The sequence below is a fragment of the Notothenia rossii genome (assembly GCF_949606895.1).
Source record: "Notothenia rossii genome assembly, chromosome: 7".
NCBI lineage: Eukaryota > Metazoa > Chordata > Actinopteri > Perciformes > Nototheniidae > Notothenia > Notothenia rossii.
Genome location: NC_136905.1, coordinates 60,191,174 through 60,335,352, shown reverse-complemented (window position 1 = coordinate 60,335,352; position 144,179 = coordinate 60,191,174). Strand labels below are relative to the sequence as shown.

The window sequence follows — 144,179 nt, the reverse complement described above, 5'->3', positions numbered from 1 at the left end:
ATTCAATAGTTTTTTTTTCTTAGCTTTTTCATGTTTTTGCCTTTAAAGAAAGACATTAATTGATTCCACAACAAAAATATTAGGCATTTCACTTTTTATTTTTAACTGCAGTTGTTTATTTCAACACATGTTTCAATCAGGAGAGACTTCATTTTGTTTGAACATTTATTGACACATGCCATATGATAAGGTGCATGAACACCTGAAATCACAGCTGACTGCAGGAGAGAGGAGAACCATTTTATAGTTTGGCTGCAGCACGTTGATTGGCTGCTGGAGAATGAGGTGAAATGTAACAGGTTAAAGAGAACGCCTGTGATGAGCTGATTACACTGTAAAAAGAAAATAGTTGGATCAACTTAATTGAATTACTTCAATTGGTAACACATAAATTAATTAAGTTTATTCAAATAAAAATAGCAAGTTAGACTGACCCAATTATTTTAAGTCAGATCGAATTACTAATATGTTAGTTTTCAAATAAACAATTTGCATCAATCAAACTTAAAATGAATGCACAACAAATTAAAATGTCCTTGTTTTCCAACTAAATTTTCTGCTATATCCTAAAGTAAAATACTGCTTCCTTAGAACCCAATATTCTGCCTTGAGGTTAAGAATATTTTTATAGTAACCTTAATGTGAAATGTAAGTTTGCTCAACATAATAAAATATTTTTTTTACAATTAAAAATTTAAGTTGGCTTTCAAAAAAATATCACATTTTCACTGTTTGTGAATACTTTATTATATGAAAGTATAAAACGCAATATGCCGACATCTTCCAACACATTAAATGCATACAGTTTACTTTTTTCTTTAAACACATATGCACAACATGCATTACAGTTTAGACAACAAATGTAGATTTTAGACATTTTGAATTGCCTAACCATTCCTGTAACTGCATGCATTTTTGATGTAGCGGTCAACAAAGGTTGCTCATCCAGGATAGCTTAAAGGACAATTACATTTGAACAAATATGCATTTTAACAATCACAAGACTAATGCATAAAAAGTGCATAACAGTTTGGGCAAGCAAAATCTTTCCCATATAGAACCAGTTTTTACCAGCATAAGCTCGTAGACACAGTAGTAACAAAAAAAAAATATAAAAATAAAATAAATAAAAGGCCTTTCTTCAGTTTCGGCAACCGTACAAAAGCGTTTGTAGCGTACTTCTGGCAGCCGCCAGTTTTTGAAAAAAGAAAATCCTGTAAGTTAGTTTCACAATATGACTTACAGGTCGTTTTTTTTACTTCAAAAAAAATAAAATAAAAGTATAGATGAAAGGCACTAAATTTACGATTTAAAATCGGACACACAACAGTGTGCACAATTGATAACACTTGATAACACATTAACACCTCAGTAAGGTATTTGAGCTCTAAGCTCAACATTTCCCCAGAAAATGAAGGAAACATGTTTGGAGAAAAACTCCTGCACCTCCAAAAACCTGCAACAAAATCAAGTATATCTTGTGGTTTGAAGAATATTTGTCTCTCGATTGTCTCTTTAACCACACAAAGGCAAAAACACCCAAAGAGGCTTCAGTTTCAAGTCTTAACATTGTTCCTCCCTAGGCCATTTTTGGGTCCAGAAAGGGAATCAATTGTGATGCGTGTCATTACTGCGAGCTTTGAAGACTGCCATACAGATTTTGGACTTTGGGGGACATCTTGTGTTGATCAAGCTCCATGATGATTTTCTGGAGCACTTCGAAAGTAAAACGAAGGGGTTTGGGATAAGCTAGGTTAAGTGCATATAGCAAACCTAGAAGCAGGGCACAAGCTGAGGCAACTGAAGTCAGTCCATGCAACACCTTCACGCCCTCGATGACGATGCCCATGTCTTCAGGTGGCTCCTGCGGTCCTTCCCCGTCCCTTCGAATGACAAACACTGCCACAGTGAGATGCTCCAGGTCCCTTTGAACGTCCTCTGGTCCAGAGTCCTAAAGTACATGACACAAAACATCACTGTCATCACTTTGTACTTTTATTCACGCCTCACATTAAAAAGACAACTGCAAAATCACATCGACTTCATTTCACTGAATAGTGCTATATGGATTGGAGCCTTTTAAAGGCTCAGCCACACATCTCATTATTGGCAAAGCCTGGTATCGTGAAAGGGTCAAAGTGTGTCTTGATGTTTTGCAGGACTCTAGACTAACCTTTTCACCAGTAGCTCTACGCAAGAATCACTACATATATTATAAATACAACATGTAGTCAATCCAACCAGGTTTCAGTAATTATAGTTGACAAAAATGTCTGTATGTTTTACAGGATTAATATGAGATGAGCAGACATGCAAATTGCTGTGGAAACTTACACGATATTCCTTGATCAGGTCATCTGCATCCTCGCCAAGGAAGAAGATGAGGGCTTTCAGGACACACTCCCTTCGAAGATGAATGTCCTCAGTCTAGGACAATAAAATCTTGATTAATTTAATCTTCAAAATCTCTGAAGACAGGTGTCCCTACTCCTAAAACTTAAAGGAATATTTTTAATTTTTAGCACTTTGCAAGGCAACAGAAACCTTCCCTTTAACTGTGCGTGCATTTTTAATGAAGTTAGGGGCATAGGTCGCTCATCCGGGTTATCTTGGCTCTAGCACTGGTAGCTATGGGGAACATGTAGCCTGCCTCCACTTACAGCAAGAAGATAAAACTAAACCAATCACCAAGCTCGTTTATTTACCACATTATGTTGCGCTCGTGATTTTTGGCACGTTGTGTCATTTTAGAACTACATACATACATACATACATACATACATACATACATACATACATACATACATACATACATACATACATACATACATACATACATACATACATACATACATACATACATACATACATACATACATACATACATACATACATACATACATACATACATACATACATACATACATACATACATACATACATACATACATACATACATACATACATACATACATACATACATACATACATACATACATACATACATACATACATACATACATACATACATACATACATACATACATACATACATACATACATACATACATACATACATACATACATACATACATACATACATACATACATACATACATACATACATACATACATACATACATACATACATACATACATACATACATACATACATACATACATACATACATACATACATACATACATACATACATACATACATACCGGTAGGAAAGAGCACAGCGGGCATACACAAACTCACGCAGATGGGCTTTTCAGTTTGTAAACAAGATGTTGGTGACTATATGGAGCAGAAGAGAGATTGCTGCGTAGATACAGAACTGTATGGATTTGAACCACAGAGGAGAAACTACATGTTTTGGAAGGAGAGCGGGAGAGGAGAGGCTGGTTAACAGCCTGGGGACGAGGAGAGAGTCATTAGCGGTGTCGATGTGGGGCTTGTCCACCTGCCGACAGCAAACCAGTGCCTTTGAGTACACCGGGAGCTGCCATCAATTGGAAGGTTTGATATATCAGGCGAGAGGACAGTACAACAGATTGTGTTAAAACAATCTGTTTATCAATAATCTGTCACTTAACCGGCAGTTATTGAAACTTTCCCACGTATCCACTCAGTACATCAGCCTCAGCCTCTCTCCTCACCAGCTCCCCTTCCAAAACATCTAGGTGCTCCTCTGCTTATTCTGGTTCAAATCTATACAGTTCTGGATCTTCACAGCAACCTCTCTTCTGCTCCTTATAGTCACTGACGTCTTGTTTACATCCCATGCGGTTTCCTACCAGTATGCATTTGGTTATAAAATAACACGTGCCAGAAATAACGAGCATAACATAACTTGGTAAATAAACAGAAGCGTTTAGTGAGTCGTTTAGTTCATCTTCTTGCTGCCAGCGGAGGCACGCTATTGATCCCCTTAGCTACCGGCGCTGGAGCTAAGCTAACCCGGATGATGCATCTTTAATAGATAGGGGTACTGTGACACCCTCTAAGCAACCAAGGAAACTTGTTACTTTTGATGCTCTAGATGTACCTGGTCCAAAATGTCCATGATGTCAGCAGTCTTTCGGCGTGTTGCTCCACCTTTGGCACGGATGACTCTGATTAGCTGACTTGATTGGATGTCTAACTGGGCAAAGAACTTATCCTCAAGAGGAACAGCCATGAGCCTCAGGAACTCTGCATTGATCTAAAACAGATGACAATGAATAAATAAAAAGGACATGCAAATTACCTCACATACAATCTCAGTTTTAACAACATAAACACTGAAGCCTGCATACACAACAGGCAAAATGTCAATGCAACGAAAAGTTTACTTGAATATGTAAATTCTGTCAATAAACTGTTCAATTTGTGTCATTTCAGTTCCATTGTTACCATACCTCTTTCTGATGGAACAGGGCAGGCCACCTGTCTTTAAAGTCTTCAATGCTGGGTTCTTGGTTGACCACCTCTTGTCGCCTGTAGGCAAACGTGCAAGCCATTTTGTTCGTGATTACCCTTTCATTGTTCCTCATCTTGACATCCGTCAGAAGTTCTATTCTCTCTTTTTCCATGCTGTCCTCAGTTTCTCCAGTAGGGAAGGATGGATAGAAGTTGGCTTCGGATCGTTTTGGCCTCTTCACCTTTTTAGCAGGGAAAGCATCTGACGTTGATTTCGATTTCAGGGAATTTACTGACAGCTCTGGACACCCCTGCACTTTGAGTTGAGTCCGGTAGTTCCCCATTTTGTACTTCAGTCGCTGTTTCCAGCCATAGCAGCCATTGAATGAGCCAGGCTCTTTTAAACAAGGGTGCTTTTTGATTAAGGCCTCTGCAACTGTGCAGAAATGTGCATCCTCCGGGTAGGCCTTATATTGGTAAATTTCTTCAACTACTCTATTCAAGATATCTGATTTCATTCTGGAGCTCAAGGTCAACAACTTGTTTCCAACCTGGCACTCAGAATTACCTTTCACTAACTGCAACTCTGTGTCGTAGGAAAATTGAGGAATTGGAAATTCTTCTGGCCACTGCTTGGTTCGAGATGACAGAGACTCGGGGGATGAAAGCAGTATAGTATCGTTTGATGCCAGTGAGACACAGTCATCCGACTCGGGTGAAACAGAAGCAGAGGATGCAGTGGCACTGATCAAGGTTGTTTGCTGGATCACCTTGATTGTCCCCAAATTCTGAAGTTCAGCAGTAGAGTTCAGATTGAAAAAGTCATTGCCAAAATCTTGGTCCATGTACTGCAGTTTCAAGCTGCACTTTAATCCGAATGTACTCCTTATCGTGCCGATAAGGTCATCTAGTGACTCTGGTATGCCATTGGGAAGTGTCAGTTTTTCAATGTTGTTGTCCCCCAAAATCACTTTAAGTCTGGCAGTCGTGGAATGAGCCATGGCAGTCTGAAAAGAGAGCAAAAGCACAATAAGGTGAGGCAAATCACTTTAAAAAATACTTAACTATCCCTTAAGGGCAATCAATAAAAAAACAAAAAACACCCACATGCAGTTAAAAGGTTCTCATAATTCATGTCCTGTAATTTACCTTCTGTAAGTGGACCACCTTTGGCTTGTATTGAGAACAAAATAAAACAACATTACATGGAGAGAGCTCACCCTTTAAACATGGATATATCTTTTCAATGTGACAAGACGCATCCCTCCAATTTTGTAGTCCGCCAGTGGGTATGTATCATGTAGTTCTTGTGGCTCAATAAGTTCCACTTCCTCGACTGGGGATGGTTTGAGATCAAAAGCTCTATAGTGTTCAATATACCATCCAATGAGCTTCTTCACAATGAAGATCAACTTGTCCTGCAGTATCACCATTTGGATGATTTCACTAAACTCTGGCAGTCCTCCCAGTGAGCCTTGGATCAAGATCATTCCACACTTGTAGTTTAGTCCATCATATGTCACGCTTTTGGCCAAGCCCACTGTGTCCATATCTGAAGACTTCCGTCTCAGAGCATTTGAAATGTCCTTGTTAAGAACATCGATGTGTACAGTGGAAACATTTGTCACTTCCAATAGAGGTCTGGTAAAGCTACATGCATGCAAATGATGGGCAATCTGATACTGATGTCTCTCTGAAAGGGAAAGTAGCACGTTTTTGAAGCACCTGATATTCCTGGCAACTCTTTTAAAAAAGCTATGCTTTGCTTCAAAACGCATCGTCCATAGGGAAACTAGTGGACCAAATTGATGGATCAAGTATGGGTAATGTTCTAAGAAATGGTGTTTTGGTTTAAGGGGACAGTCTGGGAAAACCTCTTGGAATCTAATTCGGTGCTCAGAGATCTTAAAATCAAGATATGCAATGGAGTCCTGGGATTGAATGGGACTGACTACTAGATCCACAATGTCCTTCAGGTCTGTTAAGATCTGCCAAGCTGGTTCCTCACAGGGAACTCTCCGCCCAATCAACAAAGGCAAAAATCTGATTAGACTCCAGTTCTCATGCGCATTTCCCCCAACAGTTTTTCTGGACCCAAAACTGAGAGGCACAGGATGAGGTCGATTAGTTTTGTCAGCCCACTTAAAGTTGAAAGATGATATTGCATCATTTAATGTAGATAATGTGGTATACTTTTTTTTAATGAATACACTCAGGCAAAGTGCAAGTTCAAAAGGAACAATACCTTCGAAAAGATCATGCACGATATCGGGAGGAAACCCAGAGGTAACGTCAAAATAGGAGAGGTGCTTTGATAAAATACACTCTGATTTCACACCATAATAATTGGGCAACCCATTTTCCTCAATTGTTCTTAAATGATCGGCATGAATGTCTTTGGTTCTCAAAGGAAAGACGCCGCTTCTAACTTCTTGAGTCTGGATGTCTGCTTTTTCTGCAGTGCAAAATCTGCATACATATGACCCTGAGAAATTCTCAACAAATCCAGCAATACCGTGTGCCCCAAGGTTGTCAGCAACCACACACTGAACTGTGCCTTTTATTGTTCTGCCCAACTTTGACACAAATATCCCTTTCTGTTCCAAAATGACAAGATCGTTAAGAAAAGGTTCTAACACTTTATCATAGCCATAGCACTTCAGATCAGTACTTTTAATTAAAGCTGCCAAATAGATGGAGGACAAAGCAGAGTTACAGCCCGGTGGTAAATTGCCCAGAATCCAATACAAACCACAGATTTTATGCTTCCTTCTGGATGTACCAAGGGGATTACATATTTCAAAATCGTCAATATATAATATCAAGGAAAGGCTTTCCTGTTTAGACAAAAGTCCATTTTCTTTGAACAAGGCACCATCAAAGAAAGATCTGTATATCTGTGCACAAGTTCCCTGTGATTCTTTATCTAAAGTATTCAAATTAACAGCCTGATCTAAGATTGTCTGGCAGTCAAGAATTTGTACCAAAGACTTTAAAATTGAAATATATTGGAATGACTTTCCATTCTTTTGGTCTAGTATATATTCCACTGGTTCCACTACATTAAAGTGTCTCTTATAGTAAGCCTTTCGCCTCCAAGCACTGGAAAGTGGGCCTTTATCTCCAATTGCTTTTTTAACAGGGTTTCTATCACAGAGTGCACTGGCTAGTTTTTTAACCACTGACTGGTCAAACTGGCAACCATTATCTTGTAATACTTGGTTAATAGTCTTTTGAGTGATTGGCAGAGAAAGAGAACCAATCAAATAGTTAAACTCCTGCAGAAGTTCATCTACCGCAGCATTTGACACAAGAAAGATGTTTTCTAACTTAAGAAGGACTGACGCAAGTTTAAGCTCGATATCCTTCTCCAAGTTCTCAGAAACCCCATCGACAAAAGCAGAATCTAAATTGTCATTGCTCTCTATACGTTCCCCATCTGAAATATCACTGGCAAGACTGGCAAAGGATTCTGTAACAGAATTAATACCAGGCTTAAAGATATTCCCCGTCCCAGAATGTTTCCTGTATTTATGGCTTTTGAAGTTCTCATATATATTGGTTTTATATTCGCAGTCTTGGAACACGCATGTAACAGTCTCCTTATTTTTAAGATGATTAAAGATGTGTTGAAAAAATTCCCTCTCAGTGCAGAGTTGATTATGAACACAAATATGGCATGTGAACGTTGATGCAGCTTTGTTGATAGTTTGTTGGGCAGGGTGATTCCTTGATAAATGACTTAGTAGGGCATTCCAAGTCTTGAATCTACATGTACAATTTAAATAGGTACATGGATATGAATGGCCCCGTCCATAGTGCCTATGATTCAGTTTGTAATGCTTGAGCAGCTCAGATCTTCTTCTTAACACAATCCCACAGTCCTTGCATCTCCACATGAAGCGGAAAACTGAAAAAAAAACAAAGAAACTGGCTTTATTGGGAGTTCCTTTGTAGGTTGAATTTTTAAGGAGATAGTGGTGGTGGAGCCAATTGTTTAAACACAACAGTCTGTTAATGTAGCCAGCCCTCTCAGAATAAACCTTAAGGCAGTTTCTCACACCAGGGGCCTCATTTATAGAAGATGGCGCACGCCACTCTAAGCACTTTTGGATTTATAAAAAACAAACTTGACGGGAGAATGTGCAGTTCTCCACGGACACTGATCCAGGCGTACGCACAGAAATTACAAATGGTGACGAAAACGCGAGAAACTACGTTTTTGTGTAAAATGTATACAAATATCACGTCATGTGTCAAACATAAGTTACTTTGCAAAAACGGATGAATCCATTCTTATGAATAAATAAAAACCCAATACATTTCACAGGGAATGACCAAAAAACAGGACTCAGCGATCATGAATACAAACATATCTTATTGCAAAAGAACAATTGAAATATGTTCTGAAATATTGAAACCATACCTGCATGTTATGGAATTTATTCTCATTAATATTAACATGAACAGCACATTACAAATTACGTTTACAATGATGCAGTTTTCGATGCCTCAGTCAGGCATATAGGTGTGCAGTTTCATATTTTTCACATATTGTGTTCATTTTTATGGCTTCATGTTCGTTTTATATGCGTCTTCAACGTGTACTTTTGTTCTAAAGCACGAACCGTTTTGAAAGTGGCTATACGTTCACAGTGTGTTCTGACAGCATTTGCCACGATCACCTTGAGTGATCATGGCAAATCCTGACCTTGCAGTCAGTGTAAACAAATACTAATTTGGGGTGTTTCACTGACAATTTATGGGCCTTACATGAAACTGCAAAGGTTGCGACACATTTAGAGTTGATTGTAATTTATGAAGTCAAACCAGCGTAGAGTGTCCACGTGTTATATAAATCTGAAATATATTGATGCACAAGAACTTTGGTGTTTCATCCGTATTCCACCTTTTGACTTGAATCATAAGCCCTTTTTTTAAATGAAGCCCCTGGAGTAGCCCCAGTTTCATTTTATAAATCACAATAAACTCGAAATGTGTAGCAGCCTTTGCAAACTTCATGCAACGGCCATAGTGCCCGTAAATAGTCATTGAAATGCTGCAAATTAATATTTATTCACACTGACTGCATAAAAGGTGATTGTTGTAAATGGTATGATAAATAGGAAACTGCATTCCTATCTGACTGAGGCATCAAAGACAGCAACAGTGTAAATGTAGTTTGTAATAGCCTACCATTCACCTTAATATAATTGAGAATAAATGCCATAACATGCAGGTATTGTTTAAATATTACAGAACATATTTCAATGGTTATTTGGCAATAACATCTCTGTATTCACGATGCTGAATAGTTTTTTTTTAAAGATTGACGAACAGTGCCTTAAGGGATAGGTTTACAGTTATCAAGTCTGTCTTAAGGGAAATACACACATGCCCATTGGAAGCAATTTGTGGCCATTTGATTGTTTTTTCTGTCAGTACAGGTTGTAAAGTGCTCACTTTCCCAAATAAATTTAAATATAAATCAACTGTTAAAAACTTTATCTTAAGCTAAAGCAAGACTTCAACGGTCTGAATTCATCAAATCCAATGTGGATATCTTCAAAATTATTATTATTTTTTTATCTCTGAGGCTCAGTTTTCATTACAGTCAGTTCACATTCAGGCCTAGATAGGATTTCTTAAATAGTTTTTTCAGATTTAAGCTGCAATGGGTTACTAATTTGTGAGCATTAATACTACATTTTGCAAAACTATGAGTACATTAACAAAACACTGTCCTGTACACGCTGTCACATTAAAGCCAGAAAAAAATCACTGTCTTTAGCACTCTAATTCTGCAGTTTAACTTACCTTTGGGTAGTTTGATGAGTTGTGTCCAGGGCTGATGTAACCACCACCAATCAGGGAAAGAATCATGAAAAGCAAATTAAAAATGCATTAATATTAAGCAGTGTTTCCCACAGACCAGGTAGCAATGTGTGGTGGATTTGTTGGGGGGGGGGGGGGGCGCGATTACCGGCTGGCGGAGTTGTTGGGGGGGGTGGGGGGGGACCATTTAATTTCGAAAATTAAATGGTCAGATATATACTGTTGTGTTAACATTTCATCGATTAAAAATGCGTTAGAACACGTCCATCTCGAAGACGAGTTCGTTCAGAATCAGCTGCTTATCGCAGGTCGACTGACTCGATCTCCTTCTCATACACTTACGTGTTTAATTTGCGTGTGTTTAGACAGATGGGCGCACACACACGCGCACCAAGCATCACCCGCATTCATTCATTCTTTTAAACACTTACTCACGGTAAAACTATTATATATATATATATATATCATATATATATATATGGTATAACTAAAGTAAATTGCGCCGGGCAGAAGATAGGGCCCTTCTTCTGTTTGGCGCACATGGCTAATTAGCATACGCGCACAGGACTGTCGGAATGGGAACACGTCGGACTGGCAGCATTACGGGGGCGCGATTACGGGCTGGCGGAGTTACATTTTTTACATGCTCTGCTGCTATTCCTTTTAGGAAGCTGCTATTATTATATCTGCTGCTATTCCTTTTAGGAATTCCTTTTAGGAATAGCAGCAGAGCAGTGTTGTTTAATAAGCGCCGGACTCACCACTGTGCGTTCATGAGAACGACGTGCACCCTCTCTCATCGCCTGTGTCTCACTAAATACGTTAACGGAGACGGCAGTAAAACACCCAAACGTCGTAACAGAACTGCGAGCGCGCAGCACAGTTGCAAACACATGTACGCTTAAATGTATCCGTGCTAATGTGCAAATAAGCAGCTTAACCAGTACACAGTATGACATACGTTAACTTAAGACTACTTTCAGTAACGGTATTACACCACGAGAGCCCCGCGTGCAAATTACTTGCACAAGTTACTCACCTAGCATTTACTCTCACAGTCCGGTAGTGTCCTCTAGCAAAATGCTAAATGAAATGCCACATTACCTTTAGCACACCAGTGGTTTAAACATATGGCTAACACATTTCACAAAATCAGTTAAATGCATCGAACATGTTAAAGTTAGCATGACTTAACTAGCTGGTCCGGTTCAGTTAGTGAACTAAAGTTAACCCTTAAGACGTACATTTGACCCATACAGGCAGAACATTTGTTATCTGACAATTTAAATGTGTAAAACATGACTTTGTCTGCATTAAACTTACCGTTTTTCAGAGTGACCTTGACCGCATGGACGATGAGATTGACGAGGAGAAAAAAATGGCAGCTTCAGCTAGAAAAATCTTGCTGGAAAAGACGTTGACGTTCAACGTCTACGTCATGACGTTAGACAGGAAAACCTAATTGAAGCGCTTGCATTTGCATAAGAATAGCAGGTCAATGTAGTAAAGCACAATTTGAAGTTGATATAATACACAAAAGTACAGTGCCGTCGCTAAAGCAGAAATCTGAATCAGATTTATTCAAAAAAGTGCTTTACTTCAACTTTTCCAAAATATACTTTTTAGAGTGTATATGCAGCTGCGGAGTGAATGTATATAGACCCAGTCTTCCTGAAAGAACTGAAGTTACCCACTGTAATCCAGCTTCTATGAGTATTGGCGAAGCCCTCTAAGGCTATCGCTATTGGGTAATCCCCTGCGCACCCACGCAGCACTGAAACACTTCTAGTCCACGCCCACCCGCAAGGTGGGCCCCACCCTCGGCCTCCCTTCCGGTATAAATAGGAAGGAGGCCCGACAATCTGCTCCCATACAAAATAACTTTTCTTCAGCTATTCGGGGAGCCAGTGGGGCCCAGCACTTAGAGGGCTACGCCATTTACTCATAGAAGCTGGAGTTACAGTAGGTAACTTCAGTTCTATTTCGTATATGGCTTCGCCCTCTAAGGCCATCGCTATTGGGTTAAGGGCGAAGCATGATGTACTGGGTCCGCCCGGTAATAGAAGCACAGACACACCTGCTCAGATAATAACCCATGCCTATTGCGCCATGCAGGCAGGAGAGCGCACGGCTGGATCCCTGACGTCACTCACTCTGACAAGACACAAAATGTGTCAGAGGAAAAAAAGGAAACATCCCATGAGACACGGCTTCTTCCTCCGACCTGTGAGGAGGGGGAAAGAAGCCATCCAAGGTGATCACTCGACTCTAAAAGAGCTTTTGATGACCTTTGGCATGAAGCCGGGTTAGGGCGTAAAACAGCTGAACTGCCATCTCCTTGGATCCGGAGGCATGACGGAGCCACAGAGAGAGCAGACAAATCACTCACCCTTTTCGCTGATAGAGCCAAAAGTAATACTACTTTGGCTGACAACAGTTTAAGGGGAACCTGGTCTAAAGGTTCAAATGGGGCTTTGCTTAGTGCACGTATACCAAAGCCAAATCCCACTGAGGTGCCAGTGCGCGTGACACAGGTCTGAGTCTCCGTACTACTCGCATAACACGGCTGCTGCGCTCTGCGAGCCCCTCTGTTCAATTCGCCAGGAATATACATTGCTCTGATGAGAGCAAAGTGTGTGCGCGCCCAGAACAGCAGCCGCCTGGCTGCGTTCAGAAGCTGCGCAGATCATACTACTCCCTGGCGATTGAGGTAGGCTGCTTCCATAGCCGTGGCCTGTTGTCTGTGCGAATCAACACATTGATTGTACAGCAACGGGGCGACTCCCCCGTTCTTTTCCGAGATTTAGAAAAATAGCGCAGTAAAAACCGTGCAAGACACTGTTCCTGGGATGACAGGAGTGTTTCTTGTATCCCATGGAACTGCTGGGGGGAGAGGCTTCTCTGTGATGTGCCGTAATGGTCGTCTTGGTGACGAGCCACGCCATCGCCACCGCTGCCCGTGAGGCAAACGGGCTGCGAGGGAGTTTCCACATGCTGCATTTCACTCTGTCTCTCATCATGAGGCGCGTACACGCCCAGGGGATGAGAGGTGTGTGCATGCTGTCCACACGAGTCGTTATAACGGTGCTCGTGGATTTATTATGACCGTGTGTAGGAGGCATATCTGGGACAGAGGAATTCCGCGAGCTCTGCAGTTTATAAACCAATAGGTTAAAAACAGCAGGCTTCTGCAGCGAATGAACCACCTCTGGAGTGTCCCCCTGTTGGAAGAGACCCAAGGGGATCATCACGTGACCAGCTGACGCCAACGCCGCGCAGCTGCGTCACGGAGAGGGCTGTGTGGGTTGTGACACGCCGGAGGAGAGCTGTCAGTTCCTCCACTCGCTGCCGCGAGAGCTGCGCTCTCATGCTGGCTGAGTTTAACTCCACTCCCAGATAAACGATTGTCTGAGAGGGAAGAGGACAGCTCTTCTTCCAATTTATTATGAAACCCAGGCTTTGACAGATGCAATACTAGATGTACCATCTGTAAAGCGACTTCCTCCCTGGAGCGAGCCAGCAAATAGCAGGTCGTCCAGAGAAAACCACACTCTAATCCCTCCTCTGTGTAGTGGCTCCAGCCTTCTCTACACAAAAATGCGAGGAGCCAGGAAATATCCGAATGGCAGACGATTGTCTGGTCTGATATTCCCTGAAATGAGAAAACGCAGGAATTTCCTGTGTTTTGGGATGATGGGTACGTGGAAGTATGCATCCTTCAGGTGGAAGTGAAGCAGTCGTCCTGGTGAAAAACATTCCAGCACCTGTTTGATCGTCTTTTTCGGGATTAGAAAAATAACGGGAGTGAAAACCCCTGATTTTCCTCCCTTTGAGGAACCCGGGAAATATCCTCTTTCAGCAGCTTGGATTGGAGCGCAAGACATAGCTTCTGGGAGGACAGGAATGTTTCCTGTATCCCATTGAACTGTGGGGGGGGGAAGAGGCGAACTGCAGGACATATCCTCTGCTGATCAGCCTGCTCATCCATCTGTCCATCAGACACACGCACTGCCACTGAGAAAAAGTCTGAGAGCGGGCGCACGTGCTCGAGATGTGTTTTTGGTCGTCATGGTGACGAGCCACGCCAGAGCCCCTGCTGCCGCTGCCCGTGAGGCAACCCAAGGTGTGCTTGGACCGAAAGGGCTGCGCGGGGGCCTCCACACTCTGCGTCTCACTCCGACTCTCCTCATGAGGCGCGTACACGCTCAGGGGATGGATGGAGGTGTGTGCAGTGCTGCCCACATAAGGCGTTATAACGGCGCTCATGGGTTTATTTTGACCGTGTGTAGGAGGCGTATCTCGGACAGAGGAATGCCGCGAGCTCTGCAGGTTATTAACCGAGGTTAAAACCGGCAGGCTTCTGCAGCGAGCCCTGCTGTCTACTTAAGCAACAGATTAGTGGCAGCCGGCTTAATTAGCGAGCTCTGCAGTTAATTCACCGATAGGTTAAAACCAGCAGGCTTTTGCAGCAAGCCCTGGCGCCGTGGCGCTGCGGGCGCTGCCGCTGGGGGCACTCAGTGTGGAATACTGCTCATTCCCCCGTTCTGGCTTCTCTGATGTGCTGTAATGGTCGTCATGGTGACGAGCCACGCCATTGCCCTCGCCGCCGCCGCCCGTAAGGCGAAAGGGCTGCGAGGAAGCCTCCACACGCTGCGTTTCACTCCGGCTGTCATCATGAGGCGTGTACACGCTCAGGGGATGAGTGGAGGTGTGTGCAGTGCTGTCCACATGAGGCGTTATAACGGCGCTCATTGGTTATGACCATGTGTAGGAGGCGTATCTCGGACAGATGAATGCCGCGAGCTCTGCAGGTTACTAACCGATAGGTTAAAACCAGCAGGCTTCTGCAGGGAGCCCTGCTGTCTACTTAATCAACAGAGTAGTGGCAGCCGGCTTAATTACCGGCTCTGCTTCCTCTGAGGCTCTCAAGTAGCAGACCAGGAGCGGGGGAGCCTCACTCCCCTTTGACTCGCCACCGGGAGACCCCGTCTCTGGGGTGGCGGGGGAGCGTTGACATGGGACGGAGCCCCTGCAGCCGCCGAAGGGCGAGTCTGACGCAGATGCGGCTGCTGTGGGCGTCTCTCCGCTTGCGGCCTCCTATGGCGGGCGTGGACGCCGCGGCTGCTGCGGGCGTTGGTGCCACTGTGGGCGCTCAGCAGGCTGGAGCCAGCTGTACATGCTGGCGAATGCCGTCCGCCTGTTCCGCGGCCGTCTTCATGGACTCCACCATGGCGTGGAACTGGGGTCCGAACAGCCCGTCCGGGCTGATTTGAGCGTCCAGTAGCACTTTTCTGGCCGTCTCCGTAACAGACGCCTGCTTCAGCCAGAGGTGGCGCTGGATCTGTGTCACCCACGCGGAAATCCTCGCCTGGGATACAGCGACGGACGCGCACAGAGTGAGCGCCGTGCTGGCCTCCTTGCTGATTTCCTCTGCCTCGGTGGTGGACCGCTCTACCAGTGTCACCACCGAGTTGGAGAGCAGCGGGATGTTATTCGCCGCCGCGCTGTGGTGACGGAGAGGGGGAAAGCATGTTCGGCCGCCAAGTTTGCACCCGTCCGGGGGAGAGGAGGGAGGGGAGAACCGAACGGTGAACCGTGGAGGGAGGCGGGGCAGGAGTTGTCGGACTCCTGCCCGGCACTCGGCTCCAGGGACACGAGGCCCCGTCCGCGGGCTCGTAAGCCTGGACGGGCCAATCGTCCTCCTCGGCCACAGCAGCAAGAGTGTCCGCTCTCCGCTTCCTGTCGCCCGAGGGGAGACGGGCGCAGTGTTTGCATGCTACCTGCTGGTTCAGAGCCGCGTACGCGTGCTCTGACCCCAGGCAGGATTCTCATACTGCTTTTATCTCTGCTGGTCATAACTCATTATGAACCCAGAGCCACATGAAGGACAATCTATCACACAATTGTTACTCATGTTTACTCTGCAATTGAAGTGTCTCTTGTGCTTCAGTAATGGTGTGCTGAAGAAAAGAGGGAGCAGGTTGTCAGGCCTCCTTCCTATTTACAGGACTGTCTCAGAAAATTAGAATATTGTGATAAAGTTCTTTATTTTCTGTAATGCAATTAAAAAAACAAAAATGTCATACATTCTGGATTCATTACAAATCAACTGAAATATTGCAAGCCTTTTATTATTTTAATATTGCTGATTATGGCATACAGCTTAAGAAAACTCAAAAATCCTATCTCAAAAAATTAGAATAGTTCCTCAGACCAAGTAAAAAAAAAAGATTTATAACAGCAAAACACAATCAAACATTTGAAAATGTCCATTAATGCACTCAGTACTTGGTTGGGAATCATTTTGCACGGATTACTGCATCAATGCGGCGTGGCATGGAGGCAATCAGCCTGTGGCATTGCTGAGGTGTTATGGATGCCCAGGATGCTTCAATAGCGGCCTTTAGCTCATTAGCATTGTTGGGTCTGGTGTCTTTCAGCTTCTTCTTCACAATACCCCACATATTCTCTATGGGGTTCAGGTCAGGGGAATTTGCAGGCCAATCGAGGACAGTAATGCCATGGTCAGTACACCAGTTACTGGTGGTTTTGGCACTGTGGGCAGGTGCCAGATCATGCTGGAAAATGAATTCCTCATCTCCATAGAGCTTTTCAGCAGACGGAAGCATGTAGTGCTCTAAAATCTCTTGGTACACAGCTGCATTTACTCTGGGCTTGATGAAACACAGTGGACCGACACCAGCAGCTGACATGGCTCCCCAAACCATCGCTGACTGTGGGAACTTCACACTGGATTTCAAGCAACTTGGATTTTGCTCCTCTCCAGCCTTTCTCCAGACTCTGGCGCCTTGACTTCCAAATGAAATACAAAACTTGCTTTCGTCTGAAAAGAGGACTTTGGACCACTGTGCAACTGTCCAGTGCTTCTTTTCCTTAGCCCAAGTCAGACGCCTCTTCCGTTGTCTTGAGTTCAGAAGTGGCTTGACCATGGGAATACGGCTATTGTAGCCCATTTCCCGGACACGTCTGTGAACAGTGACTTTTGATACCTGGACTCCAGCTTCAGTCCACTGTCTTTGAAGCTCCCCCAAATTCTGGAAGCGACTCTTCTTCACAATGCTGTTAAGGCTGCGGTCATCTCTCTTGGTTGTGCAGCGTTTCCTGCCACATTTCCCCCTTCCAACAGACTTTTTGTGGATGTGCTTTGAAACTGCACTCTGTGAACAGCTTGCTCTTTGAGAAATTTCTTTTTGTGTCTTACCCTCCTGATGGAGGGTGTCAATGACGGTCCTCTGGACAGCAGTCAGATCAGCAGTCTTCCCCATACTTGTGATTTAGTTTACTGAACCAAGCTGAGTGTTTTTCAAGGCTCAGGAAACCCTTGCAGGTGTTTCGAGTTAATTAGACGATTCAAGTGATTCGTTGAACACCCTACTAGTATACTTTTTCATGATATTCTAATATTTAGAGATAGGATATTTGAGTTTTCTGAAGCTGTATGCCATAATCAGCAATATTAAAATAATAAAAGGCTTGCAATATTTCAGTTGATTTGTAATGAATCCAGAATGTATGACTTTTTTTTTTTTTTTTTTTTTTAAAATTGCATTACAGAAAATAAAGAACTTTATCACAATATTCTAATTTTCTGAGACAGTCCTGTATACCGGAAGGGAGGCCGAGGGTGGGGCCCACCTTGCGGGTGGGCATGGACTAGAAGTGTTTCAGTGCTACGCGGGTGCGCAGGGGATTACCCAATAGCGATAGCCTTAGAGGGCTTCGCCAATACTCATAGAAGCTGGAGTTACAGTGGGTAACTTCAGTTCTTTCAGGAAGACTGGGTCTATATACATTCACTCCGCAGCTGCATATAATCAGCTCATCACAGGCGTTCTCTTTAACCTATTACATTTCCCCTCATTCTCCAGCAGCCAATCAACGTGCTGCAGCCAAACTATAAAATGGTTCTCCTCTCTCATGCAGTCAGCTGTGATTTCAGGTGTTCATGCACCTTATCATATGGCATGTGTCAATAAATGTTCAAACAAAATGAAGTCTCTCCTGATTGAAACATCATGTGTTGAAATAAACAACTGCAGTTAAAAATAAAAAGTGAAATGCCTAATATTTTTGTTGTGGAATCAATTAATGTCTTAAGGCAAAAACATGAAAAAGCTAAGAAAAAAAAACTATTGAATACAATATATTTGGAGCAACTTAATTTATAAATGGTTGTCAACTTAAAAATGTGTTCACAATGATGATAATTAAGTACATACAACTTAAAATTCCTTTTAAGTCATGCCCAACAACAATAGCCTTAGAGGGCGAAGCCATATACGAAATAGAACTTGGGCTGAGCTTCATTTAAATCTTGAGAAAAGAGATAAACACAAATTTAAATTTTCCCACAAATAATAAATAAACACATTAGCCATATTACCATGGGAAATGGGGACACAGCAAATAAATGCTGCCATCACAACGAAGTTAGAGGCCTTTGCATATTTAAAACCAGTGCCAAATATGTAAAATCTGTAAAGGTTTTGTAAAACTACAGAAACAAACTCTCAATCGCCACCAATCTGCAGATCACACACATCAATTTTACAAAAGATGTAACAAAGATGTTTACACTGCCGACAGTCATTATTTCAAACAGTATGAACACATTTAACGCAGAATGCTTGCTCATTCATTTGTTTCCCTCGACCACGATGGTTGCCATCGTATGGTCAGATCCTGGGGTGTATCCGTGCTGAACGTTGCTAAGATATTATTGATTGGGGTGTGGCCAAAAGTGCGATATGCTTCAAAATGTAACTGACAGAGAGCAGTGCTTTTGTCCTGTGTTAAAAACACAGGACAAAATCCACTGTGCCCGTGGATTTTATTTTATTTCAAGATTTTTAATTACGTCGCTAAACTCCTTGAAAAGGTCCTCTTCCTTTTCTCCAAGGTACACGACAAGGCAGCGGATGGCTATAGTTCTCTGCATACTTCAATTGTATTGTGCTATTTTTGAAAAAGGAAAACATTACCTAAATTAATATATTCTGAATGGGTGACTGGCAACAACTTGCATTTCAATGACAACTCTAAATAACAATCCTACCTCAAGAAGCATGTCCTTGATCTGCTTCACCGAGATTCATTTTTAATAAAAAGCGATATCACAATAGTAACCCAAGTATTTTTACTCTCACAGTAGCCTCTACTACTTTGTATCCTTTCACATAACTATTCACAGTTCAAAGGCTGCTAATTTTGGTCAAACAGCAATTTGCCTATACAGTGCAACTACAACTACTCTGCTGTATTTGAATGATAAAAGATGACACCAACATTATTACGTCAACACAACTCATAAATTAATGTTTGCAACTTAAAATGTTTATCTAAATCAATTAACTCACATTTTTATCTTGCAACCATGCATTTAATTAAGTGGAGGTGAAAGGTCGCCTGAATTTGTTTTTAGAGTGTACAGCTGAAAGAACTGCTGCCCTGCTATAGAAGTGTTGCTCAACAGTTGACAGTTTTTTGTCGTTAAATACTACTAATGCAACACTTTAGATGCAACAGAACTGGAACTGTGGGGAAGGAAGGGGGGTGGGGGGGGGACTGTAATTAGTAAAACAAAAACGTTTGATTGGTTGATGCTTCACCAGCTCTTCTTCGATTTCAAGCGGGTATTTGTGGCGCCTTGTCAACAAGCTTTGTCGCTTGTTGAGTGAACACAGAATACATTTTGTTGATTTGTGAACCCAGAAATTCTCAACAAAATCGGAAAAGCCTGTTTATGTGACAGCCTTTGTACTGGCAGCCTACCTCCTTCTCTTGACTCTGATACAAAGGCCAATTTATAACACTAAATAGTTATTCAAGTTAATTTTGATTAATCTTTTTAAATTCAAATAAATGACATGTCATTATCGAGCTTAAGCTTTTAAGTAAGAATGCAAATGCTCTAGTATAAAGACAGTCAAGTCACTTAACGGCATCTCGCTAAGTCATTTAAAATGGATCTGTCTTGTGCTTGGCACAGTAAATACCTCATGAATTGCTAATTTAATTTGGATTTAACGCGATAACATTGGGATTTAAATTCAAAGAGCAACATTGGGTGACTGAGCATCTGTGCTGAAAGCTGAGGTTATGGAGTCTGCGGCTGTGTCTCTGTATCCGTGGTTTACTTCATTAACGTCAGTGTTTTTGCTCAGGGAAACGTGATTGATAGTGTGACAGCACAGCATCTCTTTTCATCTGACATGAGACGGACAGACGGGCTACTGTCTCCACACAGGCCGGCAGCTTGATGCCCACCGCCAACATCCATTAGGATCGGATTAACATCAGTCTTTTCCCCACTTGGCCACGGAAAATAGGGCAAAACTGGCCTCAGAGCATCCTCCGGGGCCTCCATGATTCCTAGCTTTTCTCATTTTGCCACATCCCTTCATTCTCTGTCTGAAATAAACACCTTTCTTTTTACCCAGTTAGATGTGAAAATATCACAGGTACAGGTTGTAAAGGTAGCCATGCAAACGCTGTGTTGGGCACAATGAAATATAAGATGAAACACTGACATGAAAACACATTGCAAATAGAGTGGGCAAAAGGACAAAAATGATAAAGATGTAGCAGATAAGAACGATCACGAAAGCCTTTCACGCCCATGAATCATGCCCAGCAGAGGCTGACCCTGCCAATTCAAATGATTCCTCAATTCTTTAAAAAGGGTAAAGTATGGACAGTCTCCAGGGCCATAATAAGCGCAATCCCTTTGAAAGGTTTCAAAGCAGGCTGCAGGTTTGAAACAAAGCAACACAACAACAATCAGTGTTGACACTCAAAAGAGGGAACTTCAAAGAAGCTCATTTTCTCTTGCCCAGCTGCACTGTGGCTCGCTGCCACAGGCCAATCATTATAATGAGTTTTTAAAAAAGCACTTTCAGCTCAACAGAATAACACTGCTAGCTACTGTAGACTAAAATACTGTCTCAAAGACTGATGAGACGTTATCAAGAACGGGTGATTTAATGGGAGTTTGTGTTGTCCCTGTCTGAGTAGCAATTCTAATAGATCTAAATGGATTTGTAAATAATATACAATGTTACATTGTATCATATTGATATATATATTACAATATGAGACACAGTATCACAGTGGCACAAATACTTACTTTACCAGCAGCCACAACTTTTTAAACTGTGCAATTCTTCCTTAACATATTAATACTAATATGATATCAAAACGAATAAACTCTAAATATTTTTAATTCACATGTACTGTTGAACAATGTGCACATTTTTACTGTGACTTTACCCAATTGCCTGTGTAAATGAGATACTGTATATATAATCTACAATAAGTGTACAACGGCCCACACAGGAGCTGCCTCGAACATTTAATCAGGAGACTGCAGAGATACTACCCTCAAATCTGCCAGAACTCCAAAAACTTTGGACAAGATCAATACAAATGACCTGAGGTGTTAGTACAGATTAACAAGGGGCCAGCACCATGAATGTCCTAAACAGAGGAGAATCAATAGCTGATCCTTTGGAGACTGCCAGAATGTATTACACGACCATCAGAGGCAGATTTTGATGGCAAAAACATTGTATTCTTTCCTGACAATCTGAATAGTTAAAACTAAGTGACGCATCTAACCTTGAAAAAAGCCTTCATGTTGGGGATGCTATGACAGTGTGCCTCTGCTCTTTTTAGATCTTTAATTTATCACTTCAAATTTGATTAGGGGTGTGTTACCCTACTTGACCCTCAATACTAAACAGTGTTTATTAAATAAACTGAGTTTTCTGTTTCTACATGAATTAACAAACAAGTTGCTTTTCGTGACGTTGAGTAGCCTAGAATTATTAAGGAGAGGATCATGATGAGACATGACAGACTCTAGAATGGAACTAATACCATGAAAATCTAGGCTAAACCTGACGTTAGCATTTATATATAAATGTAAACTAGTGTAGGCTAAAGCTAACGTAAGAATTAAGAGAAAATGTTAGCTAGTAGGCTAAAGCTAACGTCCGCATTGAGAGAATTTCCAACAGCGCTCCAAATGTACAGACAGTCCAGTTTGTGCCAGAGTGAGCACATTGTCTAGAGTGACTATTTAAAAACACATCCGAAGATTATTTAAAAAAGGAATTTAATGTCATAGTTGCAATGATGTCTTTTGATATGCTGTTGTCGAAGTACTGAACTGTGCATTTACAGCTTATTATTGTCCAGTCCAGACCTACTGGCTGTGTTGGTGTAGGGATGTCATGCCCCACATGTGCCCATCCAACACAGTCTCACGGCATTTCGTGTTATAGTCACAAAATTAATCTATTGATTCGTGTTCACCAACACGATTTTGCCATTTTTTTCGTGTCTCAGTACGATTTTAAAAGCAATGTAAATAACAAATTAGAAGGGAAAAACAGATACACAAAAATACAAATGTCAGTTTTCTGACACAGAACGATTTTAGAAGCAATGTATTTCTATTGGTAGTATGTTTCGTGACTGCACCAAATAACAAATTAGAAGGAAAAAAAGTTGACAAAAAATACAGATTTCAGTATTCTGAGGCTCTGAGCCCCGTTTCTTTCCCTCGCGGACGGCAAAAAAACTCCAATATTATACAATTTAAAATAAAAGGGATAGGGTTAGGCTTGGGGTAAGATATTGAGTAAGAAAATGTTTTTATGAACCCCACAGCTTCCGGTCTTCCAAGACCCGACCGGACATAAAGACGTGGTGCAGGCACAAAATATACTACCAATAGAAATAAATTGCTTTTAAAATCGTTCTGTGTGACGCGTAAAAAAAAGGGTAAAATCATGTTGGTGAACACGAATCAATAGATTTCGTGACTATAACACGAAATGCTGTGAGACTGGGTTGGCCCATCATGCTTTATTAGCTGTGAACCCTTGGAACACCTGCCTCTTCTCTTTCGCTGTGATTACATCATTTGTTTGTACTGGTGTTTTCAGGTCACCCTCACATGCAGATACGTCTTTAAATGCTTATCTAGTGCTAGTGTGACGTGTGGTGTAGGTAAGGGTTTGTATTGCCAACAACGCCACCTAAGGGAGTTTCACCCGTAGGAACTAACTATTAATTATAAAAGATTTAACCCACAAGGAACACAGGTTCGTTTTACATAACGGGCCAGAGACAGTTTCAGTTAAAACAATTACTTTATAAAAATCAATTAACTATTCTAAAAACACCAGATACACACAATACAATCAGCTAAAAGTTCATACTGGGGCATAGGAGGTACAAGACAGGGCTGGGGCTTACCAGGCAGCAATAAATAAAAAGGGGGAAGGGTCCAACTCAAGACCACCCGTGACACCTCAAACCAAACAATAGGACTCGGGAAGAACACCACCACCAGGGACTGGGGTTGCCGCCTCAGGCCCACAGCACCTGTCTGACAAGAGAAGACGGTTAAAACCTCCACACAGTATTACACTTAAATAAACAACTAAATAAATAACCAAACAAATACAACCAAATAAATTAACTTATCCAAATACAGTCTGTACGCAATGGTCAATGTTAAACAAGGAAAACACTAATATATAAACTAAATTAACAAAACGACAAAACCAAAATAACAGTTTCTCAAATTAAACAGTGAGTTGTATCCGAAAGAATTGGTCGGCGAGTTCCCGGGGAGCCCGGACCCCTTCAGAGTCCAGAAGGGGGTGGGAGGGGGCACGTCACCAGCCACGGAGCACGCAAAGCAACGGCAAGTTTATCCCAGCAGTGAGTCACTGCAAAGAGCCAAAACAGCAGGACCAGTTGTCCGAAGGTGGGCCTAACAATCAATAGCACCCAATCTATTCAGCCACAGCACCCGAGCCGTCAGGGGAGAGAGGCGCACAGGCCATGGCAAAATCCCGCTGCAGCAATAAATATAATAAGATAAGCCAGGAGCCAAGTTTCAGGTGATAAAGGGAGGCAGACCACGGCAACTCACCAGGTGACAACACTGCGCCCAGGGGAATCTTCAGCGGAGAAATTTCTCCGCCACCACACCAGCAGTTAGATGCGCTGTCCGGATGCAAGTGTTGCGAAATGGCTGCCACGCCAAACAATTAATTTAGGCCACGCCATGCTCCAGCCACGAGCGAAGGAGTTTGACAGGTGAGTCACGAGCTACGCCACACCCCTGTATTTATACTACCGGCGCCACCCAGTAGTGACAAATGCGCGGAGGCGCATGGCACAGTGCCGTGCAGCGGTACGGAGGGAGAAGACCTCCTGTCACATCCACCCCCAGCTTTTGTATCATCGACCCGATGATGGATTTCGAAAAAGGGGGGAATCAACACCAAGGCCTGAAAACTACAGACTGGGCATTGGACATAGGGCTTGCATGTGCACTGGCTGAATCGTCCTGATGACCAGAAGGACGAGGAAGATGGTGGACATTATAATGGTGGCCAGCAGTAGAGCGGACAGTTCTACGCAAAGCCTGCTGGCTAGTACTCGGCTGGTTGGTCGTGGATGTAGAAGGGACTGAGGGTGAGGAGAATCCATGCAGTGAGGCTTCCGGCACTGGTCGGGACTGGTACAAGGTTTCATCAGAGGGACCCGACGAACAAGAGGCCCTTGGAGCCACTGGAAGTTGTGGAATGTGGTTATCAGGGACCAAGAGCCAAAGGTCACTGTCGCTAGAGTCAAGGTCTAATGCAGGCATGGCAGGTGGAGATGGCATGCTGGATGGAGGAGCGGCATTCTCAGGCTAGAGAACGGCCTTCATCATATCCCGATGTACATTCTGTACCCTCTGTGGGTCGTTGACAGGGGCAACAGTATAAACTGTTCCTTCACCAGAGGAGGCCCGTACAACATGAGAGCTCCAGAGATCCTGTATTTTATGTCGACCTCTAACACCATGGTTCTTTAGGTACACCATTTGGCCCACTGGGAAAGGTGCACTCCGGAATCTCTGATCGGGCCGATCTTTCCAGCGGCCAGCAGCCGCTAGCAGCCGTTCACGAGCACCCTCAAAAGCAACCCTGAGTCTGGCCTGGTGTTCAACCACCCAGTCCTGTACCTAACCAGGTACTGGATCCTCGATTCGACCCAAAAGGAAATCTACAGGAAGATGGGGTTCCTGTCCAAACATCAGCTCACCAGTGCACTGATGAGGAGTAGTGTTATAAAAAAACACCGGCAAACAGGAGGCCCAGTCCTGTTTCCGTGATACTGGCAGGGTGCGAAGGAGATTATGCAGAGTTCGGTTGAACCGTTCGCATTGCCCATTACCCGCAGGATGGTATGGGGTCGTACGGGATTTTGTGATGCCGTACAAAGAGCAAAGCTGTTGGATCAGGGAACTCTCAAAGCTCCTGCCTTGGTCTGAGTGAAGACTGCTCGGAACACCAAACTTGTAGAACCACTCGCAGATCAATACTTGGGCCACGGTGGAGGCCCGTTGATCCCGAGTAGGAACAGCTACAGTGAATTTGCTGAACACATCAGTCATGACTAGTACATTCTCAAGCCCATTTCCGGAAGGCTCCAACAGAGTGAAATCGATGGCCAAGATCTCATTGGGCCGTGAAGCTAGCAAATGGCCCATAAAACTATGGGGCACCTGGCCTGAGTCCTTGGCCACTTGGCATCGTTCACACTCTTGGACCCAGCTCTTTATATCAGAGGACATACCCGACCAATAGCAGCGCTGTCGGACCAACTCTGTGGTCCGTTCAATGCCTTGGTGGCCATGCTGTTGATGCAGCTGGGTTAAGATCTCGGTTTTGAGAACTGCAGGCAAAATGAGTTGGAGAGACCCATCCCCCCCATCAGAGTGGAACACCCATCGAAATAGTATGCCATCTTTCTCCGCTAGGCGGTCCCATTGGCGTAAAATTGCCATGACTGGCCGCTGAAGTTGCCGCTTCTCGGCCGAGGTAGGTGGGGTTTTACGTCGCCAAAACACCAACACCTCCTTTAGGAGGGAATCATTTTCCTGCAATGAATGGAGATCTGGCACAGAGTGGGATGGAAGGACTGAGATCAAGGACTGAGACACAGGCATCACAGAACCTGAAGGTGAGTTGTGGTAAAGGCCATCAGGGACGGGAGTACCAGGCACATACTGGCGTGAAAGTGCGTCAGCATTTCTGTTGCTTCGACCGGAGTGGTACTTGATATCAAAATCAAAAGAGGCAAGCTGGGCCGCCCACCGTTGCTCAGTGGCCCCAGGTTTTGCCGACTGGAGGTAGCTCAATGGATTGTTGTCGGTATAAACGATGCACTTATGCCCCAATAAGTACTCTCGGAACTTTTCCGTCATGGCCCACTTGAGCCCAAGGAATTCCAGTTTCATGGAGCTATAGTTGGACATGTTGCGCTCCGTGGGCCGAAGGCCTCTGCTAGCATAGGCCACTGGTCTCACAGCACCGTCCGTGTCCTGGGAGAGGACAGCCCCAAGGCCACTATGACTAGCGTCAATCTCCAAAATGAAGGGGCGTGAGAAGTCCGCATAAGTCAACACTGGGGCTAAGACCAACCTTGACTTCAGGGCCTCAAAGCCTTCCTCACACTGAGGAGTCCATTCGGCAGCCAAAAGCTGACCTGATTTTGTCTTTGCCTTGGTGCCTGCCAGTTTAGCCACTAACTGGTGCAGAGGTCCTGCCAGCTTCGCAAAGCCCTCTACAAAGCGGCGGTAATAGCTGGCGAAACCCAAAAGGAACGCAGCTCGGAAACATGACGGGGACGCTTCCAATTAGCGACAGCCTCAACTTTCTGAGGGTCTGTTGCAACACCCTGGCTCGAGATGACATGCCCCAAGTTTTTAACCTCATGTTGAAGGAAAGCACATTTGTCAAGCTTTACTTTAAGGCCCTCTCTTTCAAGTCGACCAAGCACCAATTCCAACCGTTGCAGATGTTGCTCAACAGAGGATGAAAAGACGATGATGTCATCAAGGTAGAGCAACAACGACTGTCCCTGTTGGTCGCCAAACATCCTCTGCATCAGCCGTTGGAAGGTACTTGGGGCGTTGCACAAGCCAAAAGGCATCCGATTGACCTCAAAGAGGCCAAAGGGTGTACAGAAGGCAGTTTTGGCCCGGTCGGGTTCCGACATCGGAACCTGATTGTAGCCACTGGCAAGGTCAAGGGTGGAGAACCAGCGGGCCCCAGAAAGTGCATCCAGGCTCTCCTCAATGCGGGGCAAGGGGAAAGCATCTTTCCTGGTCTTGCTGTTGAGGAGGCGGTAGACGACACACAAGCGCAGGCTCCCATCCTTTTTCCTCACCAGCACTATTGGTGATGCGTATAGACTGCTGCTCTCCCTGATGACCTGGGACTCCAAGAGCTGGTTGATATGGGCCTTCACGGCTTCATACTCTGATGGAGGGATGCGTCGGTACCTCTGCCTTACAGGCACATCATCAAGAAAAGGAATGTCATAGGAAATGAGTGTAGTGCAGCCAAAGTCTCCATCATGGGTCGAGAAGACAGACTGGTACTGTTGCAACAGGGACTTTAACCTTTTCTGCTCGTGCTCAGGCAACGCAGAAAGATCCAATGACTAACTTATCATGCAGAGAGGGGACAGCGGTCTGGGAGTAGACAGTTGCAAAGGTTGACCCCACTTCAGTAACACCGGCAGGGAGACTTACAACCTGAGCGACACTCAGCGTGCCAAGACCAGTCCGTGGGTAAAGGAGAACCTCAGTGGTTCCGACATTGACCACTGGGACATATGCAGTAGTGCTGCACGATTAATTGAAAAAAGATTGTGATCTCGATTCAGACACCTATGCGATCTCATTTCAAAATTACGGCGATCCTATGATGTCATGCTGATTTTTTTTTTTTTTAAATTTTTTATTTTGCTTCTGAATAATACCAACTTGCAATGTCAATCATACTTAAACAATGTAAAGCAAATATACTTTATACATTTAACATTAAAGTACCATGATCGCATGCAAATGGTAGTGTTCTGTCTGTCTCTCCTCCTCTCATGCAGTGTTTACTCTGCAGCCACTAGTGTTGCCAGTTTTTGCGGAAGGACTAAGCAACCAGGTCTATGAAAACAAGCGCAAAAGAACATGAGCACTTTAAACCTATATATGTCGGGTCGGCTATTTGAAAATAACCTATCTACAAGCTCACAACCGCAACAACCATTATTACTTACTACCAAGCAACTTTACAGAAAGGTAAGCCCAATGTGGCTTATAATAAGTATACCTGGCAACACTCACTGACTGCAGCACGTGAGGGCAGAAGCCGGCATTATGTTTACAGAAGCGTTAGCATTAGCACTGATTAGCAAAGAGTGATGAGAGCGACTAGTAGTACAAGAAAAACAGAAATGAGTGACACAGAAATGAGTGACGAGGAGGTCGAGGACAATGACAACAACACCGATGAAAATCCCGGTGGCGACTCTGGCGAAAGTGAGAGGGAAGTTGTGCTTGTGCGGAAAAAAGAACCACATTCATCCAGTGTGTGGAACATTTTTGGATTTGATCCTGATGATGACTTACAAAAAGTCGTCCACTGTAAGCATTGTTCTCGCCTCGTCACAACAACGTCAGGTAACACCACAAGCCTGAGGTTACCTACTGTAACCCCAGCTTCTATGAGTAAATGGCGCAGCCCTCTAAGGCTATCGCTATTGGGTAATCCCCCCGCAAGGTGGGCCCCACCCTTGGGCCTCCTTCCGGTATAAATAGGAAGGGGGCCCGGCAATCTGCTCCCATACAACATAACTTTTCTTCAGCTATTCGTAGAGCCAGTGGGGCCCCGCACTTAGAGGGCTGCGCCATTTACTCATAGAAGCTGGGGTTACAGTAGGTAACCTCAGTTCTATTTCGTATATGGCTTCGCCCTCTAAGGCTATCGCTATTGGGTTAAGGGCGAACCATGATGTAGTCTGCGCCCCACTGGGTCCGCCCGGCACTAGAAGCACAGACATACCTGCTCAATAACACCCCCCTGCCTGATGTGCCATGCGTAATGGCTCATCACCGTACCTGGAACATAGCAAAACATGCCTATCTTCCCGACGGGGTGAAGGCTGGGAACAATACATACCGGCCGCTGTGAGAAAGTAGAGACGAAAGTCCCACCTCGTCCTGCGATCGTAGTGGGGGAACAGCAGCTCTCTGCGTGCAGACAGGCAGGAGAGCGCACAGCTGGATCCCTGACGTCACTCACTCTGACCAGGCACTCCGTACAAAGTGTGTTAGAGGAAAAAGGAACATCCCTCCTATAAGAGGGGAAATGGGCCGCTCTGCGCGTGCCAAAAGGCAGGAGAGAGGCGCACAGCTGGCTCCCTGACGTCACTCACCCCGACAGGACACCCAGTACAGGGTGTGTCAGAGAGGAATGGGAGACATCCCTCAAATAAAAATGAATAAATGAACAGGGGGAAGACCAAGATGCAGCCGTGCAAATATCTTCCACTGACATTCCTCCGTGCAAAGCCGTGGAGGAGGAAATTCCTCTGGTGGAGTGCGCCTTGATGTTCTCCGGGGGCTCCACCCCAGAGGAGACATATGCCTGTGACACAGCCTCACACAGCCAGTGTGACAGCCGTTGTGCAGACAGAGGTTGCCCGATCGAGCTCTCTCTATAGTGCACGAACAGGCGCTGAGAACGGCGCAAGGCCGCCGTGCGCGCCACATAGCAGGACAGCGCGCGCACCAGACAGAGGAGATTTAGAAAAATAGCAGGGGTAAAAACCACTCAAGACACTGTTCCTGGGATGACAGGAGTGTTTCTTGTATCCCATGGAACTGCTGGGGGGAGAGGCTTCTCTGTGAAGTGCCGTAATGGTCTTCATGGTGACGAGCCACGCCATCGCCGCCGCTGCCCGTGAGGCAAAAGGGCTGCGAGGGAGTTTCCACATGCTGCCTTTCACTCCGTCTCTCCTCATGAGGCGCGTACACGCCCAGGGGATGAGAGGTGTGTGCATGCTGTCCACACGAGGCGTTATAACGGTGCTCGTGGTTATTTTGACCGTGTGTAGGAGGCATATCTGGGACAGAGGAATGCCGCGAGTTCTGCAGTTTATAAACCAATAGGTTAAAACAGCAGGCTTCTGCAGCGAATGAACCACCTCTGGAGTGTCCCCCTGTTGGAAGAGACTCAGGGGGATCATCACGTGACCAGCTGACGCCAACGCCGAGCAGCTGCGTCACGGAGAGGGCTGTGTGGGTTGTGACACGCCGGAGGAGAGCTTTCAGTTCTTCCCCTTGCTGCCGCGAGAGTCGCGCTCTCATGCTGGCTGAGTTTAACTCCACTCCCAGATAAACGATTGTCTGAGAGGGAAGAGGACAGCTCTTCTTCCAATTTATTATGAAACCCAGGCTTTGACAGATGCGATACGAGATGTACCGTCTGTAAAGCGACTTCCTTCCTGGGGCGAGCCAGCAAATAGCAGGTCGTCCAGAGGAAAACCACACTCTAATCCCTCCTCTGTGTAGTGGCTCCAGCCTTCTCTACACAAATGCGAGGAGCCAGGAAATATCCGAACGGCGGACGATTGTCTGGTCTGATATTCCCTGAATGGAAAACGCAGGAATTTCCTGTGTTTTGGGATGATGGGTACGTGGAAGTATGCATTCTTCAGGTGGAAGTAAACCAATCGTCCTGGTGAAAATATTACAGCACCTGTTTGATCGTCAGCATGTGGAATACTGACAGATCCAGGATGTCTCATTCCCCCAGTCTTTTTCGGGATTAGAAAAATAACCGGAGTGAAAACCCCTGATTTTCCTCCCTTTGAGGAACCCTGGAAATATCCTCTTTCAACAGGAGTTCCAGCAGCTCGGATTGGAGCGCAAGACATAGCTTCTGGGAGGACAGGAGTGTTTCCTGTATCCCATTGAACTGTGGGGGTGGGGGAGAGGCGAACTGCAGGACGTATCCTCTGCTGATCAGCCTGCTCATCCATCTGTCCATCAGACACACGCGCTGCCACTCTGAGGAACACTCTAAAAGGCGGCCGCCACTGTGAGGCGAAAGGGCTGCGAGGAACCCTCCACACGCTGCGTTTCACTCCGACTCTCATCATGAGGCGCGTACACGCTCAGGGGATGGATGGAGGTGTGTGCAGTGCTGCACACATGAGGCGTTATAACGGCGCTCATGGGTTTATTAAGGCCGTGTGTACGAGGCGTATTTCGGACAGAGGAATGCCGCGAGCTCTGCAGGTTATTAACCGAGGTTAAAACGGGCAGGCTTCTGCAGCGAGCCCTGCTGGTAATCAACAGATTAGTGGCAGCCGGCTTAATTAGCGAGCTCTGCAGTTAATTAACCGATAGGTTAAAACCAGCAGGCTTCTGTAGCGCGCCGTGGCGCTGCGGGCGCTTCCGCTGGGGGCACTCAGCCTGGAATACTGCTCATTCCCCCGTTCTCGCTTCTCTGTGATGTGCTGTAATGGTCGTCATGGTGACGAGTCACGCCATTGCCCTCGCCGCCGTGAGGCGAAAGGGCTGCGAGGAAACCTCCACACGCTGCGTTTCACTCAGGCTGTCATCATGAGGCGTGTACACGCTCAGGGGATGAGTGGAGGTGTGTGCAGTGCTGTCCACATGAGGCGTTATACCGGCGCTCATGGGTTATGACCGTGTGTAGGAGGCGTATCTCGGACAGAGGAATGGCGCGAGCTCTGCAGGTTTATTAACCGATAGGTTAAAACCAGCAGGCTTCTGCAGGGAGCCCTGCTGCCTACTTAATCAACGGATTAGTGGCAGCCGGCTTAATTACCGGCTCCGCTTCCTCGGAGGCTCTCGCGGAGCCGACCAGGAGCGGGGGATTCTCACTCCCATTTGACTTGCCGGCGGGAGACCCTGTCTCCGGGGTGGCGGGGGAGCCGAGACGTGGGACGGAGCCCCTGCAGCCGCCGGGGCGGTTGCTGTGGGCGTCTCTCCGCTTGCGGCTTACTGTGGCCGGCGTGGACGCCGTCCACCTGTTCCGCGGCCATCTTCATGAACTTGGGTCCGAACAGCCCGTCCGGGCTGATTGGAGCGTCCAGTAGCACTTTTCTGGCCGTCTCCGTAACAGACGCCGCCGCGCTGTGGTGACGGAGAGGGGGAAAGCATGTTCGGCCACCAAGCTGGCACCCTGCTCCGACTCTGTCTCCCCCGTCCGGGGGAGAGGAGGGAGGGGAGAACCGAACGGTGAACCGTGGAGGGAGGCGGGGCAGGAGTTGCTTCGGACTCCTGCCCGGCACTCTGCCCCAGGGACACGAGGCCCCGTCCGCGGGCTCGTAAGCCTGGACGGGCCAATCGTCCTCCTCGGCCACAGCAGCAAGAGTGTCCGCTCTCCGCTTCCTGTCGCCCGAGGGGAGACGAGCGCAGTGCATGCTACCTGCTGGTTTAGAGCCGCGTACGCGTGCTCTGACCCCCGGCAGGATTCGCATACTGCTTTTATCTCTGCAGGTCATAACTCATTATGAACCCAGATCCACATGAGGGACAACCACGGACGCAGTTGTTGCTCATGATGATTCTCAATTGCTGTGCTTCAGTAACTGTGCTGGTTTGCTGAAAAAAAGAGGGAGCAGATTGCCGGGCCACCTTCCTATTTATACCGGAAGGAGGCCCGAGGGTGGGGCCCACCTTGCGGGTGGGCGTGGACTACAAGTGTTTCAGTGCTGCGCGGGGGCGCAGGGGGATTACCCAATAGCGATAGTCTTAGAGGGCGAAGCCATATACGAAATAGAACTATTAAATCACCTGCAACGTCACCATAAAATTATTATTATTATTATTCTAAAGCTGTGACTGTTTTGTTTTTATATTCAGCACTGTGGTGAGGTATTTTGAGTAACTTAAGTGCATTCCTCCCTGTAACAGACAGGTTGGTGTTGTTGTACAGTAGTTCGGTTTCCACTGTGGACAGGTGCTACTGCAAAGTTTACATTTTGTGATTATAAAGCTGCAAAAATTATATTTTTTATGTTCAGCACTCAGGCAGCAGCAATATCTTTATTTTAGTTACTGTATGTTTTGTTACCAGAGTGACTTGAGTTTAAGTCAAGCACTTTGTTTAAAGCCACAGTAGTTGGCTGTCAAATTCATTTTAGTTACTCTATGTTTTTGCTACAAGAAACTGAGACTAGGATTTAAGCAAGCGGCAAACTCTGGGGAACAGCCGGGACGCCAATACGGAAGTGCCACACACTGCAGTTCATACATGGGCCGGTAGGGAGCGACTGCAGAAAGGAACAATTTCCATAGGCCCCATGTTCAAATGCCCAACTTTACAGCAGAAAAAAACATGTTTCTACCCATGGATGCAATAAATATTATTATCGATATAGTTAGATTCCACCTTCATGATTATGAATCTGTGAGTGAATTGTTTTCTAACACGACCCTTTTATTTATATTAGGTCTTAAAGTTTTTGCATAAATTAGGGCGTGGTGACTTTGATGGACATGTCTCACTGTCAGCTAACCGCAACTTGTCCACTCTGCTCGGCTAAAACCATAGAGGCTACAACGTTAGTTAGTCATAGTACTGTACTTGACCCTTTAGCTTTAGCCGTGTTCGTGGTGATTGTGCCTTTTAGGGAATATTGTTACAAATACCAGACAATTAAAATGTCGTGCTGTGCTCTTGAATGTACTAACAGAACTTCCAAGAAGCCTAAAATGATATTATACATGTTAACCCCGTTCGCAGGTGTTTGTGTGCTTGGTAGCTTAGCTTGTTACTTATTAGCCAGCTAACGACGTAACCCTTTATACATATACATTTTAGTTTTTGATTCAGCCTTGGGTAAGACTTTTATAGTCTATGGTGCCCATAATGCTAAACAGGAGCAAATGTTAATAGGGGACCCAATTATCCCAGTGGTGGCTGCCGGAGCTAACGGAGCCGCAGGGGGCTAGCTCCAGCCGGCGTCCCGGAGCTAGCCCACTGAGGCACCGTGAGGTCCGGGCGGTGGAGTCCGTCGTTATAACTGGAGATCAAGGAATGCAGCGAAACGCAGACTTGGTTCGCCTGCTGTAGTATTAGCTAAATAAATGATGTTGAACAAGGCATATTAAGCTGAACATCGTCACAATTGTTCTGCTATGTATCGGTACTTCTTTTCTCAACGTGTGAATGACAAGCATTAAGAATAACAAAATATAGCTAATTCTCTTGCAGATTGTCTCATTTGATTATGAGTGTAACATTTATATAGGGGAACTACACTGTTAGCAGTAACTTGGTATGCATGTATTTCCAGTGCTTGAATTGGAATAAAAAAGGTGCCAGTACTCTAAATCAGCAACAAGTATTTGGCACAAAGTCATAGTATATCCTATAATGCTGGTGGGTTTGTCTCTTTACTGTATATTTTAGAAAGGCTCACTGTACTTAAACAAAATGACTCAGGGTGCATCTGAGATTAGAGGGGGTGCAGTGGTAAAGTGCTATTTTTATAAGTGGGGAGTGGACCTGACACCCTCTAGTCTAGGGGGGTCCGGGGGCATGCTCCCCCGATTATTCTTTTTAAAATATTGAAGTTAGATGCATCAATCTGGTGCACTTTGAGAGCAAAATGAAGAGATATATGGATACCTCTCAACATCCATATGAAACAACTGTAAAAAGATTTACTTTTTCTTTATGGATATAGAAGAAAGTAAAGCTTGACTCCTACTGGCTGGTTAAATGAGTCCTCGTCCCTGAGGCCACTACCAGTTTTTTGTGCCATTTTGCTGGATTTATTTGTCAATAGCGTTGCTGCACAAAGTGATAGCCCTCTAGTGTAAATCTACTACCCAAAATGAAACATATGGAGATGGGTTACTATTTAAAACAATTTGCAAATCTATTTGGGAACAGTGGGGCCGGGCCTCAAATCCTATAGGGGGGTCCGGGGGCATGCTCCCCCGGTAAGATTTTTTTTTTAAATGTTGGACTTAAATGCATCAATCTGGTGCATTTTGAGGGGGAAATAAAGAGACTACACCCATATGAAACAAAAATGTATACATTTAAATAATCATAAAATCATAAGTACATGGCCACACTGCAAAAATCATCCATCTTATAACAAGAAAAAAAAATATGTGATTTGAGTTTATACAGACTTGAAACAAGTGTAATAATCTGCCAGTGCAGTGAGATAATTAGACTTATTAAGAATTCTTAAAATAAGAATAATAATTCTTGAAATAAGAATAATTCTTGAAATAAGAATTCTTAAAATAAGAATAATAATTCTTGAAATAAGAATAATTCTTGAAATAAGAATTCTTAAAATAAGAATAACAATTCTTGAAATAAGAATGCGTGAAATAAGAATTCTTCAAATAAGAATAATAATTCTGGAAATAAGAAATATATGGATGCTAGAAAAGTGGCAAATGTCCTGTATTAAGCAGAAAAACACTTATTCCATGCACAGGTATAAGCCAAATATACTCAAAACAAGTTGTCAAATTTTCTTTTACCATTTCTTTATTTCTGAATTCAAGTAGACAGATCTCAAAACAAGAACCTAGCATGCATTTTACAAAACGTATGAATTAATCATGACGATAATTTTAAACTTAAATTATAACATTGAAAACCACTCAACATTACTTTGTGTTAGATAACCAAAACTGAAGAATTATAACTTAAGAGCTTCAATATTACTGTTTTCTCTTATTGTTGAACAAAAATGATCAAACACTGAATGATAGAAAGTCATGTCTCTTGTGTCCAAAGTATCAATGCAAAAACAGATACTGGTACCAGTATCAATTGTTAACAATAACTAGCCCAACTACCACCTAGCTCACCCACATTGTATATGTGTATATGTCGAAGCGAGCATGAGTTGTGCCCAGCAAATGGGCACGACTCAATATATAGACCTAAAAATGACTCTGGCTTTTTAATTACATTACAAAGAGCAAAGTTGCAATTTTCAGCTGATCATTTGTAAAGTGCAATGATTACATTTGTATTGCTAGTTGCACCTTCAAAACAAAGGTGGGCATCCTGCTGGCTGAATGTGGGCAATGCCCACAGAGAGGTGGTTATGGCAAGTGACGCTTACTTTGAAGGTGCAGCTACCTGCAGTTTGAGGAAAGGAGGGCTGGAAGGAAATGATGGGCTGAATATTGCAACTTTGTTTTTGTACGTGAGTTGTTTTCTGGGATGTTATTCTCTCCCAACCTCGACAGACATTGCGGGTGAGCATTGTAGAAACAGGTTGGGAACCTAACTACCACCAAGATCTACTCCCCAATGAAAGCTTTCCACTCAGCCATGGCTTTTTTGTATGAGGCTGTGGCGTCTCGGTCATGGATAGTGTCCTTCAATATTTCTGTTTGAATAACAGAAAGGATGGTTGCAACACACTTCGGATAAGTGAGATGTATTGTGTAGTAATAGGCCATTAGATATAGCAAACCCTCATGCAGGTCTTGCTTGGCAAATGTAGTGATGGGAGTGGTTCCTATGGCGACAAGGCAGTTGGAGTCATCAACAAGTAAGACGGGGCTGGACAGAGATCTCTTCTGGAGGTAGACGGTGGGATCTTCTGTAGGCTAAAGGAGATAGCAAAACTCTAATAAACATCCATAACATAGAACTACTAAAGCAGACCCTCTACTACCATTATGTATATATTGCATCTATGATTGAAGTTATAATGCTTTGCATGTAGTTTGTGAATCCAAAGACAGCACCATTTTATGTACTAATGAAAATACAAAAACATGTCTTCCAATAAAATAATGAAAACAAATTGCTTAACCTCCTGCTGAAAGCTGGCTTACAGGACCAGCAGTAAAACAGCTCTGCACTGATGTGCCGCTTTCTTCCAATGGATGGAACGGTGCCAACAAGCTCCAAATTGCCACAGTGCTTACGCTTAAAGTTAAATTATTTAAACTTTACTATCAATTGCCGCTGAGAGAATGTCCTTTCATGACAAGGCAGCTTAAAAAACAGCAACATATTTTGTTAAATGTTGTCCTAATTGTGAAAAGCGACCCCATTATAGACTTACAAAAAGGATAAAGCATGGAAGTAAATGGCTTTATAGACACAAGTAAAAAAAACATCAAGATTTGAATGTGACACAATTGCTCACCTGAAGAACATGTATCAATGCCTCACTGGCATGTCCCAATTTCTTAGGCGGTGCAGCTGGAGAAGGAAAGAGTGTAGGGAGTGCCTTGAACAAGGCAATCGAGAATTCCACTAGGAGAAGAGAGAAGAGAAAACGCGAACAGGTGGATGGAAAGACAGACACTGTATTAACTGTTTTAGCTCACACAATCTGTATTAACATAACTACAGTTTAGACACATGAAACAAAGGATAATGCATATAAAGTCTATAAATATATAACTGACTTAAGGTCAAAGTTATTCAAGTTTAGGAGACATGCACTGTGAGGTTAATTTTGGGTGCATCAGATGACATGCTCCCTGGAGGTAGCCGATGTCTGTTGTTTAGTTGGTTGGTGTTGTGACTTAGTAAGCTACTGCTGCAGAGGTTGCATCAGACGCCATTAATGACGCACAAATTTGAAGTCCGTCCGTCATTCCGCCAATAACTGTTTCAGGAATTGCGATGTCATCTGGGCCAACCCAGTTGGATTTCTCCTAATTCCTTAGTGAAAAGTTGATCTCAGCAAGTTTGTGAATAGGTTTTAAAATACAACTTTTAGCTAGGAACTTAAAGTGTGATAGAGGGATCCTACTTATGGTAAGATAACAAAATAGTGTGAAAATGCCCCCAGATCATTATCATTTTAGATTTATTTGGTCAGCCTTGCATCAATGACACACTCCTATTCACAGTCATATCTTCACCAACACACTGTAGACACTAAGAGGTGACTTACCACCATCCAGGGTCATAGGGGGTTTCATCGCTTTCTTCGAAACTCCGTAAAACTGCACTTTAGCAACAAAGTCGTCCCATCTCTTCTTTACTTCTGCTATGTATTTGTGGTTGTCTTTATCCAGGAGGCGACGCAGCTCAGACATCACCTACAGAGTGAATAAGTATTAAAATCTGGAACTTTTGTTGAAAAGTAAAAATGGGAAGTCGTTTACTAACATTCTGAAGATCCTTGAAGCATGGATAGGCATCCAGGACCTTTGTGTGCCTGTCCTCCACTTTCAGGACATCACTGTCAATGAACAGTCTTCTTGCTTCAAACTCGAGATCAAGGAGTTGAGAGACAGCATCTTTGTTTTGTTTTTTATTCTTGTACATCTCATGCAGAGTCTTAAAATGCCTGGCCTGTGCTTGCAGACTATCCTTGTCCACTAAAATGAAAAATGAAAATGATTATGTGCACATAAGACTGTCAAAAATGGTCTCCCTTTAGAAGCAGCCCTCTTATGGCTGGGTGATGTCTGTAAAAATATTCAGACAACACACAAGTAGAAAAGTTTGGAAGACTCAGGACTTACCCTCTTCTTCCTCCCCGGGCTCTGGGTCCTCTGCTGGGTAAAGTGTACCGTGGAGGGCCTTTACCAGCTGCTTTTTGGCTCCCTGGTGTGAGTTGGGAGAACGGATGACCATACTGGATCGCTGGTCCGCGGTGTAATTGGGCAGCCTGCGGCCCGAGCGGGCTACTGTGGAAGCTAATGAAGATATTTTAGATATTTATTTGTCCTTTCAAAAATGCATTTTGTGCCTTACCACAATTGTCAAACAATAAATCAGAAAACGACAATGACATGCTCACATAACTATATATAGCTGCCTTTAAGGTTAAAATGTTCTCTACAAAATGAATGACAGAAAATGACCATAATATCTCTGTCCATTACAAACAACTTTTATGTTGCACATGATGTTATGCATTCAGCAATGTGTGGATATGCCTTTCGAGTAGAGAACCATATAAATGGAAATTAAGTTGCAATTCTACTTACATGTACTTTCATTTTCATCAGAACTGGTAAGAGTCTGATCCAAAATAATTGTTGATCCACCTGCGTCACTTGAGTCAGCATCATAATCTTTTCCTGAGTCACTTGCTGACAAGTCAAGGCAACGCCTCTTCTTTGGACAGCCCCTCTCTTGTGCAGGCCCTTGCCTCTTTTGCGGAGACTTTACGTTCAGAAGCCTCTTTTTAAGTTTATTGTGAATGGTTGTCTGTGGGAAATAACAAAGTAACTTTATAAGAATTACTTAATCATTTTGATGAAGCCTTGACTTTTTTTTTAAAATGTTAAGAGATGACAGTGAATTCAAATAATTATTAAGTACTTCACAATCAACAAAGTGCAAGAAATAAAAAGCCACACATTTTAATGACTTACATGTTTCACAGCTTCATCTTTGTCTTGTAACATGGGATAATACTCCACTACTTTCTTAGCCATGGCTGTGAGTTCAGGTTTGGAAGGGTACTGAAGCTCTTCTCCTTGTGGACTTGCTCTCAGGATGGAAATCATGCTGGTGAGTGTGTTCCTCACTAGCCTGCAACTCAACTCCTTGGACATTACACATTCCCCCTCTCTGCCTGTGCGGGCCATCTCAAAGTAATGTCTACGAGCTTGTTCCAACTCACTGTCCGTGTAGATCACATACTCTGGTGGACTAGGTAGCTGTAGGGTCATCTTTGGGCGTTTTTTCTCCAAAGGAGTGGATGTTGAGGGGAGACTATGTTTTCTACAAGGTGGAGTTCCTGTTTCAGAAGGGCCATCTTTATCTTTTAAGATAGGATTCTCGTCCTACAACAGCAGATAATGTCAAACAGTCAAAGTCAAACAATGGCGACAATCTGAAATAACATGTCTTGTGCAACTTTTCTTTTAGACCAAAGTAGGTAACCATTTACCTCTGGGTTGATCAAAGACCACACTCTTTTTCTCCTAAGAAAGTGTTCTGGCCCAGGAAAAAGGTCTCTCAAATCATCACGAGTGAGGGAGTGCATCAACACCTCATCGATGTTAGCAGCTATGAGGACAGCAGCATCATTACCAACATTTTACAATCCCAAATAATTATTTATCGTTTTGATTCAAACACAAATGACATACCCTTAAAAATTGACACTGTAACATCATCCAGTTTATCCATTGTCCCATCTATAACCTGGTAGGAAGAAAAAATATTAATTAATTATCATAATTTGATTTCAAACAGCTTTACAAACATGTGATTGAATATTACAGTGAATACAATAATTCCTTGTGGTTTAAGCTCTTAAATGCTTTTCATTTTATGTTTTTATCTGCTACAGAGGCTGAAAAATAATGGTTTTAGTCAGTGTGCGAAATACCCGTCAATATTCGGGGGGTCCCATCTCCCGATTGTTGCGCAACACTGACATAGGAGGTTGCATTGGCTAAAGTTGTTTGGATGCATGTTGTTTTATATTACAGGGTTTCTCAACGGGGGCGTCAGCGCCCCGTGGGGGGCGTTCGTACAACCTAGGGGGGCGCTGGGAACGAACAAGGGGTGTCACAACTTCGCTTGTGTAGTGGTCATTATCTTGAACTTTTTAAACTTTCATGGTTTTCAAATATTTTCGGTGCAAAAATAGGATAACTGAAATAAAAAGCCTATCTTCATATGGGTTCCTTACCCTTCTATCGTCTCATCTACTTTCTACTTTATGCTCAGTACCGTCATGATCGCTATAGTAACGCCGATAAACAAATCCACCTCATCGCAGTAGAGTGGTCCTTTCCGAAACTATTTCGCCCTCCCCTGACTTCCACTGGTTGGTTTGCGGGACATGCAAAGCAAGCGGTGGATGGGGCATTACACTAAGCAACATGAATCTCATCCATATTACATAGTAAGGCATAAGACGTGAATAAAGCTAACTCCGCTTAGCATGCTAATTGTAAACAATAGAACGTGCGCATTACATGTAGACCACTGCAATGTCGCTCATTACGTCTGCTAACCGATAAACACTTACTTTCATAAGGTACACACACCAACCGGCACATACGCATTTAACACTGATGTTACAGGCGCTTAACTTGTATAGTAACAAACTACTTTAATTACTATTTGGCCGCGAACTTAAACGTGCTACTCTCCAACTCAGAACGAAGGGACCCCATATTTCGCACACTGGTTTTAGTCAATACTGACAAAACAGCTATCTGTCCCTTGCTATATCTCAATTTGCATACTTCTGTACTTACATTTACTGTTTTGAGCGTATAAATGTGTTCCAATCTGAAGCATGAAATATTTGTGTGCACTATAGGCCTACCGGTAGTACCCGCATGGTTCATTATAACGGTCAAATAGTTCAGTGTAAAACACTGAACACTTTCCACTCTTAGTTACCATTTTGACTGCGTAATGGAAGTTGTGGGACCGGTGAACACATCACGATACAAATAAAAGTTATACATGTAGTTTTTAATTCATTATTTAATAAACGTACCACTATGCCGGTGTAAAAAAGAAGCAACTGACAATTTTAGTGGATTAATTCAGCAGTCTATAATGATTTGCTAACCCGAACGACAACGTTAGCATCGCCGCTAGCTAGCTAACAGCGCTAGCTAACAGCGCTAGCTCACTAGTAGCGCTAGCTAGCTAGCTAACAGACATAATATGTATTGCATTTTTAACCCAGCAATATTGGTACCGTGACAAATTAATGCGCTTTTATTATAATATGAATACACACCTTCTCTTCAAATGTGTGACCTTCTTCTCTTCTCTTCTCTTCTTCTGTGACCTCTTCTTTCTAACCTCGTGAACGTGCTACTTGACAATGATACAGTAGTGGGTTGAACTCCTCCTTCGACAAATAATAATCTGAGTAAATAGGGATGATAAAATTAAGCATTTGAGGGGAAAAAGGTGACGATAGTGTTTGTAATTGCTAATACATATGCTTTTTGTATTTTTCATATCGCAGCACATACTAAAAAAGATATATCAGAGACCTCCCCCCCCCATTGTTAATATGGTTTGACCCAACCAACGTGCCAAAGCCCGCCAAAAAGTAGAACTAGGAGATATTACAGTACTGGCGCAGGCTGGGGTTCAAGTTTGCTTTTAGCAGATGTTTTGTCTGTCACATCAATCTGTCAATTTCCATCTCCTCCTCAGTTCAGAAGATTTTGAGGAACATGGCGTATTGGCGGTGTGTGATTTGCTTTGTTTTTTTTGCGTTAACATTGAAGTCTCTGCTGAGCCATATTAACAAGGCACATGGCCGCAGTCCAGATTTCCGTGTTGTATGTGGAATTAATGGATGTACCGAAGAATACAGAGTTTTCAACTCTTTCTACTACCACATCAGACGTAGACATGCTCTGTATTTTGAAAATGGAAGCCCGCCTTCTGGGTTGATGACAACTGCATCCGAACCATCTAGAGTTGGACTTGAACATTTTGATATGCCCATTTTTTCTGGTTGTGCCACTGCAACAAGAGGGATGCAAAGGACCAACAGTCAAGTCAGCACATGTGTCCCTTCACAGCAGGAGCAACAGCTTGAGGAATTCCCGATTCAACCTCCTGATCAGGTAAGATGCAGTGTTGAGCAAGCTACTTTGAAAATGTAGTGAGCTAAGCTACCAGTTACTCTACCATTATGGAGCTTCACTACACAGAAGCTACCAACCAGTCAAATGTAGCAAGCTAAGTTACACAAACACCGCAAAAGTAGCTCACTACATGTGAAGCTACTTTAATGGTGCCTTCACGTGCTATGGGATCTCTGCTGTGTTAAGCCATATAAAAAATAGCTTCAGTGATCGTTACCACACTACTTGATCAATAAAAGAGTTAAGCTACTGAAAAGTTACTTGATTCAGGAAATAGTGACGCTACCGCCAAGCTACTGAGAATTGTAGTTACCTAGTTACTAGTAGCGAAGGGGGGTCTTATATGGGTTTCTTTATTTTTACTCTGGAAATCTTTTAATCTGGACATTGCTATATAAATACTAATTATTATTATTACTACACTAGTTGGCTACTTATCTCTACTTTATTCTGTCCAATGAAAACTTAAGCAGTAAAACAATGATTGATTGATGATTTGATCTTCCTCTTGCCTCTCAAAAATAGAGGAGGAGCAACCTCCTCTGCCTCTATGGACCAGCCGCCACTGGTTGAAATAGCAATTTTCACTAGCCAGAACACAGGACCTTCTTCCTGTAATTATTTTCACAGACACTATTTAAATAAGACATATTGGACAGGGGCTGCTGGTTTAAAAGCCATATCTTACATGATAATATTACTCAAACATACAACACTTGAGTTAACTAGTCTTTCTTCTAATTGTGTAATATTACTATGAATATGTCTCCAGGAAGAAGCTGATACATCTGGCGGAAATCTTTCCAGACGTGCAGTTGCATTTGCCATCAATGTCCGTGAAAAATGCCACCTGTCCCAGGTATTGCATCTATTAGTTGCTTTGTACAAAAGTGTCTGCTAAGTGACATAATGAATGTAAGTGTGCCTGTAGTCAAAGGGGTTGAAGAGTGGTGATAATCTTTGTATGTCATTTTCAACCTTGTTTTCAGACATGGGGGCACTTTATTTATGTTAGTTAGCTATGGACACTCGGACTGTAAATGCATACTCTGATGTATTTAATTTTTTTTATTTTCTCTTTCAGAGGAGTGTCAACGATATTGTCTCTGGGGTCCAACAGTATCAAGCGGCTCTTCTGGATACCTTGAGAGACAAAATGAAAAGGGTCTTCGAGAGTCATTCAGGGAGTACGGTGCAGCTCCAAGAGGAAGCATTAGCAACATTTGATCATTTTCAGGATCCTTTCACCCTAATGGCCACCACATACATGCAGGATAGCACCAGTCAGAATCTTTTTAACCCAGTGAAACCAGAGGAAATAGTTGTGTCTCAAAAAGTTTGTAGAGTTAAAAAGGGAGACTCAAGAGTTCTTGTAATCAAAAACAAAAGTTTTTACTATATACCCCTAATTAATAGTCTACAACAGTTGTTGTCCAACTCCAGAATCTTTGATATGATCAACACTGCACCACAAAGCTGCAACAAAGATGGGTTTTTGTATGACATTGTTGATGGGAGTCTTTTTAAATCTCACCCTCTGTTTTCAATAAAACCTACTGCTTTGCAGCTGATCTTGTACACTGATGAAATAGAGATATGCAACCCCTTGGGGTCACATGCTTCTGTAAACAAATTACTGATGGTTTATTATACTCTAGGAAACATAGACCCCAAGTTTAGATCGAAGCTTGCAGCAATTAGACTCCTTGCTATAGCAAAAGCGAATGATATTGACCAGTGTGGTGTTGATGTTGTTTTAGAAAGAATTGATAAAGACTTAAAATTGCTTTACAATGGTGTCAAAATACAAACACAGAATGGTGAAATGGATTTATTTGGTGCTTTAATTTCACTATGTGGTGACACACTTGCGCAACATGAGCTCGCTGGCTTTAAGGAAGGAGTTGGTTTTGCATATAGCAAGTGCAGGCACAGTGAATGTACCTTTGAGGACATGCAAATCAATTTTAACGAACAAAGTTTCACTAAAAGGACAGTGGAAAAGCACATTAGACAGTGCATTGAAATAGAAAGGGCCAGCACAGAGTTCTTGAAATCTGCCCTTAAAACCACCTACGGAATAAACAGAAAAAGCAAGCTGGTTGAATTTCCAGCCTTTGACCTCATTCAGCAAACTCCACAGGACATAATGCACATAATTCTTGAGGGTGTTGCACCCATGGAAATTAAGTGTGTGTTAAAATACCTTATTCTGTCAGGACAAATGGAGTTGGACATTTTCAATTCAGCCATGCAGAGTTTTCCTTTTTCATCTATTGATGTACGAGACAAGCCCTGTCCTGTCAGTGTCAATACCTTGTCATCTAATGATAACAAACTTAAACAGTCTTCTGGGCAAATGCTGATATTGTTAAAGATCATGCCTTTTCTGTTGAACTATATGAAGGGAAATATTTACGTTAAGTTTATTTTGGAATTAATTGAGATAGTTCAAATAGTTTTTACGCCTGTCATATCTCTGCAAACTGTATTAAGACTTAAACAAATGATTGAGCAGCATCTAAAACAGTTTAAGCAACTTTTTCCTGACAAAAATGTAACGCCTAAGCAACATTACATGTTGCATCTCCCTACCCAAATTCTTTCTCTGGGTCCTTTGACAAGGCATATGTGCATGAGATTTGAGTCAAAGCACTGTTTTTTTAAACAGTGGTCATCTAAATTGAACTTCAAAAATGTATGTAAATCGTTGGTGAACCATAACCAGCTTCTTGAATGCTGTCAAAATGAAATGGGCATTGAGCATCCAATATTTTTACATGAGAAAGAATTGGGCCCCGTCTCAGAAGTGACAAATAAAGAGTACATCACAGCAAAGATTAGAGATTTCTTGGGGATTGATGGCATACAACATGCAGTCTCAGTCAAGTGGCTTATTCTTAATGGTAACAAGTACATCAGCGGAAAGTCTCTGATAATAACTAATGCAAATGATACAGTACCTATCTTTGGACTTATAAAAAACATTTATGTCGTAGATTCTTCATTGTATTGCTTTGAACATCAGCTTTATGAAACTGTGTGTTTTAACAAAGATTTATTAGCATATGAAGTCACTGTACCCAATCTTGCCCAAGCAACAGAGTTGATAGATGCAGAAAAGCTTGTTGATTATACATCCTATTATTCGATGAGTTTTGAAAACAGTGTGTATATTTTGATCAAATATAACCTTAGGGATGTCATTGCACTTAAAACCTAAATATGATGATCATTGAATGAGCATTGGAAGGTTATACCTGTGTATGCAACATGATAATTTGAGTGAAATCTAGCTTATTGAGAGAACACAGGAAAATGTGTAGGAAGTGTTTTTTTAAATGTCTTTTTTACTATTTTATTTTATTACCTTTTTTTGTCTAATCCAACAAAGAATTCTGCCAAATACAGATTTATTTGTGTTGTTGTATTGACTGTTTGTTTATTTACAAACATGTGTTGGGAGAAAAACATTATAAAGTAATGCACTGAGCTAACATTATTTTTCCTGCAAAATAGTATAGTCAGGGAATTTTGATTTTGGAAAGTATGATTATTATTATTATTTCTACTTTTGTTCTCCTTGAAATGAAAGTTCATTGAATGAGCATTGTAAGGATGTGTATATGAAGAGCTGATACAGTTGATAGGGATTACAATTAGATTATCTCAATGTGATTGACAATGCAATATAGGGTTGAAATGTGATAGAACCATGATAAAATGTCTTAAATAAAAGTTTCAGTCTGACAGTGTGGTACTATGTTTTTTTCTGAGACACATTTTTGTAGCAATGTTATTTGCTAAGCAGAATCATTTACTATGAAATAATTACTAAATTGAGCTATTGTGATACATTGAATTTCGATATATTGCCCCATTCCAAGTTGATATTTTTGATTTGTTATTGCTTTGGGAATTAATGTTGTGATTTAACATCTGATATAAATATGAATCTGACTTAAATGGATCCCATGTGATTCTTAAAATAAGTTGTAACATGTCTTGAAACAAGTTCTTACAGCTAAAAAAAAAACAAATTGATATGAGGCAGTGACCCAAACCTGTGTCTGACAGTAATTTATCTTAATTTGTTTGTAAAATACCTTATTTCAAGATTTGCTTTTGCAGTGCATAACCAATAACATATAATATCCAATATGAAAAAACATTGAAACTTGTTTATTTATTTGTTTTTGGTTCATTTATAGTTGTGAGTGTGTCTGGGCTCCTGAATCGGCCTCTCCTGTCTCCCTCCTCTCCCCCCTGCTCCTCTTTGAGGCAACAGCAAAGACTAGTTTTAGCTCTTAACAAGTTTATCTTACCTTTTTTCACCTAGTTAACATTTTGTTTGTATTATTCATGCATATTTTACTAATCACTACCCCCTCAAATGGAAATATGTGTTTACATAAATAGTGACCGAACCGTTTGAGACCCACTGAGATAACTTAAACTAAGTTAACTATCTAAAGACTCAGAGAGTAATTTACCTCACCAGAGCTGTAGTTATCAGCCTCTCAGTCTGACAGCAAAGGACTCTCCCTCCACCTCGTTGTTGAAAAAGCTCCTTATATCCGCTAGCGCAGCTAGCTAGCACCAGATGCTAACAACAACACACGTAACCGGTGCGCGCGCTTTCTCGCTCGCTCGCGCCACACATACACCAACACACACCCTCCCGAGCTTGAATGACACACAGAGACCAATCGAGGGCATTAGTATGATCTGTATGAAAGTGGCAATGTCGGCCGGCCACGTCATGTAGACAGCCAGTCACCCTCTGTGAGGCAGAGTCAGACCCACATTTGCGCTGCGTTGACAATATATACGTATATTGCCGGCGGCTGAGTACCACATGGGTAAAAATCAGAAGTGCCGGTACTGCGTACCGGTGAGTACCGGCCCAATTCAAGCACTGTGTATTTCATGTTAGCTTAGCTTCTTAGCCTGAGCTAGCTCTGTTTACTTCCAGTTCGGAGCCAGCAGGTCCCGCCTCGGCTCCGCCTCTTTGCCCTTATTTGGAGCAGGCGGGATTAGACTATGACGTCACTGTCAAGCCGTTAGTGGCCGACTCCGCCTACTAAGGGCTTCTCAGCAACTCTGCAGAATCCTATGGGTGACGTCACGGACACTACACCCATTTATATATACAGTCTATGGATTTAAGTCAAGCACTTTGATGTTGATGGTGTCTGTTTAAAGCCACAATAGTTGGCTCCAGGTGCCACATTTTGAATGTAGTAATGTTTGTTCAGTATTCAGCAACTACAGACTAAAGACAAAGTTATATTTTTGTTACAAGAGAGACAAATGTTGTCTGTTTAAATTCATTGTACTCACGTGACGTCTAAGAGTAAGAGTGCATGAGATGAGAATCGTGATCTCAATTCTTGGAGGAGAATCGTGATTCACATTTGAGCAAGAATCGTGCAGCACTAATATGCAGTACCCCGGACTACCTGTACAAGGCAAGGTGACACAAGCAGCCCAGCTGGCAACCCTGCCTCAGGGGGTTCGAACAGAGCACTTTGACCGGAAAACTGTGCAGCACAGGTGCTAGCAACCAGCTTCATCACACCTCCAGGTATGCGCACTGCACGCTTTCCTCGAACCCACACAGTGCCAGTTGGGTTCCAAAGGACCTGAGCAGAAGACTGGTGGCACTCCTGAAGAGCTGCAATGACTGTGACAGGCACCTGTGTCACAGTGGGTGAGTCAAAGAGAGAGAACAAAGGTACAAAAGAGTTCTCGATAGCATCGGCGAGTCACATTCATCCCCAGGATTCCAGGGACAGAAGACACAGCACCAGGGGGGTCTTAACAACAAGAATCCCACAGCTGGCCATCTCCTTGCCACACAGTTCGATATCTAGCTCCAAGTAGTCAATATATGGAATGGATAGGCCGTTGGCTTCTCGCAGCTGTAGCCAATGACAGGAGCGAAGGCGATCGTTGCCCCATGGTGCAAAATGCGACAAGAAGAAACTTTCCGTGACTGTGGACACCATGGAACCAGTGTCCACCAAGCAGGTAACAGTTACACCTCCTATCAAGACATTTATGTTTGGGCAAGGAGCAATCAAGTCGACCGTTGCACTTTCCTGTGAGCCTGTGGTCTCCCCAACTTAGCTGTGGCTAGAAAGCTCAGTGGGCTCTAGTTTTCCGCGTGGTGGGATGAATGGGATGGCCTAGCAGCACTGGAGTTTACGCCAGCATCAGGAAAAGCACTGGGCCGGGAGGGAACCTGCTCACCTTCACACTCGAGCAAAATTGCCAGGCTGCTGACACCTTCTGCAGATCAAAAGGACCATTACGGGACGTTTGACCTTGGAAGCGAGGGGCCTGCAGGGAGGCTACAGTCTGGGTGAGTTGGTTAAGCTGTTCTTGCTGACGCTTCAAAAGGTCCATCAGGTCACTCAACCCTGGCTCAGGCAGAGTGACATGAGGAGGGGGTTGGAAGCATCCCTGCACCCCATACTGAAACCCATAAGCAGATGGCAAAGAAGAGCTGCACGCCCCCTGGAAGACCCTCCCTCTCCCATCTAATAGCCTCACCCCGAAGGTCCAGCAAGGTGGTATTGTGCTGGCGACGGATAACTTGTTTGAGCTCCCTGCGAAGAGAACCGTCAAGAACGTGCTCAATGAACTGATCACGTAGTAGGATATCTGCGTTGGGCATCCCATCAGGTGCATGTTGCACGACCTGAGCAATTAAAGCCATAAGGGCTAAGGAGTACTCCTGCAGGGTCTCACCTTCGAGTTGGTGACGAGAAAAGAAAGCCTGTTGTAAGGTGACGTAAGACTGAGCACAACCATAAAGTTCCTTTAAGATAGCGAGCACCCGGGCTGGGTCTCCTCGCTCTGCACTAGTGCGAAACTTGATCTCTTCTTTGACTTGACCCTCAAGATGATCAAAAAGGAATAGGGCTTGGTCGGCCGCAGAAAGATGGCGGGCACGCGCACATGCCTGCACCTCCTCTGACCACTCAGCTATGATTATGCCTATCTTTCCATTAAACAAGGGACATTTACGGTCCCTTGGCATAACAACTAGCCGTTCAGTGACAGCAGCAGCAACACCCGCATACGGGGTCTGACTAACCGGAGCAGAAGAGGAAGAAGCACCACCAGAGTCCGCCCGGGTAACAGTACGCTCCTGACGAAGTCGCTCGTTGTCTGCCCTAAGCCCATACACTAGGTCCTGGAGCTGCTGCACCTCCTCCTCCATAACGACTGGGGAAAGCTACACCAAAGCTAAGGAAATGGTATGGAGGGGTTAATTAGGGGATTACACACACACACACACACACTGCTGTTTTGGCTCTATAATCAGTGAAAATACAGAAAAAAAAATACATTACACCAAGACACACTCACTGCTGAAACTCCACACCATTTAGCAAAAAAAACTAAAACATGTCTCTGCCCTTTTTATGTGGCTATCCTGCCGACAACGCCAAATGTGACGGTGTGGTGTAGGTAAGGGTTTGTGTTGCCAACAACGCCACCTAAGGGAGTTTCACCCCTAGGAACTAACTATTAATTATAAAAGATTTAACCCACAAGGAACACAGGTTCGTTTTACATAACGGGCCAGAGACAGTTTCAGTTACAGTTAACACAATTACTTTATAAAAATCAATTAACTATTCTAAAAACACCAGATACACACAATACAATCAGCTAAAAGTTCATAATGGGGTATAGGAGGTACAAGACAGGGCTGGGGCTTACCAGGTGGCAATCAATAAAAAGGGGGAAGGGTCCAACTCAAAACCACCCGTGACACCTCAAACCAAACAATAGGACTCGTGAAGAACACCACCACCACTGGGGTTGCCGCCTCAGGCCCACAGCACCTGTCTGACAAGAGAAGACGGTTAAAACCTCCACACAGTATTAAACTTAAATAAACAACTAAATAAATAACCAAACAAATACAACCAAATGAATTAACTTATCCAAATACAGTCTGTACGCAATGGTCAATGTTAAACAAGGAAAACACTAATATATAAACTAAATTAACAAAACGACAAAACCAAAATAACAGTTTCTCAAACAGTGAGTTGTATCCGAAAGAATTGGTCGGCGAGTTCCCGGAGAACCCGGACCGCTTCAGAGTCCAGAAGGGGGGGGAGGGGGCACGTCACCAGCCAGGGAGCTCGCAAAGCAACGGCAAGTTTATCCCAGCAGTGAGTCACTGCAAAGAGCGAAAACAGCAGGACCAGTAGGACCAGAAGGTGTGCCTAACAATCAATAGCACCCAATCTATTCAGCCACAGCACAGCACCCGAGACGTCAGGGGAGAGAGGCGCACAGGCCATGGCAAAATCCCGCTGCAGCAATAAAGATAATAAGATAAGCCAGGAGCCAAGTATCAGGTGATAAAGGGAGGCAGACAACGGCAACTCACCAGGTGATAACAACACTGCGCCCAGGGGAATCTTCAGCGGAGCAATTTCTCCGCACCGCACCGGCAGTCAGATGCGCTGTCCGGATGCAAGTGTTGCGAAACGGCTGCAACGCCAAACAATTAATTTAGGCCAAGCCGTGCTCCAGCCACGAGCGAAGGAGTTTGACAGGTGAGTCACGAGCTTCTTCTTCTCTTGCTTTTGGCGGATTGCAAGCAACTTAAAAGGTGCATACCGCCACCTACTGTACATGAGTATGCATCATCACATCATTCCAACTCATTAACCTATGTTCTAATCAAAATAAAATTAAAATTAATTAATAAAACCATTAAATAAATAAAACAAAACAAATCTATGTTCTTTCCTGACCTAATGTTAAATTCTTTTTCCTACCCCAGTTTCACTCAAAAATTTAAACAGTTCCTTTCTGGTAGCTTTTACTCCCTCTCCTTTTGTTCCCAAAACACCAACCACACTCCACTCCCTCTCTGCCTCTAAGACTTTAGCCTTTAATTGTTCTTTTTCCACTTTATAGATGTCACAATGTAACAAGATATGTTCTACATCTTCTTTTACTGCACAGTTCCCACACTTGTTACTGTCACTTTTCCCCATGATATACAGCGTACTGTTCAAAGCCGTGTGATTTATTCGGAGTCTAGCCATCATGATTTCCTCCCTTCTGTTTCTTTCTTTATGAATATTAATTGTAATTGTCTTTTGTACTTTGTGATACTCCTTACCTTTCTGGTCTTTCTCCCACCTTTTCTGCCAGATCTCCATCCCTTTCTTCTTAATGACTGCTTTTTCCCTCTCCTTTACCAAGTTGAACTGGTAGTGTTATTTGCTTTTGTAGTGCAGTTTTTGCTAATCTATCAGCACACTCGTTCCCTTTCACCCCCTCATGTGCAGGCACCCAGCAGTGAGTCACGAGCTACGCCACACCCCTGTATTTATACTACCGGCGGCGCCCAGTAGTGACAAATGCGCGGAGGCGCATGGCACAGTGCCGTGCAGCGGTACGGAGGGAGAAGACCTCCTGTCACACTAGCATTTGTTTATTCCATGTCACTGCATGTGACGATGCATGATGAATAGGCTATGCACGTGCAACTGATATCAAGATACCTTGTCTAGCTTTGAAATCCTCCCTCAACTCAAAAAGAATGAGCCTCCAAATTCATTTTAATACAAATTCCAAGGGACATTTTTACAGCCTTCCAGTAACAGCTGCTACAGTAGCTCAGCGTACTGTACACCTTTCATGTGCCATTCAATCCTTCTCCCAGTGGCACACACAGCTCTACAACAAAGCTCCTCTCTATAAGTTCTTCCAGTTTCAACCTATCTCTGCGTGGGAATATTTTTATTATTATTCTCACCTTGCTGCACCCTCCTGCAAACATACCATCTCCGTGAACAGCATGCTGTTTTCTAAGATTGTTGCTTTGTCCCTCGAAGGTTTTCTTGGGTCAAGACCAAAGCTTCCACAATCCTTTTGAACTTGTTTTCCAATTCCGTATGTCTTAAGTGCCAGTGGCACTCGGTTGGGCTGCTTCACTCAGAAATCAGACCTGAGCAGCCAGGCCCAGAATTCACTCAGTATTCTGTAAAACTTTGTATAGCTTTCTGTTGCTGCACACACCTTCTCACTCATAGGTTTTCATCAGCCTATGTCAGAGGAACTGCATCCATATTGGATGATCCAGCAACCTTGCGATTTACATCTAATGCTAATGTATGCTAATGTACAGTGCCAGAGAAAGGCAGACAGTTAAGGTGTCAGGGTAGGCATGTAGCACATCTAACTTTTATGTGCAACACAAGAGTTTGTTTTCACCTTTTTATGAACCCTGACCAAAATCTTTGGTTTAGTTGCCTTTTACATGTATCCTTGTTTGTTAGGTATGTACTCAAGTTGTATTTGAGTTGGATGCTGTCGTTTAACATGTTCTGGGATTTTGCTGAATTTTTGTGTCAGGTGTATACTCTTTCATATTTAACTATTTTACTCCAACTCAACAAGCTTCTCGTTAGTAATCAATTATAATTATTTTTTAAGACATAGGTTCTCATTGCTTCACTTATCACATTAAAAACCACAAATACAAGTACACATATACTGTACCTACCTACATAAAAACACATAGCTACTTACTTGTGCATGACATGTCAAGAATAAAGGAACACAAATAAGACAAACAAAGATAACTAGTATTTTAAATGTGTATGAGTTTTCACCAGAGAATCAGCAGATCTGATGGAATAGAGGAAGGCTGTTCCGAAGTTTAGGAGTTAAAACCATAAAGGCACGGTTTTCCTTTAGATTTCAAATGTAAATGATGAACATAGACCCGCCCTTGTGGGAAGATCGGTAAAGCGGAGAGCTATAGGGCTCAACAACTTCGCTAAATGTATATTTATTAAAAAGACCAAGCAATGCAAGTCCTTGAGTTTAATTAGCACATTTTTTAAACGTAGGGAGGGAGGGAGGAATTAATCGGGTTGATGTTAGACTGACGACTATCTACTGTTTTCCATCAATTTAAGATGAAGACACAAGACTAAATGAAACAAGACTAGATTAGTTTAGTAATATCAGGTTCAAAGCAAAATGTTGGCCAAAAAGAATACCAAGATTCTTAGAAGAAGTCTTGATTTAGCTTAGTAGAACACTCAGGGGTGTAGGACATATTGAGACATTCGTAACAGAATCTATGAAGATAGGTGTATGCCCTGTTGCTCCTATTTCCTTTGTGCCTTCAGAAATGGTTAAGTATCAAACTCAGTCTTCCTTCTGCAGATTGAGATTCCTCTCGACATCCTCCTACTGCTAAGACATTAAGGGACTCCCAGTAGTTCCCGAACGGTGACGGTCTTTGAAAAGAAGCCAAGCAGACAGCCGTCTGGGTTTCCTGAGCGGCTTTTATCCTGGATCAAACAATTAAACGGGCAACTTGAAACACGCAGCGCCGGCACTTCTGCTGCTTATTGCTTCCTTTTTGGGAAATAGCTGAGCGGGCCGTAATGATTATTCAGGCTGCTTCTCTTTGTTCGACGTGCTTGAATTGACATTCTGCAGGCTCAGTCCAACTAATCTGGCAGCACCTGCTGAGACAGGAGTGTATATATTTAGGCTACTTGTTACCCCTGCAGCTTTTTTAGCCCTGCATTTAATTTCACAAGCAGGGGAAATTATTACAGTGTCACCTTAGATGTCATATTGTCTATAAATTCCCTGACAGAGCGGCATTACAGTATATCTTTAACTACGGTGCACAAGCACTGATTAGAGTGTTTGCTGTGTGCTGATGAGCCTGAAGCTGTTTGTGTGTCCAGCTTCCTGCTATCTCAAAGCTCTGCCCCCCAAACGCTGAATATATTTGATTTTAGCTTCAGGTACTTAAAGTTAAACATTTATACTTTCACCAGCGGATATCTCGTGGGTTTATCTCCTCTACTTATGCCTTTCATTCTGTTGGTAATTGCATTTGCCCCCTCAGGTCCCCGTCATTCATTCTGTCTAATTAGCTATCCTGACCCTCTTAGCATGGCGGTGACCTCTTCATCCACTGAAGGCGCTGACTTCTGCCTCATCACTTTGACTGCTGGCTGACCAGCGCTTAACGGAGGATGGATCCTTATTGATTAATCATTATTAACCCAAACTTTAAAATAATAGTACTCACTTGCATTTTGGGGGAGATACAACATGTGTGGTGTTGTAAGTGAGGCATGACAAACTGGTAAGAGATACCAGAGGGTTTTTTACTTAACTTAAGTAATTTTTCTGTCCCAAAACCGTAGGTGATAGGACCTGACAGATTTGGGGAGAATTCAAAATGTAATGTATTAATTGTTTTTTAAAGGGTCTTTCTATGAGCAATAGGAACATTTTAAATCAGTTTTGGTTATTTTCCCATTTGTGTTTTCTACTTTGCTCTTCTCACTCATTTGAAGGGTGCTGGGCAAATATGTGTGCCCGCACTCCTATCAGAATCAGAAACAGGTTTATTGCCAGGTAGGTCCACACATACGAGGAATTTCACTTGATGTCATGATGCAGACATAAAATATAAAAAACAAGAAATCTAATATAAAACAAAACATCTTTAAGGACACCGTAATAAAATATAGTTAAATGGCAATAAAATAAAGCAGTAATTTACATGGAAATAGAATGCTATGAATGAATGATAGGATATGAAATATGAAACAAGAAATATGTGCAGTAAGCAGTATGAACATTATGTGCATTAATGTAATGCATATAGAGACTACGTTGTGGCTGAGGTAAGTGTCAGTGGGGAGGCCTGCCCGCCTCAGGGTTCTGGAGGCGGGCAGGCTACACAGCAGTTACTGGGGAGTCACACAGAGTGATGGGGGCGGGTGGGGCTGCGTTCTTCCTGAAGTCCACAACCATCTCCACTGTCTTCAGGGCGTTGAGCTCCAGGTGGTTGTCCCTGCACCAGGTCACCAGATGGTCCATCTCCCACCTGTAGGCAGACTCGTCCCCACCAGAGATGAGTCCGATGAGGGTGGTGTCGTCTTCAAACTTCAGGAGCATGACAGACTGGTGACTAGAGGTGCAGCTGTTGGTGTACAGGGAGAAGAGCAGACGGGAAAGAACGCAGCCTTGAGGGGAACCGGTGCTGATGGTCCGGGGGTCAGAGACTGTTTCCCCAGCCTCACGTGCTGCTTCCTGTCAGACAGGAAGTCTGTTATCTCATTCACACCAACGCAACTCCGGTTCAAGCTCTGTGCTAGAGCTTTTCAGGTTCAGAACCGGTTCTTCGGTTTAGCTCCGGCTCTTTTCACACCGCCCAGAGTCTGACTGGTGCTGCGTCATTGCGTCATTGTTTGCGTCATGACGTAACCTTTTGCGTGCTTGCTTCATAAAGCCAAACCGCGCGGAAACCCCTCACAGCTGACACCGACAAAAACAACAATGGCCGATTGTGCTCCAGCTTCCTCTGTACCTCTTCAGAAGACCAGATTCCCAGTAGGTAGCTGGTCTCTTCAGTGGACCACTGCTGCTTGTTAATTTTCTCCATCGTTGTGTACAAACTGGATAAAACGCAGGCTTTTTGTTGTTGTTCAGGAGTTGATCCCGCCCCTGCCCCTGCTCCCGCCTCCACGTAAGCATGACGTATGTGGTGCTTTTGCTCTGGCCGGACAATGTTTTGGTGCTCGAAATGAACCGGATTCCGGACTTAAGAGGCTTTTCCCGCTGCGGTGTGAAGAGGAAAACCCGGTGCTTTTCAAGCTCCAGCTCCGAACCGGCCCTGAAACACCGTTGGTGTGAATGAGGTATTAGATTAACCTGCAGGTGGAGTCGGGCACGTGCAGCTGGGAGAGCTTGTCCTGCAGCAGAGCCGGGATGATGGTGTTGAAGGCGGAGCTGAAGTCCACAAACAGGATCCTGGCGTAGGTTCCTGCTGTGTCCAGGTGGTGGAGAAGGAAGTGAAGGGCCATGTTGACAGCGTGGTCCACAGACCTGTTGGCTCTGTAGGCGAACTGCAGGGGGTCCAGGAGTGGGTCTGTGATGGATTTCAGGTGGGACAGGACAAGGCGCTCAAAGGACTTCATAACCACAGAGGTCAGGGCGACGGGTCTGTAGTCATTTAATCCTGTGATCCTTGTTTTCTTGGGAACTTGGAGGATGGTGGAGGTTTTGAAGCATGCTGGGACGTGGCATGTCTCCAGTGAGGTGTTGAAGATGTCTGTAAACACAGGAGATAGCTGATCAGCACAGAGCTTCAGGGTGGAGGGGGAGACATTGTCAGGGCCAGCCGCTTTTCTGCAATTGAGTTTTTTGAAAAGTCTGTTTACATCCCTTTCATTGATTGAGAGAGAATTTGATGGGTCAGTGGTGTGGGAGAGTGGGACACTGAAGGGGAGGGGGACATGGAGGTGTGAGACTGAAGCTGTTGGGAGGTGTCATGGGGGATGGTGTCAGGACTGAACTCTTTAGGCGCTTTCACACCGGAGTGCTTTGCCAAGTATAGTTCCGATATAGTTCAGAACATTTGAGAACCTTTTCACCCCCTTTTCAGTTGCTGCTAGAGAGCAGGTACTTACATGGGAGAAAAAGGTTCCTATGTCTGATTGGCTGAGCGGATTGCAGACCACGCCCCGTAAAACTCCCAAAAAGTTTTGCGAAGCCGCCATTTTATTTTCCTCGCATTAGCATTATTAGCATTAGCCCCGCGCACCAAAGCAGAGAGACTAACTTATGGCAACACAAAAGAAAACATGGGAGCGGTGGAGATGAGGAGGTGTCGGCGTTCTGGCGATTTACTCGGAAGGCTTCAGTAGAAGCTGCTGGGAGTCCCAGTCCCCAACTCCGGGGACTTCCGGCCGGGGACTTCGGGTGGCAGTATACGCCGTGAAGTTGTTTGCGGCCTGCCAGTAAACCCAAAGCAGAAGAAGAAGAAGAAGAAGAAGAAGAAGAAGAAGAAGAAGAAGAAGAAGAAGAAGAAGAAGAAGAAGTGATGGGTTGCGTTCGGATAGTTTAAAAATCAGCTCCTAAGTTCTAACCCTATCTCCTATTCCTTGACCTCTGAGTGAAACGTCACGGGGTTAAGGGATAGTGGATAGGAGAATTCAAAAGGATTTAGGAGAAGAGACTGCGGTACTTTAGAGAATCCGAATGCACTTTCACTATCCGACGTGTTTATGATGCGCCAGCGGACGTCATTTCGTGCGTCTGCTGCTGTGGGGAAACTATGGAAACTACAGTTTTCTATACGGCGGACTACAACATCGATGTTTATTAAGAACGATGGACTACTGTAAACTCATCTAGAGACTCTGCACCGTGCTCTGATGCTGTTGTGTTATGCTTTATGAACGGGGACAACAGAGAAACATATTCTTCATGACCAAAATTGGAATTGAAATAAAAAATGAAAGTGATACTTATGCTCGTCACTCTCTCCCTCCGGTCCACATTAATACAAATGATCCCAGTATGATTTTATGATCTATGAAAATATCTTAAAATCAATACAAATGTATTTATTATAAACGTTAGTCTTTAATACCTATCACTGTCTATATCACCATTCAAACATCTTTTAAATGTTGAACAAACCCCACACAGCTCAGTAAAGACTGTGAAATGTTTACTTTATTTGATCATTTCAGTAAAAACTAACGTTCATATTTCTCTTTTTGATTATAATACTGATGAACGTTAAAAAAAAAGCACTTTGGGAACTTACCACATACGTTTTAAAATGCTTAATAAGCACCGTAACTTCCATGATATCATTTCTCCGTCATAATCGTTTGTGTCCGTGAACGGCCGACTGTTGTGTGACGTCAAATGCTGTGGCTGCAAGGCATTGTGGGGCAGCATTTTCTCCTCTCCTTTCGGTTAGGGAGGTCCAGTGGTTCCTAAGCTAAAGGAGGTTATAAATGAAGTTTGAAACCTCCTTTCCTATCATTCTAGAGCATTCGAACGGCACTTATCATGGCTGCCACTGAGGGACTTCTGGGTAATTTCACTCGATCTGCTCTTTAGTTCATCAGAACTAAGTACGGCAAAGTACTTGGTGTGAAAGCGCCTTTTGTCTTCAAATCTACAGTAGAACTGATTCAGACCCTATTTACACGGGAACGTTTGCGTTTACGCACTAAATTCGTTTTCAAAAAAGTCTTCCGTTCACACGCATTCGGCTCATTTAACGTGTCCGTTCACACGAGACCACTGGAAACATTGTAGTACATATGCCGGGCCTGTAAGTGTGGTGGAGGAGCTATAGATTTTTCTGTAGCATGGTCGAGTTGTAGATTTTGCACCAACATCTGTAGCATGGTCAGTACCATGGTCAGTAGCAGTAGCACTAGCAGTAGCTACTGACCATGCTACAGCAGTGAGCAGCAGCGGTGGGGAGAGGTGGGGCTATGGCTTCATCGTCATTAGGAAATGATCGTATAGGGCGTACACACGGAGCTGTTTGGCCCCCCAGACCGTTCCGGTTGCAGATCTATCCAACTTGGGACCCGTTATCGTTTGCAGGGTCAGTTTCCGCGTTTCCATTACGGCCTCGTGTGGCCGAACGGGCTAAACGAAAGAGAAAATGTGCGGATACAACCGTTTGTGTTATTGTGTAAACACCGCCTCAGATCGTTTGCAAGGCGTCGGTCGTTCATGGAGAGGGAGGCTTTTGGCTTGTATTTTGTGATCTGTCTTAGACCACGACAGATAGAAGCAGAGTCATTTGCTGAGAGCTGATGTTGGAGTTTCTCAGAGTATTGTTGTTTAGCATCTCTCACGCCTTGCCAAAGACGTACTTCGACTCTCTAAAACGTGCCTTATCGACACTCTTAAACGCCTCCTCCTTTTGCAATCTTAGCTGTATCAGTTTTGGTGTGAACCAGGGCTTGTTGTTGTTGAAACTCACCCTGGTGCGTGTTGGTACACGGCTGTCCTCACAGAATCTGATGTGTGACGTCACAGCCTCTGTATACTCATCCAGACTTAGAGTAGCAGTCCTCAAATCAAATCAAGTTTTATTTATATAACACATTTAAAAGCGATTTTTGGTCGAGCCAAAGTGCTGTAGATGTAATAAAAACACATTACTACAATCACAATAAAAGACCATAATTTACAACAGAAATATAAAAAACAAAAACACAGGGAATAGTCAGGTGTCGTGCTCCGCTCTGACTAGAAGGCCAGGGAGAAGAAGTGAGTCTTTAGTGAGGATTTAAAAACCCCTAGTGTCTGGGCCGACCTCACATGGAGGGGCAGAGTGTTCCAGATCCAAGGGGCCAGCTGCTGCGAAGGCTCGGTGCCCTCGGGTTTTGAGCCTGGTCTTGGGCACTATCAGCAGCAGCCTTAAAGCTCTGGCTGGGGTGTAGCAATGGAGGAGTTTGGCTATATAGGCCGAAGCCAGCCCATTTAGGGCTTTAAAAACAAATAAAAGGATTTTAAAATCAATTCGGAACCGAATTGGAAGCCAGTGTAGTGAGGCCAGAATTGGGGTGCTGTGGTCACACTTTTTGTGGCCAGTCAGAAGACGTGCAGCTGCGTTTTGGACTAGCTGCAGGCGTTTGATTGAGGCCTGGTCCATACCCACATACAGAGCGTTGCAATAGTCCAGTCTTGAGGTAACAAAGGCATTAATAATAACCCTTTCTAGGTCTTTAAAAGTTAAATACGACTTGGTTTTGGCCAATTGTCTTATTTTAAAAAAGCAGGACCCAGTCAGTACAGTCCAAACACACCTGAAGTTCCTCCATAGCTTTACTGCTCCACAGCCTGAATGTCCTCACTACAGGTTTACACAGTTTGAGTTTCTGCCTGTATGCAGGAATCAGGTGGACCATGGTGTGGTCAGAGTGGCTCAGAGCAGCGCGGGGGACGGCGTGATAGGCTCACTTGATGGTGGTGTAACAGTGATCCAAAATATCCCCCTCTCTGGTGGGGCATTTAATAAACTGTTTGTATTTTGGGAGTTCGTGGCTGAGGTTGCCTTTGTTAAAGTCACCAAGAACAATAACTAGGCAGTCCGGATAAGTCCTCTCCACACACAGTATCTGCTCTGGTCGGCGAGTGTGCTCTGCGCCTCCTGCACGTTCGCACGCGGTGGGATGTAAACACCGACCAGTATGAATGAGGAGAACTCTCGGGGGGGAATAAAAGGGTTTGCCGTTGATGATAAAAGTTTCCAGAGTGGGGGAACAGTGCTGCAGAATCACCGTTACATCGTTGCACCAGCCACTGTTTGTGTAAAAATATATTCCTCCACCTTTTGATTTGCCAGAGAGCTCCGTGTCACGATTCGCTCTGAAGCCTCCCAGCTGCAGCTCCAAGTCCGGAATTGATCCACACAGCCAGGTCTCAGTGAAGCACAAAACACAAGACATAGAAAAGTCCCTGTTTCTACTAACCAGTAGCTGAAGCTCGTCCAGTTTATTGCTTATGGAACGCCCAAACTCCGCAGCTCCGGAGGCGCACGAGTGTCCCGGCCCGTCTCCCTCTCCTGTGGCGTTTCAGTGCTCGAATGCACGTGAGGATACCATTGACAAGAATGTCCAATAATTCCACGGAAGAGCAGAGAAAAGTGGGAAAAGAATCCGCTGAAGTTGTTTCTCTAATGTTTGGGAGCTCTTCCCTGGTGAAAGAGTTTGCTGTACTGTATGTAAACACTGAATTAACGCACAAAACAAGACAAAACAGAGCGCACCAAAACACAGAAGCAGCCATCGGCGGCGCCATCTTACCCCTCGATAATCAGAACAAATTTAAATCAAAACCTATCACAGTTCTGAGTAAGCTTATCACCTTTAAAGTGGGAAACTCAGAAAATAATATTATTTCCAAACTGTGGTTGTTATTTGTTTCCCAATGTGACAAAATACACTTCAAATCTCACCAGCTTGATGAGATATCAAACTTCTTTATCGAAAGTGCCCCTGCCTTACTTCTGTTTCCAATCATTTCAATGTCTGTTTTCTCCAGACGTCTGGTACTGTTTTGATGCAAGTTAACAGTAACCCAAATCTATAAAAAATACCGGAGTTTGGTGCAGCGGGAGTGCCCTGAGGCTGGTCGATGATTGACAGACGTTAATGAAAGGTCAGTCGCTAATCGGGCTGGCCTGCCAGTTCATGCCACACAGGACTCCACAAATAAGAAGCTCTGAAAGTGGATTGTAGCCACAAAGATGAACTTCTTCTCCTCAGACGATCCATCAGCACGGTTGTACAGCCTTCTTTGCATTTACAGTACATTAATGCAGATATGGTGGGTACATTAAACACGCTTGATAACAACTTGAGATAAAATACTCCAGTAATTGACCTATCAATTCACATATCACTGAGAAATGAAAGAAGAAAAAAACATTTTGAAAGTTATTTAACTGATTCCTGATATTCATTAAAAAAAGACCCATATTAAAACCAGAAGTAATAACACACCAGATAGTGTAAAACAGATGGAGCCCCAGATTTATAATTGTGTTTACAACTCCTAAAGATGCAGCTTGGCAGACATTGGCAAATGTATTCTGCAGCAGTGAAAAGCAGACGGAAGGGAGTATCTGATCTGATGGTTTTATGAAGAAGATGAAGCCTTCAATGTGCAAACTGGCGCTAGTTAGTTTTCCGAAATGTGGTCCAACAACTCTGAAAAATAACATTCAAATACATTTGCTTTCCCATCCACCATGTACAAATAAAACGCTCGTTGGCTCAAGAAAAACAACACTAATACTCCAGTCGGGTGCCATAAAACCAATGGAGAAGAAAGAGTAGCTAGATGATTTTTAAATAAAGCTTCAGCTGTTGGAAAACCATGAAGAAACTTAGTTTTCTGTGGAAATGTGATGATATTTCATTCTGAAGAGCAGTGGATTTTACTCTCATTTTTCAGTGACGGTTTAAACCACTTCCACCAGTAGCTCCCTGCGTAACCCTGCTCTGGTCAAAGTGGAGCACCACTCATCTCATCTCTGTGGAACAGCCCCATTAAAACGCAGCTTGTGGCAAGTGTCAGCGAGAGGTGCAGTGTGAAAGATGAGAGCAATAACAGAGAAGAAGCACATTGCGTCAGTGGCCGACCCCTGGGGTGCGGATTGTATTGTTACGTCGGCCAAATCTCAGAGTGTAGAAAAGGTTCATTGTGACGTTACTTTACAGACTTCTCCCCGGAGTTGTCTGAGCCTGGGCCGGAAGCTTCTGAAGGATGCGGAGCGTTACATGTCTATGAAGACAGCTGGGGGCCTGTAGGCATGCAGTGTGATTTGTGCTGAGGCCATGGAGAATTACAGTCGTATTAGTGATGCCCCCTGGGATTCACTCGCAAGCCATGTGAACACTAGCGCTGTAGGCGGCTAAGTGTTCAAGCTGCCTTAAACTCAGCAGCACTGCAGTATCGCTCCTATAAATACCAAAGCGATAACTTTATTTTGAGGGAAACATGTCATTTACATATCGATGCATCTTATCAGAGCCCATTTTTTACTGTTGCACTGCAGTTAGCCAACAAGTGAGATGAATGATTAAAAATGATTAATTTGTGAGTTATGAGTCCCTGCCCTGTTGCCTCCCGCGGATACTAAATCATGTGAGGGAGAAAAGCAAAGCTAGGTGGCGATTAATTCAAACATTAATTCTCCTTACAACAAGCCTCGCAGTCAGCTTTAAATAGACCCATTGTTCAACTGAATTTCACTCTCACAAGACACAGACATCTTTTCATGCCAGTGTTCGTGTCAGTGAGCCAAGAATTAATTTGATGCATTCTGGAGGGCTGGCAGTTAGTTTTACACCAATTGCGTGCATTACAAATTGGGAAGATGTGACCTACATGTAGCTTACTTGGACTTCAGATGGGAGTACGGCTGTCAATATTGACATGTTCAGGGCCGCCGTACAGCTCAGTTGGCACAGCTGACGGCCCATGTACATCAGTTTGGTCCCCATACAGAGGGCCCAGGTTCGAATCTGCCCTGGAACCATTTGCTGGATGTCATTAATTATATGTCTCCCCCATTCAACAATTCTGTTGAATAAAGGCACTGGTTGCCCAAATAAATATTTAATAAAAAACAACATACATATATACATATTAATGTGTTTACGCCGGCGATTCACATGAAAATCTTAATTTACGCAAATGTACTTAATTACAAGTTTGACCCCAATGGACAAATAGCAAATGCAATAGTTTGTTTTAGGTCGGGCAAAAACGGAGGAAGGCGCCAGTTTCTAGAAGTTGCACAGGAGTGGGATATAGCGGACCAGGTCACCACTGTAGGAACAGATAGTGATTGCAATATGATAACGATAGCAATAACTCAACTACAAACATAAGCCCTGTGTAGCACACTTTAAACAGAGGGGAATCACAGTGGTTCTCTGTGAAAATTGCTTTGTTGATGCTTTAGCTAAGACTTAGAAAATGTTCCGACTTTGTGCTAATAATTAGTAAGTAATAAACCCATCAGCCCTGATTGTTTTTCTAAGCAAAATCAAGACTTCCTCAAAGAATTTTGGTAAACTTTTTGACCAACATTTGTACTTTGAAACTTTAGTCCTATTTCTTCAGCTGAGATATATTGCAACTTCAAGAGCAACCCCTAACCATTTCTCACTTACATTACTGTAACTCCGACTTTAAATGCCATGCGTAGCGCACATTATGCAGAGGGCAATTACAGCGGCTCTCCGTGACAGCAGGTTTGTCAATGCCTTTGCAGAAAAACGTTGGAAAATGTTTGGGCTCCATGTCAAATAAAAGAATTATTGAAATGTATCTGAGCTGTTAAGTAAAGATAATCTCATAAGACAGGTGGTCTATGTTTCTTTATTTTTCCTGTAATATAAAAAACATAAATAAAACCAGACTTTGAGTAGTAGTTAACCCAGTTAACCCCTTGGAAACCTGGATCTCTATTATGATGAAGCTCCTCCATAACATTTATGAAAAGGACATAGATAATTTGATATTACACATATGTATGTGAACTACAGTATGCGGCTTAAAGCCTTTAGGTTGGCATTTTTGCCATGCGGTCTTGCTATTTGGCCGTCACCATCTTGTTTTATTGGAACCAGGTAACACAAGAGGTCAATGATACATTACAATCACAAGTAAGCAATGTCATAAAGCATATGCTTTTTTAAGAACACTTAAAACTCACGATTGAGACCATATATTGAAATACATTTTAGGCATTTGGTCCTTTTTTTATAGACTTCTATACAATCAGCTCTTTTTTTTTTAAACCTGTTGTCAAAGAAATCTGATAAATCTGGTCATAGTTTAATATAATTCTATACAATCTTATTTATTTTTTAAACCTGTGGTCAAAGAAATCAGTTCATTTTTTCATAGACTTCTATGTAATCTGACTAACTTTTGCAACCAATGGAGCCCTCCCCTGCTGAATATAAAAGTATAGAGTTTGAAGGCTTGCATTGGATTCACTGTACAGACCCAGAAGATGCCGCCTGAGCTCATCTCTAACTACCACGATAACCTCTCACTGATTTAGCACCCAGGCTCACAGAACAGCTTGACTTTGATTTGTGCTCTCTGATGAGGCTGCAACGTTTTGACAGACTCTTTATGAAGATCTCTTAGATGGGAAATTATTATAAAGGGTGCATGACCCTGATGGTGAACACCACTGCTTGAGACCAATCAAACTCATTTAATTCACTTAAAGTCTTGGCACCACATATTTACTGCGATAGATGATGCTAATAGCATGTTCCTTTTTGCCAGAGCACTGAGCAAGGTAATCTTTAAACTTCTAAAGCAAATGACACTCTGTTTACCGCTTGTATGAACTTGAATCGTGAAAGAACTGATTCAGGAATCCTCTTCAATGAGAGATACTACAGTAGATTCATGACATTTCCTCTCCATTGTTTACAGCGCTCGCTCTGCAAAAGGGAACCTATAATGATAAAAGCCTATTGGAGTGACTTTGATCTTGTCTTTGTGGTGCCACAGAAGTACCCTGAATATTCCCTGTGAGCTTTCACACACAAACGTTAGGATGATAGCATGAAGTGCTGTCTGAATAAGACTTGTTTGATCGGGATACCAAATTAGTATTTCCTTTTATCTGTCTTTCAGGTGAGGCAGTGAAGAAGGAAGCTGCTGAGAACTCTTTATCAATTCAGAAATTGGCCTACAGGCATGCGCCTAACTAAGACCCTAGCCACGCGGAGACGGTAACGAACCAAATTCAATATCAAAAAAGTATTCCGTCCACACGCAATCGGCACCAAAAATGTGTCCGTCCACACGAGACTGCTCGACCCGCTGGAGACGCTTTAGTACATATGCCGGGCCTGTAAGTGGCGCTGTTCCGCCACAAAATACACCAAAAGCAGCGAAGAAGACTTCACGAGCAGGCATGGTTGCCATGGTTGCCCTTCTGTTTATTCTCCGCGGTGGATTTAGCAGCAGAGGTGGGGACAGGCAGGGGCCAGGTCTCTGGCTCTTTTTCTCCCTCCCCGAGGCAAGCGTGTGCTCCTGCTGTAAATCTCCCCGGTAGTCCACCAGCAAATGAAAAACACCCACCTCTCCGCCTTTTCCAAGGGACGAGGGAACCGTGCGGCATAGTTTCCGTTAGAATTCCGACGGTCAACATGTCCGTTAAAGTTGAAATATTCCGGTCAAAATTATTATTTAAAACAAATAACGACTCTATATAATAATATAAGAATAATATTCGGAGTCTCTCTTTTCCTCCCCCTCTCCTGACAGCCCGTCAGTATTTTCGTTATCAGGAAATGATTGTATAGGGCGTAATCACGGAGCCATTTGGCCCCCCAGAGCGTTGTGTCCGCAGATCTACCCACCTTGGGACCCGTTATCGTTATCGTTTCTACGTTTCCCTGTCGGCCTCGTGTGGCCGAACCATCTAGCCTATATGACATACTTCATTCACACCAACGCAACTCCGGTTCAAGCTCCGTGCTAGAGCTTTTCAGGTTCAGAACCGGTTCTTCCGTTTAGCTCCGGCTCTTTTCACACTGCCCAGAGTCTGACTGGTGCTGCGTCATTGCGTCATCGTTTGCGTCATGACGTAACCGTTTGCGTGCCTGCTTCATAAAGCCAAACCGCGCGGAAACCCCTCACAGCTGACACCGACAACAACAACAATGGCCGATGTGCTCCATCTTCCTCTGTACCTCTTCAGAAGACCATATTCCCAGTAGGTAGCTGGTCTCTTCAGTGGACCACTGCTGCTTGTTAAGTTTCTCCATCGTTGTGTACAAACTGGATAAAATGCAGGCTTTTTGTTGTTATTCAGGAGTTGATCTGCCCCTGCCCCGCCTCGACGTAAGCGTGACGTATGTGGTGCTTTTGCTCTGGCCGGACAATTTTTTGGTGCTCAAAATGAACCGGATTCCGGAGCTAAGAGGCTGCTCCGCTGCGGTGTGAAGAAGAAAACCCGGTGCTTTTCAAGCTCCAGCTCCGAACCTGCCCTGAAACACCATTGTTGTGAATGAGGTAATAGAGAACTGTGGCGGATACGACCCGTATTGTCTCTGTGTGGCTGCAGCCCATACTTGCCAACCTCGAGACCTCAGAAATCGGGTGCATTTCCAAAACCTCCGCGGGGGGGAGGGGGTATTGGATCGCCGGAGCTGTATTAGATTAACATTAACATGCTTATTGTAGTTGTAAGTGCAATGCCTTGCGGCCTGTAGCACCATCCTTGATGGAGCATATATTTTACAGGAAAGGAGTGAGCAGAGGGTCGAGTTGTCGATTCTTGTTCTGTTTACTGTGAATATCTTCCTCACCCTCTCAGACTTTCAGTTGCGCGCGGTACTAAAGAGACGAGCTACGATGGAAACCAAACAATAGTGTAGCTGTATTAAAGTCTGAGTGGAAACAGTCCTGAGTAAATCTGATTTTGTCTGAAATCGGGAGAAATGCGGGAGAAATATGACCCCGGGAGGAAACCGGGAGAGGGCAATGAAATCGGGAGTCTCCCGCGAAAATCGGGAGGGTTGGCAAGTATGCTGCAGGCTAAGTGTCAGGTCCTGTTATGATGTAGGCCTATGTTTCACTTGCTTATAGACTATTTAGGCTACATATATGCTAAATGAAAAGTCCCAATTGTGACATTTCCCTCAATGTGTCCCAGTTTTTATGTTTTCTGATCAGTGTGAACAGTAAAAAAGCTCTTTGGAGTCCACGTTTTTTACTTCCCATCTGGACCACATGGAAGTGTGATGCACAATCAAATCAGGACTTGCTAATAACTCTAGCAACTTTGATATAAAAAAACACGATCAAGAATGTATCAGAACTATAGGTTACTTACGTAACCCCAGTTCTCAGAGTAACATGAAGTGAGATGTCTCACTATGGGATGCGCCTCAACGTGTATGCAAACAGAAGCATCAATCTCATTACACCAATCCTGATTGGCTGGTGATCTTGATGTCTACGTCAGGGAATCCACCCACCCTATAAGTAGCTTGCGCTACGACGCAGCATCATTCAAGATAAGCACCTCTTCTCGCTTCGCCTTAGCAAGAAGGGCCGTCTGGTGAGAAATCTCACTTCATGTTACTCTGAGAACTGGGGTTATGTAAGTAACCTATAGTTCTCATTCATAACACTCCGTTCGATGTCTCACTATGGGATATTGAAACTCCCGTATTGCGAGACATGCTTATCTCGAAAATCACCAAAACAACCAGAACTTAACAGGTAGAACTCTGTCTCAACACGGGGCCCCAGCACTGCGCGGGCCCCACTTGGAGCAGAGACATCTAGCCTGTAAAAGCGGACAAAAGTGAGCTGTGAGGACCAGCTCGCTGCTGCACAAATGTCTTGGATGGAAACACCCTTGAACAAAGCCCAGGATGTAGCCAGTCCACGAGTAGAATGAGCACGCAGGCCCGTTGGTGCCTGCAAACCCTGACTCGTATAAGCCAGAGCAATCGCTTCCACAATCCAGTGGGAGAGCCGTTGCCTGGTAACGGGCTTGCCCTTATGAGAGTTAGCCCAGGATATAAAGAGTTGGTCATTGCAACGCAACTCTTTTGACCTGTCCATATAGGTGCGTAAAGCACGAACTGGACACAGCAAATTCGGCCGCTGTTCCTCAGAGGAACACAGCGGCGGAGGAAATGCCACAATGTCAATGGGGGTACATGAGGCAACCACCTTAGGTATAAAGGCAGGGTTGGGCTTCAGCAACACTCTCGTTTGCCCCGGGGCAAACTGAGTGCATGAAGGATGTACAGAGAGTGCATGAATGTCACTGACTCGCTTGGCAGATGCCAGAGCCAGTAACAGCACTGTCTTCAGTGACAGGTGTTTCATGTCAGCTTCTTCCATGGGTTCAAATGGAGGTCGAGTGAGCCCATCTAAAACCACTGCCAAGTCCCATAAGGGCACCAGTGACCTGGAAACAGGGAGGAGCCTGCGAGCCCCTTTCATAAAACGGCAGACCAAAGGATGTTGGCTAGCCGTCTTTCCATCAAAGCCCACATGGCATGCAGCAATAGCAGCCCAGTACACTTTGATCGTAGAGAAAGCTCTGTGTTTATCAATCAGGTCCTGTAGAAATGATAAAATCACCCCGACAGGACATTGAAAAAGAGATGTGTCCTTTTTGAAGGCACCACTCCTCAAACACCCTCCACTTACAGTCATAGAGAGACCTGGTGGAGGAAGCTCTTGCACTCTGAATAGTGTTTATCACCTTCTGAGGGAGCCCCACTGTATTCAGATTGTACCACTCACGGGCCAGGCCCATAGTGCCAAGCGCTCTGGGTGTGGGTGAAAGATCGTCCCCCCCGCCTGAGACAGTATGTCCCTGCGTAGTGGGAGCTGCCACGGCTGCCCGCACAGCAGCTGATATATCTCCGCCAGCCAGTAAATTGCAGGCCAGTGCGGAGCTATCGGGATCAGTGTGTTGCGTTGTTCTCTCACTCTTGCCAGAGTTGGGGGTATCAGAGCCAGGGGTGGGAACGCGTACAAAAGGACCGGAGGCCAAACGTGCGCAAGCGCGTCCATGCCTAACGGTGCGTTTAAATCGCGCATTGAAAAGAATAGCTGACATTGAGCATTTTCTTTTGATGGGAACAGATCTACCGCGGCTCGTCCGTAACGCACCCGCAGCTGACTCACAACCATTGGATGTAGAGTCCAGTCTGCATATAGTGGTGCACCTCTGGACAGCAGATCTGCCCCGAGGTTCATCACTCCTGGTACGTGCGTCGCTCTCAGAGAGAGGAGACGTCCGCAGCTCCATAAGATCAGTTTGCGTGCCAGCATGTGTAACTGGAGAGAACGCAAACCCCCTTGGCGGTTTATATACGATATTGTGGTCGTGTTGTCTGTCCTCACGAAGACATGATGTCCTCTGAGAAAAAGCAGAAAGCGTTTTAGGGTGAGGAACACCACTAAAAGCTCCAGATAATGTATGTGTGACCGTTGGAGGTCTCTGCTCCAGAGACCCCTCACAGGTCGACCTTCGTATATACCCCCCCAGCCCGTCAGACATGCGTCTGTGGTGACCACCTTCCGCGATAGGACAGCACCCATAGGCACGCCCCGTACTAGAAAAGTTGGGTGTAGCCAGTGGCGCAGTGCCATTACGCATTTCATAGTGACTATCACTCTCTGTGCGCCATGACACGCGGGCCCAGTCTGAGGGCAGCTACCCAGCGCTGAAACTCCCTCATGTGTAAGCGTCCCAGTCGTACCACCAGGATGGCTGACGCCATGAGCCCCAGTAACCGCAGACATGATCTGAAGAGAACATATTTGCGTAGCCGGAAATAAGCGAGGCAAGCTCTGAAGGCTTTCACTCTTTCTGCTGACAGACGGGCTGTAAAGGGCACCGAATTCAGGTGTAGGCCCAGGAAGAGTACAGTCTGGGCTGGGGACAACATGCTCTTTTCTGTGTTTATTACGAAATCCAGATCGAGCAGGTGTTTTACGAGGACATTCGTCTGCGTAATAGCCTCTTGCTCCGACTATGCGAGAAGCAGCCAGTCGTCCAGATAAGCTGCCAAGCGAATACCCTGTTGTCTTAACGGGGCTATCGCGGCTTCCGTACACCGTACAAACACTCGCGGGCTGAGAGACAGACCGAAGGGAAGGACTCTGTACTCGTAACAGACACCCTGAAAGGCGAACCTCAGGTGTCTCACTATGGGATGCGCCTCACACCTTCCTGTGTGGGTAATATACTGGGATGTGGAAATACGCATCTTTCAGGTCAACTGATGTGAACCAGTCGTTCTGGCGCACAAGACGCAACAGAGATGTGTGAGTGAGCATTCTGAATTTGTATCTTTTGAGATATTTGTTCAGAGCTCTCAAATCTAGTATAGGCCGAATTCCGTTCCCTCCCCATTTGGGAACGAGGAAATACTTGGAATAAAAGCCGCTCTGACTCTGTTCGGCGGGTATTATCGATATAGCCTTCTTTTCTAGTAGCGAGAAAATCTCTTTCTTTAGAATATGGGCCGACTCTCCCCGGGCTTGTGAATACAGAATGCCCGAGAAGCGAGGGGGGTTTGACAGCGAATTGGAGCCTGTAGCCCTGTGTTACTGTCTTGAAAACCCAAGCAGAATCTGTGAGCATCTTCCACTTTTCGCTTCTTAAAGCGAGCGGGGATGTCACATCTCTGTCGTCTGCCCTCTGTGTCTTTATTTGTTGTGTTATGGGGCCCTCTAGTGTCTGAACACGATGGTACCCCAGGTTGACAACCCCGGCCGACACTGCGCATGCGCGTGGCGGTGGTGCCTTCACAATCCCCTCTAAAGTCCGCCTTTTGAGAGAGGCCGTCGCCGCTCTCAAAAGAGGGGTAGACGACAGACTGTTTATTGGTTTTCTATTGTTTTTCTTTTCATTTTTATTGACTGCGCCCTGGGCTTCAAGTCTGGAAACGACAGTGAAAAATGATTTATTAGGAAACAATAATGATGACATGTGTTTGTGTGACTTAAACAGGCAGCGGAACTTGCTGTCTTTGAAGTTAAGTCCATTTCCCTTATGACGTGAACTTGAGGATGACGTTCTGGCATCACTCGAGGCGGCGGGAAGATGGGGGCATGATGGCACCCCGAAAACACATGAGCATCTAACACTGGAACGTGTTCTGGAGCTGGGGAACAGGGAACTTCCAGCTCTCTTGAGGAGAGGAGAGGAGAGGAGAGGAGGCTGTCAGGCCGCCCGCTTCTTCTTCCTCGCCTGGTGGCTGAAAACCTGGGTCGGCTGTGCCTGAGCGGCAGCTGCCGGAACCGGAGATCTTCTTGGGCAGCTCATCCTCGCCTCGTGCCTGGGCTGGGGACCCGGGACAGGCTGTGGTCTGTGCTGCTTCGGTATCTTTTACCGGGCAGGACGTAAGGCAGCTTGAGTGAAGGCCTGCCGCGGGACCGTTGAAGGTGGCGGCTGGACCCTTCGGGGGAGACAGAGCTGGAGAGCCTCGTCTTCCTTCTTTTTTGATTCGCATCTCAGCTGCATCGAAGCTAGAGCGGAGCCAAATATGCCCTCTCGAACAATCGGCATGTCCAGAACATCCTCTTTTTCCCGGTCTGGAAGGTTCGTCAGGTTGAGCCACCTGGATCTTTCCTGGACCATCATAATTCCCAGTGCTTTGCCCGTGGCTTGGACTGCACAGCGCTACACACGGAGGCAAATGTCCGTGATCGCTGCGATCTCGTCCCACACGGCAGGTTCAGGTTTGCTCGACAAGTCTTCGCAGAGCTCCGCCTGGTAGGCGGTCAGCAGCGAGGAGACGTTGAGTGCCCTGGCGGACAAAGCTGCGGCTTTATAGGCCCGTTTGGTCATCGCTGACTGAAAACGGTCCGCCTTTGCCGGTAGCGTGGGGTTCCTGCTCGTGTCGAAGCCAGCCTCGGTTGGAGGTGGGCTGCCACCAGCGGTTCCATGGGCGGCATGCGGAGCAGGCCGAGCCTCTCCATACCGACACAGTCCAGGGAGGAGGCACCCTGGATTGGGGCCTTGTTGCTTAAAGGGCGGTCTCTCCACGAGACCGACACCTCGTCCAGCATCTTCGGAAAGACTGGAAGGAGCTGCCTCTTCGTCCTCCCTGCTTGGCGCAATTGCTTCCCCTCGTAGCGAGATCTGGAGGTCTCCTTGGCCACTTCAGGCCATGGGATTCCAGCCTGGACGCAGCGCTTTGACACACGGCCTGCAAGTCCATACTTAGGCAGGGCGAAGCTGGTGTGCTTTCGCCTGGGAGGTGGACATCGCTCCCGGCTTTGCAGCCTGAGCCGATGAAACGAAGATGTCATCCTCGTGCTCATCCGAGTCGGACAGGAGGAACTCAGAGGCATCCTCTTCTTCCTCCATATAGTCCAACTCCAAGACATCCTCCGCGGGTGGAACCATGGTGAGGTCCAGTTGGGAGCCCCAACTTGACACAGCGCGGGGCTCCGCTCTCGCGGCTCTTGCCGCCACCGGACCCCAGCCTGACACGGCGCGGGGCTCCGGTTCAGCGGCTGCCGCTGTTATTGAGCCCCAGCCTGACACAGCGCGGGGCTCAATCTCTGCGGCGGACGCCACCATGTCTTGATTGCCGACCGGCGAATCAGCAGACATGAGGGGGTCCTGTCCCGACAAGCTAGCTTGGCGTGCTAGTCGTCGGTGGAGGCTCTTAATGGTGAAGCGGGCACAATGCCCGCACGAGCCAGGGTTATCGATAGCCTCCTGGGCGTGTTCCAGCCCGAGGCAGGATGAGCAGACCTGGTGTGAGTCTGTGCCTGAGATCTTAAATCCGCAGCCGCATAGCCGAGCCTCCGAGTCCCTGACTCCTCTGGTGTGAGGGAGAGAAGGGTCCATCTTTGTTCGCCGGGGCGTCGGCGTGGAGTGGAGGTACGTTACTGAGAAAAAAATCCAACCTTGTCGTTAATCCGAAAGAAAAAAGCGACGGCGTAGATTTGATTCTTTAAAGAATATTAACTGGTGTGTTAATGCCTTTTGTTTTTATCTCCGTCTCTTCTGGTGTGAGAGAGAAAAGAGAATGTCCTCGCTACCGTGGTGTCGGTGTGGAGGGAAGAAAAGCTAGCAACAGGTATGTTACTAGCTTGAAGAAAAAATCAAACCTTACCGTAATTTCGAAAGAAAGAAACGGCGAGGCAGATTACAATATTAACTGGTATGTTAATATTGTTCAGTCTTCTTGCAAAGCAAAAAACTAACCGGCAAGTGCCCGTCGACCGAATGTTAGCATTGGGTTCAGTCTGTGGACCGTTAAGCTAGCCCGGCTACTGATAATTCGAGATGTGCTCTGAAGCGAGAAGAGGTGTTTGAATGACGCTGCGTCGTAGCGCAAGCTACTTATAGGGTGGGTGGATTCCCTGACGTAGACGTCAAGATCACCAGCCAATCAGGATTGGCGTAATGAGATTGATGCTTCTGTTTGCATACGCGTTGAGGCGCATCCCATAGTGAGACATCGAACGGAGTGTTATGAATGAGAACTGTCATGACTTTGTTACTGTGTGAGAAGATGCTCCACTTAAGCCAAAACCAAGAGACATAGCCCACACTGTAAGTGAACAGAGAGGTTTGTTTTGAGACAGGAAGTCTTTTGTTTCCACAGTCTACAGCCAAGCTAATGGCTAACGGTGTTCAGTACACTTTTGACCCTTCAGAGTACCACATGCAGCTAGTACTTCTCTGCAAGACTAATAATGCACAGCAATATTTCATGCTTACGTCAGCATACTAACATGCTCATGGTGACAATATTAACTTGCTGATGTTAGCAGGATTAATGTTGGGCATGTCCATAAACTTAGTTGAGCATGTAAGCATGATAATATTTGAGATAAGATTTTACAAATTCAAATTCCCAAAGTGGTTGTCATTCATCTTGAAAACAAGACGGAAGGCAGGCTGAGCTGTCAAGTAAGGCTGCTAAAAAGCAATTAGAAATAAGCAATTCAAATCAAATTGTCCCTGTTATATTAAAGTAGAGTAAAAAGGACAGACGTGTTGGTTAGTTACAACAGAATATTTACTATATGACATGATGTACATAGCAAAAATAAGCTTGGAAAACTTGTGACACAAAATGTAATTGTTAACATGATTTAAAGAAATGGTTAAAAAGAAAATCAAATTAGGGAAAAGGAATTTGGACTAGAAAAGGATTTAAAAAGGAAACATGTTTGTAAAGTAGGGGTATGGTTAAGATTTATTTCCTTTTGAAAATATACCCATAAATTTGTCATATGAAAACAATTATACAACCTTGAACATTTTATCACAACAGGATCACACAACTTAACACCCACGTCCCTGCATTACAAAGAATTGCCCTTAATTGGTTTTACTGTTTTTTTGTGTTTTTTTTACATTTAAAACATTTTCAACAGAAGAACTAAACAATACAAGATTCCACTACAACTTTCAAATTGCCATCTATTAAATACCCACTACCCCATGGTGCCCTAGGGAAGAATCCGGCCACACTAGCTTGAAGTGGTGCGATTAAAGAAAAATGTGAGAGGGGGGAAACTCAACCCATAAATCTACAAAGCTCAACTTTACCTTGTCCAAAAGAGGGCACTGGCCAGTAAATCTTCACCATTGTGTCTGGCGAGCGACTCTTTTATATCATATCAAGGGATTTTCCTGGCAGGAAAATCTGCCCATGATTTATAATGTTATAAAATGGGTTTAACATCCCATTTCTGTAGCTGGAAGCTTTTCCAGAGTAATAACAACACTGACCACTACCATTTCTCAGGAAAAGAGTCTAGTGTTGCTGGTAAGTGAGCTCTATGATAAAGACAAAAAGCTCAGTCTTGACATTGTAACTACTGTGAGTGTGTTTAACATTTCCTTGAGTTTATAAAAATCTGAGTCATTCCAAGGGGGACAATGACCTATTTCAAAATTGATGCAGCATTTCTCTTCAATATAATAACTGTGATTTTGCATACAAACATAGATAGACCTCTGTTTAACTCAACAGTGACAATACTGTTGTTACAATGACCGAACAAGAACAAAGGCCTGGGAAAATGCATTGGACCCGATCATTCTTTTTCATTGTTCCGTCCAACGAGAAAGGCAATGCGTGCACATGCACAAAGAAACGCACAAATGCAACATGCGCACACTGATGCACTCGCACATACACGCACACACTCATACATGAACATAGCACACACCTTTCATACTGCAGCTAAGATGGGTATTACACAATTTAGTCCTGACATGTTGCAGCGATGATTGCCACGCCAAGATGTCCCGTCAGTCCCAGCGGCTCCTTTCTTCACCTTGATGTCACGGTGAGTCGACAACATCATTACTCATTACATCACCACTGAAACACATGCCTATTGCAGCACTATATCACTCTCATATTGATATGTTGGTTATAGTATATATTCAATGTACTGTATGAGAACATTATTTCAAATAAACACGTCCACGGTTTCATATATCACTTTTATATTCACATGCCCACTTTATCACTAGATCACTGTCATATTGACACCCACTATATCAGTACATCACTTTTGTTTGTCACAAATCCACTGTGTCATAGAAAACATTTTTTTTCAGCTGATGTGTGTGCACTTTGCAGTTGACTATGCCATCATATGCATCAGTCTGCATCTTTTTCAAATCATTTTCATGTTTACCCGTCGTGGGCCACTTGTTTCTGTCACTTCTGCTGCTGCCCCGTTTGACTTGCGAGGGACATACTCTATATCAAAGTTGCTCTTATGTCGTCCTTTTCCTCGACTCCAGATAAACAGAATCAGGAAGCAGAAGATGACCACACCTAAGAAAGACAGGCAGCCCATCGCTGTAGATATAATGATAGTCTTAAGGTCTATAGGGACTGTCATGTTGTACAATACTGTCCCATTCCCCCATGTGCTGTTAGAGTCTGACAGATAGTTTGAGCTCCTGTTAGTATAGTGAGATCTGTCCGCAAGGCCCAGGCTCTTCACAGCTAAAGAGGCCGACAGGCTAGCATTGCCAGCAGGGTTACTGGCAATACACAAGTACACCCCGCTGTCATGCAGTTCCGCTGCCTTGATCTCCAGGGTACCATCTGGTTGGACTTCCACCCTGCCAATGCTCTTGGTTGTGATGTAGCGTCTGTGAGGTGAAATCCATACCACCGAGGGCCGAGGCGCTCCCTCTGCCCTGCAGTTCAGGCGGGCAGGCTGACCCTCATCAGCCATCAGCAGCTGGGTCGTGTTGGGTCCAATCCGTGGTTTGGTGCAGGTCATGTATCTGGAGACCAGAGGCTCCTTGAGGTCACGGAGAGGTTTCCCCAGGAGATGCTCAGGGCCGCTGCACTCTGGCTGCACATCCAGAATCTGCAGAGAGGGGGGCTTATGGCTATTGAGGAGCCAAAGCAATCTGCAGTCGCACATTAATGGGTTTCCTCCCAGACAGAGCCTCTGGAGGCTGTCTGGCGAGGCAAACACTCCACTCTCCAGAGAGTCCAGGCGGTTCTGTGACACATCCAGAAGTTGCAAAGATTTAAGGCCCACAAATGCAAAGGGCTCAATAGAAATCAGCTGAGCCCCTTGGAGGTGGAGCTCCACCAGGTGTGGTAGTGGGCCCAGCTCTCCATGATGGATGTGCTGGATGCGGCTGTAGGACAGGTTAAGATGTGTGAGGTAGGGCAGGTTGCGCAGTGCCGCGCCGGGGAAGGCAGACAGGTTAGTGTTGGTTATGCACAACATTGTGAGGTTGAGGCCATGCAGTGAAAGGGGAGGCAGTGTTTCCAGCCAGGGCCAGTAATCAATCTCTAGTCGGCGGAGCCGTGATAACCTCTTAAAAGAAAAAGGCTTTAGAAAACTAATGCTCAAGTAGCGCAAGCGCAGTTCAACCAGGCTGTGCAGATGTGCCAGAGCATCAGTAGGAACCACTGTCAGATTGGAACGTTCCAGGGTCAGACTTTGGAGTCCAAGTAAGCCTGTAAAGGCCCGCTGAGAGATGAAAACCAGTTCGTTGTCACCCACCTCTAGGGACGCCATCCTGCGCAGATCTTGAAAGGCATGATCCAGAAGAACCACCAGGCGGTTGTGGCTGAGGTCAAGGCGGGTGAGGTTGGTCAGGCCTGACAACACGCCCGCAGGAACCAGCTGAATTAAATTACTGCGAAAGTTGAGCGAGCGGAGAGCAAGCTGTGAACGAAATGAGCCGGGCTCGACCACGCTGATAAGATTGTCGCTTAGGTCCAGGTCCTCCAGCTGCTGGAATGAGGAGAAGTTGTCCGGCGTGATGATACGTAGCTTGTTCTTACTGAGGTCTAGGATGCGCGTCTCAATGGGGATGCCTTCAGGGATGGTGGGCAGACGCTTTCGGTGGCAACTAACCGACTTGCTTTGGGCAGAGCACTCACATCGGGCGGGGCAGCTCAGAGCCGGGCTGGCCAGCAGAAGCAGCAAGGCCCCGCCCAGGAAGAGGTGGCAGTGGTTCAGGGCTGGGTGTCGCATGTCTCTTTTACCCGCGTTGCCCACTGTCATGGCACAGCTTTTTGTCCATACAAGGCACCATCACGAACAAGCTCTGCAAGACAGAAGACAAGAACAAGTGTTAGAATACTCCCACTCACATGGACTTCACCTCTTTGCCCCCCGCCTTTTTACATGTTCAACCTTTTACTCTTTAGGTCTCTTTAAACTGCTATGTACTTTCTCCCTTAATGAACTGTCCTTTTTCCTGGCAAGGTGGATATAATACAATTAAACTAGCAGCCGAGTAAGGCACAGCAAGAGAAATTTCATCTGCGGAAAAATGTGAACGTCCAACACTGTGTTAACAGAAAAGGTTGCAGGCTAACTGGGGATGTTTCACGCGGATGGTCGATGTTTCAGCCTGATGGCGAGAAATGACCCTTGTTAGAGTGCAGTGAGTCTAAATGTCCATGTGGATTTGGTGTTGCTGCATGTGAATTACTTGCATCAATGGTAATGGTGAGTATGATGTACACAGTGTCTGAGGGGGTGTTGTGTTGAATGGACTGTATTGCAATTGTTTTAACCAAAAAATAAAATCAACATAATGATGTGGCAGTTTGTTTGTCTCCATGAGTTTTAAGCAGTAATTGCTCACATAACCCCAGAATGGCAACAAATATGTTTGTTTGTTTGTAGCCTTTATTTATCCAGGTAAAAATCCCATTGAGATCAATGATCTCTTTTACAATATATACTATCTTCAAAAAGTAATCAACTGACTGAGTCATTTCACAGGCTCATTGATACATTGAGTACACTGATTTCTATAGTTACTAAATTCTGTCATTTAAATGTACATAATTTCTATGTAGAGAATGCATAATATCTATGTTTTAAAGATCCATATAGCACCAAGCAATGAGCATAATGATCATGGGAAATAACACATTTACATAATCCCCACAGCTGTTTTCTATTTGCTTCATTGCTTTAATGATCTGTTTCTGTTTGTAATTGCAAATTATCGCTTTTTTAAATATCTCAGTTGTTGCATTTTGAAGTGCTACCTTTATTCCTGAAATGCCCCAGCTTTTTCAAAGCAATGTTATGATAAAGCCATTTGCTTTTTAATGTTTGCGCATTACTTGCAGGCTTGAATCCCAGTCTATAGGGTACGGCAGAGTAACATCACTGCAGTCACTGTGCTTGTCTCTGAAGCACACACACTCTCGGCACACTGTCAGCTCATTATTATAAAAAGCATATTGGTATGGCAGCACTATCTGCTTTACATAACAGGATATATGTGAAAACCAAGAAATAAAATAAATCTGACACCTATTGTTTTGTCTTTATAAGTTGTACAGTGTTTTAGAAAAAAGTTTGCTAGGATTGTAGGAAAGAAATGGTGGGTTTTTGTTTGTTTGATTGATTTGTGAGGGTTTTCTTTCTCCATTACATTTTGTTCATTTTCTCCAATTCCAGTCTCAATACACAGGGGTTTTACGGGAAGAGAAGATAACGACAGGGTTAATTAGAGGAGGGATGCATGGTTCAACTGTAAAGCCTTATGTTCTCCGAGACTCATGTCTCCTAACAGCTTGAAAAGACACAGACCTTGACAGAAAAAAACCTCTAACAGCCACAGGTTGTTGAATTGACAGATGGCTGTGTAGACAGTTAGGCTGACCATAATTGCCTCATCACCAGTAGTATCTGCATTCAGCTCATGACTATCTTTGCCAATTAGGTAGCGCTTAGATATCTGAATGCACATCATAAAGGCGAAAAATAAAAATGCTAGAAATATGAAAGGTGCCCTTTGAAAAGCTTTTGACTGCATTCAGAGCTCTGTCAATCACTGCAAAGCAAAATCCAGCCAAGGTAAGCAGATGATGAGCGAACAGACAGACACATACCTTACTTTGATAGTGAGGTGAGTGACATTCGGAAAATAGCTGAGATGAGGCAGAAGGAGAGCACACACACTCACTCTTTTCTGTTTCCCACTGCACTCACCTGTCCGCGGCAGCACAGCACACATCTTCATATCTCCCCTCTTTCTTCCTATCGCTGTTTTATCTCTCCGTCCTCCTGTTCACACATCTTCCACCTAACTCCTTTTCCCTCCCCGGTCCTGTCTGGCCTGGCAAAAGCTCCAGTCCGCTCATCAGTCCCTGCAGGCTGGCTTTTCTATCGATCGCAGCGCAGAAACATCAGATGCCAGGAATGTAGCCTTTAACAAAGAGCAGGCCGTTGCCACAGCAACTACAAACCCTTACTCCCATCCGCTCTATGTAGTCTGCCAATCACATTAATGGGAAATGGGAAGAAATAGCCAGGAGCGTGACATTTGTTCATATTATTAGTCTGCGCATTGAGAAAACTAACAAATTGAATACATCCCTGGAAATTCAGTGTCATTGGTATAGCAGGCTAGTTTAAGGTGTTTCCAATCTGTCATTCTGGACGCCTCGCTATTTGTCGAGCTGTCTTGTTGCCCATCCATCTGCGGCTCTGGTAACTATCTCTGTCTGTCTACCTTGTTATCCGTCCACAAGCCCCATTCTGTCTTTTTGTATTTATCTGTCTGCTTTTACCCGTCAGCCTCTGTTCCTCGCTGCCTCGCTGCCTCGCTGCCTCCCTGTTCAATAATTACAGTCCAGTTGTCTGGTGGGGGAACTGGTCTTGGTGATCTGTCGGAGAGTTGTGTGTCAGGAAACACGAATTCTTACCACGGCTCTGCTCAAGAGAGTTGGTGTAACCTCTCTGTAACTTATTTATGCTCATATCAGAAAAAACCCCAGGAAAAATACCTATCCTTGTGTTTCTTTTGCTTTTTCTGGTGGGAAATCCTAAAAGACCAAGAGTTCTCTTACAGACAAAAATGCATTTGTTTTTACAGAGATGTAGAGCTCCTCTTAAAACATGTTTCAGTATTTCATGATCAACAGGTGTCAGAGCAGAAACTGATCAAATAAAGATGATTCCCCAAGACTGTAAATCATGGTCATGGATTAAATATTATTTCAGCACCGCCTTGAACAATGATGTAGCTTTGATTCTGCTTGAGACCAGCAGTCTGTTTGATATCCCAATCCATATCTGGCATACAGAACCCTTTTTCTTTTTTTCAGGTTTTCATTATTTGCCCATAAGACATTTTCTCCCACCACAGAATGCCTGAATGGACAGCTGATAGGGGTTGACAAACTGTTTTATGATATGATAGTATGTGATCCTTTGTGGCAGAATGGTGTTTCAAAGAATCCATAATGAAAGAAAACATCCAAGAAGAAGCAGTTTGACAATGGTGGTAAGTGAAAAGAAAATCCATAAACATAGCTAGCTGCCAAAGAACGGTGGCTTCTGCAGATTATATTTTCTTTTGTATTGTGTACCTGTTCAGAGTTTGCTAGAGATTTGTTTAACCAGGTTTTGGTTTTCCAGCTAAACAGAGCTAAAACAATCTTTCTGGGAATGGCAGATTAAGGGCGGGGTGAAAAGCAGGTGGAAATACAATTCAATTGTTAGGGAGGAGGGAGAAATAAAGCAGTGCGTTCAGGTTTAATAGAAAGGTTGTTCCAAATGTAATAAACAATAAGGGACCAAGAAAGCCTAATTTGTACTCTGTGATCTCATTGATTTGTGGTCATTAAACCAGGAAATTACATTTAATGGCACATTTGCAGATATTAAAATAACTTTTGACAGCTGAACTAATATTCTTTTGGACAATAAAGGCAAATACTGTGTGTAATGTGAAAGGTTTTGCTCATAGTAATACATATCATCTAACTTCCTGTATAAAAGGACATGTCAATGCTCACTAACCCACTGTGTGCTACCTGCCTGGCATTACACGGTGCAAGCATATTCACTAATTTAGCCGGTGAACATAGTGTAGAATGTTGCTTTGGAGTGGTCCAGGAATGACTCCTTTTCATGTTTTGTTCAACCACTTAAAATATGTCAGTAATTACCCGACTTGTAAATGTCTGAATATTCTATTTGTCATGAAAACAACAGTTGCTGAAAAGTGACTACATAAAACTACTAAACCTCATCATGCCGACTATTAGCCGACTTTAGCTTAGCGGTGGTGAAGCGCAGCCATGCAACGTGATGTAGTTTGTTAATAGCTTGACTAGCTTTCTACTTCTGCCTTTTGCATTACCACTTTAAAAATCCCAAAGTGGTGTTAATAAGTGGAGAATATCCTGCTGAACCAAATGTGTAGGTATCATAAATGTGTGTTTGCCACAAGGCTTTTCTTTTTTTTGATCGGCTGACAAAAATACAGGATGTCAATCAATGCACTACACTATGAGAGAACTATATATTTCCCTCTCCTCCCAGTCTTATATTCTCTCGATGGACAGAAATACCTATGTGCTAATGTCACTCACTTTGTGTAAGATGAGATAATATTAAAGGCTGTGTGCAATATCAACTTTATAGGGGTAAAGGTGACACAGTTCTTGTTATACTTTATGTTGGCAAAATATATTGATGGAACTTTCAACTTTGTATGAATTATTTATAGAGGTGACAGATGTTTTCAATGTGTGAGGCAGGCATCCCCAGGAGGGCTTCAAGCAGTTTCAGGGGAAGTTCATGAACTGAAGTAAAACAAATTTACATTAGCTATTACATAAATTATCAAAAGAATATCAGTTGAGATTATGTTCTTTTTGAAAATTCTACTCATATGGGTTTGAAAATACCTTTATAATGTATTTGGTGTATTTTTAAGTAATGTCAAAAAGCAATATCAATTGTTGAGTGTCTGCTGGATTAAATTACACAATCATCCTCCCATAGAGCATTTTACGAAAAACACAAACCAAAATGCTAGCTTGAAGAAGAGGGAACCGGAAGTTGTAAAATGCTAACTAATTGAATAATTTCTGGGTTTTAAACATTCTAAAAGGCACCCCTTTAATGAATTTGCTTGAAAAAACGAAATGTATAAATTCTGTAATGGACACAGGATGCTCACAGAATGTAAAACGCCCTGAGGCAAATTTGTTATATTGGGCCATATAAATATAATTCACTTGACTAGTGGCCATTTCTCGACTACCTTGGACCGCAGGCATATTTTTAGAAACACTCGGAGCCAACCGTGTCATGGCCAAGATTGAAAACATTCAAGATCCAGCAGAACTCTGGGTAAATGGTAATGGTGAGAGAGGGTCATTGAGAAGGGCAGCCGACAGGATTGAGCGTTTTGGGATTTGGTTCTGAATTGGATTAGAGTCAGTGAAACTGTAGAAAATCTGACAGCTGAAAAAGGAGCTGTATAGGCTGATGCATGAGTCACTGTTAGAGTCGGGGAGAGGGAAGAATAAAGAGAGCGGCGTATGAGATAGAGCAGAAATACACGAAGCAATGAGGAAAGCCATGCCGACGAGATTAGATAAAACCCTTGTTTGCACGACTTGACTCTGATTTTGAATGTGAATTTAACCGAGTAAAGCTTGAGAGAGTGATTCCAGCTCTTCCAAGGGGATCTCAAGCAACGCTGCGGTGCACATGTTGGATTTAATCTGTGAAGATGAGCACTATTAAAACCCTGTTCATTATCACCCCACTTTTAACATCTGCTTCCTGTGACAGGAGCAGAGCACATTTATTTGAAACTGAGGAGGACTTAATTGAACTGTTCCAATTAATATTTTAAATTACGCCAAATTACAGCATTGATCGCCATATAATTATGTATGAATTAATAATGACTTTTATTGACAGAATTTGTGCCTGACACTTTTATTTTTTCTCTCCGATGTCCATTAAATCAATGCTTTGTGTTGTATCTTTGTGAGAAGCAGCATCTGCAATACCACAACTTTAAGCTAACGTTATTATCAAAGTTAGACTAAAATGTGTGGTTTAAGCTAATGTTATTAGCAAATTAAGCCTAATATTTGTGGTGCCAGAGCAAAGAGGCTGTCAGTCTGGCGCCAGGGAGCAGTTAGGGGCTCGGCCTTGCTGAAGCGCACCTCGGCAGTGCCCAAGAGGTGAACTGGCATCCCTCCAGCTATCAGTTCTCACTCCGTTCTTTGGTCCGATCGGGACGTGACGAACAAAAACCGGCGACCCTTTGGTTCCAAGGCCATTTCCCTAAAGACTGAGCCAGTGCTGCATTGTCAAAGTTAACTTTTTTCAAAGTTACCCCAATATTTGGGGTTTAAGCTGACGTTATTAGCAAAGTCAACACAATAAGTATGGTTAGCAAAGTTAACACAATATGTGTGGTTTAAGCTAACGTTATTATCATAGCCAAATATGTGTGGTTTAAGATCATGTTTTAGCAAAACATATAGGTGGTCAGGGTATATAACATTAAAGGCTTTTGTGCTGACTGTGCATAATAATCTCTACTATAAATCCTCCTTTGTCTTTGCACAGTCTTGCCAATATCAGGCTTTGAGTTCACTTACATGGATGCAAATAACTTACACTCCGCCTCTTTGGAAAAAGCCATTGTTATTTTTCTCAACATAAATCTTACTCAATACCACCAATTGTTTATTCAGTTATAGGACCAAATAACCATGTATTTATTTTTAAATGTAATTTGTCACTGTATATTGGTATTAAGTGCACAGTATTCATTCTTCCTGCTTTTTTCTCTTGAAATATTTAACATGGGCCTGACTCTACTGCTTTGCTTATTTCCAGATATAATACTGGTATGAATAATGGAATTATTTCACATGAGAGGGTTCACATGTAGGCAATAATTGCAGCAGTTTGAGCATATAACATGACATACTCTGCATGATAATTTACCTGAAAGGAAACATCGTTAAAACCAACCATCAATTTTGCGTCTGCGTGTTGTTGCACAAAGGAACATGCGTGCAAACTGTGTTTACAATTCACTAGCGGTGTCTTACATGTGATTGGATGCTTATTCAAAAGGGAACCTTGTTGGTTGTGATACGCTGCATTAACGAAACATGAGAGTTACATATTATGTTCATACAGTCGTCTGATGGAACAAAGCAAATCCCTGTTGATTTCCCTTTTTAATTATGTCCATACCATTACACAGAGGATGTAGAGAATGAGAACTGCATGTCTTTCAAGATGTGAGACCATTGAAATGTGGATTGTGCAAAAGCACAAGCATCCCTAATATTTTGTTCTGTGCTCGTGCTCTGGTTAATGACAATTCACTGTGTATGCATAACAAATGCCAACCAAATGCATTTTCTATTCTGGGAATAATAGAACTCTGCTTACTGACCACCCGACAGAGTGCGAAATGTCAGCAGAGTTTTCAGAATGCTGTTGGGAATCGGAAGTAGAATCTTGTTCCTCACGGCTAATTAGTGCTTGTGCATTCAAACTCTGCCAATTAAGCAGCTCCTTTCTGCACCACTGGCCATGTTTCCTCTGAAGCTCTGCCTTGTTGAGCCATCAGCAGCGTATCCTGTCTTCCACCATGTGGCTTGTTGTTCGTCTGCTGTGCTGCGGGCTCACCGGGGAGGTTGCTTTACCCTGCAGTCTCTGGATTTAGTCCCGTTAATACTTAGTCAGTGTTTGCTCATACTGATAGACGCAGGGAGGAACTGCATAGTGCTTCTAAACTCAAGCCACCAGAACTGAAACAAAAAGCACAAACATTCTGTAACCGAGCCTCCATGCTGTTAGGACATGAATAATGTGAACATAACGCTCCTCCACCAGAGGAATTATATCACAGCAGCATGTGCCATATTTTCATTTATTGTCTGTTTCAATTCAAATGTAAGCTCCTTTTCAATGTGGTTTTCGTTACATCTGGTGAATCTTCATGTGCTCAAATCTGAACAAGCACCCAGGTCACTTTTATGTGGAGACAATCTCACTGCTTTAGAATTTATGACTTTCAACATGGCAAGTCGGAATCAAATGCTTTCAGATTTATAATACATCAAATGACTATGCAATGTATGATGTGAAAGGTGTCACTTGTAGTGACAACCCCACAGAGACTTATCTACTATGCAGTTCTTAGCTCTCTGAAGCATATACGTTATTTTTTATCCCAGCAAAGATGGTTATATTTTTGCTTGGTTTGTCTGTTTGTCTGTACGCAGAAAAACTACTGGCCCAATTTTCATGAAACATAATGGAAGGTTGTAGAATGGGCCAAGAAAGAACCCAATAAAAAATGGGAGTGGATCCGAAGTTTCTATTCCATAAACATTTGCTAGATTTGTGCAATTTTTGCTTCACTTGCCTCATATGGTGAAAGAATAATCTGAAGAATGAATTAACAACTGGAAAATCCTTGAGAATGCGCCCTTGTCGGAAAGTCTGAAGAACATTTTGTTTGCAAATTTCAATTTATTTACTTCCTTGCTATTAGTTGACACGCAAACATTACATTTAATCTGAGCAGTGAAAGCAATAATATAGGCCCCCCTATCACATTATGACTTAAAGCTCACGAACACACTACAATTGAAAGAAAGACTTCCCAACCCCTGGTAATGGGACCATTCTAGGAAGATGTGAATGCGTTGGCCTTGGTGAAGGTCTACACTCTCTGAGTGCCATTTCAGTTGATTTAATTATGCCTTTTTTTTTTCTTTGACCGCTCTCATCAAAAAGCTCCAAAAACCTACTATAAAACCCTTCCCAGGACAACATTTTTTAAGACGTTCGCAACAGGTTAACCACATCCCTATCAGCCCCTGCATGAAACGCACCAGGCATTCCACTACATTCAATGTAAGCACACTGCAATATTAGGTTGAATATATCCATCAAAACTTGGTGGAGTCAAAAACAAAGCTAAAAGGAGACCTATTAAGTAATGCAATCCAGACCAATTAAAGTTAATGTCAGAATGCCAACAAATGGCCATTAGAAATCAAGCAGTATTGACGTCATTTAATTCTCATGTTATCTCATACTTTCAATATTTAAGACTTTACCAGAAAAATAGGTTTAAAAATCTATAGCTGATGCAGGCTTTTAGGGAACTGACCAAATGCACTTAGCGTGAATGGTCTTATAAGCATTGTGGCTATTTTCTCAACCCTAACCCTAACCTGGAAACCTACTGTATGACTAGATGACTAATAGCAAGTACTTTATGGTCAGCCAAGAAAAAAAGACGTTTCAGGCCACTTTGTGAGCTACTAATTTGCAGCAATGCACACATTACCTAAACAATTTGATTTATTCACAAGCCATTTAGCCTACAGTTTTCAATGTAAGCAACTCATTATTGGCTTTTGCCCACAGGTGCTTTTAAAGGAAGGAAGAAAAAAAAGTCCATTAAGGTCTTTCCGTATTAATGAATTAATTAGTTAAGTTGCTTAAGTATATTTCCCAAAACATTAACATGCACACACTCACATTTAAAACTTGCAAAACGGAAAATGTCATATTCATAGTACATTGTACGTTCATCCGTTTCTGCCATTGTGTATTCTACTTCACTGTTGTCATTGAACAACAGTCACACAGTAATCATATTTGTGAAATGACTGCTTGAAAAGATGCCAATGCTTCATTTCAATGGCTGCTTAGGTTTCCATTTTAAAGGAATAATCACATTTTCCACGGCGTGTCGACTGGCATTACGTTTCTCGGTTTTGTGGAATAGCAAATTTTTTCCCACCCTGTGTGTCTTGTTGTTGCTTATAAATCACATTGTTACTTGAAGGACACTCAGTATATTAGGTTCCTGTCTAATTTTAGTCTCGGGAGGTAGAACTCATCCATTTTTCATGGTATATGTGTACTACCGACCACACTGATTCATAGGCCTCTTTCCCATTCACCAAAATAAGATTTGTCATAGCATATAACAACGTTTTCTTTTCCTGCACACAGTCCTATAATGTTATCTTGTGCAGACAAGTTCCTTGTCATTTCTTTCAAAACTGCATTATTGTTTATTTGCAAAGTTTGTAGTGCCTTCCAATGTTTACTGCAAGCTGGGCTATGGGTCGGGATTATCTTCAGTTAAGCTTGTGTGAAATCCTCACAATCATATTAAAAAACACCAAAATACAAGGTTTTACTTAACCAGAGAAGATCTTCACACAATATAACATATGATTCATTTTTTCTTCAGAAGGTGAAAGAACTCCCTTGGCTTCATTCTTAACTATGTCCCTTTCAATTTCAGATGACGCCAAACCACAAAGGCGAAGAGGCGTTGCCTGAAAAGGTCAAGTGTTAACTTACATCTAAAGGGGAAAAGGAGCCCACTGATGTTAGACGGTCTCTTGTTGTCAACATTTTTATGTTTGAAGCAAAACTCAAGGGAGGCATTTGTACTGTCCTAGTAGGGCCCTGTTGCAATTATATGGTGCCCATATTGATCCCAAGTATTGATTAAAGTTCGTCCTTGATTTTAAGATTCAACAGACGTTTCTCAGAGGAAATAAGAACAATGGAAAGTGCTCTCATTTGAAAACAGCAAGGAACCTCATAAATAAGGCATTTGTATTTACTTTAAGAAGAGATATGTTGTCCTCTTGTGTCTGCGTTCTGTTCATTGAAGCTTTGATAAAAGTCAATACAACAAGCTGGATTCAATTATTGCGGGAGGTGAACGGATATGATGCAATATCCTTTTTTTATTGGACTGTTATATAGAACATATGGGAATTTGAAAATAATTAAGTTCAACCCACCATTGCAAAATAACGTTTAAGAGTGCAACACGTTTCTTCTGTCTAAATTGGATTTTAATTAACATTATTGGAAGTTGGAAAAAGCTCTCCTGGCTGTATCCAAAGGTTAAAATATAAAGAATAAATATATAACATACCAGTAACTCTAAAGCTCACACAAAAACAAAATCATATCTTGTTTGCAGCAAATCACTGCCTCCGGCCAAGAAATAGTCCCGCACATAATCCCCTATAATTCCACAATTCCTGTTTTTCCGCTTCAATTTTGTACGGATTCATCAAACAAGACACAATGTGTTAATTAGTGAGCTGTTGTCGTGCTCTTAGGTACATTGGCAAGAATCAAGCTCACGGTTGTGCTGTCAGGGTTTAAGATAAGCTAACCATCCGCAGGCTCTGGCTTAATATTCAACCCTATACTACCATTTATACCATACTTTATATACAAGTTTCTGATAACCCAACATCGTGAACAAGATCAATGATTAGCTGCCAAACATATCGTATACAAGCTGCATGGATGTATAAACAGAATTGGATACAGCATCGGAGATGGGGCCGTTAATTACTATGAAATTTGCTCAATGGCACATTAAACTCAAGTGGCCTGATTCACGAGAGAAAGAATACTCGTATGTTGGCACCATAGGTTGGCACATACAGCATGCGCACTTTTCTTAAGCCCCGCCTCCAATTTGCAGCGTCATGGCCGCTATCGGCTCAGTCAGATAAATGGAGAGGGATAATAACTCTGGATTCGGCTTTAAGGGCATTTTAAAAACGTGTAGGCCCTAATGATTTAACTAAGGGGTGTCCAAGTAATTGTACTGGGTAGATTTTTCCCCAAAAAAATTATCTGCTGATTTACCGGCGTCTCTTTCAGAATAATCCCTTAATGGCATGGCCCCACCATATCTTTCTGAGCTGCTACACCCCTACACGCCCAACCGCCCTCTCAGGTCAGCTGATCAACTGCTCCTGAATGTGCCCAGAACCAGCTCAAAGCTCAGAGGGGACCGTTCTTTCTCTGTAGGTTCCCACACTGTGGAACGACCTGCCCACGCACATCAGACGGGCCTCCACACTGTCTGCTTTTAAATTGTCTATTGTTTTGAGTTGTACTTGTTTTATAGTGTGTGAGCTGTGCTGTGTGATTTTTTAAATGTTTTTGTTTGTTTATTTGACTGTACAGCACTTTGGTCTGGAGGTTTTAAAGTGCTTTATAAATAAAGCTGTTGTGGTGGAACATTCTGGGACATAATTCACCGTTATATATAGTGTGTGTTGCACCACGGACCTGTTAGAGATTGTACCGTGTTGTTGTATTGATGCTAGCTTGACAGTAGCAGGTAGCAGATATTCTTCTCTTTGTAAAACTTAATGGAAAATAAAGTGTGGAGTTAAACACACCGCCTCTGACTTCCATTCATCGGCTCTACACTGTATTATACTGTATTGTAATGTAAATCACACAGAAGTTGTAATACCACTGCTTTGCCACTACAAACATTTGCGTCACTGTCCGGAGCTCTTCCTGGGGGCTTGGGGCCTTTCTCATTTCTCTAATTTTCCCTCCTCGACACCTCGAATCCTCGGTCCTCCGGCAGTAACCCGGAAGTGGATTTCAGCGCGCCATGTTGAAAGAAATCTAATTTCTCTGGCCCAATCCCAAACCACTCCCTCGACCCTACCCTTCCGTGACGGAGTGAACTCCGTCTCTAGCCACTAGTGATGGGCGTTTCGAATCCCTTCGGGTACACAAATCTTTTGATTCAGTTCACTTTAAAGATTCATTCACTGATTCGTTCACCGGTTCGCGAACGACTTCTGGTGATTTGCACGTTCGCGAACGATTCGTCTTTGTACTTAATTCGTTCAGTGAGTCTTCACTACTGCCGAAGTCCGTACAAGAGGTTTGCTGGCGTAAAATGTAGGATATTAAAACACATTTTACACCTCACCTTGTTGCCCCATGAATTACTGTATGCTCTGGGAATAGGCTACATATTATTTAAGAAATATAATTGGCCATTGTTAAATCTCATACATTTGTGCCTGACTATACGATGTATTACAGCAGGCTAGCACGTTATACTTTCAAACCCATGCACGTACTATGTGGCCTAACTTAAATCCCAAAGCATTAAACTCCATTTGACCGAGTTCAAAGTGAATACAAAAATATATCCTCTACATCGGTGACGATTTATTCATATTCTATATGAACCCCTCTATGTTTACCTTTAGCTAGCGGCTAAGCTAGTGGGACGCTACGGAGCCCAGCTATCCGCCCTCTGAAGCTTTTAGGGCCGACAGGGGAGGAGAATGTCCTGCTAACGCTGTGTGTGTGTGTTTCAAATTAGCGGGACGCTATGGAGCTCAGGTATCCGCCCTCTGTAGCTTATAGGGTCAACAGGGGGAGGAGAATACAACGCTGTGTGTATTTATCGCTAAGCTAGCGGCTAAGCTAGCTGGACGCTACGGTTCAGGTATCCGTCCTCTGAAGCTTTTAGGGCCGACAGGGGGAGGAGAATGTCCCTCTAACACTGTGTGTGTGTTTTTCACATTAGCGGGACGCTATGGAGCTCAGGTATCCGCCCTCTGAAGCTTTTAGGGTTGACAGGCGGAGGAGAATACAACGCTGTGTGTATGGTTCAGGTATCCGTCCTCTGAGGCATATATGGCGGACAGGTTGATGAGGATGTCCCGCTCCTGTGTGTGTTTGTGTAACGGAGCTCAGATGAGAGGGCTCTGATTACAGTTTTATTCCTCTGTCAAACTGCATGTTTTCTGCCATATTTGATGAGAAATAAATGATTTTCTGCCACAGGAGTTTGACCAACCCAGTCTTATGGCATTTCGTGTTCACAAACACGATTTTTAATCTATTGATTCGTGTTCACCAACACGATTTTCCCCTTTTTTGCGTGTTGCACAGCACGATTTTAAAAGCAATGTATTTCTACTGGTAATGTGTTTCGTGCCTGCAGCACGTCTTTTTCTCCGGTCGGGTCGTGGAAGACCGGAAGCTGTGTGGTTCATAAAAACATGTTCAATTATTGCTTTTATTTTAAATCGTATAATTTCGGACTTTTGTTTCCTTTTCTCTGAGGAAAATAAATGGGGCTCAGAGCCTCAGAACACTGAAATCTGTATTTTTAAAATCTATTTTTCTTTCTAATTTGTTATTCTTTTCAAAATAACACACTGTTATTTACTCACCAATAACACACAATTATCCTTGCTTTTATTTATTGGTTTAATTCAATAATCTCGGGCTTTGTTGGCGTCCTTCAGGAACTGAATTTCAAAATAAAAATAACCGGAAACAGACGTAGGCATTTCGAGCGTTTACCCAAGATCCTCAGCTATGGTTTAAGCTAATTGATTGGATGTTTTAGCCGCAATGCATGCTGGAATTTGTTGTTTATATGATATGAAATCCGGAAAACATTTTAAAATAATAAAATAATACTTAATTCCGAGTTTTCTTGCTTTTCTCTTTGAAAGTCATCACATAACGGCATTGTAATACACGGTCCGGCTGCATTACATATTACAGATCTGCCGTAGTTCTTTATTCATAGAGCCCTGATGAGAAGACCTTTGGAAAAACTGGAAGAAATGCAGCCAAAACTGAATACTTAACGTGGATCATAAATATATCAACAATTAAACAACATCTTCAATTTCTCTTCACACAATACGTTTCCTTGCAGTATCAACCTTAATTCGGCTGACTTTTATATTTGATCTAATTCGTAGATAGGTTATATTTACACCATAACGGTGCACAGCTGATATAAAAGGACTTTGATTTTCTTTGAATATAAGAATGTAAATACTGAGTCTGAAATAGTATAGCAATATGCTATAAAATTATGTGAAAACATGTATAAAACTACACATCTTCAGATGTTGTACATACATAAGTGTCCTACACTGATAATACAAAGTTATTATAGCTGTGTGTACCTTGTGTGCACCGCCTAGTGGTTAAAGCACGTTGGTGGATCCCAGGGCCACTTAACATCGCCGACATCGTAACAAGAGGAGCAACTCCTGAAGACCTGGGAGAGGGCTCAGAGTGGCAGAGGGGACCAGAGTTCCTGGTGAGGCCGCTGGAAGAATCGCCCATGAAGTCGGCCGCTGAGGTGGCAACTGGTGCCAGAGAGAGTGTGGGCAAGCTTCAAAGAAAAGCATTCTCGGCAATACTCACCAGAGCCCAGTCAACCAAAACCCCTATCCCTGACGACACCAGTGGAAAGGACGCAGAGGCTGAGGAGTCCCTAGTTAAGGTTGGTGGATCCCCAGAAACCTCCGAAAGGGAAGAAGCTTCAGTCTTGACAGAGAGAAGACCGGAAGGAAAGTTTCGAAGCATTGCTGTTGTGAACCTGGTAAAACCAGAGAGGTTCAGCAGTCTGGCTAGGCTATGTGGAGTGGTCGCATGGGTCCGGCGAGCTGCAGAGAAATGGCTGACTAGAAGAGGCCGAGCGACGGGTCAAGCAAAGTGGGAGGCAAGAGTCCTGGACAAAAGAAAAGGCAAACCTGTGCTGACAGTGGGAGAGTTAAAGACTGCACTCCATGATTTATTCTTGGCAGCCCAGGAAGGTGAGGTCTTCCCTGGGACAACGCTGGACAGGCTTGTGGTCAGTAGGGATGAAGTATCGGGGCTTCTGCTGTGCCGCGGAAGAGTCCAGACCCTGGACGGAAGAGTGTCGGGGGTGGCATTAGTCCCCTACAGAGCGTGGTTAGGGACTCTGCTAGCCCGAGAGGCTCATGAAATAAATCATGAAGGACTCGCTGGTACTCTTCTGAGGATGAGATCAAAGGCGTGGGTGGTGCAGGGCCGGAGGGTGGCCAAGCGGATTGTCGACGTCTGCATCACTTGTCGCAAGGCGAGGGCGAAGATGTGCCAGCAGGAGATGGCAGACCTCCCCCCCGAGCGAACAGAGCCTGCCGCACCTTTTGAGTACACCACCGTAGACCTGTTCGGCCCCTACACGGTGAGGGACATGGCGAAAAGGAGGACCAAGCTGAAGGTCTGGGGCGTGTTGTTCTGCTGCATGGCATCACGGGCTATGCACGCAGACATCGTGGAGGACCTGTCCACGGAGGGCTTCCTGGGGACTTATCAGCGGTTTACGTCACTGAGAGGTCATCCAAAGAAGGTGTGGTCGGACCGGGGGACAAATTTTGTTGGGGCCAGACACGCCTTAAAGGACCTGCATGACTTATTGAGTCGATTGGACCAGCAGGAAGTCGTGGGGAAGGCTGCAAGGAATGGCACAGAGTGGGCCTGGATTCTCCACCCGGCCGATTCGCCTCATCGGAATGGCGCAGCAGAAGCAGCCGTCCGCATAGTGAAGAAGGCGTTGGGGAACGTCGGGGGAGGCGACTGCCTCACGGGACTGGAATTCCAGACCCTGCTCTACCTGGCGGCTAATCTCGCCAACGAGAGGCCGATCAACGCCAGGGCTCAAGTCCAGGAGGATGTCGTGCACGTCATCACCCCCAACTCCCTGTTGCTAGGGCGAGCGGGGCCCCGAGGAGACTTGCGAGGGTTTGAGTTTTCAACCTACTCGTACAAGCGGCTGAGGGTCATCCAGGGCGAAGTGGACAAGTTTTGGAGGCAGTGGAGCCAGCTGGCTGGGCCGAACCTGTTTATCCGACCTAAATGGCATCGAAGAGCGCGAAACGTGGCGGTAGGAGACCTGGTTTGGTTGGCCGATCAGAACGCCCTGAGAGGTCAGTTCAGGTTAGGTCGGATTGAGGGCGTGACCCCCGACAAGAAAGGAGTAGTCCGAGATGTTACTGTGAGGACATGCCCCTGTCCCGCTTTCCTTGGAGGAACAGGAGGATCCCGAAGACCCGGTAGGAAGGGTATAGACCGGATACCCACCACCGTGCTTCACAGGGACGTGAGGAGGTTGGTTGTTCTCCTGCCTGTGGAGGAGCAAGGAGATCAGGAGAGAGCGAGTCGACCTCGTAACGCTGGCTGTGCCTCTGCGGGGGGACCTGGCTTCGGGGTCGTGGAAGATTCCAAAGTAGAGAACTAAGGAGAAGAACCTCCTCAGACACCACCACCAGAGCAAGGTTATTTAGGTTGGTGGCCTCCTTGGGTCATCCGACCAGGGTGCCAAGTGGGAGGTGTGCTGTAAACTCATGTTTGTGCTGGGTGTATGAGGGTTCAATTAATGGGGTTCAGTTTATGTGTGTGATACTTTAAATCTGGGTGGAGCTTTGCAGGGTTTATTGATGTGTAGAGGGGATACATAAATGAACGTCATTGAGATTGAGGAATCAGGAGAGGCCACTAGTTAACAACTGTACTGTCTATCTCCCGACAGTATGGGTGGAATCAAGATGGACGGAAACAACTCCTAGGTTTGATAATTTAATCAAATTCAAATAGGTTGTTAACCTTAGAAGAAAAAAGGACAACAACAATACAACAATTAGGATCACACATATCCCATACAACTTAAATCAAATTCAATATAATAATCACACTTACTAGTGGCCTCTCCTGATTCCTCAATCTCAATGACGTTCATTTATGTATCCCCTCTACACATCAATAAACCCTGCGAAGCTCCACCCAGATTTAAAGTATCACACACATAAACTGAACCCCATTAATTGAACCCTCATACACCCAGCACAAACATGAGTTTACAGCACACACGTTATTGAATTATTGTTTTTATGTGTTATATTTGATTTAAAAAATATTAAAAGTACTGTACATACTTTCATAGGGGGAAAGTAGAAGGTCTGTGATAGAAATATAGAATATAAAAAATCAAGAAGATACTGTAAGTGATCTCTACAATAAAACAGTTTAGTGCCAGATGTACAAAGATATTAATAGGAGGATGTGCAAAACAGAAAATGAATAACCTTTATTTAAACATTAAATAATACTTTAGATTAACGTCCTCTTTTCAATAAGAAAAAAAACTTTGGGAGTATCTACAGATAAATATTAAGCCTGACAAAGTACTTAACGTCTAATATATTGCTTTCCTACAATGTTAACTATGTTGAAGCACTTATTTTAACTGATATTATACATATGAATTATACTCTTATGTATGTAGATAGTATAAGAAATGTGCAGAATAGGACAGTTTAATGGTGGAGGTACAAACCCATGTTGATAGATGTCTTGTAATGTGCTGTTGAGGAACCTGTGACCCAAGATTTTCATTCATTGCATACACCGTAGTTTTGTATATGATATGTCAATAACCTTTGAAAATCTTGAAATCTTGAAGGGATGTGCAAAATAGCCATTATACAGTCTTTAATTAACTATTAGTAGAGAATAACGAGTAATGAATATACTTTATTGCTCGTTTCCATTCATGTCAATTGCAGATAAATGTTTAGTCTTCTCAAGCACCACTATCAAATATCTCTGATGATTGATGGCACTTGGCAATCAGGTTAACCTCTGAATTGTGGAGTAGAATTACAAAGTAACAATGAGCTGTCATGTGGGTATATATTAATGCTGCGCATTATGGACAAAAGCGATTTTTCACCCATTTATTAATTATATGTTTTACATTTGATAACACCAATGTGTTTAATACTGGCAACTTCTAATTGTGGGAAAAACGAAAACGTTCAGTAGAGACGTCCCATGGAACATTTTGCGAAACACAATAGCGAGCATGTGTAGTCTCGGGGGGGGGGGCGTTCGATTCAGTTTTGGATAGTCTGGCGTGGTTTTGTTCCATTTCAAACAGCTGTTTGACGCTCGGCGTAACCTTGGCGCACTGCCACTCCAACATCCAATCCCAGCGCTTGAAGATTAATCACGGGGACTGTAGTCCTAAACGATAGCTGGGGATTATGGGTAGTGTAGTGTCTTCGGCCATCCTAAACTCCTAGAGGCCTACGTCTGTTTACGGTTATTTTTATTTGAAATTCAGTTCCTGACGACACCAAAAAAGCCAGAGATTATGGAATTAAACCAATAAATAAAAGCAAGGATAATTGTGTGTTATTGGTGAGTAAATAACAGTGTGTTATTTTTGAAAAGAATAAGAAATTAGAAGGAAAAAAGATTTAAAAATACAGATTTCAGTATTCTGAGGCTCTGAGCCCCATTTATTTTCCTCACAGACGGAAACTAAAGTCCGAAATTATACGATTTAAATGTTGGTGAACACGAAATGCCATGAGACTGGGTTGGTTTGACAGAGAATAACTGAAAAAGTACACAGTAAAATAACTTCATAGTAGCCTACTTGTGGTAGAAGTCCCAACTAGTACTGAGTCCAACAGTAAAGTACTTCATTTTATTTATGGTAGTTGTCTAACTGAGTCCAACTGTGTGTAGATGGAACATCTAGTATTTCGGAGGGGCCCTAACAGGACCCTCCTCTTGAAAGAAAGGGATATAAGATAAAAGAACTGTAGGAAACAGTTCTGAACTGTTTCCAGCAGGTTCTTTAAGTTGTCGTTCGCAAACAGCTTCTCTTTAGCTTTTGGCGGCGACTCAAACTAAAAAATCGTTTTGTGGAAGGAATCCGTTCATCTCGTTCACTTCAAAGATTTGTTCAAAAAGAACGAATCGTTCGCGAACGACCCATCACTAGTAGCCACACTCGCAGCTCAACGAGGCTCCTCCTGTCAGATGGAAGGAGTAAATACAGCGGCAAGCTTTGGGACGGCCTCCCCTCTCTCCGGCAGAAACAGGAAATGCCGTAACTGTATGTAACAACGGTTTCAAATCAGCATCTCTTAGAAAAAAAAATGTAAGTAAATTAATAACTCAAATAAAACTCCAAACATCTTTCATTGTGTTACTTTTTTGTAAAGCTCTTTTAGTTTTAAAACTGATGTTTATAAGCTTCTTAGTTTTTGCAACAGTCTGTAAATATACACAACTTTTCTAATAAAATGCACACATTTACCTTTTTCTAGACTAAACACAGGTATGATCCTAAGTTAAAACATATGAGGTTATCATGAGGTTGTTAACATCGCAGTTTATCAGTGGATGTTTGCTGGAACTACTTGTTAACAGCGGGTCTCCTGACGGACACACACAGCGTGACTCCGGTCAGGTAGAGACCGATCTCAAGATGGTCTCGAGTGAGCACCGCTGCAGACTCGCTGTTTGAGGGCTTGATAGCCCACTCCCCCTCCACACCGCTCCACACTCGTTGGTTTGGAACAGCCCTCAATATGGCGTCTGACGCGATGTTTGCAGTAAGAACAGCTGTGAGGTATTTATATCCAGTCTCTAATAGTGTTACGTTATTATGAGAGGGCTCTCATACTTGTTTAATTCTGAAATGGTATATATTTAATACATACCTATATATGTGTGTGTGTGTGTGTGTGTCTGCATCTGTAGCCTGTTATTGTCTCATTATACCGCACTGTGAATGAATTAAAAGTAAATATATAAGTCGTCATGAACACATCTATCCATCAGACAGAGGGCTGCTGTGCATCCTGTCATCATTAATGGACGTCTCTTTAAAATGACCGCTCAGAGGAGAGGAGCTCTCATTTCTCTAACCGCCTGCTGCTTCCCCTCCTCTCTCCTCGGTTCCCTCCTCAACTCCTTCGCTCGCATCTCCTGTGGGCGGGACTAAGACACGAGGATAGGAGTCGAGGAGGGGAGTCGAGGAAGGGAATTAGAGAAACGAGAAAGGGCCAGGGTCTACTGCCCTCTAGCAATGTAATGCAGGAAGTAGGGGGCTACTGTATATTTACCAAATTCAAGACAATAATATCCTTGTTGTGTTATGACTCATGTGACCTATCAAGCTAGCTTTTTTGCTAATATTGAGAAAGGTGTATTTTTTTTTTTCAACCAATACTTTAGATGAACATTTATGTAATTGAGGGGGCATGTCTTTTTTGTATTCTTTCATTTGTTATTATTTCATGTTTGGATCAACATGACATAGTAGGTATGATATTGCATCAATCAATTCATCAATTCAATTAACCAAATACAGGTATATGTGTGTCTTACACTGTAACTTTTTTGCCCTGGTTCTCAAAGGAGCACCTGGAAATGTTGCTTGGTGCGCATCCTTAAAATTAAATAAACCGGACCTTTTGAGGGGTACTTGACTTTATGAACGGGGTGGGGGGGGGGGCTGATTCTGCTTTTGTGGCTGACTACAGTGCCACTTACAGGCCTGGCATATGTACTACAGCGTCTCCAGCGCTTTCGAGCAGTCTCTCATTCCCCTGATAGGTGGAGAGTTGCCCATATAGGCGGAATTCAAATAATAATCAGCTCCGTTGCAGCCCCCGTTTTTAGAGATTTGGGGTATGGAGGAAAGAGAGAGGGTTGTGTTTTCGGACACTTGGTGAGTTCCCTGACACACCGGGGACACATATTCATGTATAAAAGATATAAAAAACTGCATTTTGCATGATAGGTCCCCTTTAAGTGAAATGGATATACCTTGGGATAGTATGATAGTGATAATAGCACCATACAATTGAATGCATTTAAATGTGCTATAATTAAATAATGATTGATAAATACAATTATAAATATGCATTGTTCAATATTTATAATGTTACTGTATAAATGTTATGTATAATGTATATGAATGTAATATATCTGAATAAAATCAAATTCCCTTGCTGTGGGAGGAGTAAAAGATATCTGATAATACATGTCAAAATGATATATTGATATATATTTTTTTATTAAATCCCAATTGAGACTTACTTTGCAATAAAAGTATAATCTATTCTTATCTAATATATACATCAAATCCCACGTAATATTACATTGTATTAATTAATATTGGTAAGCTAGTGCAGAGGCTTATTTCCCAAATGTCAAATTAATTCTTTATTTTTGTCCGTTTCTACATGCGTGCTCCAGAATGAAAACATATTTTTAGACCTTTTTGTCAAATCACTCATTCAGACTAATTCAGTCAGCAATGGTGATTCACCGCTGTGAAAGAGAGGTCACGCAGAACAAAAGTGTAGTTGCATCCGAGTGCTAATAATTACGTGATTAACTCGTCCAGTTTGAATAGAAGTTTCCAATTAATTTGCAGTGCTTGAGGACATCTTGCTGCTATTCTCCTCACACTCCCTCTGGGTCACTGCACACCTCATTTCCATAAAGTAAACATTCGGAAGTAAACATTCGGAACTAAAGCAGGATGCCTTTGACAGCTTTATAATTAATACAAGCTTCTAAAATCAGTCATTTCCTATTATTTGCCAAGGGATTCATACTCATTATATGCTGTCATTCCCAATTCTTTCATTCTAAGAACTTACACTTCTTTCCCGGAAAGTCTCTTACACTTACTTATTTCTGTGTTCAGATCCACATTTCTAGGAACTAATTCTGCCCGCTAGCAATTATTAATAACAAGAGTTTTGACGAAAGCCTTATTGCGATGTGGTTCTCTGAATTAGCTTTTTCAGACGGATGTTAGAACTCAAGTGGACGTTTGTGCCAGGAAATGTTCTCACTGGCTTCGGATGAGTTTGTGTTTGGGAAAGGGTAAGAGAAATAAGCAGCATCACTTGCATTCATGGGTTCCCTGAAAACGTTTTAAAACATGATATAATATGTTAAAACTAAGTCGTTTTTTCCACAAACAAAATAGAAATATAGCCCTTAAAGAGGTTAAAGAAACTTTTTAGGTTTTCACATTCAGTTCCATTAGCCTGAGGAACAGAATGTCTTACTACTCATCTGTCAGTGATCCCATGAATTTGGCTTAGAACCAACATTTATTTACTACACTGGGAAGCAAAAAAATATTGCCGCTGTTAATATCTGGAACTTTTTCCTATCATTTTCCTAGAGAGTCGTTTAGTTGGCGTCATATCTTTTTTTACATTCGACCCACAGCTAGGGATTAGGCTGTCCTCACTGGCACTGAATAACATGAGGGGGATTAACACTTTCGCCTGTCACCAAATCATTCTGACGGATTAGCAATCTCCATCGTCACTCCCTAGAAATCGCTCCGGCTTTGAAGCAAATTCAAGTCGCTGTGACAGCCAAGGTGACATTGGAGTGGAAAGGAAAGAGTCATTCTCATCAAGACTTTCTGACAGTCTCCCTCAGCATGCACAGTGTTAGCATGACGGACATTACGTCTGATTTTTCAAGAGACAGTAGGAAATCAGGTGGGTTAACATACTGGAAATCAGCTACCAATCACTTTTGTCAGCTGGAAGATGTATAACAAAGTGTTTTATTCATTTATAATTGGGTAGAAAACCAGTATGTAGTACCTCTAGCTTCTTCCCTTGATATGATTGTCATTGACTCATACGTATAGTTAGTGTTAACGACCCGTCCACACGGCGGCGTGCGTTGTCGCTTGCCGGCGGCTGAAACTCCACCAACAACCAATCACATGGATCTCCCGCCCCGGACACACAAGCAAGCAGTTTGATTGGCTAGAGCTTGTACTGGCATATGATTTGATTGGCTGACGCTTCTGCCGAAGCTTCAAAAGTTGAACATTGTTCAACTTTCGTAGCGAGCAACGCGAGCAAATCTACACTTCGCTCCCACAATGCAGTTCGGCAAAACGTGACGTCACCCCATTCAAAGTGAATGGGCAGAAGCGTTGAAGCTTCAACGCATGCCGCCGTGTGGACGGGCCGTAAGGGTTTTGGGCATGGGCGTCACAGCCATTATATGAGGGTGGGACAAGTCCCCCCCACCTTTTGAAATGATTAGTTTAGACCCACCCACTTCTACCATGTGGAAAGTCCGTGAATCGGTCTATCCACTCGTCGCACTTTGTAGAGCGCTGTGTCAGTGCTTCACTATCAAATCCATTCCACTTGCTTATTGAGAGAATGCCCAAATCAATGAAACTCCGTACCATGTTTTCACTGCTACTTTGTACCTATATATACAGTCTATGCTTTGTATCAAGGCAGATTCTCACATAGCGCGCATGTTCAAGGAGTGTTGTCATAGTTGGACAGCTCAGATCTGTTGTATGAAGCGATGCCGGTAGCAGAGGTAAGGCACACACACCAAATGTTCAGGACATTGTTAATACAGCGAAAATCAAAGCTGACGATCTCTTGGTTTGATATGCTTTCTCCCCCAGACAACATGGACATAAGAACATTGTTTTCAAAGAAGAGGAAAGTAAGTCTTCAGCTGTAGCAGTTAATCAGTTAACAGTGATGGCGGCGGCGGCAAAAGCGTCTCACTTCTGAAGAGGAGTTTCCTCTTTATGTCATGATAGAGAGATACAAATACTGAATAGTTTAGATGAGAAAAGGCATCGAAATGCCAGGTTACTAGTATTTATCATTTAAACAGGGAACATGAATAACCCGATCTCTATGTGCTCATGTAAACACCTCATTCCCAATATGATCATAACCGGGATAATACTCATAAACGGCTTACAGATGTCCATGTATATGCAGTCAGTGTGTTTTACTGGAGCCTCAATTCGATAAGAGATTTTTCTTTAAGGTACTCTCTCTCAAAATGGTAATGTGCATTATGTTTTAATGATACTTCTTATCATATTCTACCTACTGTTTGGGACTTTGAGTCTTCAAAATGTCCAATGTCACAGACTGGGACTTAATTTAGAGTCAGTTGTATTTACATTCAGTATGACTTGTTATGATTCAATGTGAAAGAGTATACTGCTCAATAAATAATTATCATTTCACCACCTCTCTTGACATCTACGCGCTTGAGAGTGAGTCAGAGGCAGAATACAGGGACAGTGGAGAGAGGTCCATTGCTGAGGTGAGTGATGAAAGGGAAATTACAGTTTAGAGTAAATTGTGATGTGGACTCTCATCCAAGAATTTTAAGGAAATCAGAGGGGATATTGAACAGGAAACATGTCAAGGGGCCTCATATGACCCTCTCCTGTGTGTTTCCTGCGGTACCCGACGGGTGACCCGCAAAAAAAGGTGATTCGCGGGTGGTATTTTTTCAAACACTTTTTTCCGGGTTCGGTTCTGGGTAAAACAAAGATGATGCGGGTCGGGTCGCGGGTCTTGCATAATAAATATATTAAAATAATAATAATTTAGTTTAATGTTTAAAACCCCAAACCCCCCGTTAAAAATGTCACCCCCACATTCAGGATGCTTCCTACGCCCATGGTTTTGGGCAAGTAAAAATCATCTGGAAATGTATACAGCAAAAGACAGCTCCTTTTCTGCTGATTCTGGGTTAGGGTTAGGCATTGGGATGATAATGAGTTAGAAAACCCAGTGAGGGAACTCTTTTGGACATTGGATTTTTATTGGTATGAATACCAATGAGCCTCAGGGGGTAGGGTTGGGCTAAGGGTTAGGGCAGGGGTCGGCAACCCAAAATGTTGAAAGAGCCATATTGGACCAAAAAAATAATAAAAAATCTGTCTGGAGCCGCAAAAAATTAAAAGCCTTATATAAGCCTTATAATGAATGCAACACATGCTGTAAGTGGCTATATTAGCCTACTATCAAAATTATAAGTAGGCTACAAATACATAATGAGCATTCATGATTAAATGTTTATTTTCCCTGCAGCGCATCCTGGAGAGAATGACGCACCACGTGACTACTCTGCTGTACGATGGTGCTTTAAGTTGAACTTCCATTATAATATTAATGTATTATGTTTCGTTGCATTGATGAAATTATAGAAATACAATAAAGAAATCAGATTTTTTATGTCATTTTTATTTTAGGATTCGAAAAAACAACAACAAAATGTGCAACGTGCATAATAGGCCTTCTGTAATTTCAGACCTCCCCATGGAAATAAAATGCAGTCCTTTTCAATCCTCAATAATACAATACAATACAATCCTCTTCTCTTTTCCCCCTTATCTGGGCAACAGACAGAGTGCAATAAAACAGCAGCCTTTTGAAAAGGTAAAGTATATACAATTAAAATAATACAGTTTAAGTTCGATTTCTGTGCATTATCCTCTTCTCTTTAGTTTTCTGCAAATGTGCAAGGGTAAAATGCAGCAGCACCCTCTTCTCTTTTGACACGCACAATACAATGCAGCCATCCTCGGACCTGAGCAACAAAACACAATAATATCCCTGTGTCATTCCAAATATATACTGACAAAAATCAGAAATCACTTTATAAAAACAGCCACTTTGTTACTAAATATGTGCCTATGACAGGATTGTGTTCTTACCCGTTTAATGTGACTTCTGTTTTCGGACATCACTGGACAGCTTCTCAACATCGGGCATGTAAGATGTAACTTTAATCTTCACGCAGGACTGCAAGCTCTCATCTGTGAGGCGGGTGCGGTATTTGGATTTTATGTAGTTCATGTTTGAGAATATCTGCTCGCACAGGTATGTTGATCCAAAGATGGATAATACTCCAAATGCATATTTCTTCATGTTCCTATAACTGTCTGGAAGAGCATTCCATGTTTCAAACACAAGTTTCTCGGGTGTTGGGAGGCTTTCAATTTCGCTCCATTTGTGGCTTTGGGCAAGCTGGGCTTTCTGGCGAGTGACGTCTTCAAGCTCGGCCTTCAGACTTTTGAATTTGGACATCCATAAATCTTTGTCAGCTATATCAGCCATTTCCATTTCAAGGTCAGCTTGATTTACTCCTGGGAATGTGTGCAACAAGGACGGGTCAATCTCCAGGGGTGTGACAGGGAAAGATAGTGTCATTTTTTCCTTTCGGAACTCGCTAAATCTGCTCCCAAATGCAGTTTGCATATCAACGATCGCACCTTGTAAATAATCACCGTTGAGTGTGTGATCGTGATGGGCTTCTTTGAACTCTCTCAGGGAGGGGAAGTGAGAGAGCGTGCCTCGCTGTACATCTCTGGCGAATACAGTCAGCTTGCGCTCGAATGACAAAACAGCTTCCAGCATTTGCAGTGCAGTGTTTCCCCGGCCCTGGAGACTTTTATTCAGCATGTTTAGGTGACTTGTCATATCCACCATAAAGTGCAGTTTTTCCAGCCACTCGGTATCTTCCAGTTGCGGGTAGTTCAGGTTTTTGCTTTTCAGGAATGTTTTCACATGTTCTAAACAAGCAACAAAGCGACGCAAAACCTCACCCCTGGACAGCCACCGGACTTTGTTGTGTAGCAGGAGATCGGAATATTCGCTGTCAACTTCATCTAGAAATGCACGGAACTGACGGTGGTTTAATGCTTTTGCAATTATCTTGTTCACCATCTCGATGACAAGGTTCATCACCTCCATACACTCCGGTGGGAATGTTTGTGCACACAGTGCTTATTGGTGCAAGATGCAGTGAAATGCAAGCAGATTTCGATCCAACGCTTTCTGTAGTAAAGTCACAAACCCCTTTTGTGATCCTCTCATACTGGGTGCCCCATCTGTAGCCACTGAAATCAGGTGGTTGGTGTTTATTCCATTGTCATTTAAACACTTCAGCACAGCCTCACATATGTCCTCCCCGCGTGTTTGGCCTTTCAGTGGTATTAATTCGATCATTTCTTCTTGCGGCCCATCAGAGTTCACATACCTGCATAACAGCGCTGCCTGTTCAATATCGATCACATCACACGACTCATCACAGGCAATTGAGTATGCTGGAGCTGAATTAATGTCCTTGATTTGCTGATTGGTGATGTTGTCTGCCATTTTAATGGCCCTTTCCTTCACTGTCTTTGCGGAGAGAGGCATGTCTTTAATTTTCTGTATTATCTCGGTTTTGTTTTTGAAGTCTGAAAATAGGTGCTCTGATATTTTAATGAATGAATCCTTCATGTAGTCACCATCTGTGAACGGTTTTCCACGCTTTATTATCTCCCGGGTTGCAACAAAACTAGCAGCAGTAGTGGAGTTTGGAGATGCAATCCACTTCTTAAATCTATCTTTGCGCTCCTCTAATTTCTCCAGAAGTAATGCAATCGCACTTTTTCTCTCACTCCCAACTGGGTACTCGGCTGCAAATGTAGCATGCCTTCCATGGAAATGTCTTTCCACGTTACTCTTTTTGTTATTTGACAATTTCTCATTACAAAGCAAACATACAGGCAATCCTTCCGCATTGGCAATGAAACCAAATGATTCGGTCCAAGAACTGTTGAATCCTCTGTTCTCCTCAGCTATCTTTCTGTTGTTCCCTTTGGGATCCATGGCCCATGACACACCCGCCGGTTTGTTAGCAACAGTTAGCACCTCGGAATTACGCGGTTAAATTACGCGGTTAAAACACGCGCAACCTGAGGCGGAGTTCCCTCCCCCTACGCTGCTGTGATTGGTTGATGACCTGAGGCGGAGTTCCCTCCCCCTCGATGACGTGAGGCGGAGTCCCCTCCCACTCCTCCGTCGCGAATATCCAGTCTAGCCCTGACCCTGGCACTACGCCGAGCTGAAACGTGTGTCGCAGGCTATGACGTAAATCTTCGTTGACAGAAATGTTAAATTAAATTAAATTAAATATTTATTATACACATTTTTACAGCATTGGATAATAAATTATATTAAAACAAAAAATATATTCACACCATCTTTTTCCATTTTCATATTTTTGAAAAAGCTCCAGGGAGCCACTAGGGCGGCGCTAAAGAGCCGCATGCGGCTCTAGAGCCGCGGGTTGCCGACCCCTGGGTTAGGGTATAGGGATGAATACGTGTTAAGAAACGTACTGGGCTTGGCTTGGTTTTGGTCAGATCTCCCAAGAGCCTCAGGGGGTTGGGGTAAGGGTTAGGTAATGGGACGAATATGAAGACAATATGAACCTGAAACTACGCAACACTGCACCGCAGAAAACGTTTCTAAATAGAACACCAAAAATCTAAATCATGACAATGATATTGATTTAGCGAACTGACATTGGGGGAAACAAAGAGTTTTGTGCTGCTTTGGAGCTGACCCGGGTTAATCGGGCAATGGCTCTTCTCAACCTCTTTCTCTCTTACAAGCTGAATATCATTGGTCCCAAGACAGTCACAAGCCAAATCAGCTGATGATGAAGTTGGAGTGGTAATTGATTAGATATACCCATTTGTTGTCCAAGTTAACCCTCTTAAGTTCTTTGGTACAGAGATATGTACAGTACCTTCAACTTGTTATCAAAGAATCAGATATATAATTCAGCTGATAATCTAATGGACTGATGATTGATTCAGGAGAAAGAGAATAACTCTTACCAAGCGTTTTTTTACATCCTGATTGCGTACTAACGTTTTTTGGGGGGGCCTTTATTGAAGAGACAGAGTAGAAAGGGGAAGACAAAGGGGATGATTTGCGGCAAATTGTCCCAGGCCAGATTTGATACCGGGTCCACCACAAGGGGACTGGCACCATTATATCGGCCGAGACCCCTACTAAGTGGGCTATAATGCGGCCCAAACAGTGTTGAATTTGACCAACTGTTGCATCTTACCTATATCTCTCCATTTATCCCACCTTAGAGTAAGGTAATCGCTATAATCACCTTTTTCACAAGTTTAATGATACATCACACAAACCACACCGTGTTGAACCTACCCCGCCATTAGGGTCATAGTCTTTAGTCTATCTACTGTATGTAGTACACCATTTTAGATTTGACAAGAAATGGCCGTCAAAATTCCCCAGGGTCCAACTGATAGTTCAACGAGCAAATTCTCTCATCTCAGAAACCAGTAATGTTTATCTTTTAGATTGATCAATGAGTACTATTTCAAAAATGTTGTTTCATAAGACCAGGTTCCTCAGTTAGATCTTTCCAGTAAACAACAGCATTTCTGCAATTTCTACTGGTTTCCAGAATCAATAATGACTTAATTCCACTAATGTAGCTCTTCCATAGTTGAAGCTGTTGCATCAATAAAAGCAGTGATTGCTTTATAGTGTTTGCGGATGTCTTACTTAAAATGTAACAAAAGCCTGAGGCTCACCCAGACTGAGAACCTGTTATTCTGTGATTTGTTTACTCTAGAATGCAGATCCACAGAATTAATGTAATAGCATTCAATTACTGTGTGTGTGTGTGTGAGCAGTTTGGATGCTTTCAAAGGAAATGACCTGCCTTTTACACCTGCCGCATAATTGGCTGTCTGCAAACATAGCCGGAGACTGAACTCTTTTGGGAATGAATGGGTTTGAACCACTTAATTGTGATTAAACTAACTGAAATAACTCATATTCACAGGCATGCATCAATACTCCCAGAGATTATGCATAGTCTGATATCCACCAAGTGACCAAGCGAGAAGAGGAAATTCTATCACTGCACAATGATGAGTTCATACTGTCTGTGCTGGAAGGTGTGGTTTGGATAGAGCTTCTATTATATGTTTAAAGAGTGTTTCACTCATGTAGTCTTCAAAACCACTGGTATCCTAAAAGTCAAACCTCCTGGAGAAGCAAGTTTAAAAAACCCATCCAGTTGAAAAAGTAGCACATAAAATATTTCAGCCCGACTCCTTTTTTGGTAAAGTGAAACGTCACATTTTCTCTGTCTATATGCAGCAACAAAGCTTTCCCAACATTCAGAATCTTACAAATTATACCATTCAAGAAAATAAATAAAATGCCAGGAAATCAATACAGAGAAACTGAGGACAAAGTGGCCTCTGTAGCCATGCCTGGGTTTTTACACAGGATGGAGAACTACTGGTGGCACGCATCCATTAGCACCTCATCTATTTTCTATCAGCTGAGCACAGAGCAGCAGAGTAAATGGTGGCAGCTGCTCCGGCTACCAGAGACATTTCTAACAAATTGATACCACCTTTCTCTAGTAATATTTCACATCTGGACCTTAATACGTTTTTAGTCCTGTCTTTTTATTTTTCATAGGGCCCAAGTCAGATCACCTCAAAGGTCACAGGCAAGATTAAGGTGTTTACTGTGCAGTGGAATTCTGGGTGTGCCTTTCCTTACAAAACCTTGAAAAATACCATTTGGTGTTGGACCTTTGGCACCATTATTTTTCTTTAGTTGTGTTGCTGTGGCATGCCTTAATATCATGAAACTGTTATCCAGTTGTAAGCATCTGTTGTTTGACCAACCCAAAATGTATTATATATAAATAATATCTGACAACTATATTCACATCAAGAAAAGGGTATTTTGAGGGCATTTCCATCATTTCTGTCATCATGCAACATCTTCATGACACACAGGCGCAATACTCTTTATATTTGCTTTTGGGCAGCACCCAAAGTTAGTAGCACTTGAATCATTGAGACCATTTTCATGCTTGTTTTCCCAAAAATAATCTCAGGGTTTTTGGAAAATAATAAATTCAAGCAACTCATAAGACGATATAAAATGCATGTAAATAACACATGAAAAAATATTGATTTTGTAGACATGAGCGGCTTTACAAATTATTGTCCAAATATGGCAGAGCCCAGTGACTGGGGGTCCATGTGGGAATGCTGAGTGCACTTAGCACATTTCTTGGCAACCTGAGTGCATCCTGCGAGCTCCCTCTTCTTTAATGACCCATTAAAACTGATAAATGGCCGGAAACATTACAACCACTTAGTTGCTCGCCGAAATAGTATTCTTTCTTTAGAGAGAGCAATCTGCAACAAACGGACTTATTAATTTCTTTTGAACTTTTGTATCTCAACAAGCCATGTCCTACTCTGTTAATTTGGATTAGTGTACGAAGAAGAGTTTTCTTTTTCCATTAGACTCTGTATACAGTACCTCAATGCAATGAAGTCACACTATAATTTGAACACAATAAATTATACTATTTTTGTCCATCCATAGTATTTCTATGATCATGTCCCATTCTGTGAAATGAACACATGCTTTCAAACCTTAGACAAGTCTGAAATCTGGACATTACTTGAAGAAACTGTAAGAAGGCAAATGTCAATCTCCAAATTATTTGTAAAGGACATTAACTGGACTTTTCCCTGCCAGCTTCCTTGTCCAACATCTTCTAATGTCTAATGTTTGATGAGCCGCTGGTGCAAAATTGAAAAAAAAAAAACACAACTGAGGATGAAGGAGTACGGTTATTTACACAAATATTTCTAACTGGAGAGACAAGGACAATGGCAAACATGTTTCAGGAAGGGCTGACGAATGTCTTACAAAGAACTGCAAAAACTAGGTTGTGTATGATCAAATGATGTACCGGCTACATGACTGTGGTGTAATCCGCATCATTTCGTGCTTCCTATAAGCCAAAGGAATATTTTTTAAGTAAAAGAAAAACTTTTGTTGGGCTACACTTGTGAAAGTAAACTCTGGACAATGTCCAAACCTGATTCTCTGGATTGTCCAGAGTTCGTATGAAGCAACGAGTTTACTCTATGTATAAACAAGGAGATTGAAATGCAAGTTGATATAACAACATTTTTTATTGAACCACTTTGTTGAGTCAAATATCCCACTTAACAGCAGAATAATGGCGTTTTGTGCAACACTGCACATGTCTAAGGGTGAAATTAGAGGCAATCATCTCATAAGAAATCTGACTTGGGAAAATTAAGTGAAAGAACAGAATTGTTCATCACAAAGGAGAGAAAGAGCCAACAAAAACCCAAATAATATTTTCAGTTTATGAGGTTGCTTGTATCAGCATTTAGTTTGAGACATTTTCAGTGAATTAATTCTGGAATCCGCTTTATTCTCTTATGAGGGCATACAGTAGGTTTATACATTTGATCTTAATATATCCAACCCAATTTCTTTCAAAAATAGTTATGGATAGCATTTATTCTGCTATTGGGCTATTACATGTATGTACACCCATAAGTTAAAACTCCATATAGTAGTTTGCAGTGTCACTGTCAGGATTGAGAGGACAGCAGGGTGGACCCAAATGCAGAACGTACGAATACAACAAAAAACGCCTTGACATAAAATAATTCACAAATGACATAAAAGGATCTGACAACACCAAACAGAAAACCAGAACTCAAACACATGCAATACTAATCAAGACACAGGGGGAAGGAAGGAGAACACAAAGGCACCAGGAGAACACAAAGGCACCAGGTGAACATAATTAAGAAATCCAACAGGAGGGAAAACACAGGAACAGGAAGTAAAAACAGACCTAACACAGGGAGTGAAGATTTCAAAAATAAAACAGGAAACAGACCGATCGTGACAGTCACAATGGATTAAATGGCATACACTGGCTCAAGGGATTTACAGAAAATATTGGAAGAATACTCTGTACGAAATTGGAAGGACAAGAGCTGTGGAATGTTACGTATAATCTGGAAGAGCATACAAATTGGAAATGTTTTGGAAGAAACACAATTGAATCTTCTAATAGTCCTTTTTTCCCAGTCATTGATAGTTGTGTTATTTCAAACAGAACTTTGGAACCTTTGTAATTCAAATAATGTTAGGGAAACCATACAAAAAAACAGTTCTCGCTAATTCAATCAGAACTCAATTCATTCTTGTATTACAATTATAAAATAACCTTTTAGCTGTTCAAAGATGAGTCAAAAATTCACCTAGATTCAATCTGAAATGTAAACACAGCCTTGAATAGCTTTTATCTTCTTTGAGAACCAAGCCAAGATATATATCAAAGGAATAAAAAGCAATAAGGGTAATGTACCACTCAATAAAACCCTCTGAGCAGCAACATAGAAAAAGCTAAGTAAGACATGTATGCATAGCAAGAGGGGAAATACAGTTCTTACAGCAGCACAAAGACAGCAAGAGTAGAGATAAATAGAAGAAAGATATATAATAATCACTAAACTACTAACTAAATAAATTAGAAAAGAGACAATTTTGTCAATAGTCACTTAATCCCCCATAATCTGACCATGCGCATATTTAAAATCAACCTTTTTCTTTAATCACGACTAACCATTTGTCCACAGACAGACATATAAAGACCTGGCAAAAAACTCAAAACCTTTTCTGTGTTAGTTCCCTACCGTGTGCGTCTCTGCATAGAGGTTTCTATGCAATACTGAGTAATATCTGCCTGTGTGACATAACACCTTGCAGCTCATTCGCTCTATTTCTCAGTGTCCTGAAGCAGGAGCTGTCTGTTTCTGTGAGAGCATGATTCTGTACCATTAAGGCTACTAACACATTTTATTACACGGCTTAGTTGCATAGCGCCAGGGGGGCGCTAGGGGGTGCTGCAGCTCCCCCTATCCATAGCACCCCCTAAGCACCCCCAATAAATGTATGTGTCTTTTCTTTTTTTATGTGTGTGAAATTCATAATTTGAAAAAGGATTTATTGGAAAATAATATGCTACAGTACAGTACACGTACTTCTGGATCTCTGTGTTTCATTCAAGCTCGGCTCTTTGTGGCATGAGCCATTTTGTGTTTGTGCCATCCGAGCGAGCGAGCGAGCGAGCGAGAGAGAGAGAGAGAGAGAGAGAGAGAGAGAGAGAGAGAGAGAGAGAGAGAGAGAGAGAGAGAGAGAGCGCACCGGTACCGGAGATCTTTGTTGTTAGCATCTGGTGCTACGCTAACGGATATAAGGAGCTTTTTCAACAACAAGGTGGAGGGAGAACTCTCTCCCGTCAGACTGTGAATCTTAGGTGAAGTAAGACTCTCTCAGTGTTTAGATAGTTAACTTTGGTCTAAGTTATCTCAGTGGGTCTCAAACGGTTTGGTCACGATTAATTTAAACAATTATTTCCGAGGCACACGTTTAAATGATCATTAGGCAGGGGAGGCAGAGCCCCACCTGGCATACTCCAATGTAACGGGGAAAAAACTAAAGAAAAACTAAATAATAATAATAATAATAATAATAAAATGTCTCCACTGATCTGTGTTGTAAATGTGATTTCTGTATGATTCCAATCGCTTTTTATAGTCAAAATCGGCAAATTTGCAGAGCTCCGCTACAACTACAGATATAGCGATTCATTTCAGACAGTTTGAAACGCGAGGGCCGTGATTGGTACGTGATCTGCCCTCGCTTAAGGGAAAACCTCCAGCTTGACTTGAGACCGCCCCCGTGATAGATAAATGTAATTATAATGAAGCCAGCTGCAATGGATCATTGATCCACCAGGGGGTGCAGTGGGGTTCCACACTGGAGCTCATGTGAAATAAAGTCAGATACAGTACGCTGGATGAACGGCGGAACTTTGTTAAGATCCATATGTCATGGATATCATACTACTGTGCTAAATAAGAGACATGTAATCATTTACAAAACATCACCATGTTGTTATTTAACAAAATAATTTTGTTATTCGAAAAAAACGAACGGGAGGAAATGCAGCCCGGTTCTCGATTTTTAATCCCAATTTAATCATCATCTTCACCACGATCATTTATGTTTATGTTCGCCGAATTGACATGAAATCACTGACACATATGAATATACTGTATTCAACTTCATTAAAACGTTATTAACGTGCCTAATCTCAGTAATTCACTAAAAATATGTATATTTTAATGGAGCTTCGTCGGTCGATCAGGATCCCAAAGTGTAGCGGAGGGATCCTCATCTGGATGAAGGGTGTTATTTTCCCCATAAGGAACAAGTCGCTGCAAATTATCCCGCTTATTACATGGCCACATTCTCAACCAAGTAACGACATGACTCCCAATATTAATTTAAATGCTTTTATGGATTTAGAAAATGTTTTTATTGATTTAAAAAATAGTTGTATGTATTGATTTAAATTGACATGCATCCGCTAAGAAAAATGGTCCGTTGTTACAGTTTTTTAAACAGTCCGAATGAAACGGCAGCTCTCAGCTGTGTATTTACACAACTAATGGCCCATCAACCACAGCTCTCGGCCCCCCTCCCCCCCTGATCTTTCTTCTCCAGCAGCTAAATTAACAGTAGGTTACTCTGAGTGACCATAGACTGTATGTGACAAGCTTACAGTTAGTGACGTAACAATACCATAAAAGCTGGTGGGTTGAAAGCAATACGGGAGGTAAAAATAACTAGAATAATTGTGATTTATTTATTGTGGCTTTTATGTTTTTAGGTATAAAATGTTATGTAATTCAGGCTTATAATTCACCCTTCTCTAAAAGCCTTCAATAATGACAATATTCATTGTAATTTAATAAATCCTTCCAACACACATTGTAAAAAATAGCCTACTGTAAGTTAAGAAATCATTTCAATATGTACATCTTCTGATGTAACAACAATAACATTATAAATAGTAACATAGCTGAACATGGTATTGCACATTTAGCTTTGAGTGTTACTGACCTGAGATGTTTTTATTACATGAATTAAGGTGACTGAGGCTTTTTAACATAAAGGGATGCAAACTCATCAGGTATGAAAAAGGTGACAAGGATCCGAGCCCCCGGCTCCCCCACCCCACGGAATGACAGAGGATTTGAGGAGTCAGAACAACTAAAGCAGCAGTGTTAATAATAACAGAAACGCCAAAGAGTCACATCTAATAGAAATATATAAAAAGCATTTATTTTAAATTGTGTAGCAGTCAGTTTATAATTTTGGCAGCACTGTTGAGCATTTTGAAAATGTATTTTTCGTGCCTCTGTGCAAGGCTTAAGTCTTTTTTATCTTTATAGCCACATGGTGTAAAGTAACTAAGTTCATAAACTCAACAAGTACTATACTTGGGCACAATTTTGAGATACTTGTACTTTATTTAAGTATTTCAATGTCTTGCTACTTTGTTCTTCTACTCCACTACAGTTCAGAGGTACATGGTGTACTTTGACTCCACTACATGTATTTAATACCCTTAGTTACTTCACAGATCTGGATTAATTAAGTGAAATATAATCAAGTGTTAAATCAGACTTTAGTTCCACCTGGAGTAAATCCACAAGCTACCCTGCAGTATACAAAGTCATTCAAACTAGCTGCACCTTTATTAGCTTTGAGAACACTTTCATGATCAATCATTATAAAACATATCTCTATTATTCTGAAATGGACCAATCTGCACAATGACTACTTTTACTGTCGCTACTTTCACTATATTTTGATGATAATACTTTTCTACTTTTACTTGAGGAACATTTTGAATGCAGGACTTTTACTGTAACAGAGTATTCCTACACTCTGGGACTATTACTTTTACTCAAGTACAAGATCTGAGTACTTCTACTTTTGCTCAAGTACAAGACCTGAGTACTTCTACTTTTACTCTAGTACAAGATCTGTGTGCTTCTACTTTTACTCAAGTACAAGACCTGAGTGCTTCTACTTTTACTCTAGTAAAAGATCTGTGTGCTTCTACTTTTACTCTAGTACAAGATCTGTGTGCTTCTACTTTTACTCAAGTACAAGATCTGAGTACTTCTACTTTTACTCAAGTACAAGACCTGAGTACTTCTACTTTTACTCAAGTACAAGATCTGAGTACTTCTACTTTTACTCAAGTATAATATATATATACTTATACCACCTCTGTTTATAGCCTATGAAAACAACTATTAGAAATAGAAGGCTAAAGCTAACGTTAGCAGATAGTGACAATGTATGCTAGCTAGCTAGCTCAACGATTCCTTAAATAATATTGCCACAGAAAAACTTTTCAGTTCACATCACGCTCTGCCGCTCCGACAGGGAGCTCTGCTCTGAACACCTGAACGGCCCGTTCTAACAGCTGTTCACCAGCGGTCCAGTCTGTGCCACAGTGACTCCGGACGCACAGTTAATATTAACGAACGCACCCGTAGGTAATGTAGCTGCTGAAGCTAGACCATCACCTTATTATACATCCATGAGCAGAGCCGACAGGCAGGAAGACTCGAGCACACAGCTCGTACTTCATTATAATATACAAAAAAAGAACACCATGCGTGTCATGATGGCACATAACAGCTCACGGCCGCAGATTACTCCGGGTCCCAGCCCCCCCCATACCCCAAAAATATTTGTATTGCAGATCTACATGAATCACACAAACGACTTATTTTGGATTCAAAAAGGCGAATTTCGCCGAAAGGTGACACGTTTGCATCACTGAACATAGACAGAGCACAACTGAAACATAACATCTGAGATGTAACAACATAATACACTTTTCGGGGATGCTTGGGATGTGAGGAGTGTTGGACACGGCTTAGAACGGGCGTGTCGCCTGGCAGGACCTATGTTGCAAATGTATTATCTTTTCAATTTACACACGGCATCTATTGCACGTCTGTCCGTCCTGGGAGAGGGATCCCTCCTCTGTTGCTCTCCCTGAGGTTTCTCCCATTTTTCCCTTTAAACAGTGGGTTTTCTCTGGAAGTTTTTCCTTGTACGATGTGAGGGTCTAAGGACAGAGGGTGTCGTATTGTCATACTGATATTCTGTACAAACTGTGAAGTCCACTGAGACAAATGTAACATTTGTGATATTGGGCTGTATAAATAAACATTGATTGATTGATTGATTGATTGATTGATTGATTGATTGATTGATTGACAGGAGAGTGTGTGCACCAGTCTGCCTTGATCTATGAATTCATGTCCGTGACACTCACTGCTGCCCACAGCTGTTTTATAGAAGGAAATTCCTTCACTTCATGAAAGTGTTTTAACCACACACACCTCTACACACACATGACGGGTGTTATTTTCCCCATAAGGAACAAGTCGCTGCAAATTATCCCGCTTATTACACGGCCACATTCTCAACAAAGTAACGACATGACTCCCAATATTAATTTAAATGCTTTTGTGGATTTAGAAAATGTTTTTATTGATTTAAAAAATAGTTGTATGTATTGATTTAAAAAATAGTTGTATGTATTGATTTAAATTGACATGCATCCGCTAAGAAAAATAGTCCGTTTTTACAATTTTTTAAACAGTCGGAATGAAACGGCAGCTCTCAGCTGTGTATTTACACGACTAAAGCCCATCAACCACAGCTCTCTCCCCCCTCCCCCCTTGATCTTTCTTCTCCAGCAGCTAAATTAACGGTAGGTTACTCTGAGTGACAAGCTTACAGTTAGACACAACACTGTAATTGCAAGTGACCCTCAGATAGTTGACTTTTATGTTCAACTGCTAAATTTGTTACTGATAAAAATGGTCTTCTACTGTACCTAATTACCTTAACACTAGAACCGCCAGAGGTTTTTGTATAGGCCTACCTAAACCCGTCAAATCCCGCTATTAGAATGCAATTTTTAACAACATAGGGTGCTACATAACACACTTTCAGGAAAAGTCACGGACTGGGAGACTTTAATATTTTATTGAAAAAAAGTTACATTGCACACACACAACACACATCACACAAATTGACCCGATTGGCGGTTCTAGTGTTAAATAAACTCACTAATTAATGAAACCAGTTCAATATGCATTATTCTTATTCTTATCATTCTTTATGAGCGCAGAAATAGTCTTAAAATCAGATCTGTTTTTTAAATGAAATCTGACGGCAGGCAGTTAGCTCTGATCACCTATGATAAATGCGCCGCACCTAATCACTGGCCATTCAGCCACAGACACTGTTCGAAATGGGGGGGAGCTAGGGGGAGCTTGGCTCCCCCGAAGAGGGAGGGAGCTCCCATGAAGGCTGACTTTGAGATAAATAGGGGGAGCCCAAAACAATCGTGCATATTTGTGTCACACAGATTAGAAATGTTGAGTTTCTGTAAATAACAGTTCTTGAAATAAATAATAGTTATTGTTCATTACAGTTTCTGAATATTTGTTTTATATTTGTGAATATGTCTGGGTGTTGCCATCTGTACGTGGCGGCGCTGCATTCTTACTTACTTTGCTATGGTTATGGCGGTGATGCCGGCGCGGTATTTTAAATGTTCATATTGTTATTTTTTTAACTCTGGCTGTGTAATAAAAAAATATGGCAAAACGAAAACAGCCAAGCGTCACAGCTTTTGGATTCACAAGCAAAGAAGCGAAGGAGTCTAAAAATGACAACGTGAACGGAAAACAACTTTTAGTTGGCCGGCTGTAAGCGGCGTTAGGGTCGAGCTTGACAGCTCCACACCGAGGGAGAGGCCTGCCGATGCGGAGCCTGAAGAGGCTTCAACACGACCACATCCGCCGGCATAGTGACACCGTCTGTATTAGTAGAAGAGTGTTTTTATAGCAATTGATCGCATCCGTGCTGCTGCGCCAGTCAACAGAGCGTGCGTGTGACATATTTAGTAGCAGGATGTGCTCTGAAAAATAGGGCTCCCCGAAAGCAAATGGGTAATTCGAAAACTGACAAAGCTCCCTCTATACAAATCAAACTGTAGACGGTGTGAAAGCACCTATTGTTTTAAATAATGGTCGGAATGTGACCTGTGAGCCTTCTGAATTACCGTGGGACAGCACATTCTAAACTAAAATGTTCAATCAATAAAGTAACATCTTATCTTATCTTAATAATATCTTCATATTAATAATAATAATAAATCATACAGTATGTGTCCGAAAGGGAGCAGGAGGAAGCAAACACAAAAATATACTGCATATTAAAGCAAACGATTGTAAAGGTTAAAGTATGAGCATAACAAATAAAGAAGTGTAATGTAAACATTTACATTATGATTATTTAATATATAAAGACTATATATTATTGAATTACAAGATTAGATATACTTTAGTTGATCTAAAATATTGATGTGTTCAAATGCTCTTCAAAACACAACTGAAAGTCCATGAAACTTGTCTTTCTGTATTTGTGAATGAAGCGCCATCTCCTGGTTAAAACCTGAAATTGAAAATCTGGCAACGCCCTCTTGGAAAATAGTGGGAGGGCTTAACATTCCTCAAGTGAGAGGACGCTGGCGTTGCTTGTTCGCCGCTTCTCCGTCTGCGTTTTAACTTTTCTTGCCTTGTAAAAAGTGTTCGTTTTGACTGCTGCATTATATATAGCCTACTGTTCTGTCACAACTGTGATGATCGCATTGTTCAGTTTTTTCATCTGGCTACTCACCATTTCTGTAGATCAGCTGTCTGGGGCTAGCTACCTGTCAGCTGTTAGCATCGACAGCCGCCGAATCCCATTTTTCCCCTGGGTTTTTGGCTCGGACTTCCACCTCTCTCGCCACCTGGATTATCCCTAAACCGGATTGACTGTTGCCTTGAGGGCCGAACTGTCCGTGAGTTAGCTCCGATCATTGCACCGCGGAGTGCTGTTGCTCGAGGCTCGGTCGCTAGCCGGTTAGCTGCTGTGGATATGGTGCTTCAATACTCTGCTCTCCAACTTCAGAGTTTTTTCAGCTCTACTGCACCAGTCTGCCTGGATGCCATCAGATCATCAGGACTCTTGCAGCGCCCCCGCTACATACACAGATCATCCCGCTACAAATGTATTCACACAAATTCTAGTATTCCTGTGGTACAATCGGCTCTGCATTTCCGTGTTGCTTGTCGACGTCATCTAAATACACGTCACGTGCGCACCAGCTGTTTGAAGCCCCTGGCCTGCTCTGACAGTAGCACTCCTCCTGTCTCCTCTGCAGCCACCTTCATGCTGCTTAATACCTGCTCCCTCAACAATAAAGCACTACTCATCCATGACATCATCATTGATAGGAAACTTGATTTCTTATGTTTAACGGAGACATGGCAGAACCAGCAGGATTTCTTCGCTCTCAACCAAGCTACTCCCCCAGGCTACGTTTACCTCCATAAACCTCGCTCCACGGGCCGCGGCGGCGGGCTGGCTGTCATCCACCGAGCAGGCATCCGGGTCAGGGAGATTCCCTCTCCACATATCACATCATTTGAGTGTATTACATTCTCGCTCTCCGGATCACCTCTACTCCAGGTTGCCCTGATTTACCGCCCCCCCAAAGCTTCCACCACCTTCATGTCCGAGCTGAGTGAGCTTCTGTCCTCTCTCTGCTCTAAATCACCTTCCACCTATCTGCTGGGAGATTTTAACATCCACGTCGACTCCACCAGCTGTAGCTTTGCCTCAGAATTTCTGTCACTTCTGGACTGCCTCAACATAACACAGCATGTCCAGGGCCCCACCCACTCCAAAGGTCACACGCTGGATCTAGTCTGCTCCACTGGTGCCCCCCCCTCTCACCTGCAGCGCCTAGACCTGGCAGTATCAGACCACCATGCCATCATCTTCACCATCCCCATCCCCCTGCCTAGGCAGCGCCCCAGGCGCACAATCACCTTTAGAGACACCAAATCAGTGAGTGCATCAACCCTATCAGACCTCCTCATAACCCACATCGCCCCGGCTCTCTCCGACACTTCGCTGGACGTGTTGGTGGCCCGCTACAACACTGCCCTCTCTCTCAGCCTGGACTCTCTGGCTCCCCTCAGAAGCCGGACGGTGTCTTTTCTCCGCCCGGCACCATGGTTCACCTCTGATCTTCTCACAATGAAGCAAACTGGTCGTCGGCTGGAGCGGCTTTCCAGACGAACTGGCCTCACCGTCCATCGTATGGCCTTGGTGGACCATGTGAGGTCCTACAAGGAGGCTCTCTCCAAGACCAAGACCGCCTACTACTCCTCCCTCATCACCTCACAACAAAATCACCCCAGATCCTTGTTCTCCACCATCAACCGACTGCTCCACCCCCTCCCTGCCACGTACACTGCTGAAGCTCCTGACCTCTGCTCCAAATTCCTCAACTTTTTTCAGGCTAAGGTGATCTCCATTCATCAACAACTCCTGGTGCCCGCCCCCTCCCCCTCTCTGCACTGGCCCCTGACACAGAAATGCACACTCCCAGCTCAACCCCTCAATCCCCAATGCTCTCTCTCCTCCTTCTCCCCAGTGGATGTTCCACTGGTCTCGAAGCTGGTGACCAATGCGAAGGCCTCCACCTGCTCCCTTGACCCCACGCCCACGGTGCTGGTCAAGGCCTGCCTTCCCACCCTCTGCCCCATCATAACAGACATCATCAACTCCTCTCTGTCATCTGGAATAGTTCCCTCCGGCTTCAAAACCGCCTCCATAACTCCCATCCTCAAGAAGCCTGGTCTTGACCCTGAGGAGCTGAACAACTACCGACCGATCTCCAACCTTCCTTTCCTTAGTAAAACCTTGGAAAGAGCAGTCGCCGCCCAGCTTCATCAACATCTGTCCAACCATGAGCTCTACGAACCCCTACAGTCAGCCTACAGAGCACATTACAGCACAGAGACCGCCCTCCTCAAGATCACTAATGACCTCCTTCTTGCTGCTGACTCCGGACAAATCAGTATTCTCATCCTCCTCGACCTCTCTGCGGCCTTTGACACCGTTTCTCATACAGTCCTCCTGAAATGCCTCTCCGACAACCTTGGCATCACTTGCACAGCTCTGTCATGGTTTCAGTCCTATCTCTCAACCAGGTCTCAGTTTGTCAGCATCAGCGGCTCATCCTCCCCCCCGGCCCCAGTCAACCATGGTGTCCCCCAAGGCTCCGTGCTTGGTCCCCTACTTTTCACCATTTACATGCTCCCCCTTGGCCAGATCATACGTCACTTCGGTCTCAATTTCCACTGCTACGCTGATGACACTCAGCTCTATCTCAGCACCTCACCATCTGCCCAGCTCCCTCCACAGTCTCTGGTCAATTGTCTCCATGCCATAAAAACCTGGATGACAGCAAATCTACTCAAACTCAACAGTAAGAAGACTGAGCTCATGGTTGTGGCCCCCAAGGCACTGCTCCGGAAGGTTGGGGATCTCCTCCTCCACATTGACGGCTGTTCCATCTCCCCGTCTCCCGAAGTCCGTAACCTGGGTGTCATCCTTGACTCAACTCTCTCATTTCAGTCACATATCAAATCCGTCACCAAGTCTGCCTTCTATCACCTCAGGAACATCTCCCAACTACGACCATCACTCTCCGATTCCGTGGCCGAGACCCTAATCCATGCATTCGTCTCCTCCCGGTTGGACTACTGCAACGGAGTCCTGTTCGGGGTTCCCAGTAAAGCCCTGGACAGGCTCCAGTATGTGCAGAACTCGGCTGCCAGGGTGCTCACTCACACCAAGCCCTGGCAGCACATCACCCCCACCCTCATCCACCTCCACTGGCTCCCAGTCAAGCACCGTATCACATATAAACTCCTTCTTCTGACCTACAAATGCCTCCATGCCCTCGCCCCCCAATACCTGTCTGACCTTCTTCGCCACCACACTCCATCCCGGAAGCTCCGATCGTCTGGACAGGATCTCCTCTCTACCCCCCGCACCAGGTTGCGGACTTTCGGTGACAGAGCTTTCAGTGTAGCATCCCCCACCCTCTGGAACTCTCTCCCCCCCCGAAATCCGCAGCGCCCCAACCTTGGACACTTTCAAAAAAGCCCTCAAAACGCACCTTTTCACCAAGGCTTTCCCCACTATATAGTTAGTTTGATAGGTTTATTATTATTTTTCCGCTACTTGCTTGCCCCCCCCTCCCTGACCTGTCTGCCTCTTTTCCCCTACTCCCCCCCCCTGCCCGACTTGTGAAGCGACTTTGGGTTTCGTGAAAGGCGCTATATAAATATTATGTATTATTATTATTATTATTATTATTATTATTATACTGGTCTTTGGCAGGTAGTAGGCAGGAAGCTGTAAGCTGGAGTCCGAAATTCAGTGCTACATCTGTACATGGGAGCGATGAGAAGTGAGGCAGGGACGAGCTCTGCCTCACGTAAGCCCACAGTAACTGTCTGGAGCGCGGGCACTAATTTAGCGCAGGCACTTATCTTGTGCCCGCGCTCCAGCCAATTACTGTGGGGTGAGGTGAGGCACAGATGAGCTCTGCCTCACCTCAGAATGTGTCACCCCACAGAAACTGGCTGGAAAGCGGGCCCTAAGCGCATGCCTGTTACCATCTCACTGTAGGTCACAAATGTAATGTTTGTAGATCCCTTTATTACATTTATCCTCGCCATCCATAGTCTCTAAATAACTTATTCCACGTATATGATATTTAGGCTCACTGGTCTCATCATACAATGGCAATAAGAAAGCACCAGGGGAGGCAGCCATAACCTCTGCCACACTGAAGGGGGCGCACGTGAGCCCACCGGTTCTTGTTGCTACTGTCATTCTACGCAGAGACTAGACGCAAACAACAAACTAGACTTTTGAAACTAGAGAGATAAGGAGGAATTTTACAAAAAAGTAATAGAGATTGTTGTCATTATTGCATGGACTTCATTTTCAAGTCAAGGTAAGACCACAATTGTAATGAAAATGGGATCTTACTAAGAAAGAATAATCCAATATTTAGATTTTGGGTATCCTTTTGTTGAACGGTCTGTTTAAAATTAATCGAAGCATCAGACTAAAAAAGCGTTTGAAAATAACAGAATATTTTGATTAAGGTCACAACATAATATGTGTAATCTGACTCTGAAAGAGTCAGTGCCTCAACAGCCATGAACCTCACCGTGTTGCAGTATAACTTGAGATATGACTGTCAGTCACTACCATAGACTGTATACGTATATAAACTACCCGATCTGCAGCTCTGCCCGATCTGCAGTGTGCATGTGCGAGATGGTCCGCAATATTGGAGAACTCCGGACGGCAACCCGAGAAGGACACTTGACACAGTGACTTTTGGCAAAGCTGAAAAATAAAACTCGAGAGAGATGAGTTATTGTTATTACAACGTGACTTCACTATTATTTAACAACTCTTTTTATTGGGTTCTTTTATTTGGGGCTAAGTACATTGTCAGAATAAGTGAGAAATATATTTAACTTCTGTTAGACAGCCATATGCCATACATTTTTGCATACATTCACAGTAAATATGTATTCAGTATGATAGCTGTCTAACAGAAGTTAAATTCATTTCTCACTTATTCTGACAATGTAGTTAACCCAAAAGAGCTGCAGATCGGGTAGTGACAGTGACAATGACAACTGGCTACATTCTATTATTTTCGTTTTAGGAATCCGGGGCGTGTACATTGAGGACCCATTGTAGACTTACCAGGAAATAAACATGTCGATCGCCTCGTTTGTCGTTTATGTTCATCTTTTGCTATATCTGCCATCCTAAGATCCCTTTGATGCACATTCAGTACTCGTATGTGAGGTTGTGGGTGAGAGGTCGATATTGTGACGCTTACAGGGAGGTATCGAACATTACAAAGTAGGTGACTGTGTGGATGCCTGTTCAAAACATTTAAATTATATATTTGTGTCCGACTTTCATTTGTACATCGTTCTTAATGTGATGTATAGTAGCTTTCATAGCTGTCCATACCTTCAGACAGCCTAAAAGTAAAACACAAGTTGTTTAATCACAGCCCGGACGCTCATCGAGATGACTGGATCACTCATGACAAGTTGTGATCAGCTCCGATTAAATTGTGATATAAATTCTGTAGCTATTCTCCACGGAGCACATTTTTTTAATGAAATACCTGTATCCCTCTCATCACAACAAGACTCTACACTGTGCAGGAAAAACAATTACATACATGAAAAATAACCTTGATGCATGGGAACGAAACACACAAACTATCTTCCGTGGCTATACTGATATGTCACAGTAACGGTGAACCACAGAAAAGTAAGTCCAGCGGGGCACAAGTTGAATACATATAATACGGTAGTTCTACAATGCCTTTAAGCCTATACGTTTAACCCATAAGAACCCGGACCCATTTCTACTTTTGGGGATATTAATGGGGAAAATCATTTAGACTAAATAGACCACCTCCTACAATACATTTCAGACAAGTAACCCCCCAAGTGTCAAATATCTGGGCTTTAATGGTAAAGTAACTCTTATTTATAACTTAATTAACGAGGATGATTTTTTGGTTTACATTAGTTTGAACATTGAATTGAAGAATAAAGAATATGTTAACTAAATATAATTGAATCAGCTAAATTAACTGACCAGATCATAATCATATTTCTAATTGTGCAAATATGTCACTCCGGGTTTACTGTGAATTTCTTAGCGGAAGAAATAAGATAATTTTTAAGTCAATAAAATCATTTCAATTGATATTGAGGGTCGATTCCTTAGTTTGTTTAGTATATGGCCGTGTAATAAGCGGGATAATGTGCAGCAAGGTGGTCATTATGGGGAAAAGAACACCCTTCAGGATCATGAAGATCCCTCCGCTTCGGGTCGGGCTCCCTGATCAGCCTGGCGGGTCTTCTTTTCCCCATAATGACCGCCTCGCTGCACGTTAACCCTTACGTAAACACCAGGCTTACCAATCTACCCACACAATTTTTCTCTGGTGTCGGAATGTCTCGCGATGTTGCTGAATTCTTAAAAAACTAAATACCACTTAATATTGGGTTAAAATGTGTTGTCACGTGCGTTACTGAGAAATGTAACGGGTATTATATTACCCACATTTCATTAGTAATGCGTTACATTACTGCGTCACAGCAAAAAGTAATACATCACTGTAACTCTGTTACTTTTGTAACGCGTTACACCCAACACTGGTTGTAGCACATGGTCAGCTAAGTAACACATGGTTTCTGCTATGAAAAGCGACTAGCATTGTATCACATGGCTACCATTGTAATACATTGGGTGTTGCTATTAATATGTTGACAACAACTGCCCAAGTGTTAGTATTAAATGCCATGCTAGTGAGACCCTTGAGACCAGACTGAAATACACTAAATACAATGTATAATGCTAAACTACAGTATATAGGTTATAATTAATTATTGAAACCTAAAATAAAACACAACTTTTAAAAAACCCTGATTGAGAGGCATCAATGCAAACTACCTTTGGTTCAGATGCTCAGTGTACCAGCGAGGAAGGATACAGCTATTATCTGGATGATGTTTTCAATCTAAAAAAAGCCACTAAAGCTGTGGCTTTGGTCGTCAACCAGCCACATGGCCCCACGGCAAGGAGTGTGCTTTCAGACAGAGAATGTCAGAGCACTGGCATCCAAACAACAGCACAGCTGAGAGGCCAGAGGCTCCACAACTGGAAACATGCAGGCCTGTTGCTACACTGTTGGCCTTTGTGTTCTGTGAAGTGCTTTATAATGGGACAGGGGTTATTGCATTCAGATTAAAGCTAGGTGGACTAATGGTATTGACAGGAAAGTAAGTAAAAGTACAGCAGGTGTTATCTCCTGTTATGTTCCCTGCATGAGCAAACAACCTGTTTGTATCGGCATTCGCCGCCTTTATTTGAGCTCGCAAGCTAAGCCATCCTGCATGCTGTCACAGGGGTGAATACAACGATATTGACCATCTTAGATTGGAACAATATTTGTTCTGAGATGTGCAACAGCAGGCCATATCTTCCCTTCTATCATACATGACGAACAATCAGCAGATGTTTTTATTACCCCAGATACAATGTCAGGAAATAGGGGTGATTTGTGTTTGTCTATCACCTGGTGGCATTTATTTCCCTGTGGTACTGCCAGGAAAACTAATGTTGCGATTACATTTCTACAGCTTGATATGCTTTATCTTTACTTCACAGGGCAATTGAATGCTTATATGAGGAGGGGTGATAATTGAAATTAATTGCTGCTGCAACACATTGGAATCCAACACATTTATACATAAACAGCTAATATTAGCCTTGCAGTAATCTCCAATCATTTTCACTGAAGCTGCGGATTCAAAATTGAAAAGGAAAAATATCTAATTTGTCTTTACATTATACTTTGAGGTCAAAGCATTTCCTTTATATCATGTTCAATGCTAACCTACCACTGCTCTCACTTTCAATTTCTGTATCAGATTTATGTTATTTCATGCTCTGCCGTTCCTGCACTTTAAATGGCATCCTGAAATGCCTCCCTGTTGACTCTTGGCATCGTTTCCGCTCTATTATCCAATTCAGAAATGTCTTTATAACCTTCCATTGCTCATTTTGGTCTCCTTATGTTTTACTTTCCTAAACCCCTCAGGGCTGACATTGCTATCCCCTGAACAATGTGCAATATATTTCCCTCTTATGCCTTTCTATTATTTGACTGTATTTGGGACTAAAGTCAATTTGCCGTAGCAGAGGGGGAGGAAGGCAGCGAGGGAGAGATCAGAGGGAGCTAATGATAGACTACAGGCCAGATACAGGCAGAACTCCTGGAGGTGCAGGGTTACGGGCATCGCTGTTGAAATGAATAAAATACCAAAGTGGAAACAGATAGGAGGACAGGCAGGTACTCTGACATTCTGATATCAAATCTGCCTCCTGGCTAATGTCACATTTAATTCCTCACCTCTGCTGTCTGTTTCCACAATAATCTGTCTGGTCCAGTGGAACACAAATATCATGCAGAATATAATCGTATTTTGGCTTTATACAAGGTTTGTCTTTTTGCCATACAATATGGCAACTATTAACTTTAATGCAACCAGGGTGTCACAATCCTAATGTCATGTTCTGTTTTTAGTTTAGTCTGTCTTGTTTTGGGTGTTATTTTGCTGTTCTGTTCTCCCTGTGTCTTGTTATCCTGTCGTTAGTTTCCCTGGTGTGTCTGATTGTCTGATTTTGTTCACCTGTTGTCCTTGTGTTTCTCCTTCCCTGCCCGGCTGTTTCTCGTCTCGTGATTACCCCCCTCTGTATTTAGTCTTGTCTCTTCCTGTGTTCCCCTGTCGGTTCATTGTTTGTTTGTCCTCCCTCACGCATGCTACTTGTTAGTCTCTCCTGTCTCCCTCCTTGTTGGTCACGGTCAGTTTTTTGTGTTTGTGCTACCTGTGTTTTTCCTGCCATGTTTTTGTGTTTTTTCAGTTTTTAAATAAAGCTTGCTTTTGTTTATAACCTTTACCTTTTTGTAGTCTGCATTTGGGTCCTACCTTTTTCCGCAATCATTACAGAGATCGTAACACAGGGTCATTTGTGACATCTGTTAGACGTTAAAGAACATGGGTCTTTCATCAGTCTATATTGTTTTCATTAGAATGTAGATGTAATAGGCAATTGGATTACCGAAACTAACAAATTCAGTTCAAAAGAGTGAGGGCAAAACGTGTCATTTGGTTGAACTGACTTTAAAAGGAAATGGTGTTCAATTGTATGCAAGAGTAAAACAATTGTTTGAGTTTCTATAATTTACAAATCATTATGCTTCTGCCAATTAGCATCTATATTAATAATAAAATAATAAATAATAATAATAAAATAAAATAAATATTAATAATTGTGTGATTAGCTAACAATATGCAACCACCAAAGAAAGCCATTGTTAGCCATAGCAAGTAGCTTTGCTGCTAATGCTACATTTTTGGAGACATTTGATAAGTTAAAAATTATTGTGGTCTAACGAAATTTGAAGAAATTCCCTCCTAGCGTTCACAACAATTGAACGTACGAATTTACGGACGGACAACCGGAAAACATAATACCCCTGGCCTCAGTTAACTTTGAAGATGTGAAAAGGGTTAGGATTTTAAGTCTTGCATAGGAAGCTCAGAAAGTGACTCCACTTCTGTGTTAATAAATGTACGGCTTAAAAAAGGGTGCCCAGCTCCTTTACAGACCGTGCTCTTAAATAATGTAAAAATAGGCTTATGAAGAATGTCAACCTTCCTCCATGTATGTGATGATAGCTTAGGGAAGCCCAAGCTAACAGGAGAACTCGATAGTGCTGAAAGTCTTTCCCCATTGAACTGGCGTTTCTTGCAGGAGTGTGTCCTCCAGAGACCTGCCTGTTGCTTTCCTCCCCTCAATGGGAATGAAGTGTGCCATTATGTGCTGTTGACATCACAGAGGCCGCATCTTTATATGTGGCAGCAGAGTGGCAGGCCCTTTGAAACATTTTGACTTTTAGCACCTCTAAGGTTTTTATTTTACACAAAGAAGCACTTTCATCTATGTGCTGTGATACAACACAGAATATAGATTTGCCTACATTAAGGCAGTAAATAACCTTATTATTTATTAATGCAATGTGTAATTGCAGTGGGTCAAGACCAATATGGACTCAGTGCTCATGTCCCATGTGGCATTTAAATGGGAATACATTTATTATTAAAGCAGAAATGTGGGAGAGAAGTGGTTACAATGTATCAATCTAAATATTGCACTTATCACAGCTTATTTAATAAAGATATTTTACAATCGTACATATACGTCTGTGTGCATCTTCCTCTAGCGGCTAGATATCACACCATCTGTGCACCATGAAACTATAGCCATTGTCCATGTTCGTGTTCACACGAGTGTTTTTGTGTGCGTGTGTAGTGTGTTTTGTGATAAATGACCCAGCTGCTACAGGCTTTCATTAAGAATCAGCTTCATTCTGTTGTCGAGAGCAATAGATGTTTAATCACATATTTATTTTTAAAGCAGATCAATACTACGCTGGCGTGAGGATTGTGACCTGAATTGATTGGATCGTGAAATTTCAACAGGATTGCATAACCGTGAAGGCGTTTTATTGTTATGATCATTATTATGACGGGTTTTTCGGTTATACGACTATTGTTATGTTTATAATGCATATGCACATGTTTGTGACCATGCTTTGAGTGAACAAATATGACTGTTTGAAAAGTCATGTTTTGAAATAGTTTCCATTATTGTCTTTATTCTTCGTGTCTCTACAAAATTCACATATATATCTGAAGAAAATAAAAAGATGTTATGAGACGATTTTGGCTCCGATGTAAAAAACAAGCCTCCCATATGGGTCGTGCCCTTGTGTGTATTTATGTTGAAGTGGTAAAAAAAAGAGAGCATGTGCAGGAGGAGGTCCAACATACCTGAGCAAAAAATAGGCTTTGTGAGTGTAGGAGCATAATTCTGCTCTTGTAAATTTCCCACGCATAACTGTTATATTTTAATCATGCACTGGAGATAGGGGGGAACCTTGAGTTTGTTGAATCTGACGCCTACAGAAAACCACATCTGCAATGCTAATCACAGTCGAGTAAAGGCCCCACAGACTCGCCTTGTCTTCCCTGTCAAACTCAAAAAAGTGTCTCCAGTAACCACCCATAGCGTGTTGCCTTCACTGTCCTGTTCGCCAATATCTGCCAGTGTTTCCCACAGAATTGTATTTTATTTGTGATTCTCCCCCCCGGCAAGAAATGCCAAAGGCCCCTTAACCTATTCGGGTGGTCCATGCATCCACCCCCCACCCCTCAAATGAGATAATACATGCGAGTTCATGGCTACTGTAGACAATGATCTTGTTGCTCTGTGTTGCGTTGTTAATGAGTGAAACACACCAGAGTGGAGGATCCGTGGGGTTTATTCTCCCAAAAATATCATTTACAACTTACAATTCAGGCATTTCGCAGACGCCTTATTCCAAAGCGACTTACAATGACCAATTACAGGGACATTCTCCCTGAAGTAACCGAGGGCTAAGTGCCTTACTCAAGGGCACACTAGTAGTGGTGTTCCAGGCAGGATTTGAACTCGCAACCTTCCAATCATCAGCCCACCTCAATATCCATTAGACTACCAAAAAATTAAAAAAATTAAAAAAATTATAATAATATATATATTTTTTTTTATGAGATCCATTTGTGGCAGACGATATTTAATTGTGGCGGTCCGCCACAAATAAACCAATGTATGGGAAACACTGTCTGCATTCAGGACAAGAGCAGGGGGATTACAAATTAGCATACGGTCTGCTACACTAAATGGTTGTTCTCGTTTTTTTTCCCATGATGTGTTTCTATTCTGGCTTCTCCGTAAGTGTTAGTTGAGAATTTATATACAGTGGCAAGAAAAAGTATGTGAACCCTTTGGAATTACCTGGATTTCTGCATAAGTTGGTCATAAAATGGAGGAAGTCGCTGCTGTCCAGAAAAAACATTGCTGCACGTTTGAAGTTTGCAAAAGAGCACCTGGAATTTCCACAGCACTACTGGCAAAATATTCTGTGGACAGATGAAACCAAAGTTGAGTTGTTTGGAAGGAACACACAACGCTATGTGTGGAGAGAAAAAGGCACAGCACAACAACATCAAAACCTCATCCCAACTGTGAAGTATGTTGGAGGGAGCATCATGGTTTGGGGCTGCTTTGCTGCCTCAGGGCCTGGACAGATTGCCATCATCGACGGAAAAATGAATTTTCAAGCTTATCAAGACATTTTGCTGGAGAACTTAAGGCCATCTGTCCACCAATTGAAGCTCAACAGAAGATGGGTGATGCAACAGGACAACGACCCAAAGCACAGAAGTAAATCAACAACAGAATGGCTTCAACAGAAGAAAATAGGCCTTCTGGAGTGGCCCAGTCAGAGTCCTGACCTCAACCCAATTGAGATGCTGTGGCATGACCTCAAGAGAGCGATTCACACCAGACATCCCAAGAATATTGCTGAATTGAAACAGTTTTGTAAAGAGGAATGGTCCAAAATTCCTCCTGACCGTTGTGCAGGTCTGATATGCAACTATAGGAAACGTTTGGTTGAGGTTATTGCTGCCAAAGGAGGGTCAACCAGTTATTAAATCCAAGGGTTCACATACTTTTTCCACCCTGCACTGTGAATGTTTACATAGTGTGTTCAATAAAAACATAAAAAAATAAAAGAATGTGTGTGGTTTTAGCTTAAGCAGACTGTGTTTGTCTATTGTTGTGACTTAGATGAAGATCAGAACACATTTTATGACCAATTTATGCAGAAATCCAGGTAGTTCCAAAGGGTTCACATACTTTTTCTTGCAAATGTATGTTCTATTGGCTTAATTCATGTGTGAATAACTTTCTCTGCCACCTCCTTTACACAACAGTTCCTTAAAACTAATCTTCACTGTAGCTATTTTGCACAACACAAATATCCTTTGAATTTGGAATTTCATCTTTTAGTACAAACATTTTTTGTTTTTAAGCCATTTTAGCAAACCTCCTTAGATTAACCAATCAGATTACTTACTTTTTAAAGATGTTTTACTGTCTTTTGAGCAGGCTCTCGAACAAAAACCTCCTCATACACAATCAAAAGAAGTCGTTATTTGTCAAAGGCTCAAATAACTAAATACTTGATCATTGGAGAGTAACAGCGACAGGTGAACGGTGTGAAAAATTGCAGATTCAAATATGTGGTTAACATGCTCAAGGTTTAGTCAACAAAACTACCTGGTTATGTTACAGGGTGTCCGCGGGGTCTTAAAAAGTATTAAAAGTTGATAAATCAATTTAGCGAAAATTAAGGCTATTAAAAAGTATTAAACGGCATTTTCCAAGGTATTACATTTTGTAGCTTGTTTTCAATAAGTATATAAATTGTCCAAAGAGGTTGTATTCTACAGCCTGCCTGAATGTAATCATTGCGTAGGTGTGTAGTGTGATTCTTTGTAGTTTATTGATGGCATCCCGTTGGATTTGACGTCATCTGAACAGGACATTGCACGCTCACTGCTTGATAGCACGCAAAGCTCCGTTTACGCCGGTTGTTAAACAACATCGTTATGGGCAAATGCAAGTTTGCATCCAAATGGTTGGAAGATAAGGAGGAGGGACAATCAATACTGTATGTAGTCAATGTGAGGTAAATTGTGTCGCCAATGTAACCGGTTCAAACTCAAAGTGGCGATGAGGTCTTAAAATGTATGGAAAGGGTCTTAAAAAAGGTCTTAAAGGTATTACATTTGACTTCAGGATTCCTGAAACGAGAAAAGAAAAAGATCACAATTAGGTCAAAATAACTGCTTTTACCTAACTTAGGTATGTTGGGGCAATATGCATGTGGCATAATTTAAAGTTTAATGTTGGCATCCATATTAACTTTTAATCCTTGGAAAAGGTCTTGTGTTTGTTTGACCTGTTCCTCCTTCGTACGCATACTTTTTAGTTTCTGTATATCACCTTACTTCCTTGGGTCATAATAACTGCTGCCACTTGAAATCTCGGCCCAACACAAAAACGTAAATATGGGATGTAATAAGGTGCTCTCATCATGTATGTATAAAGAGAACTGGATTCAGCGTCAGAGGCGGCAACGTTCATTCTTAGGACAGTTGCTCATTGGCGCATGTGGCCAAAAAAGCTCTAACAGTAGATTCCAAAAATGTCCAGGATCATCGTGGCCCATAGAGCATGGACACTTGAGTTATCCTTAAGCCCCGCCCCCGATCTACCACTCTCGGTCAAATTAATAAGGAGAGAGAAATAACTCTGGATTCGGTTTTCATAGCATTTAACCATTTTTAGACCTTAAGGATGTACAGATGTCTCTTTCCTACGGAGCCCCCTAGGGGACATGGAGAAGAAAAAAAAAAATGTTTGAACAAAAAATAAATTAAAAAGTTTTGCGAGATATCGCAAAACCTTTGCGAGATCTCGCGAAACCCCTTTGCGAGATCTCGCAAAACCCCTTTGCGTGATCTCGCAATACTTTTGCGAGATCTCGCAAAACCCCGTTGCAGTTTGTAGACCAACTAGACCACAACTAGACCACCAGACCAACTCCATTGGTCTGGTGGTCTGGATGTTCACTAATGGAGCAGCCTTTTCCGGCTGGGTCTTCCTTCGAAAACATCGCTCACATGTTTTCACTTTTCTCTCAACATCAGCAGCCATCTTCGGCCAGTAGAATCGTGATCGGGTAAGTTCCAGGGTACGTTCGATCCCTAAATGTCCCATGTTGTCATGGAGATTTTTGAGAACCGTAGTTCTTAGAACTTCGGGAAGTACAAGCTGAAATCGTGTTTCTCTCTCAGATTCACATGTCCGATACAAAAGGCCTGATTTCATTTGAAACCTTTTCCACTCTCTGAGAATCAGACGCATTTCAGGGAATTCTGAAGTGTAATTTGCAGGTAAGATGTTGCTGCATTCCATCAAGCTTAGGACCTTACTGATGACCGGTTCTTCTCTTTGAAGTTTTGTAAGGTCAGACTCGCTGTATTTTGGCACTGTAAAGACTCCCTCATTTGACTAATTCTCATCAAAGATAGCAAGACTTTCTTCAGCATTAATGACAAGTGATTCTACATAGCCAAAGGAAGTGGAGTGCTCCTGACTGAGTCCAACAGTGTGTCTTTGGCAAGTAGCTTTAACAATATCTGGGGTCAAGAGCTCAAATTCTTTCTTGGATGCCAACAGCTGGGAGGTGAACCTGCCAATCCTTTGGCTTTCCTCTTCTGAAATGGCATCATTTTCCAGTGCACCATGGGGTCGTCTAGACAGACCATCCGCATCCATATTCTGCTTACCAGCCCGATATTTGGTGTCAAAGGTGAATGTGGATAATGCAGCTAGCCAACGGTAGCTTGCAGCATCAAGCTTGGCTGTGGTAAGTAGGTAAGTCAACGGATTGTTGTCTGTAACAACAGTAAAGGAGTTACCGTACAGATAGTCGTGAAACTTTATTGTAACTGCCCACTTAAGGGCTAAGAGCTTGAGCTTGTGCACTGGATACCTCGCCTCGCTGCGAGAGAGTCCTCTACTAGCATAAGCAATCGCACGCATTTCTCCGTTCTGCTCTTGATACAAGGCGGTTCCCAATCCTGTTGTGCTGGCATCGGTGTGGAGCACATAGGGACGTTTTGGGTCTGCATAGCCAAGGACAGGGGACGATGTTAGTTTGTGTACTATGTCCTCAAAGGCCTGCTGACACTTTTCATTCCAGCGATCACCAAATGATTCTTTCGGGTTGAGGTATTTACCATCACCAACGCTGACTTTGACCCCTTTTTGTGGAGGTGGGTAACCTGCAGTGAGGTCGGTTAAGGGTTTGACTATCTTTGAATAATCTTCAACAAACCTTTGGTAATAACCGGTAAATCCAAGGAAAGATTGGAGTTCTTTTAAGTTCTGCGGTCTCGGCCAAGTTTTTAAGGCTTCAGCCTTTTCAGGATCAGTTTTAACTCCATCGCTGGAAACAATATGCCCCAGATAATGGACGGAATTCTGGAAGGACTTACATTTATCAGTGGAAAGTTTCAAACCATACTCCCTGAGACGGCTGAGTACATGACTGAGCCTTCTCTCATGCTCTTCCAATTTGTCTGAAAAGACAATTATGTCATCCAGGAAAACCAGAACTTCCTTAAGGTTGATGTCACTCATGCACTTCTCCATTAGCCGTTGGAACGTGCTTGGAGCATTGGTGATCCCTTGGGGCATCCGGTTAAACTCCCAGAAACCTAAGGGACACACAAAGGCAGTTTTTTGCTTGTCACTTTCGTTCATCTCGATCTGATAATATCTAGCCTTCAAGTCCATTACTGAGAACCACTTGGAACCCGTGAGAGCAGAAAATGACTCCTCAAGGTTTGGCAATGCGTATGCGTCTTTGATCGTCTGCAGGTTCAGTTTCCTATAATCAATACATAAACGTATATCACCATTTTTCTTTCTTACCACAACTATTGGTGATGAAAATGGGGATTCAGATTCTCGGATTACACCTGCATCAAGGAGAGTTTTGAGATGTTTTTTCACTGCCTCATAATCATGTGGATGAATTGGGCGTGCTCTCTGTTTGAATGTTGTCTCATCCTTCAGTTTGATGTGGTGTTGAACTTTGTTTGTATGGCCAAAGTCAAGATCGTGCTGAGCGAAGACATCAGAAAATGTGCTCAGCTTCTGAGTGACTCTTTCTTTCCACTCCTCAGGAAGAGAAGGCCAAAGGAAAATGCCTCTTTCGTATTTTTGTCTTGTGTTTGATGACTAGAGCAGTCAACATGAGTCTTCTGACCATCTTTTTCAACTGATTGCTGACCCTCCAGGACAGAATCTACAACTGTTAATTCTGCAATAACACAGTTGGTGGGTAGAATTATGTCATGTTCAGTGTCATTTCTTAAGAGAACAGGTAACTTCTTTGCTCCATGCTTTGGTAAAGAAATGAAAGCACATTCCACAAAAATGCCACCTGGCAAGGTTGAGTTGAATGGTTGCTCTACCAGTGCATACTTTTCTGTGCTGATTGAATCGACACACATGTGACCTTCAAGAAGAACTTTTTGCTTTGCAGGAAGGACTACTTGCTTTCCTCCCTTGAGTTTCACAAAACCAAGTTCTCCACTTGTTGCTTGGTTTCTCCTCAGTTGCAGTGTGTGAAGAACCTGTTGGTAGCCATAGCAAGGTGAGGTAAGTGAATGATCTGTACAATACTTTTCATACAGTGGGTCCAAAATGTTGGTGCCAATTAAAAATGGAACACCTTGGTTTGACCGCCTATCAAGGACAACTAAAGCCAAGGTTGACATTTCAGGCTCTGATTCAAGAAAGGCTTTAGGAAACTTCAAGTTGATTTCTACATAGCCCAAGTAAGGAACTTGTTGTCCATTAGCTCCTTCTCCCTCAAGTATGTCACTTATTGGTTTGACAGGATGCTCAGATAAATTAGCTTGATAAAAGGACTTGGTTACAGTGGTGACCTGTGATCCTGTGTCTAGTAAACAACTACAGTCCACCCACCCACATTAACTTCGCCTGTACATTTGCTTCCTACTAGACGTTTTGGCAATTTACTTTTCTTTGTGACTCCGTTGTTGTGAATCACTATTTTGCCTGTAGATGGGGAACATGTTGTTTTCTTGGCTTCCATTTGCCCCTCAACAGAAGCCTGTTCTAGTTTAAAGGAGTTGTGGCAGGACGGTTTTTGCTGTTTCAGGCACGCTGCTTCTCTCGAAGTACTGTTTTCTTGGTTTCTACAAGTGTGGGATTTGGCAAGTTACTGCACACGGATAGTATGTGGCCATCCTCACCACATTTTAAGCAATACCATGGCCTCGGCCTCAACCTTGTAGTAACTTGCTGCAGTTGATTTTCTGCTTGTTTGTCTTTATTATTGCATTTCTCTTTTGCACTCACCGTTTTTTTCTTCACAGGCTTCTCTGAACTGCATGCCCTGAGTGTCACCATCTGAACCTGAAGTTCAGCAATTTGCTTCTTTAAGTCTGTGGTTATGTCTAAGAATACGTCATCAGTTTTTTTTGACACGCTTTCGACATCATCCGTCCAGGGCAAGTTTACAACTTGCATGTTTGAGATGGCTTTAGACATTGTGAAGCCGAAATGTTGTTTCATTCTACTGGCTTTGTTAGCCTGTTTATCTTCCTCAGTACGCAGTATGAGAAGAATCTCTGCAAATGGTGGTGGATTACTCTTGCGCTGTTCAAGCTTAAGACTAGTGATCAGTGTGCTGTCCCAACACCCACGGCAGAACTGCTTGAGAAACTGTTTATCAGAATCGTTTGCAGTGATACCTCCTCTGCTGACCACGTGACTCAATGCTGTATGCAGGCGCTGCAAATAATCCGATGCTTTCTCTCCAGAATTCTGATTGTTGTTCAAGAATTTAGCGAAAAGCTTGTCTCCATCCTCTACAGTTGCATAGGCAGAATCAAGTAAATTCAAGTACTCTTTTGGTGAGGCATGTGGGCCTAAACATTTTACTATGTTTGCAGATGGAGCTGAAAGACTTTCCATGATTTTCCTCACCATCTGGAAGTCAGAGATTGATGGATCGTTCAAGTAAAATTGCACATGGCTACGCCATGTGTCATAGTCGACCTCGAAGTTGGGATGTGGAATTCTCCCAGAGAATGGTTTCAGTCTGTAAGGAGAATGGACTTGTGATGCAGATTCACTCTTGACAATGTGCTCAACTACAACACGCTGCACTTCAGGCGTGCTGAGTTGATCTGAAGGTAAGTGAAAAGAGCTGATTCTACTTCCTATCAGAGGAGAAAAACTTTTGCCCTTTGCTCCATTAAGGGGCTCAGAAGGGGCTTGATTTGCCTCTATGTGTATAGCGTCAGAGCTATGCTCCGAGAGGTTGATATCAGTTTGTGCAATGTGTGGCTCAGGATCTCCATGTTCATTGTTCTCAAGTGGAGTTTTGTGTGCAACAGACTCACTGATCCTGGCCAACTCATCACGTAGGATAGCTTCAAATTGTCTGCCGCTCAGCTTAGCTAAGTTTTTCAAACCAGAGAGATAGGTCTCTGTTGCAGTGGCACCTGCATCACTTGTGTAAACACTGGAAAGACTCTGAATGAAGTGAGAGACTTGAGAATCGGCAGAACATGGTCTTCTGTAAGGCAAGAAGTTTTCTTCTAGTGCTTTCACAGCAGCACCAGACATATATTCTACAATTAACTGGGTTACAGGATCTGTGGTTGGTACTTCAATTACTTTAGAGAAAGACCCATACTGCTTGAGAAAAAATTAAAAACCTCCTCATCTACTTCAGTGTTGGTAAACACACTGACTAACACAGAATTTGAGATTTTCACATTTTCTTTCACAATAATATCCATCTTTGTGGTGCAAACACTGTAAATCCCCTTCTCAATGAAAAAATGCAATACAAATTATCACTGAAATCTCAAAATAACACATACAAATTAAGTCACACTTCAGTCACTCAAGGTGTCCCTTTAACTATGTTTAAAACCCATCCTGGCTAGCTCGCCACTTTGTTTAACCAGTCTGTCAGGTTTGTGAAAACTGGATCAGTATTCCAGGTTCTTAAAGGATGGGTAATAAATGAAGTCGAACACCACAGTGAATGAAGTGAATATTGAGATTTTATAAAGGAAAAAATATATATATTGGCACAGGGATAAACAACATTCTTCAAAATAAAGCGCTTGACACTTGGGTGCACCCCAAATAAAATTAAAATAAACCCCCAAAAGAAATAGTTCTTTGATCAGTTCCTGTAAGGTCCTCTCAAAATCCTACCACTGGTAGTGGAAAGATAAGGTATTCAGGTTGTCATTGGTAGCTCGCCATCCCCCTCGTCAGGGAGAAAATCCAGAGTCCACAATCCAGAATCCAGAAAATCCAGAATCCACAATCCAAGGGTATCATAAAAAACCCAGCCTGTGTAATATAACACAGCTTAAAACATTGCAAATGTATCTTCAACACATGTGCATCAAATATCATAACTGTGCAGTGCTAAATTATCAATGCAAATATACAACACATTTAGATACCATAATATGGAAAACTGTTGCATTGTGAATAAAAGATTCATTCTACATGCACTACTAAAAACACACTAACGTCAATAACCATGAAATCATGAAATGTAGATCAAGATAAGCATTTACAGTTTAAACATTAATGCTCAAAACATTGTAGTAAACGAAATAAAAGTCTAGTGCTTATTAGCACTGTATAGTAATACACACTATATAGCTACTGTAACTATCAACCATAACTCATATTAGCTAAATGTAACTGAACTCTCAAAAGAGCTAGGTGGCTAACACACCACGAGGCCCGCAGCATGCAGGCAACAACTAGCATGTAGCATGTAGCGTGTTGCTTCACTCACCGAGGAAAATAAAACAATGAAAGCTCCCGCTTTCCAAAGCAGCTCCAACCTCCAGCAACAGCCTCAGAGATTGGTCCACCGCCGCCCCGATAATTCTTAATTTGCGCTGTTTTTTGCATATGATGATCAAAAGTGTCTCCGTTCTTCCAGCGTGACGCTACTCCCTCACACACACGTCTTCAACGTGCCCTCACTAACCTGAGTGAGGAGGCGGGACTTGGCGGATTTTAGTCCAACTGCAATCATGATTGCATTATGAACCAATAAGCTTTGTTAACCTTGTAACCTTGGTTTATCCAGTGGGTTACACCTACTTTAGAAAGCACAATAAAACAGGCACTGGTAGAAGGACAGCTGATCATTAATTATTTCTAGTACGACCGTGCAGTAGGTGCTCTTAAACACAGTGGACTGCTTAGCAGGCCTCAGTGATGCGTCAGTGCAACACCTTGCATTTCTTTAAAGGTCCCATGTCATGGCCATTTCTACTGATCATAGTTCCATTGTTGAGGTCTAGTAGAATAGATTTATATTGTTCAATTTTCCAAACTCACATTGGTTTCTCATACAGCATCTCTGTATAGTATGTGTATTCACTCTCTGTCCTAAACGGCTTGTTGGAGCCCCCGCCCTGTGAGCCCACTGTGCTCTAATTGGTCAGCTCGCCCACTCTGTTCTGATGAGTCCACCACCGTTACAGCTGAACATCAGTGATTATGTGTTATAATGGCGTTTGTTAGCTTCCAGAAAATGACACCAGTAAGGACAAACAGATGAGAATGCTGCGTGGGGTCTGGGTGCCGTGTTGGCGGGACGTTGTGCGGCTCGAGACTGCGAGGAGAGGACAGTGTGAGCTGGGTTAATTTCCTGCTTGCTGCATGGGGTCTGCGAGACAGCGAGATATCGCGAATGGACGCGGGAAGGAGGGGGGTGCTGAGGGGGCTGCAGCACCCCCCACCTGCAAGGCTCCACTAGCACCCGCAACTTGAAAACCAGGAGAATCGCCAAAGAAGGAGAAATCCGAGGGTTGTTGGATTTCCAGAGGGAGTTGAAGGTAAATACTCTGGTGTTCTTAGGTGAACGGTTACCATAGATATTGGATCTCTCGGATAAACCGGAGATTGAGATCGCACCGCACGCTTAGCAGTAAGCCGCAAGATAGTGGTATGCCTAGGGCTTTCGTTATCAAGTTTGTGTGAATAGTAGGCATATACATCATTAAAAACAACACACTTGTTGCTTCAGCATGTGGCAACTGTCATTTTACAATAATGATGAATATAAAAAAGATGCTTATATAAATAATACATGTTAGAGCTTTTTATGCTCTTCCCAAAATTCGTATCTGGTTTAAGTGGACTTTCTTTGGATTATAAGACAGTAATGTCCTGGGGCCTCATTTATAGAGGGATATACGCTCAAAAAATGGCGTACACCAGTTTCTACTCAATGTTTGCGATTTATAAAATACTAACTTGACGGGAAAATGTGCAGTCCTCCACGCAAACTCTAACCCATGCGTACGCACTAAGCACAAAAACGGGAGAGACGAGAAACTGCGACACCGTTGGCAGAAGGAAGAATGGAGAGAAATATGTGGAAATAATACCATAAATAAAATGTTACTTCTCATTTATCATATATGAAGAATTCATTTTCAAACATTGATTAAAGCCAATCTTAAAATGATTAAACAAACGCCTGATTGAGACTCCTCAGTGCACACAAAAACATAACTTGGTGAAATAAATAAATACGGATATGTTATTTAAAACCACCTCGAATATGTTGTGTTAATGTTATGAAATGTTTTCTCATAAATTATGCGGTAAACAGGAGGAAAGAATTACGTCTAAACAGACGCCGTTTTGCATTTCTATAGGTTGTAGATACGAGCATGGTTTTATATACTATCACGTTTAATCGTGTTTTATGCCGTTCGCCAATAGCCTACTTGATAAGTCGCTCGTAAAACACAGGAGGTATGGAAACTAAGAGCACCAGATGTGGTAAATTGTACAGCTAATATAACACAACACATTAGTTGTATTTCCTTTAACTGGTGGATTATGGATATATAGTTGCTGATCAACAGCCTGGAACACAAACCACCAAATACAAACAAATAATTCAGATCCAGTCGTCATGACTCCACTCCGGAGGGATTCCCCGATCATTTCTTACAGTTTCTCATCAACGGGGTGTCTCCTGTCCCCGGTACAAACACACTACTGAGGAAGGCTATGTGTATGTTTTTTGTCATGAACCTTTTTCGGACCACTTATTTATTTATTTTGGTGACGATCCAACCTCCATGCTGCTACTCTGGTTCAAACTGCATCCACCGAACAATATGATTTATCTCGACCTCCCCAAAATAACCAAAATCTGACACAGTGTGAGATGTCTTTTTTAGCTGTTCTGTCGTCATTTCCTGCGATCTTCTTCATGCAGTCAGTCTAAATGAATGAATGAGCGTTTCTTTGACTATTTATAGGCAAATATGGGCGTTACGTGTAGCCCACAAAAGCTGCACCGCATTTCGAGTCGATTGTGATTTATAAAGGGAAACCGGCGTAGGATGTGCCGTACGCAAGTCCTGCGCCGGTACGCAGTCTTTTATGAATCAGAAAATGTCTGTGAGTATTTATTTGCTTTGTCCTACGTAAGTAACCTTCCAACGTCAATCCTACGCAAGGCTTTATAAATGAGGCCCAAGCTCTTTATCATATTATTTTGTTAATTCACCAAGGCATTATTTGCTTAACTTCTATGCAAGTAGTAGATATGTATCATTTAAAAACCTTTTGAATTGATGAGATTGTCTTTAGCTTTTAAGCCATTTTGGCAAAGAACCAAGTATCAGAATACTGACTTTTATATTTTTCAATGGTAGGCCTACGTCATTAAAAAAAGGGACACTTGTTGCCGCAACATATGGCAATTGTCCTTTAACAATAATGTTAACGTCGTTTTTTAGAGCTTTAGTGTTCATGCCTTCATTTTTACATTGCGTTTTCCTTGTATATTGATGTTGGGGTCTTTATATTTGGCTATGGGTATGGTATGGATGTGTTGTGTTGAAGCTAATAGCCAAAGACCATGGAGGTCCAAACAACGCCAATATAGGAGATCAGCTCTAATCAGCACAAAAAAAAACAATCAGATTAAGTCCAAAGAATGGCATCGCTTCCCTACATTAATGGCTCCATGTAAAAGGAAATTAAAGTGCAAAGAAGCACCCAGCTGGCTGATGCACAGCCACATGGTTGCATGTTAAGTCTCTTGAGGACGAGTGATAAATGAACAGGTCTGAACTGTGGATGTAGAGACTCTGGTCACGGTCAGTATGACTCACTAAAGACACCTCAAGGAAGTATGAAAAAAAAAGTGTCAACCAAAGCCGACAGAGAATGATCACGAATTACGACGAGTTCAAACACTTTGATGCACTTGACGATCACAGTGAACGCCTCGCGTATGACACCGACGAAGCCACGACATTTACTTTCAAGTGAACAGAGGAGGTGGCGTGAGAGAAAGGAAGGAATCCGGGAAAGGAGAAAACAATAGGAGGGGTAGTGTAAGGTATGTGTGGAGGGGGGGGGGGCAGGGGAGACAATCCCACCTTTCCCTCTTCCCTCTATTATCTCCTTTCCCATCCCCCTCTCACCCTTAAGGAGGGATAGTTTTCTCCTCGCTTCTCATCTCTCTTTTCCCCTCCTTTCCTCACCGTCTCCGGGGACCAAACACACCCCTGACAGGTTGCCATGGAAACGCCTCACACACTCTCTCGCAGACACGCTCTCTCTATCTTGCAGCGGTGACGCCTTTATCCTATCCCTCCTCCATTAGCATCCCTCTTGCTTATAGACACATACAAAAAGAAGAAGAAAAACGACGCACATTTATCACGAAGAAAACTTAGTTTGATATTCACCGACACGAGATTTGACGCACTTCAAACTGTTATTCCTGAACGCCCCTTTTTTAATGTTTAGATTCGACTTAGAAATGCATTCCTGGCAATTTTTTCCCCTGAACTCTACTCTCCATTACAACGAAAATATTTAATTTGTACGCAATTTTCGGAGCCAATGCCATACTCAATTAATGCCCGCCCAAGTCAGTAGCCGATCGAGTCCCTTTCTCTGGAGCTTAACTCATTTATAATTCAGTTCTGTTTCTCATAGTTAAGGTCAGGATAGAAGTTTTTTTTTAGCAAGCACTCATCCACATGAAAGAGTATATCTACACTATTCCCCCCACCCACAGGCTTTTAGAGGGCCACTCTGGGGGGTACAGAAAAAGGACTGTGGTGCTCTGCTGCAGGGCCACTCACAGCCGCGCACCAGCCGCCAACTTCACACAGTGCATGTGTCACCCCCGCTGAGCTTCTCGGGGAGGGTCTTATCCACCTTGTGAAGTGTGTTGCTGTCATCTTTTCGACCTGGGTACACATGCAATCTCGTTACGGCTTTAAAAAAACGAGTCACATCCACGGGCTTCACCAAACCGTTCACCCATAATGCCACTTTTTTTTATCACATAATTGATTACATTTTCATCCCACAATGTTGGGGGAGGGAAGTGTCGTCATCCACCCAAACTCTCACAGTGAATGCACCACATTTTCAACACCTACAGCAAATCCATTCTCATTTATCATAAAACAGCATGGGGAACTTTATTTATTTGTTCATTTATTTATGCCCAAATCTTCACACCTCTCGATTACGCCTGTCTGCTGATGAAACCAAGTGTCAATATCTTTTTTTTTTTAACAGTTAATATTGAGTCGTGCGAGGAAACAGCTTGTAACTTCATGTTGTGAGTGATCAGTGAAGTGTCATGAGGCTTACCTTTTTACCTGCTCCTCCACATGCCAAAATCCACCTTCACGTTTTACATCACTGAGTGGGGAGTCCGAGGGTCTAACTGACACATACTCCCACACTTTCTCTCACTGAGTTGGTCTCTTGCTTCCACGAAAACTACCTTCTTGTGAAAAAATATCTATTCTTCTTCTATTTATTTGTTCTCTCCAGTAAGCAAGCAGAGCATCCTTCCTGGTGGCAGCTCCAGGTTTAAAGAGGCATCAGCCGGAGAGAGAGGGAGAGACAGAACAGTGTGGGGGGGGGGGGGGGTAGTCAAGGCAACAGCTGTGAGACTGGGCTGCATCTGCCTTCAGAGTAAAAGCATGCAATAGAATAAAAGATAAGCCCCCTCAATACAGATGAAAACGTTAAATAACGAAAGACAACAGGGTTGACGTCATTTGTATGCACTGCAAATGTTAGCATAGAGGATCATAAAGGAAAAAAAGCCTGCAGGACTCTGCTCATCCACTGATCCTTAATTATGGCTGCAAGTCAGGCTCGCTCCTGATGCTGTCATGTGGAGGAATGAATGGATACACTGAAGAAATGAATGAATGAATTGGTTAGAGACATTGTGAAAACCAAAGTTGAACCAAATACTCAGATTCAATACTCCATGTGTCTTATTTTAGATTAAACACTAATTCCTTAG

At 43.0% G+C, this 144,179-nt stretch overlaps 3 protein-coding genes and 2 long non-coding RNA genes across 8 annotated transcripts; 1 reads left to right on the top strand and 4 right to left on the bottom strand.

Annotated features, from left to right (window-relative positions):
* Positions 1–722: 722 nt before the first annotated feature.
* LOC307047236 (uncharacterized protein) lies at positions 723–11,621 on the bottom strand. 3 transcript variants are annotated; one of them, XM_079694086.1, is made up of 5 exons: positions 11,564–11,621; positions 4,405–5,412; positions 4,053–4,208; positions 2,335–2,427; positions 723–1,951 (listed from the first exon to the last, which is right to left on the bottom strand). In XM_079694086.1, the coding sequence occupies exons 2-5, from the start codon at positions 5,404–5,406 to the stop codon at positions 1,628–1,630; spliced, it is 1,575 nt and encodes a 524-aa protein (XP_079550212.1). In that variant the 5' UTR covers positions 5,407–5,412; positions 11,564–11,621; the 3' UTR covers positions 723–1,627. The 3 variants fall into 3 exon arrangements, with proteins under 3 accessions (XP_079550212.1, XP_079550210.1, XP_079550211.1); XM_079694084.1 differs by lacking the exon at positions 11,564–11,621 and adding an exon at positions 10,223–10,355; XM_079694085.1 differs by lacking the exon at positions 11,564–11,621 and adding an exon at positions 5,626–10,200.
* Positions 11,622–23,267: 11,646 nt separating this feature from the next.
* Positions 23,268–52,025, bottom strand: LOC307047237. Of its 2 annotated transcripts, none has more exons than XR_013810376.1 (3): positions 51,121–51,829; positions 50,439–51,043; positions 23,268–23,657 (listed from the first exon to the last, which is right to left on the bottom strand). It is a non-coding gene; the product is annotated as an uncharacterized lncRNA (long non-coding RNA). The 2 variants fall into 2 exon arrangements; XR_013810375.1 differs by lacking the exon at positions 23,268–23,657 and adding an exon at positions 51,865–52,025 and having other exon boundaries at positions 49,877–51,043; positions 51,121–51,224.
* On the bottom strand, positions 35,611–41,968 carry LOC307013898 (uncharacterized protein). Its single transcript, XM_079641502.1, has 10 exons — positions 41,834–41,968; positions 40,215–40,269; positions 40,013–40,131; positions 39,492–39,905; positions 39,102–39,324; positions 38,634–38,807; positions 38,275–38,486; positions 38,057–38,204; positions 37,298–37,407; positions 35,611–36,749 (listed from the first exon to the last, which is right to left on the bottom strand). Exons 2-10 carry the CDS (start codon positions 40,252–40,254, stop codon positions 36,438–36,440), a joined length of 1,752 nt encoding a protein of 583 aa, XP_079497628.1. The 5' UTR covers positions 40,255–40,269; positions 41,834–41,968; the 3' UTR covers positions 35,611–36,437.
* Positions 42,173–46,451, top strand: LOC307013899. The gene is made up of 3 exons (XR_013801101.1): positions 42,173–42,680; positions 43,474–43,560; positions 43,786–46,451. It is a non-coding gene; the product is annotated as an uncharacterized lncRNA (long non-coding RNA).
* A 22,655-nt stretch (positions 52,026–74,680) lies between the features above and the next one.
* On the bottom strand, positions 74,681–143,668 carry lingo2b (leucine rich repeat and Ig domain containing 2b). The gene is made up of 2 exons (XM_079694556.1): positions 143,510–143,668; positions 74,681–78,153 (listed from the first exon to the last, which is right to left on the bottom strand). The coding sequence occupies exon 2, from the start codon at positions 78,108–78,110 to the stop codon at positions 76,242–76,244; it is 1,869 nt and encodes a 622-aa protein (XP_079550682.1). The 5' UTR covers positions 78,111–78,153; positions 143,510–143,668; the 3' UTR covers positions 74,681–76,241.
* Positions 143,669–144,179: the final 511 nt, after the last annotated feature.

What these genes read in the sequence shown, in the direction of transcription:
- LOC307047236 (XM_079694084.1), bottom strand. Translation starts at nt 10,288, where the DNA reads ATGATTCTTTCCCTGATTGGTGGTGGTTACATCAGCCCTGGACACAAC. An exon ending in CCCTGTTCCATCAGAAAGAG is followed by an intron (nt 4,209 to 4,404) that starts GTATGGTAACAA and finishes CATCTGTTTTAG; the next exon opens with ATCAATGCAGAGTTCCTGAG. An exon ending in ACCTGATCAAGGAATATCGT is followed by an intron (nt 1,952 to 2,334) that starts GTAAGTTTCCAC and finishes CATGTACTTTAG; the next exon opens with GACTCTGGACCAGAGGACGT.
- LOC307013898 (XM_079641502.1), bottom strand. Translation starts at nt 40,254, where the DNA reads ATGGATAAACTGGATGATGTTACAGTGTCAATTTTTAAGG. An exon ending in TGATGAAAATGAAAGTACAT is followed by an intron (nt 38,808 to 39,101) that starts GTAAGTAGAATT and finishes TATCTTCATTAG; the next exon opens with CTTCCACAGTAGCCCGCTCG. An exon ending in GCCCGGGGAGGAAGAAGAGG is followed by an intron (nt 38,487 to 38,633) that starts GTAAGTCCTGAG and finishes TTTTCATTTTAG; the next exon opens with TGGACAAGGATAGTCTGCAA.
- lingo2b (XM_079694556.1), bottom strand. Translation starts at nt 78,110, where the DNA reads ATGACAGTGGGCAACGCGGGTAAAAGAGACATGCGACACCCAGCCCTG.